We start from the raw sequence: 121,896 nt of genomic DNA, 5'->3' as shown, positions 1-121,896 counted from the left end.
GAGTCGTGTCGATATAAAAGTAACACAGTACTTAGATAATAAACAACATTGTAACTTATCAAAGATGTGTATTACTTTTGAGGGAAAAACTGTCACTTTACATGTCTGTTTTCTGTGAATAATACAAAGTAATAGAATATACGTCATAGTGTTGTTAAGTGGGGCCATAACCAGAATGCATTTCTGGATTCATTAATTTAGTTTTTATTAACATTGTGTTTGATAAAACATTTTTTTTTTTTAAATGCAATAATTAATTAATAACTGCTAATATTTACGTTTTTAGGACCAAAAATAGTCATTTGCCCTGTAAAAATGTCTCAAGTGTCAATTTAAGGTTAACGTTGTCAAACAAACAATTGTGTAATCACTCAAGCTTAAAAATAAACCAATGAAATGTGTAATGGATTTTCCACGCCCCGCCTCTACAAACTCTTCTGGCCAATTGGATGTCGCCATGCAGCCAAGGCGCTTTCTAGCAGCATATAAATACCGGGAGCCCCCCACTGGTGACTCACACGTAAAGTTAAATTGGTGGGATCCTGACAAATGCAATACTCCACTCCCAAACTGAAACCGAAACTCTGGTGTATTGCTTGCTTCTCGACAGTGACTCGACTTTAAAAGAAGTAACTTTTTGTATTGTTGTTTTATTTTTATTTTATTAAGTACGTTCAGGTCCAAACATTTTACAATGACTTCTTTTTTTGAACTGCACTTCGACACCAAGTGGAGGGAAGGTTTAGCATGTCAGGTAAGTGCTAGCTTAATTTCCATTTGCACAAGTAGAGATAATTGAATGTGGATATTTGTAGAACGTTGAATTTTGTTATGTTTCTAAATAGCAGTTTGATTTAATTTGACGTTGGTTTCATGTATTTTATTTTTTTTAAAAAACTTGTTCTCACTCTGCAAAGCCGTCGGCTCCCTTCCACTAGTTTTGTCGAGGTGCACCACGTTAACTAGTTAAGTCTCTTGTTTAACTTTGGAGTTTCAAATGCCTTTTGTGCCGACTTAAATCTTGTGTCACCTAATATTTTTTTAACTGCGATATTTTGTGGGTAAAGCAACGAGCCACATCCCATCTAACAAATGCCCAATCTTTTTGTCAATGTATCTTCAAAGATGCATAGATAACTGTGGAGGCTCAAATGGAACGGAATGAAAGAAACTCTTTAATACGTGCAGTTAAACGCGTTAGTAACGGCTTTAATGCAAAACCTTTGATGAACCTCTTAGATGCCGTTTTTTTTTTTTAATTTTTTATTTTTTTTAAGCACGTAATCAAGTCTGACCCTTCCCTCACCTCGTAGTTTTGAAAGAAAAGGCGCGTTCTCCTGTACTATCCAGTTCTTAGGGAGAGTCAGAAATCATATTGGTGACTTGATCCTTAATTTAATTATGTGTTTTAACGCAGGGGTCCCCAACCTTTTTTGCATCACGGACTGGTGTGATTTGGGTCTTTTTTTCACGGACCGGTGTTCTGTCAAATTTTGCACCCTTATAAAAATTTTTGCACCCTTATAAAATTTTGCTCCCAAAGCTTTTGTGGCGGTGAAAAAAGCCCTTTTTTATATTCAGTTGGACTCTCAATGTTATTCAACGGTGCGATAAAAGTATTTACATCTTAAACATACATGTGCAACATGAAAATGGCGTAAATTAATGCTTATCGACACGGCCAAGTCGTCAAGTGAGAGACTGTCCGCAGCCCGGTCGTTGGGGACCCCTGTTTTAATGGGCAAAATATGGCACCTTGAAGCGCCGTGATGAACGTGAACCCGCTTGGTGCGACCCATCATGGTTGTTTTCAAGCATTTTGGACGAAAATACAGCGAAACTTCCTGGCGCTATACGCAGCTCTGGTGGCCACTCGAGCCTCATTGTATGTGGGCTATGTGTCGAAGCCCTGTGTCAAAAAAGTAACTGGGGGGGGGGGGGTTAGACCAATATGTGGTACTTGAGCCGAATTGTGGCATTTATTGTTATTCAATCATGGCATTTGTTATTCAATCATGGCATTTATTGTTATTCAATCAATTAGATTTGTTTATATATAGCCCTTAACAAAACCTGAAATGTCCTCAAAGTGCTTTACAACAAAGACAAACATGTCTCATGATGGATAAAATGCAGGAAAGTATTATACAATGACATTAGTGGTCCTCAGGGGACACGGAAGAAGAGGGAAAATGCCCCAAAAAGGTTTTGAGGCAAGAGGGGAAAAAAACCCTGTGCTCTGGAAAAAAGTTTGTCTCCGAACTGACCCGGAGGCACAATTACCCCGTGCTTTTGATCTTTAATCTTTTTTTCCTTTTTAATTTTTTTTATTCCAAATGAGGCTGCTTAGGCTATCTTTTCGCCAACATTGTCATCCGTTGAATATGGTACGCCTGCTGGTGTCGTGCCAATGTAGTTACCCCAGTCAACAATTGTATCCCCTGGGCAGAGCCATATGGAGGTAGATTTGTGTCTTTATTATTCAAAGACACACAAAAAGTTGATCAATCCCCCCCAAAAAATGTTTCAATGCAAAAATTTTAACGCAAATTTGTTTTTTTAAATGCATGTGAAAGCTTTTTTTCTTTGATTTTTTTTTTAGGACATTTTTGTCTTTATTATTCAATCAAGCAATCCTTTTTGTATTTGGGCTATATTATGGGTAGGACTTTTGTGTCTAAATCTTTTAATCCCCCCAAAAAGTCGCTTTAATCAAAACTTTTCAATCAAAGAAAAAAATCATTTGAAAAATAAAATTGCCATCCCCTAATTTTTATTTATTTATTTTTTTAATTACAGTGGTACCTCTACATACGATCACTTCGACACACGATCTTTTCGACATCCGACGTAAAATTTGAGCCGCCATTTGTTTCTACATCCGACGAGTTGCTCGAAATAAGACGACATGACAGCAGTGCAAACGAACGCAAGGTGGATTTTCTTGTGTGAGAAATCAAAACAGTTTTCAAAAAAAGTTGATACAGTTGGAGAAACAAGGAAAAAAGTGATGCTTACCTTTGAAATGAAGATGCAAGTTATAGAAAAATATGAGCTTGGGGTGCGCGTCCCTGAACTGGCTCAACAATACAGCTCCATGGTCCTCTTCCGACCACCGTTCGCCACTATTTATAAGTTAAGGTGACAATTATTATTGTGGTAACATTGCCAAGGAAATTGCCAGCTTCGTCACGTTTTTATCATTTATTTAAGAACTTATCCAACACAAAACGCCCATTGTCTTAAGCAGTTGACTGCTCTCAAGAAAACGAAAGTATTATCTCTACCGCACCGACCTATCTCACTGAGACGTCATCTTCGCGGTGCGTTCAGGGACAGTAAAAAGTGTCCGCCATATTAGAATCCGATTCGTTACATTATTTACAGGAATAATTATTAATTATTTTTCTTCTTATTATATTATTCTGAATTATTTATTTATAACTTATTTGTTTTTCTGTTTAATTGCCATTTTTAACAGTGCCAGCAGTATTTATTAAGAATTTAGTGTATGTTTTTAGGCTTTGGAACGAATTAATGGAATTATAATGTATTCCTATGGGAAAATCCTGCTCGACATACGACCATTTCGACTTACAAACAAGGTCCTGGAACGAATTAAATTCGTATGTAGAGGTACCACTGTATATGCAAAGCAAATGACTGTCTAAGTTGCTAGTCACATGATCTGTTCAAAAAATAATTTGGACCCATTATAAAAATATTAAATTTTTTGTTCATTTCATTAATTTTTGTTGCAGTTTTATTGCTTTACAACTTTCATATACATAGGAAAGTCAATTACATGCAATGACACTTTTCGGCCACCGGGTGGACTCCCTGGCCCCTCCTTAAAATCTGCTTATGTTTTTTTCAAGGTCAACCTCACCTCGTCCATGTCCCCTGAGGGCAGGATTGTCCAAACAATTCCACATAAGGCCGCAGTGGGTGCTGGATTTCAATCAAACAAAACAGGACACCTTTTCACCAATCTAGTGTTTTACAAGTGTACTTTGTTGATTGCAGTCAGGTGCTGCACAGCAGCCCTTGAGGATCAGTTTGGACAGCTCTGCCTTAGGGGCTCAGTAGGATCGGGGTGAAATACATTCTGCCTGAGAACGTGAAACTGATAAACCCTAAATGTGGCACCCTGAGGTGGACTGACTGGCGCAAACCATCTTAAAATGCACAGATGAACTGTGTACAGTAATTTTTTCATTCTTGTTTCATAGTTAAATTAATGAATGATATTTAAATAAAATATTCATGTATATAAAACAAAATACTAGTGTTGCAGATTGTACCAAAATATAAATAAAATGAAAAAGCAGGACCTGCACTTGGAACGTTGATCTCAGAACTGTGAGTGGATGTGCTAACCACTTTCCTCCCATTTTCCCCAAAAAAACTTGCTTCTAATGAGGCATAAATTTGATGCAAGGTAAGCGCATTGGCCAACTCCGGTGCTAATAGTTGTATTTAAAACTTAAAATATATAATCATTTTGGCATAAAAAAAATTAGAACAAAATGCAATTAATCAAAACCAAAATCTCCACCTCTCAAACAAAATTTCTCAAGTCTTGGGGCGGGGGTCATAGAATATTTTGGAAGATGTTTACGTACTTGTGAGAGTGGACCATATTTTATTTCGGCCTGATAGTTTAAAATTAAAATGTATATGGCGGAAGACACTTAGGTGACATGAAGTACCACTCTGCGACCCCCAATTCGGCCAAATTTGAAAATTGTCCTATATGCATGTGTGATACATCATTGGAAAGCTTAGATCTCAATTTTCTGGGGGATGAAAGATTTTGAACTGGAGGGCATTTAAAAAAAATAAACAAACATTAATACCCTAACTGAAGGTGAGAGCAGAATTGGACACCATGATTTTAACGAGATATTATCCGTACCTACCTAGTTTTGATCCAAAAACTCAGTGAAGCATGTCTCAGAGTGTCAAGACACAGCTGTGAATGGCCACAGCCGGACTTTTTGGGGATTTTATGGGTGAAACACGGTAATACAACAAGGGCCGCAATGCAGAAATCGCAGACATTAAGGAGTGGTCGAGATTTTTTTCGAATATCTACCTTTTTGAGTTTTAAAACAGACAATTTAGAAAAAAATTGAGGGCTCAATGCGCCATGAAACTGCTATGGCAGCATATAGACATATTCTTCGAGCAAATAAAAGTTCTTTTGGCTTCAAATTCAGTAGTTTATTTTAAAGAGTGCAAGACCAGAAACTGCTTTTTCAGCATTGTTTGCGGCCAAGAACTTTGCTTTCCGTACATCCTTAATCACAACCCATGTATTTTTAGATTCTATCAAATAGGCTTCATGCTAAAGATTCCTAATCATAGTGTAAGCACAAAAAGATTTCACAAACTGCTATTTCTTGTTACAGATCTGCCTCACCAAATATAAAATATTTGCAGAGTTCAAGCGCCATATATCCTCAAAAGAGCATCAAAAGGTAGGCTATAATGCTCATTGTTAAATTGTATTCCTGTTGAAAAAAAGTCTGACATACACCCGCCCTTCCTTTCCCCCTCAATCTAGAAAATGACACAAGTTTTTCAAACAGGTACTGTATGACTTCTCATTAGGCATCTCCATTTATGTTCATGCTCTGATTCTAATAATTTCCCTTTCTGTACTACTTAGAAAGCCTTTCTCCCTCTGGTAAGTCATCAATTTGTGGTCTTGCTCTGATTGTCACGAGACAGGTAGACCCTAGCATTTATAGGTGCTTAGGTTTACGAGCCAGGTTAATTATTTGAAATGTAAATAACTTTTTAAAGCAGTGTTGGCCAGAGACGTTTGTAATAAAAAAACAACTCCTCATTCACTCCTTTTTTTTTTTTTTTTTTTTTTTTTCCTCCCTAGGCAAACTACCTCGCATTATTGTTATTGAAAGAGACGTCCAACTGACCACGCAACAGCCCCTTCTAGGTTCGAAACACTGGTGGCAGAATGCAGCCCCCCTCTAGCAATTCCTCCCTAAAGGAAGACTTTTGTTTTTGATTGGTTTTAATTGTTGCAGTGCAATCTAAATTTAGGTACTTCTTCTAGGTTTGCAACTGCTGACGATCTGTTTCAGTAGAACATTATCGAAGGTTTTCTACCTTTGCCACATCTGCAAGGAAAATGTGCGTGACAACAATATCTTGGAACACCTCAACTCCAACCACCACAGAGTTAACTACCACTCTGTGAGTTAGGCTCATTTTAAAAGATATGTCTAAAATTTGTACACGAATGACTTCTCATTTATACATGCGTGTCTTTAGAACAATCCAGATATGGAGCAACTTCCGTGTGAAGATATGAGCCCCAGTGGACGAAAGCGAAAACTGGAAGAAAATTCAGACGCCGGCTGGATGGGAGCGCTAAAAGTTTGTCCCAGCTATTGATTCAATATTTTTTAAACTTTCACATTGCACTGCCTCATTTTGAAAGGACCGTCTCAGGGAAATTCACTTTTGAACACCAAGACATGTATCAAATAAGAGAACAGAATCTGACTCTGCCAAGGATGGTCTTGCTTCGAAGGGTTTATGAACAGGAGCTCTCGGGTACGGACGCGGAGCCACGCACAAAGCGTCCTCTCCGCATGTGGACAAAAGAGAAATGCAGGGCATGCCTCTATTTATGGGTTGACATCATAGAAACAAAACCGAAACTTACTATAGCATATCTTGGTAAAAACATCACAAGTTACAGAAAAACATCTCCAGTAGGAGAAAAACACCTCAAGTTATGACCTTGAACACCCGGCTCTGGCTAGAATGATGAGCTCAGTCTGATAAGCCACAGTTGCCCATTGTACTCATTCAGGGCATATTGGAAAACACAGGAACATAACAGTCCATAGTTGGGCATATTGTGATAGTCGACAATAGTCAAGGCTATGGGAAGGCACACTCAAAGAGGTTAATATAACAATGAGGCTCTATGCTACAATGTTCTCATGCAAGCATAACAAAAGCATCCAAAATATGATGTATAATGGTTGTTTTAAGAATAAAATTCTCACAGACCGCTTTGTAGAGAGTAGCATATGTTAGCTACTTATAGGCCTGTCGCGATAACAAATTTATAATAATTTATCTAATAAATTATTGCGATATGCGATATTATTGCGCCCCCCCCCCCATTTATTAAAACCAATTTACAATGATACAGTGAGAATACAGTATACCGGTATATTAATAGATCAAGTACACCCATTTAAACGCGATAAATAATTATTCTTAAATTCAAAGATACTTGAATACTATAAGGAATCACAACTAAAAAGCAATACACCATGCCTCTTAAGTAAAAGACAACAATATTAATACCGCACAGAAACAGAATAAATAAAATGTGTTTTTCAAGACAAAAAAAATAAAATTGCACTTAATAACTTCCCCTCATAGCTTCTGCAATGGTGTTCTATAGGGATGCAACGATACAGTTAAGTCACGGTTCGGTACGATTTTCAATATGGGGGACACAATTTTCGATACGATTCAATACATTTAATGCTCTGGAGGAAAAAAAATAACAATTGTATTTTTTTTTTTTCCTCCTAACGAGCAAAAATTAAATTGCCATCATATAAACATATATTTTAGTGCATAATATTTATGTGCTTGCTTCTTAGTGATCTCAAGCAATTTTGTATAAAAGTGCTGAGAACAGTCTTTACTGTTTGTAAAGTGAGGCGGGGCACACTGTTGATTGCTACAGCTCTCTTAGCAGCTAGATTTACTACATGAGCAAGACATCCTATTTGTTGTCCGAATCCATCTGTGTCACGGACTGAATTAACAATATTTGCAGCATTATCTATAGTAACTGGTATGGATTAATTTGGCCTTCTTAACTTCCATTCAGTCATGGCGGTTTATAATTAATCGATGTAGTATATGGACTACGTGTCCCATAATCACTCTGGGCTCACGTAGCCAATGGCATGAGACGTAGCACATCTAGTTTTCCATTTCATGATATCTAGTATGTGCGCACATTAAAAAGGTGGCAAACGCCACAACAGTCACGTTTGCTCAGTATCGCACAACACCAGCATATGACAATCGACCTTCAGAAACAGGACAAGCAACAATGTTTTGGCGGACTTCGTTGTAAATATCCGGTGTTGTGCCGAAAAATAGCCGCCCCGCGTGAAATGTCACCCCTGACTGGAGCGCTCACACATCAACAACACCGGCGCGCCGGAGATGTTCCGCAGTCAAACCGAAGCACTGATGCGGCCGGTAGGTTATACGTTGAACAATAGGATATCACGGGAACGATTGGCTCCGGCGCTGTTTTTTTGCCAGACCTGGAACGAAGATGTATTTTGCGCAGTTGGTAACAAGGAATCCGAACTTTTAACAGCACGTCTGCTGCACGCGCGGCGATAAATCGCAGCGGAAAAATTACCGCCTTCATTTTTATTTATCGTGTGATAAATGGAATTATTGTATATTGCGACAGGCTTAGCTACCTATCAACATTGAGATATACAGTGGTATTAGATATGTGCTGGTATGATAACCTTATACTAAAATATCACGCTATTGTAATTACAACTCGAAAATATGTTAAGATGTCTGGGTAAAAAAAAACAACAAAAAAAACTTGTTTCCATTGAACAGGATTTTTTTCCCTAAAACCACATATTAGAAAAATCGAGCATAAAAATAACTAGGCCTGCAAGCAGGACTGAACGGGCCCTCGCAATCTAGCGCAACTTGGACGTCACGCAACTCGGACAGTGTGCAGGTCAGGCTGGTGGCAGATCGTATATCGAAAGCTCTATTTGGCTGGTTGTTCATGTTGTTTTGTAAAAGGAAAACATTATTCAGATGTGTGGGATGTCACTGAAGCAGAAAATAGCCGTGTTAAAGTCAAAGTTATGTTTTAAATTTTTGCGTTTACAAAAAGCTCATTTTCTCCCGTTTTTTTTTCATCAGAAATTGGAAAATTGCTCAAACTAAGCTATTTTCTAATGCTGATTTCTAAAGAATGGAAAAAGATATGAACTTTCTCTTCTTTCAGCAAAAAAAAAAAAAAAACTGTCTAATCTTTCGTTTGGTGGGTTCCATGTTCATATAACAATAGAACAGAATTTTCTGTGGGCCTTGCAAAATCAGTCAAAATCCAGTAAAATGGCCGGGAGTGAAGGGCCTTGCTCCGGTGAAAATGGCTGGGAGTGAATGAGTTAATTGATAAAAATTTCACATTCGATCAAAATGCCCCATTTCCTGTTGGGTTTGGAATATGGGTTCAAGAGACTTTTTGGAGCAGTTTTGCACAAGGTATTGACTCCCCAAATTTCATTGCTCTACGTTAAAAAAACCTAATAGGAAACGCCTTTTTGAAAAATTCAAGGGGGCGCCACTGAGCCCTTTTGTTACATTATTTTGTAACGTCGCAAGATTATCGAAATCCACGCAAAGCCGCATGTATGTGCAAAACTTCGTGAGTTTTCGTGCATGTTCAGGCCTCCAAATGTAAACTGTACTACAAATGGATAAAAATTTCACATTCGATCCAAAATACCTGAAGTTCTGTTGGATTTGAAAAATGGGTGCAAGAGACTTTTTGGAGTAGTTTTGCATAAGCTATGGACTCCCCAAATTTCATTGCTCTACGTTGAAAAATACCCAATAAGAAAGGCCTTTTTTAAAACTCCTTTCTGTCGCCACTAGTTGGCACTGTAGAGCTGATGCAAATGACCCCTACAAGACCCTTCAGGGTATGGCTCTCAACAAGCACGGGAAGTTTGGCGCATATATGTTGTATATCTGCTGAGTTATGACTGTTCAAAGTTTTTTGCGAGACAAACTGTTGACTGTCATTTTCACTTTCCTGTTTGGACCCCTCCGCTTCAACGAAACCTCAATATTTTTCATCAGGCACCTGAACACAGGTCTGAAGGCTCCCTTGATGTAGGTTTGAGGTCAACAGATTTTTTTTCCCTTGGAGGAGGAACCTGTCTCGTAAAAAAAAAAGGCATTTCCTGTTCTCACTAGGGGGCGCTAGACCTAATGGGTAATATTTCAATGCACTCGTGTTAAGGGTGGGATACCGTACATACATGCCAGATATGAAAAGATTGAACGTTGTGTCAAGGAACTATTAGTCATTTACTGAATTTGCCATTTTGCCGAAAAAATGGCCGACTTTGGCACCACGCCCAGGTCAGACCCGTGAATGAAAACGCACCATTTTCAAAACTTAAGATCTCATATGTCTCCTGAACAGTCTCACCAATTTTGAAGACGATCCAACTAACTCCCTCGGCGAAAAGGTCTCAAATGTGAACCCTGTAAATCGATAAAAATTTCATATTCGATCCAAAATAACCGATTTCCTGTTGGGTTTGGAATAAGGGTGTAACAGTTTTCATTTGCCTTGAATAAAAAATAATATTTTTTTAAAAAAATTAATAATCCTTTGCAAAACAATAGAGCCTTCGCACGCTTAGTGCTCGGGCCCTAATAAGTTAAATAAAAAAAATATTTTAATAAAACGAAAATAAATGCATCCCTTTCGGTGACCCTAAATATTATTAGGAAAAAAATAATTGAATTTTTTCCTATAAAAAGTATGTGTGTATGATCATGTTTACATGCCTCTCTCGCTCGTCCCCATTAAGAACACCCTGCTTTGCTTGTGAATGCAACCTGAGCCGGGTGCACTTTTGCTACTTTGTCACAGTGTGGAACTTTGATGCTCTAGGCTGTGACAGTACATGCATGGCATCCTTGGAAGTGGAAGTAAATTGCAGGCGCTATTCAAAATCAACAATGGCAAGATGACAGACGATAAGCCATGGCCAAATGTTGTTGTGGTGCCTTAAGCAGTTGAATCTGGTTCTAATGTGGCGGTTGTGTGTTGCATGCGTTTCCTGAATGTACCGTGTGACAGAGGCCGAGACAGGTGGAGCCTCTCGGGGCGGCCGTTTGAGTCTCTCTGTCCTGGAAGTGGAGATAATTTGACAGTCCAAAAAGTCATGAAAGTGCAATCACACGCCTCTGTGAATTGAGGTGCCACACAATTCCCTTTCGCGGTTTAATTTTCCCCTATGCAATTTTAATATACTCCAGTTCGCTAGACATAGTCGGAAGGGAGTGACCCTGCAGTTGGCTGAGCCCGTCTACTTAATTTATACTACATTACGCGTTATAAGATGTATTTCCTCTTTTATTGGTCCAATGAGTGCGCCTGTCTTCTAAGTGATGGTACTTAGAACGTTTGGTTGGCGCAGGTGAATGCTGAACCTTTTCAACAAGTCATTTGCAAGTGCTGTTGCGAAGTAGCTCTCTAAAAGGACATTGGTCCATTTGGTCTAATGCAGTGCTTCTCAATTATATTGTTACGCCCCCCCCAAGGAAGACGTAATTGTTTCGCGCCCCCCGAAACTCTCTGCCGCTACTGTAAATAGTATCATTTATCACTTAGTATTATAAGTACGCCTCTGCCTAAACATTGTGTCCTTTTTTCTATTAAAGAAAAGAAGTAACATAGACCAACTTAGAATAAAGTATAACTTTATTAACATTGTTTTTTGTTTTTTTTTTGTAACAGAAAAGACTTAACGGGCATCAATTTGCCTGAATTAAAAAAAAAAAAAAGTCACATCCAAACTAAAAATACACTTAAGGTACATTTTGACCATTTGATACTGAAAAATAAAATGTAATAAAATCACTAAATAATAACAAACTCAAACTGATTAGAAACATTAACTCATGAGGACAATATGCCCAAAAAATTGACGGGAAAAAAACAAAACTGAAAAGGTGAAAAAAGTGTCTTTGGGCAGAAGGACAGTTTTTATTTTCGCTGCTCCCAGTATTAATTACACAGCCAACAAGAATAACGACACACAGCGCGACACTCATTGATAATATCTTTACCAACATTCTCAAGACTCAAAGTGGCTTGCTAATCTGAGATCACTGACCATCTGCCAATCTTCGCAAACTACACTCTACACAACTATTGCGTAAATCCGACAAAGTCAGTCTACAAAAGAATTAGAACTGATCAAAACATTGAAGACATGAAAAAAGATCGCTCAACTCAAGACCAGGATGATGTTTCTAATGCAAATAATGTAAATGCAGCTTAGGGGTGCTTTATGAATATACTTCAGCAGATCTCTGACAAACACTGCCCGGTCAAGTTGACTCGCATAAAACTAAGAATGCAAAACAAACCTTGGATGACCAAAACCTCGCTGTACAAGTGTTTTATCTCTTATCTCCCAAAAGACAAGGCTTACAGGAATAAGCTAAATTCCTTTCTGAGAGCGTATAAAAAACAATACTACAGTAAATTATTGGAAGGCAGCAGGAACTACACGTGCTGACTGTGGAAAATTGTAAATGGGATGATAAAGAAAAATAAGGAGTCGGGAAAAATCTTACCCTGACTTCTTAAATGCAGACACCATTGAGCTAAGGAACAAAGAAGAGATTGCAAATAAATTTAACGAATTCTTTGTGATGGTTGGGCCTAAATTAGCTGAAAACATTCCCTCTGCAACAGGCTATAAACACCCTGACCCTAAACTAAAATCCATGTTTTTGGAACCAGTTCAGGTCGTTGAGGTTAAGAACTTACACAGTGTGCTAACAAAGTATCGACTGACCTACATGAAATTGATATGAAACTTATTAAAAACATTCGTAATGGAATACTACTCCCCATAACCCATATTTTCAATAAATCTTTTGAGACAGGAGTCTTCCCTGATGAAATGAAAATTGCGAAAGTTGTCCCACTTTTCAAAGGCGGGAACTCGCATGAGTTCAACAACTACAGACCCATCTCTATCCTGCCTCAACTATCCAAAATCCTCGAAAAACTTCAACAACAGACTGGACAAATTCATAACAAAACATCATTTAGTACATGATAGCCAATACGGGTTTAGAAAAAAATCACTGCGCAGGCCCTAGCAGAGTCTGTAGAAACAGAGTACGGCAGCACAAAATCTTAGGCGTAGTTTTCGACGACTTACTAACATGGAAGGCCCAGGTAGAGCCGCACCTCAGTTACTGTTCGGAAATTTGGAGACACACACACCAAACTCACCTTTATCCACTTTTCTTCAAAAAAAGGCAATTCGGATCATTCACAACGCACCGTTCAGAGCACACACAAATGAGCTCTACATCAAATCCAAGCTATTAAAATTTCGTGACTTGATTAACTTCAAAACTGTTTAAATGATGTACAAGGCCCACGCAAACTGTCTGCCGCCTAACCTACAAGCTCGATTTCAACTGAGGGGATCAAATTACGACCTATTTGGAATCAGACTGTTTTCCTATCGGATAATTCGGACAACCCTAAAATCCTTCTTTATTACGAACATAGGGGCTCGCCTATTGAATACATGTGATGCAGCGCTGATGAGTATAGAATCATTTAGTTACTTCAAAAAGATGTACAAGGAAACAATCCTAGATCGCTACTCGAACCAAAATGACACATAACTCCACTGCACACACACATCCGCAACAAAATGTTCCCACAACAAAAGGATGATTAAATGTCAGGGACAGAGACCAAGACATAACATCGCACGCCCTAAAGATATGCCCTGCAGGAAACTTAGATCTCTAATCAAGTGCAAAGCTGCTTGACTGGACTCCAAGCTTTGGATAGAATCTTTTCTACAATGCGACCTAATGGCAATCAATGACTTTTGGGAAGATTACAAGTGAAAAAACGGACAAAAGCAAAAAGAAAAACTGAAAATGAAAACTCATGTAATGTGACTATGTAACTCTGCTATGCTAGACTGTGCGTCCCGGGCTCTAGGGGGACGGGTATTGATAAGCGTACGCTTTTTCCCGTCTTCCTTTGTCTGTCATCGGTCTTTTCGGGCAAATCATTCCATATTTTGTTTTTGTGACTGTCAATGATTCTTTCTTTGGCCAAACTATCCCACATTTTGTAACTGTCAATGATACCGATGATGATGACAATAAATATTTCATTTCATTTTATCACCTCTTTTGCAATGGTGTGGGGTTATTTTGCACTGAGCATGCTAACAGTGCTCACTGGTTTACTGATATAACACTGACAAAGCGGGACAATTGTTGGCAATATTCGGCACGTTTTCGATGAAAAACAATCAAGCGGCTTATCAATGAGATTGAGGTGTAATGTCTTTAAGTGGAGTCTGAATTGATTTGGCTCCCGGCTGTCCGCTTTAATCATTTTTAGACACAGTAAACAGTGGTCTTTCCTCATCTCCTACTGTATTAAAAGTCAAAGGCAAACGGCCCAAAAAAGCGCAGTCTCGGCCGCCGAGGGAGAACTGTAGTTGAGGGCTGTCGTCGTGACAATCCCAAGCCGAAAATGGCACTTCTCAGGCGGGCACGTGAAAACCGGAGAAGACAGTGGGCCGCTGCGGGGGTCCGGCCGGAAAACAGCTTTTCGAAAACTGCGCACAGCTCTTCATATCTCTTCGGTGTGCTCTTGCTTATTTCAAAAATACTGCGCACACTCTGAAAATGAGAGCGCCACTGCCACCCACTGAGTGGATGTGCAAGTACACTATTTTAGTACGGCAAAAAAAAAGGGGTGCGCCCCACCATTTGAGAAGTACTGGTCTAATGTGTAAGCGCCCTTAAACAATAGTAGGATAATGTTCGAGAGGAATTTGCCACGTTATCTGCCTCGTTAACAAGCTTGTGTTATAGTATGTTTTGCGTTTGGACAGCCCAGGGGTATAGAATAGAATAGCCCTTTATTGTCATTGTGCAGTTGTACAATGAAATTGTGGAGCATCTCCCTTGCAGTGCAGGACAAGGAAAAATCTAAAAAGTACAAGAATAAAAGTATAAAATTTAAATATAGAACTTGTATAAGGTATTCCTATGTTCATACAGTGCAAATAATTGAAGTAGCACCAGTTGACATTGAGGCTTTGAATATTGCACATAGTATATTGCATGTACTGTATGTAAATGAATATTGGACATTGGGTGATGTGGTGTTACATATGGCAGTTCAGGGTGGAGATGGCTTTAGCAAAGAAACTGTTCCTCAGTCCTTGCTTTTAAACACCTAAAGAGTCTCCCAGAGGGGAGGAGTTCAAACGGTTGGAAGCCAGGATGTGAGCTGTCCTTGAGGATGTTTAGAGCTCTGCTGAGGCACCGGGAGGAGTAGATTTCCGTCAGGGAGGGGAGAGGACAGCCAATGATCCTCTTTGCTGCATTGACTGTCCTCTGAAGCCTGTCCTTGTCTGCGGCAGTGCAGCTCCTGTACCAGATGGAAATGCAGTATGTTGGCAGGCTCTCAATGGATGAGGGGTAGAAGGCCAGCAGCAGCTTCCTATCCAGCATGTTCCTCCTGAGGACTTGTAGGAAGTGCAGATGCTGCTGAGCCTTCTTTATGATGGCTGTTATGTTTGCTGTCCATGAGAGTTCATCTGAGATCTGGACTCCTGACCAGGAACCTGAAGGTTTGGACCCGCTCCACACGCTTGCAGTTGATGTACAGTGGCGACAGGTTGGTACTGTTCCTCCTGAAGTCCATGAGTACTCTTTGGTTTTGGTGGTGTTCAGGGTCAGATTGTTGTCTGAGCACCAGGCCGAGTTTGTTTACTTACTCTCTGTAGGCTGCCCCATCTTCCAGTGAGATTAGTCCAATCACTGTGGTGTCATCTGCAGACTTGACGATGGTGTTGCTCCTGTGAATTGGACTGCAGTCGTAGGTGTAGAGGCAGTACAGGAGGTGGCTCAGCACACACACTGTCTCCTGACCTGAAGGCGGCGTCGCAGGCTCTGAGGAGGGAGCGGACCTGGCTGGTCATCCAGGGCTTCTGATTTGGGAAGACCTTGCAGGTTTTTTTCCACAGCCACGGTTCCTATAAAGAAAATGCAGCCCAGTACAGTCCCCGTGACTGTTTCCAGGTCCTGATGTGCAAATAGGTCCCAGTCTGTGTGGTGAAAGCAGTCCAGAAGCTGTTTTTTTTTTTTTCTCAGGCCAGGTTGTAATAGTCTTTGTTGTGGGGCTGGATCGGAGTCTGAGGGGTTTGTATGCAGGTATGAGTAGTAAGGAGAGATGATCTGACTGTCCTAGGCGGGGGAGGGAGGTAGCAGTGTTTGTTGTTTGAAAACATGGGGTCCAAAGTGTTTCCCCCTCTCATTGGCATTTAACGTGCTGGTAGAACTTTGGGAGTACTGCTTCTAGATCGACCCTATTGAAATCACCTGCAACAGTGTGGACGCCGTCGGGGTGGGCCCCCGTTTATTTATAGCGTCCAGTAGGAGAGATGATACCGTGCTAACGTTGGCGCTCGGTGGTATGTAAACGGCAGTGATGAACACTACTGTTAGTTCTCTCGGGAGAAAATAAGGCTGGCATCTTACTGACATGTACTCAAAGTCTGGGGAGCAGTGCCCTGCTACCACCATGCTGTTTTTGCACCAGTTCTCATGCACGTAAATGCAAAGCCCCCCACCTCTGCTCTTACCGGAGTCTGCGGTTCCGTTGTGGCGGTTTAGCGTGCGGCCTGCTAGCTGCACACTAGCATTGGGGATGCCCGAGTGAAGCCACGTCTCTGTAATGATTAGGGCGCAGTATTTGCGGACATAGCCGTTTCCTTCAAGTTGTAAGTTGCAAGTCCTGTTTTGTGAGTGAGGGATCTGGCGTTGATGCGGGACTGGCTTTTGCGGTTGGACTCGTAGCCTTTGCCGAATGCTGGAATTGCGGTCGCGCTTCTGCTTCCTTTTCTTCCTCTGCCTCAGACCCAACAGCAATCCACGGAGAGTCCGGAGCTCTCGCTGCTTCGTCTGGGATGTTGCGGGAGTAGTGAAAGGCCCTCGTGATGACTATCTTGTGACGGTAACTGATATCCACGAGGTCTTAGTTGGTGTGTATCGAAGTAAAGCCGAGGTTAGTGTATTGGGGGGAAAAAAAAATAAAAACGTAAATAAAAAGCAAAAACGAAACCTGTCTTATTGTCAGTGCTGCCACTGTTGGAATAACCAGATGCTGGAAGTCTCTAAGGACCCAAATTAGTCCCAGAGTGACCATTTTAATTACATAATTCCGTCAGAGCGTGTTCATGTATCACCGCGTACAAAGAAGAAGAAAAAAACCACTTGTAGGCTGCAATTTGTCTGTATTAATAGATATTTCAGAGATATTGACAAACAAGGTACCGAATGCCATCCATCCATCATCTTCTGCTTATTCCGGGGTCGGGTCGCGGGGGCAGCAGCTTTAGCAGGGAGGCCCTGACTTCCCTCTCCCCAGCTCCTCTGGCGGGATTCCAAGGTGTTCCCAGGCCAGCCGAGCGACAGTCTCTCCAGCGTGTCCTGGGTCGACCCCGGAGCCTCCCGCCGGTGGGACATGCCCGGAACACCTCTCCAGGGAGGCGTCCAGGAGGCATCCGAACCAGATGCCCGAGCCACCTCAACGTGCTCCTCTCAACGCGGAGGAGTAGCGGCTCGACACCAAGCCCCTCCCGGATGCCCGAGCTTCTTACCCGATCTCTAAGGGAGAGCCCGGACACCTTGCGGAGGAAACTCATTTCGGCCGCTTGTATCAGTTTCGGTCACGACCCACAGCTCGTGACCATAGGTGAGGGTAGGAACGTAGTTCGACCGGTAAATCGAGAGCTTCGCCTTTTGGCTCAGCTCCTTCTTCACCACAACGGACAGGTGCAGACTCCGCATCACTGCAGACGCTGCACCGATCCGCCTATCAATCTCCCGCTCCCTCCTACCCTCACTCGTGAACAAAACCCCAAGATACTTGAACTCCTCCACTTGGGGCAGGATCCCATCCCCAACCCAGAGAGGGCATGCCACCCTTTTCCGGCTGAGGACCATGGTCTCAGATTTGGAGGTGCTGATCTTCATCCCAACCGCTTCACACTCGGCTGCAAACCGCCCCAGTGAGAGTTGGAGGTCACGGCTTGATGAAGCCAACAGCACCATATCATCTGTGAAAAGCAGAGATGCAATGCTGAGGCCACCAAACCGGACACCCTCAACGCTTCGGCTGCGCCTAGAAATTCTGTCCATAAAAATTATGAACAGAATCGGTGACAAAGGGCAGCCTTGGCGGAGTCCAGTCCTCACTGGGAACGAATTCGACTGACTGCCGGCAATGCGGACCAGACTCTGACAGCGGTCGTACAGGGACCGAACAGCCCTTACCAAGGGGCTCGGTACCCTGTACTCCCGGAGCACCCTCCACAGGATTTCCCTAGGCACACGGTCGAACGCCTTCTCCAAATCTACAAAACACATGTAGACTGGTTGGGCGAACTCCCATGCACCCTCGAGGACACTGCCGAGGGTGTAGAGCTGGTTCACTGTTCCATGGCCGGGACAAAACCACACTGCTCCTCCTGAATCCGAGATTCGACTTCCCGACGGACCCTCCTCTCCAGCACCCCTGAGTAGACTTTACCGGGGAGGCTGAGGAGTGTGATCCCTCTATAATTGGAACACACCCTCCGGCGTGTCTGTGGAATTGAGGAGGGCTTCAAAGTATTCCCCCCACCGACTCACGATGTCCCGAGTCGAGGTCAGCAGTACACCATCTTCACTATACACAGTGTTAATGGTGCACTGCTTTCCTCTCCTCAGACACCGGATGGTGGACCAGAATTTCCTCGAAGCAGTCCGGAAGTCGTTTTCCATGGCCTCGCCGAACTCCTCCCATGTCCCAGTTTTTGCCTCGGCGACCGCCGAAGCCGCAGTCCGCTTGGCTAGCCGGTACCTGTCAGCTGCCTCCGGAGTCCCACAGGCCAAAAAGGCCCGATAGGCCTCCTTTTTCAGCTTGACAGCATCCCTTACCGCTGGTGTCCACCAACGGGTTCGGGGATTGCCGCTACGACAGGCACCAACCACCTTACGGCCACAGCTCCGATCGGCCGCCTCAACAATGGAGGTGCGGAACATGGTCCACTCGGACTCAATGTCCCCCACCTCCCCCGGGACAAGTGAGAAGTTCTGCTGGAGGTGGGCGTTGAAGCAGTTTCTGACAGGGGATTCTGCCAGACGTTCCCAGCAGACCCTCACAATACGTTTGGGCCTGCGAGGTCTGACCAGCATCTTCCCCCACCATCGGAGCCAACACACCACCAGGTGGTGATCAGTTGACAGCTCCGCCCCTCTCTTCACCCGAGTGTCCAAAACATGTGGCCGCAAGTCCGATGACACGAGGTACCGAATGCTGGCTTAGTATATTCCCCATGTGTGAACAGTTACAGGAAGTATCAGTGCTGTCTCTCAGCCAGTTTGCTACCAAAGGCGTGGCCATTAACTGTCTCATGATGCTTATGCTTGGTTGGAGATCAGACAGTCCAAAGGACCTCCCAGTTCCTCTTTCCACGTTCCCTGTAGCTGAAAGTAATCTTGCAATTTCCTTTTTATTGCTGATACTTTTATGCTGAGCTAGGCAAATGTACCACGAGGTCCCAGTATGTTAAAGATGACTTGTCTGGGAACCTGATCATCATATTGCATGGTTAGTATTTCTGCTCTATTTTTAACACTAACTTGCGTTCAGTGTTGTCACTAACACATTACTGTAGGCTGATTGCTTGTTACTGAAATTAACACGTTCATTTTTCCAAACCAGTAATCTGATTAGTTTCCATAGTGTGTGTGTGTGTGTGTGTGTGTGTGTGTTACCATTTTGTTATTGCCGCATAATGCATATGTAGAATGAAGAATATTGTAGTCAGATACAAAGAGCGTTTTGAATAGAAAATGTTAGAAAGGTTCCCACTACGCATTCGTTTCCATGGTAACCGCTCGTAGTAAAGGGTTAAGCTTTTATATGTTCGCATGCGAAGGACTTGTAATGAACAGTAAAGGACAATGAAGAGACTGGTGACTTAGGGCAATATGCCGACAACATCATTATCCTGTCTGCACGATGAAGGCAGGGCTCTTACCTGCTTGGGACTGTGCCAGATGCTAAGGATCTGGGCACCAACGGTGGGAAAATGTGCTTGTAACCTCTGTTCCCCAGAAGAGAAGAAAATAGCTTATATACTGTTATGTGTCGTGCTAAGTTATCATATATCAATGAGTGATTGTCTGATTATTGTGTGTACATTGTTCAGAGATGACCAGGCCATGAGGCTATCGTTCCAAGCGGAAGGTAAGAGGGAATTTTGTCCTGACTTTGAGAACAACGATACATACTCCCAATAATAATCTTAATGCTCTTTAAGTGCAGATTTTCGCCCCTCTGGCATCTCACCCTTGGTGATGAGGCATATTGGTAAATTAATAAAGATCAAATAGAAGGCCCACACCAGGGGGTTTGTGTAATATAAGCTTGAGTTTTAATACATAAAGACATGATTGATCATACAAAGTATGTTTCCGAGTCGAAGTACTCAATGGCCCGCACACATGCACATGCTTTCTTGTATCCCATATATGGCCATGTTTTTCTCAAGCATTCGGTTGTTGTGTAACCACATAACCAGTTGGAACCAGTTTGTTGCTCGTTTTGAAGAAGTAGTTTGAAGAAGTAATGATCATGTATTCATGCATATTCATAAGTATGTCTATATAATCACTGTATTCTACTTTGGGTGTTGTCCCTCTGCTTTTGGACAGTCATTGAACACACGCTCTGAGTGTGAAAGACTGGGGATCCAGACGTCTGTAATCTTTTGCTTGGGAGATTAAATGCTCATATACAATTTGGTCTGTTTGGTCCTTGGTCTCTTCTAAGAACGAACGCGCAGAATTGTTGGGTACGTTGCGGTAAGATAAAGTGTAATCGGGCACGAGTAATTGGAGTCAGATTAAGGAAGAACAATTAATGATTAATTGCGAATAAATAACATCCTAACAGTAGTTACTTCCGGTTTTGGTCTCAAGTCACACGCGCCAAGTGTTTTGCGACTGAGATGGGTGTGTGCCAGCGCGGGTGCACATTCGAACAGAGTGCAGCAACAGGTTGAGATGTGCTAGGGAATGTTGATCTGTGTGCGGCCATGAATGAAAGGATTTTTCCTTCATTCTGGAGGGTTCCAGCGATAGGTTGGAGCCGCGGCCGTTTCGTAGCTTTGCCATTGCAACAGCGGGTAGTCGTTGCTCCCGCTAGTCCTTGCGAAGTCCACAAGCATTGTTTACATCATATTCATGTTGCACATTTATGCCGTGAGGTGACGTGTTCGTTTAGCATCTTTGGGGTGTATTGTAAGTCCGATTGAGTGTAAAGTGCTTGGTTGCCGCCACATTTTGTGGCCAAATTGACCACGTGTGTACGGCGCACTTCCGAGTTGTGGGCACGCATTCGCGCCCACCCCCATCTTTGTGTTGATTTCACTGTGCAATTCATTTGTGTGTTGTTGACTATAGTAGTTTAGACCTTCCCTTGGTAAATACTGTACATTTCCCACACCACGCTGACCTCAACAACTCCTCCAATAGCAGAGGGGCAGGTGTACTGATATCTCTATCAGGCTGTTATGGCGGACTGAGAGACAATTCGCAGATGAAACATTGTCATAAGTTTTTTAAGTTTTCGTGAGCACTGGGACACAAAAATGGCTCTCATGTCTGCTTGCTAAGCTAAATCATCTTTGATGTGCATTAGTGCGGAAATTTAGTTCATGAATAACAAAACTATTCACCTTCTCACAGAAACTAGTAAAACTCCTTACACGACTATTATAATCTCTCCTTGGAATAGGAGAAGTCAGTTTTCTTGTGGAAAAATTACAAAATATATGCATTGGTGCTAGGGGACTAGAGTATACGTTTGCTGGAGTCCACCTGCTTTTCACTTCCTGACAGTTAGTCAGCTTATGTGACTCCTCCAGTTTTGCGCTTGCCGCTTTTTACACTAGGCTGCCCTGAGTGTGAAACTGCCTCTTTTTCCATTCTTGGAGCAAAATGACTAAATGGAAGTTCCTCATTCCATCCCGAAGACTGCGCTGACTGTGTTTTAGTTTTGCTTTACTTGGCATATTTCAATAATCAACATTTGGATGTTTGTGAATCGTTCTCGAATCTTCCACGGCCGAATCTCGACAGCCAACTTTGGAGTTACTCCAGGGCTGGATATTTCGAAAAGATGACCCAAAACAGCCCTTACTATAGTATGGTATTTATGTGAAGTACAAAGTTTTTCCAGCTCAGTCCCCAGAACTGAATATATTAAAAATGTTCAGTGGCAGTTAATGCTCGGCAATCATCAAACTAGGAAAAAGAAATGTTCTAAAATACCTCTATCCGGAAAGTCAAAGAAAATAGCTAACTGCTGCTGTGCTCCACCGCCCAGCAACGCGTTACTCCTTTGTAGCGCCCACTAGCCACAATACCGATAAATGGGTTCGTCGATGGTACCTTGCGCAATGTGAAGTGCACTGTGAAAAAGCTTTTGTCGACTGATAATGACACTGATTTCCCCCCCCCTCCTTTGTTTAGATTTTAAATTTGCCTCAAAGGCTTCTCAACTTGTACAAAGATTTTAGCTACTATCAAGGTATGCAATCACCGCTATTTATATCATAATATTTCAATTGTATTCTGATGGATTGTTCTTCTTAGCAGTGATGAAGTCTCTCGATGCTTATAAGGTCCCCAAGCTGTTTGAAGGTAGACATTCACGGATACGCAATGAAACCGAATCAACCTGAAGTATCTTGAGGTCAATGGAGCTTCATGTTTGTCTTGTCTTTCACCTCATGCTAGTAGGTTCTGAGCCAAAGAAACTAAGAATTGAAGAGGCTCAACGGAACGGTCCCCCCCATCCGGGTGAGTAAATGGAAAGATCTTTCAGAAAATAAGATGAAATCCTTTTATTATTCCTATTTAAGATCCCACTGTCACCTCAGGTGTACTGTACTGAGCCCTCATTCATGTACAAGGGTCATTCAATAAATAAGGAATTTTTCAGTGTAAAGACTTCTAATACAGATAAACGCATACTTTTTTATTCTTTCAATGTAGTCTCCCAGCACCAGGGGTCGCGTTAACAGAATATTTTCCGTCGTTGACCGGCTTTTTAAAACGGTGACGGAAAAAAACTGAAGTCCATCTGTCATTTTGACAGGTTGCAATTCACACCCCAGACCACAGGGTGGCGAGTGAGCATATTAATTAGCTATTGTCTCTCTTGATGCATGACGTCGTTGGCCTTACTCGGAAAAATGTCAAGGCAACTGAGTGTTTGCCTGGCACGGCCAGACTGTTCTCTCAGTATTTTTCAAACACTGAGAGAAAAGTCTGGGACACAGCCTCTCGAGTAGGTACAAAATCAATCGACAAATCAGATTTGTTTATTTGCGTGACGTGTTCTTCACGAGCAACGTCACACTTGCGCGCCGAAAGTCGTCTCTACAACAACACAGATGGCGAACGGGAGAGCCGAGAATATGTTCCAATCCGCGGTAAATTCAGTTTTAAATGAGCTAAAACACATCGACACGAGTCATTGACAACAGTCTGTCTCGCGCTAGCCATGTTGAATAAACTTCGTTCTCCTCGTATGTTTACTTCCGCGCGCAAGTCCCTCGTCCTGCCCTCATCGCTTTGCTAACGGCACGTCTGCCCGTCGCTGATTGGTGCACTCCGCTGTCTGTTTGCCTCTTGTTAAGCTTGTTCGGACAGAATATTAATTAAAAATGAATGAAAACTAAATACTATTGAATATGTCATTATTATCATTTTAAAAATGTAAGTGACAGGTAAAAATAGATTATGATTGGATTTTTATGACACGGTCAGTCAAAATGACAGAAAACGAAAAAGTCTAGCGCAACCTCTGCCCAGCACTGACACTTTTCCCATCTGTGCAGAAGCTACTGTATTCCCTCCACGTAAAAATCTGTAGACTGACAACTCGGTCAGTTGCTTACAACACTTCGGTTACATTGTCACTTTCAAACTTCGTGCCTTTTTTTTTTTTTTTTTTCCAGCCGAAACGTGGCACCATACACAGCTGACAAATTTCAGCCGTTGTGAACCCTTCAGCAACCAAAAACCTGATGCCTGACTGGTGTTCAATCCTGGAGCATGCTTCTTGGTCGGCCATCTTTGTTAATCCCCAATTTTTTTTAATTTTTTTTAAACTGCAAAAGAAATTTAATCCATGTGAAAAAAGTCAAAATAAGCTTCTATCTGTATTAGAAGTATTTATACCCAAAAATTCACCTTATTTGCTAAATGACCCTCGTAGTTTCATTATAGTAGTGGCCAGAGCCCCCCGCCCACAAGCAATTGAATAATTTTTATCGGAACAATGGTTAATACCATTAACCATTAGTGTTGCAAATTGCTCCAACACTGCAGATTTAAGCCTCTATAAATTTCCGACTAAATGGGCAGAGTTTAGCATATGAAGTGATGTGGGCTAGGAGAGTATTCATTAATTTGAGCGAAACATTTGAGAAAACACTTTGACCAAGTGACATTAAGCATTTCTGATGAAGAGTTGACATTGACATTCAAATCGTAACAACAAGGCTAAGGATGTCCCTAATACGATCACATAATTAGCCATTTTTCAGAGTATCAGGTTTATAAACGGGTGAAAAGGATTGATTTTTAATGTTAAAAAAAATGTATATATTTGTTTATTTCATAAGGGCTAAAAAAGCACAATAAACCAGAAACACAATGGCATTGCCAAAAGAAACAAACTATATTGTTGACCCCTGATATAAAACATATATAAGTGGCCCGTTCGTACTTTTAAAACAGTCAGGGCCACCAGAATGCTCCAACCACTGGCCCGGTGGATCCAGTAAAAATAATGCGTCGATTTAAAAATGTATTTTATTTATTTTAAATTTCACATTAAAGTGCATATGTAATGACAGAAGAAATCTTAAATAGCATTTTTATTGGGATTAAAACATGTTGAGACGATTGAATTATATACAACAATTTGGCAAAGTGCAGATGACGAGAAATGAGTCTTTAAATGAACCCACTCGAATTGACAATATGTGAAAATCCATGGCAATCAATGACTTTTGAACGAAATGTGAAGATTATGACTGGACTGTAACACAGATGTGGTGTCTGTGCGTCCCTGGCTGATGGGGGACGGGTATCGATAAGCATCTGCTTTTCCCGTCTTTCCTTTGTCTGTCTTCGTCTTTCCTTCGGGTAAAATTCCACACCCTGAAACTTTCAATGATTTTGATGATGATGACAATAAATTCATTCATTCATAAATCTGCAGTTTAGCTCCTCCTGTCATTATAGCACTCTGGCACCTCCAGCTTGGTGATGATGTCAGAGAATGAGCGATTTCTGCAGTTTTAGCATTGAACCCAATGGAGGAGTAAGCGTTTTTAGCGATTCTGGTTCTAGTGGGGATTTTTCGAACTATATTGCCGAACCAGAGGATGTATGTGACTTACAGCCAAATATGTTTGAGTCGTATTTGGAGGAGGAGAAAGATTCAGAATGAAAAAAAGTCGAGAGAGACAACAAACACGAGACTGATGACTAGAGTAGACTGCAAAAGGTTATTGTTTTAAAAGTATTTTTTTTCCTCCAATTGCTATACAAATTGTATGCTCATGACAAATAAGTCTTGTGCTAAATGGAATATGAAATATTGAAAGTGCATTTATTCAGTACGACATGGCTAAATTACTGCATAATGGTCAAAAGTGATGACTTCTTAAACCTCCTGAAAGTTATTATATGCCACCAAAGTTAGTTCGGCTTTTGTCTTTTCCCTGCGGGGACTGACTGAGGAAAGACCATAAACAAAAAAGGCAGGGTGAGAGCTAGGTTACATGCTAACCCGAACTGAGCAGCTTTATCAGTGTCTTCCTCGCATTTCTAACACCAAACAACACACAAAACTACCCCAACTCATGTCACACAACTCATGTCACACACACACACACACACACACACACGGCGGCGGGGGTGATTCCCTTTACCAATCGGCCAAGTCTCAGCTCGTCGCTCCCCTGCTGCGGCCCTGGCCGGAAGGCAGTGCTTGTCGCTGGGGACTCAGCAGGGGAATGACCGCTGAAAATGGTGCATTCTTGGTGGACAAATCGGCCGACGTTGGAGCACGTGGCTGACTGAGCCCAAACTGACTATAGCACTCGAGGCGGGCTTGCGAAGAGGGCTGAGGGGGGTGGAAGTCATGACACAATTGAGAACCAGAGACGAGAGCGCTTGGCTGCCGAGCATGGGCCTTTATCGGCCGGCGACTATCGTGTGCAACAAGCCGCTGGTTGTCAGCCAAGGGAGGCGGCCACTCCCGCCTTCTCGGTAGACGGGGTGCATTGTCACCCAAAAAATATAGGCCACCACCTTATTAAAACGTGTGCTATGATCCCAGTATTTGACATAAAACACAGCTTGCCTACTTTCTCGTCCGTCCAATGGTCCCTCGATTGTCTGACTTGTTTTGTCCATTCTTGTGGTGAACAGGATCTTTCGGAAACTCAAAAAGGCTCACACCACTCTCCCTGGTGTAGCAACAAAAGCCTACAGCACATTGGGGTGGCGTGACACGAAAAATAGACAAATTAATCTGCAGAATCCGCAGTCGTTCTGTGTACAATGGTATGGCTTTATAGTGGAGATTCATTGACTCATTCATACCAGAGACTCTAGCTGGAAGTCACTCATTTTCATGGCGCGGGATTCAAAAAGTTGAATAAAAATATCGATCGCTTCCACACACATCCAAGTGGTCCATTTCATTCAGGAGCGTAAAATACTGCGTGTAATATGAAATAAACGTGCTTTCTTTTGTCATATGGACTTTATTTCCTAACGGTTCAGCGTTTTGACATTACGCTATCCCGATCAAAGACAATGTTAGTCTATGCTACAGCCTTTGCTCTCCATGTGGCGTAAACACACTTCGCTCGCTCCCCCGTGAACACTGATTACTGCTGTTGATTGTCAGTATCTCAGTACCCACCTAATGTGATACTACAAGACGTGTTTCTGAAACCCCTAGCACCTGGCCAAACGTCAATCAAGAGAAAGTCACCAGAGGAGTTTAGGGAAAGAGAAATCCAATATGAAAAGGGAAAGTTTCAGCCCCAGTGGCGAGAGCGCTGGAATTGGTTCGTGTACGATGAGACAAAAAAAACGAGGTTTGCAGTGAAGTGCCCAGATCAATGCCTCGCATATACAGTTGGAGGAAAGTTGAAGGGTATTGTTGGAGGCAGTCTTTATGGTCCTCCGCGTGTTCGTTTTTAAGTTCAGGGGAGACTGCTAGACTGGATTGTTAAATGAAGAGTGGAGGCAAGAGAGCAGTACTATGCAATTTTAATTGCAGAAAGTCTGGGCACATTCAGTTACAGGATGAGCTGCATGGTAAAATGTGCAATAGGCAGAGAGGAAAGTCTTCTTATATACAGATAAGGTATTTGGAACATTTGGTGGTTAGCTCTTCCTGCGCAAGGCGCTTGCAAAACATGTCATGAACCTTGCTGTGTGGGCAATTATGAATTTAGGCGACTCGTATCGACCGAGACGGGCTGTGTCTGGAACATTCCGTGGTTATAACTGTTTATGCTTATCTGAGGTTAACCCTTTAACACCAAAGCCTATTTTTGGCTGAATTTGCATGCTTTTGATTTTGCCTTTATATTGTAAAGAAAAAATTGTTCACAATAGCCAGGTGGGGTCCCTTTTTTCAGGACATCATAACCTTCATGTCCAAACTGTTGTTTTCTTCACTGACCAATTATAATCAACATTTTGGACCCAAAAAGACAAAAAAAAAAATCCCAAAATCTTTTTTCAAAATTTGTAATGTTGATATCCCATTGACAGCCAAACATGCTCGACCAACTGTTTTGAAGCTTGATAATATTTATTCAACTTGTTAGGATAAACATTCAAGAGAAAAAAATAAGACAATAGTTTTATGTTTGACAATTCAACACAAACAGCAGGTATGGTCATAGGCGTTTATGGCCTTTACACATACTATAGTCAAAACAGTTGTATACAGTACAAAATAGTGGAGGAACAAAACAAAAAATATATATATAAATATCATCTAACACAAACAGGGTTTGGAGGATATCTCTGTGAGATTAGGTAATTGTTATTGTACCCATCACCTTAAAGCAGAAATGTGAAGTAATTTCATAACATGCCAAATAGGGTCACAATTAAAGTAATTAAACATTGTCCAACAAATAAAGCATGAAAAAATAATTTATATGTTGTATATTTGACGACAAAATCGCGTTTCCGAAGTTCGAGCCTGAAAGGGGACGAACCCGGAAGTGATACGTCACACTGAGAACAGCGATGGCAGCGCTCCATACATACGGCAGCCATACAAAGCCCTTCAAACAATGATTCAAACAGCGATATAAGCAATAGATCGAGCGCAAGGGAGGAGATCCAAGTTTTTGAAGAGTTGGAGGAAGAGGAGAAGGTTGGAATTTTATGTTGGACCTAACATGTATTAGCCAGACGCTAATCAGGATGCAAACAATGTGCCTAGACTACCTGACATGGAATGGAGACAAGACCCATCGAGATTACAAGATTGGTAAGATAAACGCTGTTATTATTTTCATGATTTGAAGATGCAGGCATTTGCACATAATGTTATGTTTTTGTCTATCTGATGACATTGTTTACAAAAATTAATAACCAGACCAGACAGATCCGGCAGCTCTCGTGCATATAAAATAATATAAAAACGTTGGGGGGAAAGAAGGAGATGAGTCGTTGATGGTTTTCTCCACTTTATTGTGGCAACAATAAGAAAACAATAATAGCGGACTGCCTTCACATTCGACCGCGAAGTTTTGCTTCTTGCTCATCTCCGCCTCGCCTCTTACTACCAGCTACTACTACTTCCAGTCCCAGCGTCTCTTAAACTGATCGTGCATAGTGTCTTGTTATGAGCTTTTTGTTGACAAAGGTATCCAACACACGAAGTGCTGACAACTTTGTTTCTTTATTAACACATGGAGCTAACAGTACAAACACAGCTTGGGGCTCTCGGCAGGAAGTGGCGTCTAATGGCGTGAGGAAATGTAGTTTTTTCACACAAGCGAACAGATTATAAAGCACCACTTCAGTGTTGTCCCGAGACTACATTTCCCATGATTCACTGCGTGACTGGAGCCGCTCGCTGATTCGCTGTGAGATTGACTCGATGGCAACACGCTAGTTGTCACCTGTCAGCGGCTCTCGTAAAACAAACTAGAAGGCTATCAAGCGATCACCGTGAAAGAAACGTCGAACCGTACAAATGCAATGCAATGCTTCAAGCATGAAGGTGGAAATACATAATACAAATAAATGTGCACAAACGCACCGGCGGTGTGTGTCTCTTACGGCAACGTGACCGTGAATTACCGCGACGCCGACCCGCTTATATGCACATCCACACCGCTTTCCCAATTGACAGTGGATTAACCCTTTTGGACAAGATCGTAGATGACTCACAATTTAAACACGCTTAACCTAGCGAACACAACAACTATGATCGGGGATTACCACGAGTTGGCTTTCGGCTAACGTCGCTAGCTTCTACTGTACATTCCACAACAGTTGGCAGCTCTGCTTTGACAAAGTCATCAGTCATCTATCCAAAAATCACACTTACTATTTGGCAAATCCTTGATCATAAGCAGACCGGTTAAGGGAGCAGGCATCTTCAAAGTGTTTGTAGCAGAGAACACTACTCGATGATGGCGTGAAATTCATTTGCTTCGTGAGAACGAAAGATGTCCATTTACGTGCCACTCAATCAACTTTTCGTTTGAGTGAGAACAAAACATCGCCACACACCGTCTATGGCGGACTTCCCTTGCACTTCTAGGTGTGACGTCATTTCCGAAGATTGCCGAAGAAAAGCATTTTCGTTGTCAAGGGCATTGCTATGGGTTAAACAAAGAATCTGGAAGGGTTGCGTTAAAAAAATAACGAAAATATGCTTATAATTGTTTAGCCATTGATATTATTCAAAAACATGGTTGGCCAACCTTCACATTTCCGCTTTAAGTATATACATGCAATCAAGCTTCTTGAACACACATATTTAAGAGATTCATAGTGAAGAAAAAATAATCTAATATAACATTGAAAAAGGTATTTTCAAAATATTGACAGTAAATTAGTTCAGTTCAATTTTTTTCAGGAATGCGACTCAGTTTCCTCTTGAACAGGACCCGGAGCTACGTCACGCACAACATCACACAGCTCACTCTTCCGCTGTTTGCGCACTGCTGTCAGCCTGTCACTCGCCGACTCATCCGAGGAAAACAACAAATGCAGCTCATCCTCTTGAGTTGATGAAATAACTAAATTTAGCGGAAGTTAATGGATTTTCGATTCATTCCGCATGTTTCGAAGTCGCTCGCTCAGTCCAACCAGCCGTCGCTCGCTCCCATGCCTCCCTTTCCTTTGGTGGCGCCTCGCTCGGCAATTTATTAAAAATGTTCACATTAGGTTCGTCCTTCTTGACCTCACAACGGCTCCTGGGATATGTAGTCTTTCGCGCTGCTTTCGGTTTTTAAAAAGGGCAAGAAATTATGGAAATATGGAGATAAACACATGGTCCATGCAGCCTTTTGATGCTTATTTAGTAGTGCAACAAAACTCAGATGACATTATCTCCCATTTTACTTGGTCAATTGACTTCAAGTAAAAACTGGGGTGGACCTTAACTTCCACACTTTCAAATGAGACCAACCAATGGCACATTGGTGACGTAATTACAGCGTGACGAGGCTTCAAAGATGATATTCATAAGTTTCGTTGCAGAGACGTTCGGTGTTAAAGGGTTAACTGTCAGCAGTTACTGTATATGTGGAAAAACAACTCCATTTATGGTCATGTTTTTTAAATTGTAGCAAGCATAGCGGAATATCGCTTTCGGCGAGATGCACACTGACTTCAATATGAACATAAGATAATTAATCCGTGTGATTACAGAGAAGATATCGTCAGAACAACTGTCTAGCTTGAAAATGGTTCGCCTTAATTGCTATCTCTTTGACTTCAAAATCATTGATACGACAACCGAACAGAGGGAGCGTTCCAGACGGCAGTCAGGGGAAGACAGGAAAGCTTTGCCCACACACGGGGCTCCCCGGTGGGCCCGCCTCCCCCTGGAGCTCCCAAGAAAAATTGTTGGCTATACTGGAGTGATTATGGATCGGATTATCGAATTGGAATAGGATTATTTGCACTGGATTAGTGCTTTTGCAGTTTTCCTGCAAAAATTCTACCCTAAAAAAATAAATGTTTTTCAAAATAATATTTCTTTTTCGTTCTTTACTGTGATCAATAACTGACTCATTGACCTCGGCCAGTGGTTTTGATAGTTGGCCTAGTGAACTTCATGTGGACTCCAGCCCATTGGTTAATAAGCCTTATTGTCGACCCCTGCATACTCTGCAACACTTCTGGGAAAAAAGAGGAAGTACTGTAAACAGCCCCAATCGGAGAATGTTGTGGAAGCTAAATGGGTTGCTCCTAGAGTGGTAATATGTGCTATGTGGAAATATTTAACAATCGAACGGGTTGAGCGACTTTCAATGTGTGCAAAGTGGGCATTTCGCGTGGTGGAAAGGATAGAATTCGTTTAGGGCAATGTATACATGTACAGTGGTATGAAAAAGTATCGTAACCTTTTGCAATTTCTGCATAAAATCATCAAATGTGATCTGATCTTTGTCAAAATCACACAGATGGGGGGGAAACTGTCTGCTTTAACAAAAACAGCCAAACATTTATTGGTTTTCATATTACAGCGAGAATAGTATGCAAACAATGACAGAAGGGGAGGGGGAATAAGTGAACCACCACATTTAATATTTTGTGCCCCCCTTGGGAGCAGTAACTTCAACCCGACGCTTCCTGTAGCTGCAGATCAGTCTGACACATCAATCTCTACAAAACTGCTAGTTCAGTCAGATGTCTGACATGAATCACTGTCTTTAAGTCATGCCACTCTATCTCAATGGTTTCAAGTCTGGACTTTGACTTGGCCTATCCATAACGTGTATTTTGTTCTTCTAAAACCATCCTGAAGTTGATTTACTTCTGTGTTTTGGCCCATTGCCTTGTTGCCATCCTCTTTTTAGCTTTAACTGTCTGACAGATGGGCTCAGGTTTTCCTGCAAAACACCCTGATGAACTTTTGAATTAATTCTTCCATTAATGATTGCAAGTTGTCCAGGCCCTGAGAAAGCAAAACGGCCCCAAATTATGATGCTCCCTCCATCATGCTTCACTGTGGGATTGAGGTGTTGATGTTGGTGAGCTGTTCCATTTTTTTCTCCACACAGGACGTTGTTTGTTGCTCCCAAACAATTCAAATTTGGTTTCATCAGTCCACAAAATATTTTGCCAAAATCTGTGGAGAGTCCAAGTGCCTTTTTGCGAACATTAAACCAGCAACATTTTTTTTTTTTTTTTTTTTTTTTTTTTTTGACAGCAGTGGCTTCCTCCCTGGTGTCCTCCCATGAACACCATTCTTGGCCACACAGATATTGGATTGTGCCAGTGATTTCTGTAACTCTATAGCAGACAGTCTTTTTTTTTTACCTTCTGAGTATTCTGCGCTGAACTCTTGGCATCATCTTGTTGGACGGCCACTCCTTGGGATAGAAGCAACAGTGCTAAACTCTTAATTTGTAGACAAGTTCTCTGACTGTTGTTTGATGAACATCCAGACGTTCAGAGACTGTTTTGTATCCTTTCCCAGCTTGATACAAATCAAAAATCCTTGATCGCAGGTCTTCAGACAGCTCTTTTGACCGAGCTATGATGCACATCAGACAATGCTTCTCAAGACATTTCTTACCAGATGTGTGTTTTATAGCGGGTAGGGCAGCTTTAAGTCACTCATCAGTGATTGGGCACACACCTGACATAAATTGTTTGGTAAAAATTGATTTTCAATTGCTTTGTCTCCTTAGGCAGAGGGTTGTTATTTTTCCCCCCTTCTGTCATTGTTTGCATGCTATCATTAAAATATGAAAACCTATAAATGTTTGTGTGGTTTTAGTTAAGCAGACACTGCATTTTCATCTGTGTGATTTTGACCAAGATCAGATCATATTTGATGGGGATTTTATGCAATAATGTGAGAAATTCCAAAAGGTTCAGATACTTTTTCATACTACTGTACAGTATATAGGACAAAGTTGCCTGGGATCCAATGGATGATGCGTCATATATGTCAACAATACCAAAGCTAACTGCTACAAAATGTTGATTACACAAATTCAGTACTTGTGGATCTGTGGGAGTCTTTATTTTTGGAATATATTTTGGCAAGATTCATTGAATTAGTTTTGATATTTTGGTGGCAGTGGGACTTCAATATCAGTTTCTGGATTGGCAAGTGTGGAAAATCTCTTAAATGCCTTGTGTGTTTCACAAATTTTTGCATGCTCAAAACAATAAAAGCAGTGGTATGCCAAGAAACTATCATCATACAAAATCCAGTGTCACATTTTAATGTCTCTTTAGGGAGCAGTCACTTAATAATATTGATGTATTATTGCCAAATTACAATGATTTGTTCCTAATCATTTGTGATTTATTTTCTCTGCTAGATGCTTCTGAGAAGTCATACAAAATACTTTGTCAGGTCAGCTCACGTTCAATATCTTGGGGAACACATTGCCTTTCCACTCCAAAGTGGTAGCTTAGATTGGGCTATTCCTTACATGAAGGAAAACCAATGAACATATAATTTGGGGGGGGGATCTTAACATTTATTCCATTTGCAGAACTGCAATATTGAGTTCAACACACAGGCGCAATATTTCCAGCATGTGGAAAATGACCAACATGTAATGGTGAGTTAAACTTTTGCCTACATGGATTGATTGTAAGATGTATTTAATATTTTTATTTTCGTTGTTATTCCAGTGGACAAGGAGCCTCACCAGACAAGGAAATAACCACTCCTCGTCTAATCCGATAGAATTGAAAGATCCCAGGAAGGCAGCTCAAAGTTTTCTAAGTACATATAGCACTGTGAGCCAATGACTGTCACTTTAATGGTGTAACATGTTGAATATATGTGATGCCTATTAGGTCAGTCACTCAATGAGGGTATATTCAATCAACTGGATGAGCATTCAGTGCCAGGTGATTATGCATTTCACAACACAATTAGATATTTTGTCGAATGGCAATTACGTTCTAACGTTTATTAATGTTTTCTTTTACTAGGCGCATCCATGATGGTGTTCTGTTACTGTTCGAAAGCCAAGTGCGACCCCATTTGTACCTGTTGTGCTTGCCAGGACACATTTCCGAAGGATTTGTTGAAGAAGCATTTGGAGTCACACAAGCACCTGCTGCAAACACTGGTAATTTCCATAGTACTCATGTTTTTCCCTCTGTTTGTTACTTTGATGTCAGTGTTTGCATTTTACTCTGACACAGACTTCAGGTTCGAGGGTGACCTAACATTTTTCTGCTTTTGGAGAGTGCCTGTGTCTAACAGAATTAATAAGTTGCACAATATACTGTATATAAAAGGAGCCGCTTAATGGGTTACACGGCACTGGTATTTAAAGATGAACATTTACTCAGGGGCTGTTGACAGGACAATGGCAAAAACCTTTCCAGAAAGCCCTATCGTTTACACTACGATAGCGTGTTGGGGGGTTTAAAATGCAAACATTTGAAAATGTGTCTTACGTAGTGGAAATCTTGATAACGCTCCTCCCTGTTTTTGCCGTCGAAACTGTTGACAACGCAAAAACGAGTTTTTTTTTTTTTTTTTTTTTTTTTTTTGTTTGGGTGACAACTGCCTTCCGCACTCAGGAACAATAGGTGATGAAAAGGCGCCAATACATTTGTCTGTGTAGGTGGTGAAGATATTATTATTATTATCATATGATATTCCACCCTAATCTTTTACCAGAAGTAAATAGTAATAAAGATTTTAGGAGCCTCTAAGATAGAATTTACAACAGACAGCAATATATAGTATACAAAAAGATAAGTTGAAGTAGTTGAGGTATTTGTCCAACCTCAGTGAAAATACAGCTTCATTTTATACTGGGCACACAAATGGCACCCTATACGAAATGAACCCAATATTTTTCACCCAAAATGTGATCTTCACATAAGTGGACACTTGTTCTTTATGGGGTTATTTATTTTAAATGACAAAAAATACATTTTGGCTGATGGTCTGATGACATTATTTCTGTGTAGGGAAAAACTCATTCTCAGCAATATCGCCACCCCGCCTTCAATGGGTTGTGTGTGAATATACGAACTGTGGCTACGTCTACACTAGGACCAGTGGCCTATACTACGAAGCCGGTTTTCTGGCTTAGCAGGGTAACTTCGAGAGTGACTTTATCACGTGCGACGTAAGTTCGCGGCTATGCGAGACTACGAAAGGTGGATATGTTGGAACCGAGAAGTGTTGCCATGGCGCCACACGCCAAACCTGGTCGTGTCAGAGTTAGATCTTGCTTAACATCAGGATTCCAATTAACCACGCTCTATTTAAACAGCACTCCTCCGCGGACGTGTCCTCCTGACAATGACAGCGTACTTGGACGACCCATACGACATTGGCGCGCGGATTGTGAGGGGCTCTCTCCGGAGGGCACGGGTATTTCGGGACCGCCAGAATCCGCTGGCGTACCCGGACGATGTACTCCATGAAAGATATAGATTTTCAGCTTAGGGAATTCTTTACCTGTGACAAATGATCGAGGCGGACGTCACTAATGTAACCCGCCGAGTCAGGCCCTCACAACCGCGCAGCTTGTGTGCCTGTCCGTGCGCTCTTTTGCTAGGGACAATATATGTATTCCATCTGTGATGCTGAATACCTGCGTAAGAACACTGTGCGATTCGGAGTGGGGTATGGAAACGCTTCAAATTGATTGTTAAAATCGCTGAATGTAAACGAATGCGGAGCATTGCTCTCATACAAGAAATATATTTAACGAACTTTCCAGCGTTATTTCGTTGTGTAAATGCAGTTATAATAATCATAGAAAAATATAGACTATTTAAACATTGAGAAAACTTGCGGTTTTTTCTGCCAACTCGAAGAGATTAAATTAAATGTCAAATCCACTGATAGGACAGACGCACAAATATAAAAGACATAAATGTTTATTGAATATGCACCTTACAGTCTTGTTTAACTGTGAAAATTCGTTACAAAAGACGGGCTTTAATTTACGCAACAACACATGGCATCCCGCATTTCCTTCTTCTCCTTGAGTCCTCAAAAATATAACTTTTTTTTTTTTTTTTGGTCGGGCTTGGGCCTGCAAATCAAGTTGATTGATCGGACTCGGGTCGGGCTGGATTTTTTAGCCCCAAACTAAAAAAAAGAACATACGTATTCATACAGTCAAGGGGACTAAACATACAATCATCCTGCTTCATGTGGTGATGCGCGATAAATTATTTCTTACTGTTAACGTACCAAATCTTCTTTTATTGTCCTAACAGCATGCACGCTTTATTTCTTTTGATGGACAGAAGTAAACTGGCATATTGACGCATTCACAAATCACACGATCTGTAAATTCGCTGTCAATAGACCCGTCGCACTCTACTCGCCGAATCGGTGTTGGATTTCGCGGTGAGGGTGGATTTTAATCATCGCGCATTCCTCCTCCGTGAAGTAAGGTGCCCGTGCCATCGTCACAAGTAGTGTTTGACTCTGGTCTCCGCCCCCTTTTATGTGAACGCGCAGTAACTCTGACTGGGTTGACACAGGTTCGACTAATCAACCTCATAATCAGCGTCGTAGCACCGATTGACCACAAACTAGACAACCAGGTTTTGTCAACTCCGGTTACCCGCTAGTAAACTGGATTACTTCTGGGGAGGTTGAACTCCGTTCGTAGTATAGGCCACAGGGGTGAAAGTGGGCCAGAACGGTCATGAACGCAGTTCCGGTATAAGATTCAGGGCCAGAAAAATATGACGGCAACTGTCAAAACGCTATGTAAAAAAAAGAAAAAAAAATGCTAAGCTGCCACACATGCCAAGAAGAAAACAATCTACCAACATCAGATTTATATACACAAGTGTTAACAACAAGCATAATAAAGTGCTTGTGTAGCGTAATTCGTTTCCACCAATATTTATAATTTATTTTATTCCACGGACGGCATGGAGGGTTCCCCAGCTCCTGTAGTTATCAGTCTGACGATGAGTCACGTCAATGTGAAAATGCACGCAGCAAAGCAAAACGACTGTACTCATTTATTCGTTCAATTGGCTGACATACTGACATGTGATCAGCAGAGATAGTTAGCTCTGATTGGTTCAAATGTGCATGTTTTCTGGAAAAGCAAAAAAAAAGTCGTTGAATTGATGCGACAAAAAAGGGCAATGCAACATAAAATGGATCAAATCTTTAAGAGCAACGAAAGAGTTGATGAGGCTTATTTATCATATTTAGTTTTATTTGCTCTGATGGGGAGGTTTAGAACATCTTAGCTGTCAATGTGCCCTTTGGACTTATATTTGTTCATTTATTTTAGGCTACTTATTCATTTCCTTATGATTTAAAAAAAAGTCAATGTTCAAACTATGCTTAATTTCACTCTGCATAATATGTCATTTGTACTTATTTTTCTTAATGTATGTCACTTATATCTTTATTATTATTTTTAAAAAGTAAATGTTTACATTAACTTCAATTTTAATATACATCCTAGGTTTAGTAGTTAAAATTGAGATTTGGCATTTAGTATGTGAGGAAATAAGGGGAAAAAAAAATTAGAAGATTAAGGTTGGGGTTATAGCGGTTTTTGTTAACTTTTATTTTGCAAATCATTGAAAAAATACAATTTTGAAAGAAAATCAGTTTTTGTATGTGTTATACAAATAACTGTGCTAAAACAGTTTTCTTTGCTTTTCAGTAGTTTAAGAGGTTTGACCCCCCCCTCAAAAAAATGAAAGAAAAAAATAAAATAAAATTTCTGGCTCCATAGCGACCTTCACGTCGGGGAGTTCCGTCAAGAAATTCTAGCCACTTTCACCCCTGACTAGGACTGATAATAGTCTTAAATGTGCAATTAGTAAGACTATACGGCATGTCGGCTACACTAATGTGCCTCTTCTCCATGCAAGTTCTTGCACGGAGTAAGTAGGTAGCTAACATTACACGCGGCCTAATACAGAAGAGTGTCTCTGTATAAAAATCCTTAAACGTAGTACGGACAGGTATAAAAATAGTCAGCAAAATACTTGGAGAAAATTATCTGTCCTAGTGTATAGGTAGCCTGTGTATTGTTGCTAAACCATTATTGAAACGTATAATTCTTAGTGGTACGTTTGCTGACGTTGCTATGTCTTTCCTCTAGATGTATCTAAATCCCTGGCGATTGCCGTTCGGTTGGAAACAAGTTCCCGGAAGGAAATTCTTGGAGTCTATGGTGAAAATGGAGGAGAAAGAAAGAGGGTGGAGTCAGGTTGTCCTTAAGGTATACTGGATGGTAGTTTTATAGAGAAAATACTTTAAAAATTTAATCGAGGGTGTCCTCTTAGGCATGTTGTTTGCTTTCTCCCTTTCAACCAGGTGATGGATTTGCCTTTCTCACTGTTAAATAGAATCAACCCGCCGAGTTTTGAAAAAGGTTGGTCTCCAAAATATGCTCAAGTTCCAAATCACCATCAATTAATTTTTTTCCCCCCACTTGACTCACAATTCACTGTTTATCAATATATCTCCAGTGATGGACGAGCTCAGGATTCACCAAGTTGTTTTAAAGCGCAACAGTAAGGACTTGTTATTAATGTATTTATTGATAATTGTGCATGCATGTGATGAATGAATGTGCGTGGGGATGGTACAGTGGTACCTCTACTAACAAAATTAATTGGTTCTGGAAGTAACCTGAAAATTCCGTAAGAGGGGATTAGTTTTTCATGTAAATGCGCTAATCCGTTCCAAGCACTACTGAAACACCACAATAAATTTTATAATTGGGGGGAAAAACCGGAATAAAACAGCCAAACACAGTTGAATCATTCCATATACCTTACCTAACCGTTAATACCTACAATGAAGTAGATAGAACATAATGCAAAGCTGGTTAGGGTCGGGCCCAAAATGTCAATTATTTACAAATTCTCTTGCTGCCTTTTTTTTTTTAAATAAATGTATGTAGACTGAAACAATGTATGGAAGTTAAAATAAGAAAAACTTGTTATAAAATAATTTAGATAAAACAGAGAAGGCTCTATGGTAATTGCAAACAGGAGCTGCAGCCTGCGCACGTCAACGCCGTGGCCCCCCCACTCTTTTTTAAATCTTCCCTGGGCGCCCTCTGCGAGTCCGTATCCTGGTATTTCCTTCTCTATAAGGAGCAGCAAGAAGTAAAAAACAAACTAAAGATGGGAGAATTGAAAAGGCAAACATGCACCAGTAGGAGTGAGGTATCGAAAGGCTCCATATTGATTGTTGAAGCTGCTATACAGAAACCTGTATTTGCTCCACTGAATGTAAATGAATATGGCACTTTGCTCTCATACGAGAAATATATTTAACAAACTTTTCCAGCATTATTTCATTGTGTAAATGCATTTATAATGATCATAAAACTATGTACACCAGACATGTCCAAAATCCAGCCCCGAAGCCAAATGCGGCCCGTGGTCAAATTTCATTCGGCCCCCAGCCTCTGTCATAAAATCAATAACGCTGGCCCGCACACAGACTTAATAAATTGGTCAGCAGTACTGCTACTAGAAAACTCGCATTTTTTTTTTCCTGCCAAATATGCATGAGAATTCGTTACAAAAGGCTTGTTGCTACTTATCATTTTGCACAGGCATCGTCATAAATGTGATCAAACAAAATGCATCCAATCCCGACTTTTCCAAGCAGTGCTCTGTCCAGGTCTGACTGACTCATCGCATTTCCTCCTTCTCCTGAGTCTTCGCAAATAAAACATCAAAGTTTCCGTTTTTTTCGGGCTCGGGCCTGCAAATCAAGTTACTGTAATTGATCTGGCGGGGTCGGACTTTAATACCCGCGGTTCGGGTTGGGATGGATTTTTTAGGCCCGATCTAACCTCTCCCTCTTCTTTCACGAGATTGAGAATGGTGTTGGCTTTGTGGCAGACTACAGTCTCAACAATTTCCTTTTCCTTAGTCCAGAGAAGTCTCCATCTCATCAATACTCTTCATGAGACAAAAATGCAAGGAAAATTGTGCTGTTTTGGCGAAAACATCGAGCCTGCTATACCAACAACACCGTAGCGCCTGTGCACGTCTTGATACGGCGACACCCAAATGTAAACGTTATAGGCAATACGAGAGCAGAATCTCATACAGAAGCATGATTTGACTAGGTGCAATTACACACTCAAGTAGGGAAAACTCTGTCAGGATTAGCGATCAGGCAGCATAGAACAGGATGCCAACTTACACTCACAAGGGATTCGCACAAATACTGGGTTCTACACTTTGCATGGCTGATTTGTGTACATTCCAACCCTCCCAATCACTTATCTTTCTGACTCTCCCCACCCTCCTTTCTCCTTGGTTAGCAGCCCCCCCCCCCCCCACACCCCCACACACACACACATGGTGTCAACCGGAAATACAACTAGCCAACGATAGCACCAACATATTCATAGTTAGTGTAGGCATTCAGTGTATTTGTCGCTGTTTGTGCTTCTTGTCTCTCCTTCGTTCTTTTCTTCTGTACCCCCCCATAACCTCTTCCTGTTCGTTGCTTTTTCCTAATAAACGAGGAACGTTTTTGAAAAAAACAAAACAAAAAAAAAAGCATAATGGGATTCTTGCCTCTTGTATCCTGAAATTTCTTGCGTGACCAGAGGCAATATTTTCCTGTTAGGGTGTGTTGAAACCTGAAAATTGTTTGTAGAGACGTTCGTAAGAAGAGGTACCACAGTATTGCATAAGGGGTTTACAGCTATTTGCTGGAAACGCATTTGTAAAAATGTATTCAATTGTTCTTCAAAAGATGAATCATTTTAAAGTGCTCTTGACTAGGCAAATTAAGCCAGTCAACAACATTAGGCATTTGCCTGAATGCCCTGTTACTTTTACTGAAAACTATTTTGCTTGGGCCATAATTGAGATTATGCAAAGCTCCGCCGATACGGTTGTTAAATCGACAAGCTTCATGACTCCGATGACACAAGCTTTTGTAGGCAGATGTGTACCAGTGTTTTAAGTGATTTATTCTGGAGAAATACCAGTGCAACTTCCTCCAGATCGGTGCAAAAGGGTTCACAATATGCAGTGGAGCATACAGATGTCCCAATCTTTTTTTTTTGTTTTTTTGCTTCTGATCAGATTTTTAAAAAATAGTATTTTAACATGTTTTTTGTATTAAACTGCCCTACTGGTACCTCTAGTTTACAAATACTACACAATGCTCTCTTACTATCATTAGTTTCTAAAAACGAGTAGTCTCACACGGTAGAAATATTTGTCTTGTGGTTTGTTGGCTTGAGACCTCACAGTCAAAGCCGGGCATTCATGTTTTTGTACCATTATCTGACTCCTAGAACACGTCAATAATCCGAAGAAAATTTCTAACAACGACTCTCCACAAAATAGACAATTTACCGTATTGACCCGAATATAAGAGTGTTTTTTGCATTGAAATAAGATTAAAAAAAGAGGGGATCGTCTTATATTCGCGGTCTAGACATTATACCCATGCACGACGCTAGATGACTCCAGATATCATTGAAGCGATGTTCTGTTATGACAAATCTCAGCTACTCTCCCCATTCACGACGCTAGATGGCGCCAGATATCATTGAAGCGATGTTCTGTCATTAGATCTCAGCTACTAGTTTGCATTATTTTATTGCAATGTTTTTCCTTATTGAGATTTGTTTCAAGACTACAGTTAGACTTCACTTTGATAGTTAATGCAGTTATTGCAATTTTGTTGTTTTATCACGATTGGTTTATTTACATTTCAAAAACCAGAAGCCATTCATTTACGAATGTGACTGCACTTTAGTTTACATATTTAAATGTTCAGATATTAAGATTTGAATGAGGCAAAATAACATGCTTTTTCTCTAAAATATATTGTTAAAACCATTTGTTTCAGATGTACTGTAATTATTTTCTGGATAAAAATTAATTTGGTGTTCAAAAAGTCGTTTAAAACTTGAGTCTTGAAAAAGAGGGGGCCGTCTTATACTCGGGCCAATATGGTAATACGAGTCGAGAACAGAAAAAAGTTATGACAATCACAATGCAAACGGGAAAAAAACTGGGCTCAAAGTCCCATTCTGGATGCATGCCTTTTGGCACCCTGAGAAGTGAATACCTGTTACGTAAATGTTCAGTCTTTTTGAAACACATGACGAGGGTTGTCCCAATCCAGGTTTTTGCACTTCCGATCCGATACCGATATTGTTTTGCACTTCCGATCCGATACCGATACTGGCCGATACTGACCTATCTGAGCATGTGTTAAAGTTATTTAGCCTCCTTACTTAGTTGTCAGACTCATGTTGAAAAAGGTTTTAATACTCAACTAGCCAGCTGAATTAGGTGAGTTTGAATAACACACAACGGTTGGTAACAAGAAACTGACCTGTTTATTCAGTGACAAACACAAAACATTATAAATAACAAACAGAAATGGCATAGTCAGTCAGTAAAACATGCAAATATTATTGTAAACTGTCTTAAAAAAGCAAAGCACACCAACAACCTCAGTGGAAAATCCCACAAATCCCCCAAGCTATTAGATGCTTTTAATGTTTCGTGCATTAGTTACAAAAATTGTATAAAAAGCCTCTCAGGTTTAAATAAACAACTATTTCAGTATCAAGTTAACATTTTAAAATAGTAAATACAATACTCAAGTCCCCATTCTGCATCAGCAGCTTTAAACTACATTCAATTCATTTAATTTTGCGAATCAACTGTTAAAGTTGTTAAAATTGCTCCCGTTATTCCATAATTTCCCTTCTGTCTACTTTCGACATGTGAAAGTTTTAAAACTGTTTTGAAGATAGATTCAAGTCAAGATTTTGCCGATTTAGGAGTATTTTAGATAAAAAGTTAATTAGGTTCGCTTGGAAGGTTCACAACAGCCTACTAGGGAAGTCTCCTGCTTTAAGATGGCGGCAGTTTACGAACGCATCTGGTTTTCAATACTTCAATGTTGCTAACGCAGTTGAGTCTGTCGTGTAGCATCTAGTTCTATATACATATGATATCTATTATCTTAAGTAAAACGACGTTGACGTAGTTTGTAGCGGCTGTCAGCAGCAGTCATGTATTCTTGTGTTTTTTATCCAGCGGCATGAGTTGAGCTAAAGCCGTGAGTTGAGCATTGGCATTACCCGGGTATATGACAAGCATTATGTTTACTTTCGGGACGCAATGCGGTCAGTTTCTCATTGCGTCCCGAAGACCACGCTGTGTATTAGTTCCGCTTTACTTGACATATTTCAATAATCGGAATTTGGATGTTTGTGAATCGTTCTCGAATCTTCCACGGCCAAATCGCTCAACGATTTAATGACGGCTTGGCATGTTGTACCGTGGTTCTAGTGTTTAGTCACGTGAGACAATGGCTTGTCACCCAGAATGATTTCTTCGGCAATGACTCTTGTTATTCCCTGGGCTTTGGGACTGTCAAGTGCCAGTTTGTCACGCATAGCAAAAGTTTCTGCCAGTGTTAGTTGCGTAGGACGTTTCTTTTTGTCTTCGGTTTTCTTAACATACTCCTCATATTGTTTGTGGTGGTATTTTGCTAAATGCTTGATTAGGTTGGTTGTATTAAAACTTCTTACAGCTTTACCACTACGCTTGACTTTATTGTGGCATATGTTGCACTCTGCCTCTGTCTTTTTCGTCCTTTAAGGTGAAATGATCCCACACAGCTGACATTTTTACCGATAAAGTCTCTCGGTAAATTGGGAGACAGTAATGTAAATGTGGTGTGTTGAAAGTTTGCCGTAAAATGCGGATCGGATGTTGGGGAAACCGAAGCAAAAACTGGAATGGATTATGTAAATCAGTGCGCTGGAAAACCCGGACCGGACTTTAAAAAAAAAAAAAAAAAAACTGGGTCGGAAGTCTAGATCGGAATTTTTCCGTGTTCCGATCCGACACCGATGCGCATTTTTTTGCCCATATCGGCGTCCGATCTGATCCAAATATCGGATCGGGACATCTCTACACGTGACTACTGGACCATATCCGATCTTGGGACCAAATCCGATGGTCCAAAAACAGCCCCGTATAAGGCGCCAACACAGATGGAGTATCGGGACATGGCTAGTGGAGGGTTGTATTGAAAATATACAAAATTGTAGCAAGCTATCAAGGGAAAAGCATATGGGTTCAGCACTTACAACAAAGCAAATGTTATTGGATAGCAAGGTGTTTGTTCACAAAACGTTACATTAAAAAATATATATATGCACTATGAACCAGAACTTGCACAGGATTTGCCAGATGACGGCAGAAGCTGCTGTTATGCAGCATCCTCAAAAAGAGCCAGACTAGAACTTCCCAAAGCAAGACCTTGCCATGACTTGAATATGCTTTCACAAAGCTGCTGCAGTGTGCCTCATTAACATGCGTGATTAGCTATGGTGACATTGGCGTGCGACAGCGCCACATGCAACAACAGGAGCAGTATTCTTAAGTGTTAAAACACCATAGTTGGCCTTGCCTGTTTGCACACGTTGACGCCGAGGCTATATCTACACTATACAGGGAAATGCAGAATATTTCACACGTAACATGCCTGCCGACAAAGGTGTTAAGCCCCCCCTGCTGTGGCAAGCAGAGCAAACATTTGCATGACATTTAGGGGCCGTTTACACTTTGACGCTGTGACACAAAGATGTAAAGATTTTTGCAGAAAGGCCTCGCCTTTATACAGTGATGGCAAAGACTCAAGCTTTTGATTACGGCCTACAAAGTGGAACGATATGATTGCGGGGCTTGCTCCACAGCCATATAAGGGGCCATTTAAATGGGGACGCCCAACAAAACAGAATGACACATCTCGTATTTGCATTTACATGGTTCCATCTTCGTTTGAACGAGGTCAAATTCCGCGTGAAAACGATCTCGTACCCCAGGGACAACCTAGGACACGCTGGAGAGACTGTCTCTCGGCTGCCCAGGGAACACCTTGGGATCCAGCCGAAGGAGCTGGTTGAAGTCGCTGGGGAGTGTGAAGTCTGGGCTTCCCTGCTAAAGCCACTGCCCCCGTGACACGACCGTGGTTTAGGCTGTAAATAATGGCTGGATGGATGGAACGATTTAGTATTTATGCCAGGCCCTAGGGGGCAGTGCAGTTTTACTATGCGGCTGCCAATGATGCACTTCCTTGACAACAAACTCCTCAGACCGGAAGACTGCATGTCTGCCCACTCAGAGCAATGGTATCTACGCATTTTTATGTAAAATGTTGCAATATTAAAAGCTTTTGCTTCAAAAGGCACAAAAACGTGAACATGTGGCGTACCACACAAAGCAAAAGCCGACGTTCCTCCATGTTTGCTGCTGTGAATGTTTAGGAGAAATGACAGTGCATGCCCAAAGCGACGTCATCGGAGCGAGAGCATTCCATTTTTATAGTTGCGGGGCAAGCCCTGCAAACGAATCGTTCCACTTTGGAGGCCGGAATAAAAAGCTTGCATTTTTGCTGTAAACCTGTTTAGGCGAGGTCATTCCGCAACACAATCAGTGTGTCTTGGTGTCGCAGCTTCACCATGTAGAAGGCCCCTAATTGGAATGCCCTTGCTCCGATGACTCCATTGCTGCGAGTCGGCGGGTATGTTGTCTTCCGGTCTGAGGAGGTTGTCAAGGAAGTGCATCATTGGCTGTCACCTTGTAAAACGTCACCGCCCCCTAGGGCCGGGCATGAATACGAAGTTCGAACGATGTCGCAATTCTGCATGAAAACGATAGAGACTGAACCCAGACGGAACCATGTAAATGCAAACATGAAATGGGTTCTGTTCTGTTGTTTTTGTCGGAGTGTATCCATGTAAACAGCCCCTAATCATGAGCACGCCCACTGATGGAGGGAGGTTTTGGTTCAAACTCTTGCAAGACATTTTATTACCATGACACATATTAGTTGTCCTTGTCCCTTTTGCAGAGAAACTGTCAAGTCTATCCTTTTATAAACATTTATAGGACATTTATAAACTTGAGGTGAGAGAAGGTACTCAACTTGTTTGAACAGCTTGCAAGGAGAACGAAGAGGACGCTATAATACAAAGACTGCATAATACGATTCTCTTCAACGTTCTAAAGTACCCTTTTTCCGCTCCTTTTTATTTGGGATGTCCCTAGTTACATGGGGCCTGTCTCTTAAAAGGGTGGGGGAAGCAAAGCATGGTAGACCCCCAGTGTATTTGTTATCTATAGCCCCTTTCAGACATATGCTGAACTCTTTTCAAATCCCGGGATTTAAATGGTTAACCCATATGGCTGAAACCAATTTCCCAGGTTGACTGACAGAGATAACGGGGACATTAACCGGGTCGTGTCCTACTATAATGTCCTGGATTTACCTGGGACCTGGTGTTAAAGCAGCCGTTTAGTTCCCGGGTCACAGTGCGAAGGGTGATGACATAAATATGGCGGACCAATCGTCATTTCCTCTTTGATGACAGTAGGACGAAAGTCTGGAAACATCTCAATTACCAACATGGCAAACTGGAAAGAAGATAAAATTAAATTGTTACTGGATCTTAGAGCCAAGGAAGAGACAGTCCATCGTCAATCTTTGGAAGTGTGTGGTTTATTGAAGATGCCGATCAAAAATGGCGTAATGTCCAGTAGGCATGTGCCGGTATGAGATTTTGACGGTACGATAACCGTGAGCAAAAATACCGCGGTTTCACGGTATCACGGTATTGCAATCATAGCTCCAAAATTTTGAGATGTATGGGTTTTCCAAAAAAAAAAAAAAAAATTTTTTTTTTCCATTGAACAGGATTTTTTTTTCAAAACTTATTTGCAAATTGGAACATGAATATTATGTGAAAATAATCAAAAAATAAATATTTTAAATATAAAATTCAAATATATAGAACCTAGACTATACCCACAGCCACAGCTCAAGTTGCTCAATATTAGAGTAAAAAGAAAATAATTGCTATAAAAAAGTAAAAACACTTCTAAATAAAATAAAAAATATATACTTTATGACTTTTCTTTTGTGTGTGTGTGTGTGTGTGGGGGGGGGGGGGCGCAAGTGAAGTTTCGCGATTTTCAGCCACTGTGTCAACTCTAGTCTACATGATGCCATGCCTTTGTGTTAAAAAGAACAAAAATTTAATAAGTTAATAAGTTAGTTAAAAATTTATAAGTTAGTTTTATAAATTAGTTAAAATGTAAATACTGTTGTGAAAAGGTTTCATCTAAAAAAAAAAAAAAAAAAAAAAAAAAAAAGAGGAGTGAGACCTCCCTCTCTCAATTAGCGATCTTTGACGCGCTCCTTTTTCTTCCCCCTTCATTCAAGCTTGTTTCTCACTCAGCGGCTGAGAGTTATAAAACCTCGACAAAGCTGCTCTCCCAGCTTAGCTTAGGCTAACATTCGTCTTTGTAAGTTTTAGTTAGTTTGTATATTGAATTTGAAAGGAAAATGTGTGTTTTGTTTTTGGCGAACTTTTTAATGTTGCTATTGCTATCCTGTTGAACCGAATCACACGTGGAAAAATACAATTGTACAACGTTTTAAATGTATTCATTTGTACATTTCACTACGATTTGAGAGCTCAATAAATTGAAGAAAAGTACGCCTTGTGTTTGGAGGGCTTCTTTTGGGGGTTTGCTGGCTGTTTAGCTGAATAGCATCACTGACACTCACGGCAACAAACGGGAAGGGTGAGCGCTGCCGCACCAAGTCACTTCGGCTGCATTTTGGCACATGAAAAATAGCGAATACCGTACTAAGGTGTGACGGAAAATTTTAGTGGTTTTGAAACCGCGACGTTTTCACACCACGGTAAACCGTGAAACCGGTAACCGGCACATGTCTAATGTCCAGGTTATAAACCCCTCGCAGTTGGGTGCGCGAGTCGGCAACACGGGACAAGTCAAACTGTCCAGCTCGGGTAATTCCCTGTATATCTTCTCATGTCTGAAAGCCATGATACGGGTAAATCTAGTGGGCTATACAGCAAGTCTGAAAGCGGCTTATGTGGAATGCATGTAGGTGGGAGAATAGTACATACAGTGCGGCAAATAAGTATTTAGTCAACCACCAATTGTGCAAGTTCTCCTACTTGAAAAGATTAGAGAGGCCTGTAATTGTCAACATGGGTAAACCTCAACCATGAGAGACAGAATGTGGAAAAAAACAGAAAATTCTTTAAAAAAAAAAAAAAAAATCAATGTATTTCCAAATTAGAGTGGAAAATAAGTATTTGGTCACCTACAAACAAGCAAGATTTCTGGCTGTCAAAGAAGTCTAAATTCTAACGACTAACTAGGCTCCACTCGTTACCTATATTAATGGCACCTGTTTTAATCATTCATTATCGGTATAAAAGACACCTGTCCACAATCTCAGTCAGTCACACTCCAAGCTCCACTATGGCCAAGACCAAAGAGCTGTCAAAGGACACCAGAGACAAAATTATAGACCTGCACCAGGCTGGGAAGTCTGAATCTGCAATAGGTAAAATGCTTGGTGTAAAGAAATCAGCCGTGGGAACAATTATTAGAAAACTGAAGACATACAAGACCACTGATAGTCTCCCTTGATCTGGGGTTCCATGCAAGATCTCACCCCGTGGCGTCAAAATGATAACAAAAACGGTGAGCAAAAATCCCAGAACCACAAGGGGGGACCTAGTGAATGACTTACAGAGAGCTGGGACCACAGTAACAAAGGCTACTATCAGTAACGCAATGCGCCGCCAGGGACTCAAATCCTGCACTGCCAGACGTGTCCCCCTGCTGAAGCCAGTACATGTCTAGGCCCGTCTGCGGTTCGCTAGAGAGCATTTGGATGATCCAGAAGAGGACTGGGAGAATGTGTTATGGTCAGATGAAACCAAAATAGAACTTTTTGGTAGAAACACAGGTTCTCGTGTTTGGAGGAGAAAGAATACGGAATTGCATCTGAAGAACACCATACCCACTGTGAAGCATGGGGGTGGAAGCATCATGCTTTGGGGCTGTTTTTCTGCAAAGGGACCAGGACGACTGATCTGTGCAAAGGAAAGAATGAATGGGGCCATGTATCGAGAGATTTTGAGTGAAAATCTCCTTCCATCAGCAAGGGCATTGAAGATGAGACGTGGCTGGGTCTTTCAGCATGACAATGATCCCAAACACACAGCCAGGGCAACAAAGGAGTGGCCTCGTAGGAAGCATTTCAATGTCTTGGAGTAGCCTAGCCAGTCTCCAGATCTCAACCCCATAGAAAATCTGTGGAGGGAGTTGAAAGTCTGTGTTGCCCTATGACAGCCCCAAAACATCACTGCTCTAGAGGAGATCTGAATGGAGGAAGGTGCCAAAATACCAGCAAGTGTGTGTGAAAAGCTTGTGAAGAGTTACAGAAAACATTTGGAACTTGCACAATTAGTGGTTGACTAAATATTTATTTGCCCCACTGTACATGTCAAAACATTTAAAATAGCAAGGCTGGCCTTCTCTTAGGCAGGACTGTCTGAGGCGGTCTTATTACAACTAGGCAGTTTCTTCAATCGATAAAAGCCAATGTATGATAAATGTATCTAAATTATCTCAACAGAAATGGTCCTGGCTACATTTACATGAGAACAGTCGAACAAACAGTTGTAAACAGTTTTATTCTAGTTATTTTAATATTGCAACATTGTCATGCTGGAAGAGCCAGTCATGGTTCTTCAACACTTGAATCCTTTCTGCACAGATGGAACTTTTAGAACTAGAAACTGCAATTTCTGGAGATATTAGAAAGGAGCTTTGGTGTGGTAGATGCAGAGCTATCAGGTCTAAAAACTTGCTTAACTGAAAGCGATTGTGAGCCTATGTAACTTGGCTCACAATGCGGTTCGCTTTTATGGTTTTAATTTTCCCCTATGCATTTTTTTGTATTCTCCAGTTTGCTCAGCATCAAGTCGGGACAGGCAGACCCAAACACTGGCCGAGTGGCGACTAAACTAATGCTACATTACGTGCATCTCCAGTTTTCACTTCACTGACATTCTGAAGGGCTCATTGTTATTAGTGATGCACAATAACATTTTTAAACGGATACCGATAACTGATAATTTCCTCTTCCTTCCAGCCGATAACGATAATGTCAAGATGATAATTCTTTTAAGATACATGTAAAATTAAATTTTAAAGTATCCACGAGCAAATGTTACTGCGTAAAACGGAATTTATTGCTACTCTTTCCACATCAAATGCGAACAATTTGTGAATTCCAACATCTAAACAATGACTGATTGTATGACAATGTGTAATTGTAAGCTTTTGGCAACAATTACTTAAGTTGCACAAAAATACCTTTAAAAGTGAGCCATTCCTAACATACTGTATATAACATTACTACGCTCCAAAGGCCATTCCTAACATACAGTATCACAAAAGTGAGTACACCCCTCACCTTTTTCTGCAGATATTTAAGTATATCTTTTCATAGGACAACACTGACAAAATGACACTTTTACACAATGAAAAGTTAATTTAATAATAATAAATAATAGTTAATTTATTTTCCCCTCAAAATAACTTAAAATATAGCCATTCATATCTAAACCCCTGGCAACAAAGTGAGTACACCGCTTAGAAAGTACATCCCTAAATGTCCAAATTGAGTACTGCTTGTCATTTTCCCTCCAAAATGTCATGTGACTCGTTACAGGAGTACTGTCAGCATTGCTGCAGAGATTGAAGAGGTGGGGGGTGGGGGGGGGTCAGCCTGTTAGTGCTCAGACCATACGCCGCACTCAACATCAAATTGGTGTGCATGGCTGTCACCCCAGGAGGAAGCCTCTTCTGAAGTCGGTACACAAAAAAGCCCGCCTGTCTCATTATACCATAGGACATGGTTCCAGTAATCCATGTGCTTTTTTGACATGTCTTCAGCAAACTGTTTGCGGACTTTTTTTTCTTTGTCAGTGTTGTCCCATGAAAAGATACTTAAATGTCTGCAGAAATGTGTGGAGTGTACTCACTTTTGTGATACACTGTATATAACATTACTATGCTGCAAAAACACACTCCCTTAAAACTAGTTAAATTCCCTTGTTTTCAGTGTACGTCTATTGGAAATGAGTGAAATTATCTCTTAGGTAAAATTCACTAATTTTTTGAAAGAAGAAAAAAAAGCTTACTTTCATCTAGCTAAGCAGCCATACTTTAAGCAATAAATTGTTGTATTTAAAAATTTAAAAAAAAAAAAAAAAAAAACTTGTTTGTAAGAAATGTTCTTTTATTCAAGATTAGATATGGTTCGAAACATTATTTGAAAGGAAATTTGTCTTGATTTAGGTGAAGAATGACCAATTTTTAAATGTATGGGCTTTATAAGAAAAATATTAACTTCAAATGGAATAATCTGACACATTCATCTGTTAACTAGTCTTTAAAATTCAAAACAAAATGGATTAAATTATTTGACTAGATTCAAGAAAAAGGATCTGATTAAGACTTTATAGATTAGCATATACTGAATGCATCACGGTACTTGCCTCAGCTGTGTGGGACCCAGGCAGTTTTGTGAGTGGAGTGGAGTGTGGTTCGGTGTGTGTTTATCATATAACCACTGTGCCGTCATGTTAAGCGTGCTTACTTGACTGACATCACTTGTCCAAATGTCCGTGGTGAAACTGATGTGATCAGCATGTATTTCACAAAGAATAGTGGTCATATCAGGCAGGTAAGCACGCATCTGAAAACTAGCGGCAATCAGTATCTGGTAGCGGGGCTCCAATGCGGTAACAGCAGCCGAAATCCAATGTCCTCAACAACGGCTAGTCACCGAAGGCTATAAACTGCATTTTTTTTTTTTCCATCCAAGTCTTCGGCTCTCGGATCACTTTAGTTAGATTGTCTCTGCCTGTCAAAAGAGGCTCCGATCATCACAAGCCCCGTAGCTTTCTATTATTAGCTTTAGCCTTCGTGCTAGCGGCAGCTTCGTATTTGTTCCACAGATTTTTGTGATGCAGCTTTGAATTACTGATCAGGTTAGTGGTGTTGAATGAGGATTCTTTCTTTCCGCCGCGTGGAACTTCTGCAATGCATGTTTTGCAGATGGCGAGAGCGTCATTTGTTTCACACACGGAAAAGTCAACGCACATTGGTGATAGAGGCGCCCTAATATCCAACTGCTTCAACTATGTCGCGTAACGCATCATCATACGACAGGGGCTTCAAAAGGAGGAGGGGTTGTGCAGAATTGGACAAAACTGCGTCGATTGTGTACATTTGGAGGCTAAATAAAGTATATAATTCTCATAAAGCATTATCGTTTTTTTTTTGTTTTTCTTTTAAATCTGGATTATCTGTGTGATGTCATAATTGCCATCATCGGCTGATAATTATCAGTAAATGATATTATCGTGCATCTTTGCCACATCTGTGCAGTACCGCCGTGCCAAACCTACAGCCAATGCTTTGAAAACAAGACCTTTCCCATTCTGGGTAAGTAAAGTGGCGACCACAAAAACATAAGCTGTTCTGCAAAGTTGAACCCTTTACCTTTGCAGGGCACAACTTTATCGTGTCGTACGAGTGCAGTCACCCATCTTGCGATTCCATGTACGATTCATTGCTGTGTCTGATGTGTGGAAGACTGTTGGTGAACCAAGAGGACTATGCTCACGTTTTTAGCTGGGAACACGTCTCCACCTTTCTTGTAAGTTCTTCAGCCGGTCCTTGGAATTTGAAATGAAATGACCATAAGTGATTTTTTTGTTCTGCTCTGAAGGAGCGGTTCCATCCTGGCTCGTTGACTCCGCAATGTGATGCAAAAACCTTTCTCGAGCTGGCAAACAAGGCTGCGCGTATTCACATGGTGTCACATATGCAGGTATAACAAAGGAAAACGTGAGATCAGGGAGCCACAAGTCTTCAAAAGTAATTGCAATATCATCCACACAGAAAATTAGATTGGATCGGCCCATCAAGGAATCGTGCACTTATGACAAAGGTGAACATGTTTTCCAATTTTGTTTAAATTGTTGTTGGTCTGTTTTCCTGACAAATTTCTTGAGTCCAATATATGCACTTCCATTCTAGGGTGGACTTGAGTTACAAATTCGGCCATATTTAACATTGGTGTGAAACCACAGGTGGTGTTGGGCTTATAGTTTGATGTTTTTTCATATTTACTTGCCAGTGAAAGTGATCTTGGGTGCAGCAAAGAAGAGGGGCAGCAAAGGTTTGATTATACCGCTCATCCTACCCCAAGCACCTTTGGGTAAGTCAAACCAAAAACTGGTAATTTTCATGTTGTGTAAAGGCAGTGTTCTCGTTTCTTGATTTGGACAAAGTGTATTCTACTTCAGTTCTGTCTGAGGAAAAAAGATTTTTGTCCCAGTGTTTTGTTTATATTATGTCATGCTGTGTTTAAACATTGTTTCAAATACTTTGTGATTGCTTGAACTAATCAAACCCCTCCAAAAAACTGTGACATCAGCAAACGGATTGCCAAGCAAGTTGAAGAAACTTCCTTTGAAAAATGGCAATAAAAGTCTCACAAAGAGTAATGGGGCTTCCACACCAAAAGAGACAAAAGATGAGACTGGGCAACAGAGGAGTGGCCATGTTCCAACTTTCATAAAGGAGGAAAGTCAGCAAAAGATGCCAAGCATTGCTCAGGATGAAGAGATTGGCAATAAAAAGCAAATCCAAATCTCCAGAGAGAATACACCATGTGAAAAAAAGTTGAAGATAAAATGTGAGACTCTTGAACAAAAGGGGACTGCAACTACCTCAGTATCGAATGTAGTCGAGGCTGAAGTCCTTGGTTTTGCCAGCATTGAAACTGACTCTAAATCTAGTGCACTCTGCTCATCAAGTTCGAATTCTACACCTATCGTTGTGAGCTCTGGGTTCATTGCACAAGCACCAAACACAAGTTGTACTACAAACCCCACAATATTGTTAACAACAACCGCAAGCTCACGGTCCACAACATCTCCCTACAGTTATGCTACAAAATCAGGTGGAGTGGTGGAAACAACCTACAGTGCCACAGCACCTGCCAGCATTTACATGCCAAAATCAGGTAGAGTTGCAACAACTACATCTGGTTCGTCCGTCACCAACCATATTGGTAGTTTGACAACAACAACCCCTGTGGTAACTTCCACAACATCTGGTAATAGGTATGCTTTGAATGTCAGTAGGGCGGCTGAAACCACTCCCAGTTTAACTGTTGTCACCCAATCCACAGCACTGAAAAGCCAGTACGCAACTAAATCTAGCAGAGTGACGACAACCACAGCTTTGAGCTGTCATACAACTATCACCAAGTCCTCTGCACCTACTTGTTCCGGTAATACCAAATCTTACATTGTTGCAGAAACCTTGCCCAGTGATTCCTCAACCTCGACCAAATATATGGCGCTCTCTGCGACTACTACACTGTTCAGTAGCAGGAGAGTAACATCAATGTACTCAAGTGGAACTGCAAGCACCCCAAAGGTTACAGCAACGACTACTTGTACAACAAAGTCGGGGAACATTACAACATTCTCCAGTGGAACTTCAACCACCAAGAAGTCCACCGCACCTGCTACCGTTTGTACTGCACCATCTTCAAGAGTTGCAGCTAGTACCACCAAGTCCACAGAAATGAACATTCATGATTGTTCAACTCCATCTACTGGACCTGGAATCAAAACCAAACCTGTGGCTACTACAGTCACCCATGGCACCACCAAAACTAAAACAACTCCTGTCATCCATGATGCGAAAAGCTCTTCATTAGGGACCGCACCACGAACAACCACCAATCTCGAAGCTACAACAGTCATCCATGGTGCTGCACCTATCATCAGCTATCCTTCCCCTACCATCAAGGACACGGCAACAAATCCTATCCATGATGCAACAACCTCTAAACTTATCACAACGGCGTCCACCTCATCGGTCACTAGTTGTGTGGTCTCAACCTTAGAAATTACAGCTGCAAACTCTGACCCAAGAACTTCTATCACTGTTTCATCGTCGCTGCACAAAGCACCCAAAGATGGAACTGAAAGAAGAATTCAGGGCTCTAGCAGGACATGTGAGAAAAACCTATCTGTTCCTTCTCATGTTGTGGTACCAACCTCAGCAGAGGCGGTGGTTAGACACAGAAAATCACTAAACACTGATTCAAAACAAAAGCTGTACATGTGTCACCCTCCTTCTTCCAGACCTGGAACCTCAACAGCCAAGATAATGAATAGCAAAACTAAGCCCACTGTTTCTAAAATTGGTGAGTATTAATGTTCTGTGAGTCTGAAATTTAGTTGGTCTTTGTGGGTAATTTTTTTTTTTTCAAATCTGTAGGTCAAAGCTTTATAGTTGCAGTAAACTGCAGTGGGAGAAAGCAGTCCTACTGCACTCTTTGTGGCATCAGATTGGATCGTTCCAGTCACCCTACAGAAAACATTCACCTATATAATTATATGGTGTGTCCCATTTTTTTTTATTTTAAAAAGTATATATAAATGCTGTCAACGATGTTTACGGTGTATGCCATTTAATCCCTAACAAGAAATGGAGGTTCCCGGAGTTGACTGATGAGCAGTTGGCGGGCATTAACCTGGAAGACTTTATATTTGGCATGACTGAGGTGGAGAAATGTATGGGACTTCGAAACTTCCAGGTGTGTTTTTATGTTCAAAGCAATACAAAGTTGAAAAAAATAATCCTGTATGAAGAGAAATGGACTAATTCTGTCAGGTATTGTTTAAATATTGACATTTTCTTCACTTTTTAGACAATAAGAGTGACCAACGATGAGTACAACCACTTGTCTGAGCTTCCAGAGGCCCAAGGTAAATGAGACAAATAGTTCAAAGATAAATAAGTTGTGATTGCCTTATGACCACCGGTAATTGGTTCCAGTTCACCAGTGACCTCAATGAGGTTGAGCAGAATGGAAGCCAAACTGTGTTGTTTTTGTAAGCCCTTTTAATTTTCGTCTTAGGCCTAGGCTAAGTTTATACTCCAGGTCTTAATGATCAATTCAGACTTTTTTTTTTTTTTCTTTTGAGTAGCGCCAAACCAGCTAATCATTAGGTCCTATTCTGAAACATTTACATCCACCCAGAAAGATTCTCCATTTGAAAACCCAACCAAAATTGTTGTACGCACCCCTGAAAATAATCATTTGTCTTTAGCTTTACAGAAATTGAAGACCCACTTCTTGGTTTCATCAAACACTTTAACGGCTTTAGAACAAGTTTCCCCTGCCTCCTTACATGGAGCAACAAGTCCAGAAGATGGTAATATATTTTATCATTCACACCATGGGGTGAATTTTTAGTTGGCCTAATGTGACTGTGGTCAGCAGAAAGATTTTTTTTTAATTTATATATAATTGCATGTATTTGTTCATTTCTCTATAATAAAGTGTATTTTTATGTAGGTTAGTTATCATTTAGTTTTGGGCCAGAAGCCCCGTGTATTAAAATGACCATTCCTCTTTTATTACAAGTGGGAATCTTGGGGCACCTAATGATTCGATTACGATACGATTACTGATGCCCACCCCCCACCCCATTAGCCGCTTTTAATGTTTCCTACATTGGTTACAAAAATTGTACAAAAATCCTGTCAGACTTGATACTGAAATAGTTCATTTAACAGTTCAAACAGTAAATAAAATACTCCAGTCCCCATTCTGTATCAGCAGCTTTAAACTACATTCAATTAATTTAATGTTGTGAATCAACCGCATTCAATTAATTTAATGTTGTGAATCAACCGTTTAAGTTGTTAAATTTGCCCCGTTATTCCATAATTTCCCTTCTGTATACTTTCGACATGTGAAAGTTTTAAAAAACGGTTTTAAAGATGGATTCAAGACTAGATTTTGCCGATTTAGGAGTACTTTAGATAAAAACTTAATTAGGTTCGCTCGGAAGGTTCGCTACAACAGCCTTCCAGAAAAGTCTACTGCTTTAAAATGGCGACTGTTTACTATTGCCGGCAAGTATGTCATTTCGCATCTAGTTTTCTATACACGTGCTAACGCCACAGTCTTGTCATTTCGCATCTAGTTCTACAGTATATACATGATATTTACCGTAGCATTATGTGGGCGTAGTTTATAGCGGCTCTCGGCCGCAGTCAGGCATTATTGGATTTTTATCTAGCGGCAGGAGTTGAGCATGATGTTTACTCCGTTCCATTCCTCATTACTTGGCATATTTTTTTTATTTTATTTTATTTTTATAAACCTGTCCGGTTCAGCTGTTTGACACAGAGAATGGAAGTCTTTAAGTGTCTGGTTGGTCTGATCAGTTTTAATGTTTCACACTGAGAGTTACATCCTCCCATTGTGATAATTTAACATACCTTGTTTATTATGACAAAGCAGCGAACAGGAAGGGGTTATGGGGGAACAAAAGAAAACACAAGAAAAGAAAGAAAACACCAAAAAGAAATACATTGAACGCCTACACTAACTATGAATATGTTGGTGCTATCGTCAGCTAGATGTATTTCCGGTTGACACCATGTGGGGGGCCTGTTGACCAGGGAAAGAAGTGGAGGGGGGTGTGGGAGTCTATAAGCTAAGTGGTTGGGAGGGGTGGAGTGTACACAACTGAGCTTTGTGATCTAGAAACCAGTAATTGTCTGAATCCCTTGTGAGTGTAAGCCCGTCGGCAACCTACCCTACGCTACTGCGCCCCCCCCCCCCCAGTGCGCCAAATCACATGCAGCCGCGCGCGACCCCCACCAAACACGTGACAGCCATGCAGATGAGCGGCCCCACCCCAGAGCCACGGCCCCCACCCAGCCAGCCCAGGGAGGGAGGGAGATAAGGCAGGGAGCCAGCACTGCCCAGCCCTCCTCTCGCAGCCCAGCAAAGAAACCATCGTCACCCCCACCCCGGATCCAGGGTGGTCCCCCGGGCCACCCGCGTCCCCATCAACTAGCCTTCAGGGATGGGAAGAGGGGATGCACCACCAACCCAACCCGCCCCACGAGCCGCAGCCCCTGGCACAGCACGGGACACTCAACGGCCCACCAAGCCCAGGGCAGGGCAGGGTCCCCCACCGGAGCAGGCGACACCCAGCCACCGGCGTCCAGCCAGTGACCCGCGACGAAGCGCAGGGCTGATACCCTGACAGAGAAGAGAGGGGAAGGCAGAAGCAGGAGAATGCTAAGGAGCCGCCGCGGGGTGACGCAAGATCGGTGCCCCAACCTCCCCCCACTCCCGCGGCCGGCAGCCCAGGCAGAGGAGAGGCCAAGCTCTGGGAGACACGCCATAGAGAAATGTGGGACCTACCTACCACCTTATTACTGTGGCCGCCAGGTTCCCGGCTAGCAGCCATTACCCAGCACCGTGATGGGATTGTGTGGGGAGGGTAGTGCAATGTATGTATGGCCATGGAGTGCTTTGAGAGTAATGACGAGGATCTTGTAGTTGATTCTTTGTTTAACTGGGAACCAGTGAAGTTGACGGATGATGGGGGTGATGTGGTGGGGGTCCGAGTGATCAGGCATGCTGCTGAGTTTTGGAGGAGCTGTATTTTCTGGAGGGACTTATTTGGGACACCGAAGAGCAGTGAGTTACAGTAATTGAGCTGGGAAGTAATTAGACTACAGACAAGAGTGTAAGCGATATGGCGGTTGAGAGAAGGGAAGAGGCAAGAAATATTGCGAAGGTGAAAGTAGGCTGATCTGGTTATGTCATTGATATGGGAGCGGAAGGAGAGCGTGCTGTATTGTACAAATTGTTAAGTAGTGCATATATTGTGTACGTCCAGTATATTTTGCTGACTTTTACTAGGTTCATGTCAAAAACCACGTAACAAATATTACAGTGGTACATCTACTTAGGAAATTAATTGGTTCTGGAAGTAGTTTCGTAAACTGAAAACTTCGTAAGTAGAGACGAGTGTAGTTGGTGTGAGAGCAGAAGACTGGATTGGATGGAGACAACTGATTCGCTGTGGCGACCCCTGAAGGGAAAAGCTGAAAGGAAAAGAAGAAACATGAAAGGCTGAAAGGAAAAGAAGAAACATTAAATGACAGTTGTGCATTATGTAAAAGAATAAGAATAAAAGTAAATATACTCATGTAAAGCTGTCGGAACACGAGTGGTGAATGAAGAGGACTCCGGGATACAATAACAGTAGAGGTCCCTCTTAGCTAGTTGGTGCCAGGAAAGATGCTAGGCAATTGCCAATAGCAGAGCAGCTATAAGTATGCTACGTTCAGTAAACTGGGAGCTGCGAGTACCAGCCATACTGTATTTTCGTCTTTCATATCCTGAATTTTCTTTTGTAACAAGAGGCAGTATTCTCCAGTTTAGGCGTGTCATAAAATTCTGTACATAGAGACATTTGTAAGTAGAGGTATTGTACCACTGAACTTAAACATGACATTTTGAGTTTTCTAAAATAAATGTCATCTTTCTCTTGCCAGCATTGGACACAGAGGCTCATGCTAGTACTTCTACTAGCTTAACTGCCGAGCCAGAAGCCACTGTTCAGACGACCCGTCAAGGCGAATTCAGTGAAACGATGTCTGGGCAGCAGAAGATAGATGATCATGATGATTTTGCTGAAGAAAATCCAGAAGGCTTGAATGACTCCTTAACGTCAGTGTCACTGGGCCCAGAATCACAATTAAATGAAGAAAATGATGATGAGTGCTCACCTTCAGTGTTGTTAGGACCAGACCTGCACATTGGTGATACAGATGTCAAGGATATGGAGGAAAGTCTGTCCAGCTTCAATGAGCCCTCACCAGAACTGTCATTAGGCCCAGAGCAACAAATTGCTAGTACAGGCTCAAAGGACGTTCAGGATCTGGAAGGTTCGGAGTCAGGCTCATCTTTAGAGCTGATAGAACCAGACACACATTTTTCTGATCGAGAATTAGAGCTTGAAGATGAGGATTTGGAGGTCTCCAATAGGGCCTCACCTTCGTCACCAGGACCAGAACTGCCTCCTGAGTTGGAAACGGGCACACAAAATCGGATTGTAAGATGCAAAACTGAACGTGAGTCCATTCTGCATGATGCACCAATCGATGAAGGATCTAATGTATCCCAGGTCCCCATTCTTGGGCCAGGTAGGTTGCTTTTTTTCCAGGATTTCTGTTTGAGAAGATGATGCACTGTTGCCACTATTATGTTGTTACAGGAAATGGAAGTAACTTGAATTCTTTCTTGTGGGTGAGGTACCGGTCCAAGAAGCCGATCATAGGTGAGTAAGGAGTGTCTGACCAATGCACCACACCTGCAACTAATCGGAAACTAAAAGAAATTTCCCCGTCAGGTCTATCATCTGTGTACGAGTGCTGTGGGACATTGAAAGATTCATTCTACTTGTGTGAGAGCTGTGACCAGAAATTCAGCCTCCAGGATATCTGCCAGCACATCGTTAGTGATGAGCATCAGCTCAAATACATGGTAAGGAGTGGTTTAACTGACTCTTTTGCCAGCACTTTTAAAATTGATATTCAGTAATAGAATATTTTTTTGCAGCTAAGAGCTTACCCTCATTTACTGGATTCATTTTGGTATGATGAGGACTTAATGCAGGAGATGAAATTGGATATCCTCAATGATGTCATTGTTAAAATTGCAGCGCAGGAGCGTTCCAAAAACAGTGACGCAAAGGTAACCTTTAGCACAAATGCCTTGTTCCAAATGTCAATATTCCATTTATTATTATTCTTTTTTTTTTTTTTGCAAAGGTTGTATTCCTCTGCCAAGATATGTACGAGTCTGTTTGGAATGCTCCATTTGCAGAAGGTATTTTTGTCACTTTCCAATCTGGGTTATTTATTACCCATGAGTGTGTGTCATAAATTGCATCAACTGGATTCTTTTTGGTTAAAGCTCTCGACATGCTGCAGCATGGCACCTTTCAGCCTGGCGTCTCATCGCAACAAAATGGTATGTGAATCCTTTAAGATTTACTTTTGACACTTACTATTGTCATTCTGGGTTTTGTCTTCAAAGAAAACCGAGCATCTGAGCAACAGAGTGGACAAACCAAGGACTTGCCTGTGGACATGAATGCTGATTCTGTTCCTGCCTCGTCTTCCGCTAGAACCTCCTTCGGTGCCCAAAAGACCTGCACAAGCTCTCATATTCCAACACAACCATCAATTTTGAGTCCTGTCTGTAGTACATCACCTCCCTTCCAAATGAAGGTTGAGCAAATGGATATGCAATATAAGCCTCCTGAAAACTTGGTTTCTGTCACTAAGGCCCCCTATTTTGTTCAAGTTAAGAATGAGCCGATGAGCTGGCAGGTACAACCTCATGAAAGGCCTAGTCCTATCTCTAAAGACCAGCCCAGTTTGGAAGTGAAAGCTGTAACGATGCCGCAAGAGCATGAAACTGCTAAAGCCATTTCTGAGGAGCAGCTACATTTTAAAGTGAAGGATAAACCGAAGCCCCAAGTGTCTGAAACTACTAAAGCTATTCCTGAGAAGCAGATCGAAGATATCAAGTCAGCATTCCCTCTCAAACCAAAGTCCAAATCTGCTGGACGCACTTTTGAGACTCATCCTAGTTTTGAATGGATTTTTGAACCTGTATCTTCAGAGTCTGATTCTGGTGAACCTGCTGGTGTCATTTTTGAGAAGTGCAGTTATCATACAAAGGCTGAGCATTTACCTTCAGAGTCTGCATCTTTTGAAACCGTTGATCCTGTTTTTGAGGGACAGCCTCGCTATCAAATAAAGGCTGTGTTGATGCCTTCAGAGTCTGAATCTTTTAAAACAGCTGGTCCCAAGTTCAACGAGCAGCCTAGCTTTGATTGGATTTTTGAACCGGTATCTTCAGAGTCTGAATCTGGTGAAACTGCTGGTCCCATTTTTGAGAAGCACAGTTATAGAGCGAAGGCTGAGCCGTTACCGTCAGTGTCTGAATCTTTTGAAACCGCTGATCATTTAAAGGCTGGGTTGATGCCTTCAGAGTCTGAACCTTTTGAGACAGCCGGTCCCATTTACATGGAGCAGCCTGGCTTTCAAATGAAGGCTGAGCCAATGCCACAAGAGTGTCAAGGTCATGGAACTGCTGATCCAGTTCTTGAGGAGTTTCAAATGCCAAATATTTTTCAAATAAAGGATGGAGTGGCTCTCTTGCCTTTAGGGTCTCCTGTAACTGCAACTCAAGGCACAGACAACGTGCCTAGTTCTCAGGTGAAAGCTGAAATTGTGCTTTTAGAGGATATATCTCCTTTCAGTATTGGTTGCATTTCCAAGACACAACCAAGTTCTCAAAGAAAACATGACCTGATTTGCCCAGAGTCTACTCCAGTCACCAAAATGCCATCTAGTTTTCATGTAGAAGAGGCATTTCCGAAAGATGTAACTTCCTCAACTCTGGGTCCAACAATTTCTGAAGAGGAATACCTCCCAACCAAGAAAAGAGCATCTCTCGAGTCTTTAGATGATCTCATCAGGATTTGCACCAATAAGACCCAAAACATTGATTTTCGGCCAGTCAAATGCAAACGGAAGTCAATGGAAACCCACCCACCACCATTCTCAGGGAATCTGGCTCCTGGTGACCACAGTGGTTCTGTGATACAAGAAACAAACTCAAGTTTGAAGAAATGCCATCCCAAGGCCGTTGACGGTATTGCTGTCAGCACCAGCCAGCCAATAGCTCAAGGCTCTAACTTGATGTCTGTGCAGCCCATCAACGTGACGAGGAACAGTAGATGGGATTCAAAGACCCTTAAAAGTCCGTCGACCAGGCAAGGGATCCAATGTGTCACGGCGGATCTTCCTCCTGCGAGAAGCTCACCCCAGGAGTGCTCAATGATTAAAAGTCAGTCGGCAGTGCCAGGGATGCAATGTGTCATGCCAGATCCTCCTCCTGCTTCTGTGATACAAGAAACAAACTCCAGTTCGAAGAAGTGCCCTCCCAAGGCAGTTGACGGAATTGTTGTCAGCACCAGCCACCCCATAGCTCAAGGGTCTAACTTGATGTCTGTGCAGCCCATTAATGTGGCGAGCAAGAGTAGATGGGATTCAAAGACCCTTAAAAGTCCGTCGACCAGGCAAGGGATCCAAAGTGTCACGCAGGATCCTCCTCCTGCGAGAAGCTCACCCCAGGAGTGCTCAATGATTATGACTGATAATTCGACCAACACAGTTGTTTCCCGTGAGCCAAATTTATTTAAGACTGAAAAACCACAACTGGCAAACATTAGCCAAAGTTCCATTCCCGAACAGACAGAAGTGCTTCAGTGCCATACTATTTTAGAAAATCGTGTACAATACGATTGCAAACTCGACAAAGATCATCGACAGATGGCAGCGCCTCAAGGCAATACAAATACGGTTGAACTTTCGGAAAACCGTGTAAATTGCAATTTAGACAGAGCTCATCGGGAAATGCTCACTGGTGCGATGGCGGGTCCAAGTGAATCTCAGCTGTCAAGTTCAGGTAGTCACATCCCTTTTGTGTCACAAGTCAATTCAGAGTCTGCTCCCATCGCGCTGACTACAGATCACAGAACAGCAGGTAGTCACAGTCTTGGGAAGAATAACGTAGAAGAGTCTTCTGCTCTACAGTTTCACTTCCCACAGGGAGCCAACCATTTCACCATGCCATTCTTGGGCCACTATCCATCAGCCATGGGATGGATGAATCAGCCATCTCAGCAGTGGTTACAACACCAGCAGTATTCTTTGCCATGGGTTCAAAATACTGTAAATTGGACCAACGATCCCAACTACCTGTGTAATTTTTCCTTCGCAACTGCACTCTACCCTGGCCATATCCTCCCACCAGTTCCCAGTGGCGGACAAGGAAATGTAAGCTTTTCCCAGCCCAGTAAGGCTCAGTTCTCAAAAAATAAGTAAGTTAGCCTTTCCGAGTTAAGATTAACACTATCCTGTCTACAGTATTACCACTCAAAAACATTGAAGCGTTTGAAAATTTCAGCTTCATGGCTTGGTTTGTTACATTTTTTTGAAGGTTTTTGCCATATTTGGTATTTTTTTTATCATTTTATTACATATATTTATATATCTATTGCTGGAGTTCCATTTTATGTTCCTGTGTGAACGGTTTGTGGAATTGCATTGAAATAAATGGGACGTGATCAGAAGCTAGACATTAACATTTTGTCAGGATGCATTAAACCGCTTTTGTCAAAACTGGTATTTCTTAATCTGAGGGCTATTAAATTCTAACATTTTGCTCTCATCATGTGTTCCTCCTAATCTCATTTTTGGTTTTTTGGCAGGGATGGAAGTGTTTAGACTCATTGTTGACTTAAACGGTGGCCTGATGACTCTTGGGAATGTTAGAAGGTTCCATCTTGGCTAGTACCTGAATGGGAGACTACTCTTGAATAAGTCAAGTCGGGAAGATTAGCAATACATTAAAATTGGATCGAAAAGTGATGTGACTCGGTAAACCACTGGAAATATTATACAAGATAATATAACAGTCAAAGATCTTCAGTAATCCCAAGACCGCATCACATCACTTTGAAGACTGTTTGAGAGCAACACTCCCTACTGTGTAGCAACTTGGGTTGGGAACCTCTGGATACCTCACGATAACGATGCATGATACAAGACTCATAATATCAATGCTCTCACGATACGGCGATACAACTAGAATCGATCATGGGTCAGGAAATCATTCCAGGATATGCTACATGACTAATAAACAGAAAGACGAGCCACTTTCATCCAAGAATAGAATAGCCCTTTATGTCATTATACTGTTGTGCAATGAAATTGTGGAGAATCTCCCTTTACAGTGCAGGACTAGTAAAAATCTCAAAAGTGACTTGCAAGTTTAAAAGTATCAAATCTAAAAGAATGTGTATGAGGTAGTCCTATGTTCAGGCAGTGCAAATAATCGAAGTGAAGTAGCAGCAGTTGACAGTGAAGGCATTGAATATTGCACGTAAATAAGTATTGCACATAGAATATGTGTGAATAGAAGTAGCAGCAGTTTGATTGTGAAGGCAATGAATATTGCACATAGAATATTGCATGTCATGAATATTGGACATAGGGTGATGTGGTGTTAATGTGGCAGTTCAGGGTGGAGAGGGCTTTAGGAAACTCTTCCTCTGTCTTGTTTGTTTTGCTTTAAAACACCTATAGCGTCCCCCAGAGGGAAGCAGTTCAGACAGCTGGAAACCAGGATGTGAGCTGTCCTTGAGGATGTTTGTTTAGAGCTCTGCTGAGGCACCGGTAGGAGTAAATGTCCATCAAAAAGGGGAAAGGACAGCCAATGATCCTCTGTGCTGCCTTGGGGCTGTGGAACGAATCAAATTATAATGTATTCCACTGTATGTAGCTAGAAACCTACTATGTTAAGACTGTTAGATGATCACGTAATGTAAAATCAATCGGCATTAGTAGTTCGATCACACTTGATTATGAATCCCAATAGCATAAGTCAACAGTGAGTCACGTGTCTGCATTTTGACGGCCTTGCGAGAGTGAACGAAGACCTACTCCTTAAGCTCAGCAAAATAAGTGTTAACATCACGACTCCAGACGCAGAAGCGCGGGAAAGAGGGAGCTGAGAAGATTCCATGGGACAAGAAGACGACTTCACCTTATCTGTGAATTGTAATAGAATGCCAAAATGAGCAACCCCCAAATTCCATACAGTCCGTATCTGCTCAGCGTTGCTTCGTTCCAAACAACGCAACAAATAGGTTTCAGCTCCGATCAGAGTCTGTCAAACTAAAAATACAGACGAGGTCTATTTTCCGGTCCGTTAACCTGTGGCTTGGATCAAGTCCTGCCATTAAGCATGCACCAAACAGGAAATGGAGCATGTTTTCCTCAGTGTTGTGCATTGGCCCGCGGGTGTATGAACCGGACAAGGGACATGGGCATTGGGCAACGCAGTCTGCAACAGATCTGAGCTGAGCTGTGATGGACTCTGTGGGTTTTCGGGGTTAGTACAGTGGTACCTCTACTTATGAACGTCTCTACATACAGAATTTTCAGGTTAAGACATGCAAAAATACAGTATGGCTGCTACTCGCAGCTCCTAGAGTTGACTGAATGTAACATGCTGGACTGGTAGCTCCTATGGCATTAGCTATTGCCTAGCATTCCTGGCATCCAATTGGCTAAGAGGGACCTCTACTGTATGTGTGTATCCCAGCATCCTCTTCATTCACCCATCGTTCCAACAGTGTATTCACTTTTATTCTTTACTACTTTTTTATTGTACAATAATCTACAGTTGTGGTCAAAAGTTTACATACACTTGTGAAGAACATAATGTCATGGCTCTCTTGAGTTTCCAGTTATTTCTACAACTCCGATTTTTCTCCGATAGAGTGATTGGAGCAGATACTTTGTCACAAAAAACATTCATGAAGTTTGGTTCTTTTATGACTTTATTATGGGTTAACAGAAAAAGTGATCAAATCTGCTGGGTCAAAAATATACATACAGCAACACATACATTCAGCATGGATCTGAAAGGAAAGTCACTTGGAGCCATTTCAAAGCAGCTGCAGGTCCCAAGAGCAACAGTGCAAACAATTGTAAGTATAAAGTGCATGGCACTGTTTTGTCACTGCCACGATCAGGAAGAAAACGCAAGCTATCACCTGCTGCTGAGAGAAAATTGGTCAGGAGGGTGAAGATTCAACCGAGAATCACTAAAAAGCAGATATGCCAAGAATTAGAAGCTGCTAGAATACAGGTGTCAAAGTGTCCACAGTCAAGCGTGTTTTGCATCTCCATGGACTGAGAGGCTGCCGTGCAGGAAGGAAGCCCTTGCTTCAAAAGCGGCACCTTAAGGCTCGACTGAAGCTTGCTGCTGATCACACGGACAAAGATCAGACCTTCTGGAGGAAAGTTCTGTGGTCAGACGAAACAAAAATTGAGCTGTTTGGCCACAATGCCCAGCAATATGTTTGGAGGAGAAAAGGTGAGGCCTTTAACCCCAAGTACACCATGCCTACCATCAAGCACGGTGGTGGTAGTAGTATGCTGTGGGGCTGTTTTGCTTCCAATGGAACTGGTGCTTTACAGAGCGTAAATGGGATAATGAAGAAGGAGGATTACCTTCAAATTCTTCCAAGATAACCTAACGTCATCAGCCCGAAGATTGAACACCGAACTGCGCCCAAGACCCAAACAGGACAATGACCCCAAACACATCGAAAGTGGTAATGGAATGGCTAAATCAGGCTAGAATTAAGGTTTTCGAATGGCCTTCCCAAAGTCCTGACTTAAACCCTATTGAGAACTTGTGGACAATGCTGAAGAAACAAGTCCATGTCAGAAAGCCATCAAATTTAAGTGAACTGCACCATTTCTGTCAAGAGTGCTCAAAGATTCAACCAGAAGCTTGTGGATGGCTACCAAAAGCACCTAATTGAAGTGAAAATGGCCAAGGGACATGTTACCAAATATTAGCGCTGCTGTATGTATATTTTTGACCCAGCAGATTTGATCACTTTTTTTCTGTTCACCCATAATAAAGTCATAAAAGAACCAAACTTCATGAATGTTTTTTGTGACAAAGAAGTAACTGTTCCAATATCAGAGAAAAATCAGAGTTGTAGAAATAACTGGAAACTCAAGAGAGCCATGACATGTTCTTCACAAGTGTATGTAAACTTTTGACCACAACTGTAATTGTAACATGCATTTAATACACGCTTTGATGCATTTTTATGCAGTATTAAAAGATTTATGTCAAAAATTTTTTTGGGGGGGGTTGGCCTGGAATGGATTAGGGCATTTACATGGAAAACACGTCTCAAGAGAATTTTCAGGTTGCAAATATACTTCCAGAACCAATTACCGTAATTTTCGGACTATAAACCGCTACTTTCCCCCTCATTTTCAATCCTGCGAATTATACTCCAGTGCGGCTTATTTGTTGATTTGTTAGGGTTAATAGGTAACTCTGTCTTTGCAGCAGCATCATAAGACTGCCATAAGACCATCATGATTATATGACACCATTCTGGGCATTAATGACATTTTGAATTATGTCAATAAATGTCCAGCTCGGATCTTTACATCCATTGAAAAGTGAAATAATTTGCCGGATGACACAAAATGCCATCTTTCATGAGCATTCATTAATGCTCATGGCAATTTCATATTATAATTATAATAGTATTATGGCAGGCTTATAGCGCCACTGTCAAATAAAGTCTTGCCAAATACCATAACTAGCAAATTAATGGAACAACTGGAACAGTAACTGAAGAAATAATTAACACAGAACATTAATTTTGATTGTTATTCACATCTGTAGCGCTGCAATGCATGTTAGGAGGCATGTTGGACGACAACAGTGTTGGCAGCAGAGGTTGACTGTCTCCCCCAACGAAGCTGTGATGGGCAAATGAAGCTTTGCAGCCAATTGGTTCAAAGTTTCATGGTGGTTCATTTGGTCTTATGACAGTCTTAAGATGCCGCTGTCAAATATAGTATTACCGGTTAATATCTTTTGGTGTAAAAATCCCATAATACAGTAAGGACAGCTGTGGCTTATAGTCCAGTGTGGCTTATCTATGAGCAAATGCCGTTTTGGCATCAAACTTGGAGGGTGGCGGCTAATAATCAGGTGCACCTTATCGTCCGAAAATTACGGTAATTTCGCAAGTTGAGGTACCACTGTATGTAGTTTATGCACTGGCTGGAGGAGAGCACGTCCAGATGTCCAATCCAGTCAAAGTGATTTGGATTTCTCGTGCAGTCAATAGCAGTTAGTGTGTTAACTAAGACACTGTTCTAATGGAAGATTTTGGTATTGGATTTGATCAATCTGTTCATATTTTGTGTCTGTATGTGGCTTCTAGCCACGTAGTTGCTCAATATTCCTGGAAAAAGCATTATGTAACTTCTGTTTGGTTCATCAGAAAAATGTCATCTTGACCGGAAATGTGTGTATAATCATAAGTGGATCCATTGTTGATGCCAGAAACAGTTTGGCAAAAACAAGGCATGGGGCGGGGAGTCCAGATGTTTCCCGTTATTATACTGTAATTTGTAATTTGTCTATAAAATCACAATGTTATTTACCCTCTGATGCATGAATTATGAAATCCTTGGTCAACATTTTTTTCTCGTGTTTTCAGTCTTAGTACTTAAAAAAATTGTTTTTAACATACAGTAGTATGAACAATTTAGGAATTTCTCACATAACTGCATAAAATCATAATTGATCCGATCTTTGTCAAAATCACACAGATGTAAAAACTGTCTGCTTCGACTAAAACATTCATTGGTTTTCATATTTGAATGAGGATAGCATGCAATCAATGACAGAAGGGGGGAAAATAAGTGAACCCTCTGCCTAAGGAGACTTATAGAGCAATTGAAACCAATTTTTACCTAACAATTCAAGCCAGGTGTGTGCCCAATCACTGATGAGTGGTTTAAAGCTGCCCTACCAACAATAAAACACACCTGTTAAGAATTGTCTTGATGATGAGCAGTGTCTGATGTGCATCATGGCTCGGTCAAAAGAGCTGTCTGAAGACCTGCAATCAAGGATTGTTAATTTGTATAAAGCTAGGAAAGGATACAAAACCATCTCTAAAAGTCTGGATGTTCCTCAATCAACAAAGAAGTTGTCCACAAATGGAGAGAGTTTGGCACTGTTGCTTCTTTCCCAAAGAGTGGCCGTCGACCAAAGATGACGCCAAGAGTTCAGCGCAGAATACTGAGAGGTAAAAAAGAACCCTAGAGTGTCTGCTAAAGACTTACAGAAATCTCTGTGCACACATAAACTATATGTAAAACTACAGCCAAGAATGGTGTTCATGGGAGGACTCCACTGCTGTCTAAAAAAATATTGTTGCTCACCTAATGTTCGCAAAAACGCTCTTGGACGCTCCACAGAGGTTTTGACAAAACATTTTGTGGGCTGATGAAACCAAATTTGAATTGTTTGGGACTAACACACAACATCATGTGTGCAGGAAAAATGGAACAGTTCACAAACATCCACACCTCATCCCCACCGTGAAGCATGGTGGAGGAAGCATGATTTGGGGCTGTTTTACTGCCTCAGGGCCTGGACAACCTGCAACCATTAATGGAAGAATGAATTCATAAGGTTTATCAAGATGTTTTGCAGGAAAACCTGACAGTTGAAGCTAAGAAAAAAAAAAGGATGGACGCTGCAACAAGACAATCATCCAAAACAGAAGTAAATCAACTTCAGAATGGTTTCAGAAGAACAAAATACACGTTCTGGAGTGCCCAAGTCAAAGTCCAGACTTACCCCATTAAGATGTTGTGGCATGACCTAATGACAGCGATTCATGCCAGACATCCCAGGAATCTAAGTAGATTACAGCAGTTTTGTACCGAGAAATGGGCCAGGATTAGTCCTAATCAATGTTCCAGATTGATCTGCAGCTACAGGAAGCGTCTGGTTGAAGTTATTGCTGCCAATGGGGGGGAGGGCACAAAATATTAAATGTTATGGTTCACTTATTTTTCCCCCTTCTGTCATTGTTTGCATACTATCCTCATTAAAATATGAAAAACCTATAAATGTTAGGGCGGTTTTAGTTAAAGCAGACACTGGTTTTTCATCTGTGTGATTTTGATAAAGATCAGATCACATTTGATGGTGATTTTACGCATAAATGTGAGAAATTCCAAAAGGTTCAGATACTTTTTCATACCACTGTATATCAGTGGTCTCCAACCTGGTCCTCAAAGGCCCACTGTGGGTCGTGGTTTTAGTTCCTGCCAATCCAGCACACATAGTTGAACCAATGAGGTTTCTGCTAAAACAAGCAGCACCTGACTGCAATCAACTGATTGTACTTGTAAAACACCAGATTGACCTTTGAGGACTGGGTTGGAGACCACTGATCTATGTGAACTGTTATTGTTGTACTGTACTATGGGACCGAGTGAGTCTATTACATGACTGTATTATGCCAAAAAAGATGGCACAATCATCGAATTTAGACCAGAAACTATGACCCTTTACCTGTCCAAAGAGCACAAGTCCCATCTAGTGGAGAAAAAAAAAACATTGTTAACTCTGAATTGTTTTATGGAGTCGTGTGTTGATTCTTGCAACGTCTCATTGGTGAAACTGCTAGAGCTACTGTTGGCATCTCTGGCAAAAATAAAGTCAGTATGTAGAATAAAGAGGAAGAATTAAACAACTGTACTGTAGTCCAAAGTAGCGGAGTAAGAGTAATGTTTCTTGTCTATTTGTCTTCTGTCACCCCAGGTTATGTGTATGAAGAGAGGAATTCAGATTGTTCCAAGGTGGACAGTTTGCTTGCAAATGGTCAAAACTCATTTTATTATTGAGGGGCTTCACTACATTAACGCTACACTAACTTCATTTCCTGTCTGGGTGAGTGTTGTTTTCATGCGGCTTTACTGTTTCCTGTTGAGAATGGGAGAATGACAATTTAGGGAAGTGTCACTGTGAACTAGCGCTGCATGCAAACATCTGTACTTCATCTAGTACATTGAAGAAGCAACTATGCAAGTAGAAAGATGGAGCTATTAATGCACAAATTTTGTCCAAGTAGAAATGGTCATCACCAGGTTTGCTTATTCTATGAGAGACAGTGTAAACCAAAAATGGTATTTGCCATGTGGCGAAATTGATTTTGCTATGTGGTGTGTTTTCTTGCCATATGGCAAAATGGATTTTGCCATGAGGCTTTTTTTTTTTTTTTTTTTTTTTGCTATGTGGCAAAATGGATTTTTCCATGTGGCAAAATTGATTTTGCTATGTGGCATTTTTTGCCATGTGGCAAAATGGATTTTGCCATGTGACATTGATTTTGTCATGTGGCAAAATGGATTTTACCATGTGGCATTTTTTTTTTTGTGGCAAAATGGATTTTGCCATGTGACATTTTTTTGCCATGTGGCAAAATTGATTTTGCAATGTGGTATGTTTTTTGCCATGTGGCATTTATTTTGTCATGTGGCAAAATGGATTTTGCCATGCGGCATTTTTTTGCCATGTCGCAAAATTGATTTTGCCAAGTGGCATTTTTTCTTTACCATGTGGCATTTTTTGCCATGTGGCAAAATTGATTTTGCCACGTGGCATTTTTTTTTGCCACGTGGCAAACTGGATTTTGCCATGTGGCAATTTTGCCGTGTGGCATTGATTTTGCCATGTGGCAAAATTGATACATGAGGCATTTTTGTGGCAAAATGTGTTTTGACATGTGGCAAAATGGATTTTGGTTTGTGGCATATTTTTTTTTTTTGTATGTGGTATTTTTGGAGGGTATATGGCATTTTTGCAGGCCATGCATGTCCATGCCATTGACAGCTATGCGCGTCCAAATTTTCTATTCATTTTAAAATGGCAGAAAAACGTGTTGCTGTGATTTTTGACTATACACTTACCATTAGAACACATTGACATTCATTCAACTGGCACCAAGTAAGGCCATGCCATTGACAGCTATGCATGTACAAATTTTCCATTCATATTAAATGGCAGAAAAAAACGTGTGGCTGTGATTTTTGGCCATACACTTACCATCACAGCGCGTTGACATTCAACTGGCACCCAAGTCAGGCTATGCCAGTGACGGCTGTGCACGTCCAAATTTTCCATTCATTTTGAAGGGAAGAAAAAGGTGTGGTTGTGATTTTTGACCATACACTTTACATTACAGCGCATCCATTTTGCCACATACCAAAAAAAAAAAAAAAATGCCACATGTCAAAATCAATTTTGCCACATGGCAAAAAACTCCACATGGGAAAAATAAAATGCCACATGGCAAAATCAATTTTCGTTCTCGGCCCTGCCGGATTAAATAGTTGATTATACATGTAGCGCCAAGAAAAGCATTCGTCTGACTCTGTTATTAACTACAAGCGTTCTAGTTGGCTGCAGTGTCTGAGTTTCAGCCCAAGGGTGGATGCTTTTAACCTATTGGCAAAAGAAAAAGAAATGTGAATGCCTGACATGTGTAGGAATAATTGTATATTTGGTTATTAAACATTTGCTGCAATAAAGAAGGTTTTTATTTGCTGTACATATGGCGAAATTGGGATGACACAACCGTGCTCAGCAGCTACGCAACAGGAGATTGAAACATCAAAGAATTGTATTGTGCAGTCCTCCTCCGTTCCCCTCGCGAGTAAAAGAGAATTTGTGTGTCTTTTCTCTTTTAACATGTCCTGTTCAGCTGCTTGCCACAGAGGAAATCCGAGTGACCGATTGCTCTGAATAGTTTTAATGTATCACATGGGTGTATAACATACTCCAATTGTGAGTGTGTATATTTTGGCATCCTATTCTGTGCTGCCTGATCGCTAATCTTGACACTGAGATTCTCTAGTTGAGTGTGTATAATTGCACCTAGTCATGCGTGAATCCCATCAGACATGTGATAGCTCTGCAGGCGGATGGAAATGCCGCGTGGGAGCTGGAGTAAAGAATACCTTTTACCATAGTTACAGTTTTAACTGTTTGTATTATTCTAACATACTCAAAATAATAAAATCAATTTAATTTTAGTTTAGGGAAATAGGCAGACTAAAGGCAAACAAAAGAGCCCCGATGCAAGATTAACACTGACGTGCCCTTCACACAGCAGTAGCGATAGTATCGGATAGCTCAGCGCCTCTAAATGCTGAGGCAGGCCGAACCTTCCACCTCGGTTGCCTCACTAACCATGACTCGGCAACGGGGACACACGAACTTTACCCGAACTTTACCGCCCAATCTGCAACGGAAGATTAACGCATTTGCTCCCAAAAACGTATAAATACGTTCTATTTTTAATTGTTTCAGTGTCCCAAAGATGTAGTCTTTTACGTTTTACGTCTCTAGGTTCTGATTCGACTTAGCTCCAAAGCACAATGGTGAAAATCCATTTTAATAGAATAAAACTTGCCACTGGAGGGCAGTAGCGCATTTGGTAAGACCCGCAACCCGAGTCAACGGAATGAACAGCCGGGCCGCACGGCCAGGGCGCTGGCGGAAGACGACTGAATGGATGTCCAGGATGCCAGGCAACGGACGACCGAGCAGAAAAACCGAGAGGATGCCCGCGATGCCAGGCGATGGACGACCGAGCAGAACGACCAGGGCCACCAGTGCAGCGGACGATGCTGTTGAGTCCGTGCTGCTCGCCGAGCAGAGCCTGCGCCGCCGTGCTCGGCCGCTCGTGTCCCCCGAACCCTCCAGTGTCCCGCGATTCAGCCAGAAACGGGCTAGGCCAAGTTCCCCAGGAGCACTCTGGTCACCACAAAAGAAAGACTCAAAAAAATCCATCTTTATGGACGGTGGCGATGAGGGAAAAGTTAACCCCGGCAGTCGCGGCCACAACAGCGTCATCTCTCAGTTAGTTATGCGTAATTGTTTCTATTCTATCAAAAGCTCTATTTGTCTTGTTGTTTGTTATTTTGTGAAAGGAAAACATTATTCAGATGTTTGGGATGTAACTGAAGAAAAAAATAGCTGTGTTAAAGTCAAAGTTATGTTTGAAATGTATGCGTTGACAAAAACCTCAATTTCTGTTTTTTCATCAGAAATGGGAAAATTGCTCAAACTTAACTATTTTGTAATGCTGATTTATAAATGGAAAAAGATATGAACTAACTTTTTTTCCTGCTGAAAGAAGAGAGTCTCATCTTTCTTTTGGTCAGTTTCATGTTTATATATCAATAGAACATAATTTTCTGTGGGCCTTGCAAAATCAGTCAAAATCCAGTAAAACGGCCAGGAGCGAAGGGGGTTGCACCGGTGAAAATGGCTGGGAGTGAATGAGTTAAACAACAGCCAACCATACCCTTCTTCTGCCCCACAGCCCATCTCACTGAAGCCTTCAAAAAGACTGGACACAGCAAACAACTGTCGCATCTCGGGGACATTCCTGTGTGCTCATTTCTGACCCTGGATGATGGATCCAGTGAGCCTCCTTGCCTAGGTCGGTCGCTCTCGGTCTGTTTCTCTTCCCTCTCTGTGCTGTATGATAGCTGCCGACTTGGAATAATTGCCAACTTGTGGTTCGAAGCGTTTTTCCAGCTTTTAAAATGGAGTCGGTACAAGGGGTAAGACCAAGGTGAACGCGCGGGGTTTGGCCTTTTGGCCGGGTTGTTGGATTTCTGCCGGCCCGGGTCGTTGGAATTCCGCTAGCGTGGTTCCGGGGGTTCGGTTGGCGTGATTCTGGCAGTCTGGCCAAGAGGTCAGATGCCGTCATAGCCAATAAGTGCAAGCCCATCCCAGCAAGAGGGCCGCCTCCCAGGGTGGTCCCCTGGGCCATCCGCGCCCCCATCAATCAGCCTTCAGGGATGGGATTAGGGGAAGCGCCCTCGGCTCCCACGCCAATCCCCGCCCCTGACCGCCCACAAGCCACCGCCGCAGCCCCCCAACAGACACGGCACACTGCGGGACCCTCACGCCCCGCCAAGCCCAGGGCAGGAAAGGATCCCAACCGGGAGCAAGAGATACCCAGCCGAAACACTGACACCCTACCAGCAACCGGTGCTGTAGCGCAGGGAGCATACCCAGGCAGAAAAGAGAGGGGAAGGCGGAAGAAGCCGAGAAACCGCCACGGGGCGGCGCGGGATCAGAGCCCCGAACCCCTCGCCCCCGTGGCCGGCAGCCCAGGCAGAGAGGAGGCCATGCCCCGGGAGCCATATTATGTGTGTCTTCTCTCATTGTGTGATGTTTACAGATGTCTACAAGGTGAACCTCACAACATGCTAGATGTGCTGTATCGTGCTGAAAATATAAAATGATTTTTCAAATACAATTTCATTATGAAGTCAATATAAACTGTAGCTTGTTGATATAGTTCTTAACCCCTATATACAGTGGGGCAAATAAGTATTTAGTCAACCACCAATTGTGAGTTGTCCTACTTAAAAAAATTAGAGAGGCCTGTAATTGTCAACATGGGTAAACCTCAACCATGAGAGACAGAATGTGGAGAGAGAAAAAAACAGAAAATCACATTGTTTGATTTTTAAAGAATTCTTTTCCAAATTAGAGTGGAAAATAAGTATTTGGTCACCTACAAACAAGATTTCTGGCTGTCAAAGAGGTCTAACTTCTTCGAACGAGGTCTCACGAGGCTCAACTCGTTACCTGCATTAATGGCACCTGTTGTAACTCATTATTGGTATAAAAGACACCTGTCCACAACATCAGTCAGTCATACTCCAAACTCCACTATGGCCAAGACGTAAGAGCTGTCGAAGGACACCAGAGACAAAATTGTAGACCTGCACCAGGCTGGGAACACTGAATCTGCAATAGGTAAAACGCTTGGTGTAAAGACATCAACTGTGGGAGTTATTATTAGAACATGGAGGACATACATGACCACTGATAATCTTTTTCGATCAGGGAGATGCAAGATCTCACCCCGTGGCGTCAAAATGATAACAAGAACATTGAACAAAAATCCCAGAACCACACGGGGGGACCTAGTGAATGACCTACAGAGAGCAGGGACCACAGTAACAAAGGCTACTATCAGTAACACAACACGCCGCCAGGGACTCAAATCCTTCACTGCCAGACGTGTCCCTCTGCTGTAGCCAGTACACGTCCAGACCCGTCTGCAGTTCGCTAGACAGCATTTGAATGATCCAGAAGAGGACTGGGAGAATGTGTTATGGTCAGATGAAACCAAAATAGAACAATTAATAGAAACACAGGTTCTCGTGTTTGGAGGAGAAAGAAAACTGAATTGCATCCGAAGAACACCATACCCACTGTGAAGCATGGGGGTGGAAATATCATGCTTTGGGGCTGTTTTTCTGCAAAGGGACCAGGACGACTGATCCGTGCAAAGAAAAGAATGAATGGGGCCATGTATCGAGAGATTTTGAGTGAAAATCTCCTTCCATCAGCAAGGGCATTGAACATGAGACGTGGCTGGGTCTTTTAGCATGACAAAGATCCCAAACACACAGCCATGGCAACAAAGGAGCGGCTTCGTAAGAAGCATTTCAAGGTCCTGGAGTGGCCTAGCCAGTCTGCAGATCTCAACCCCATAGAAAATCTGTAGGAGTTGAAAGTCTGTGTTGCCCAACGACATCCCCAAAACATCACTGATCTAGAGGAGATCTGCATGAAGGAATGGGCCAAAATACCAGCAACAGTATGTGAAAAGCTTGTAAAGAGTTACAGAAAACGTTTGGCCTCCATTATTGCCAACAAAGGTTACATAGCAAAGTATTGAGATGAACTTTTGGTATTGACCAAATACTTATTTTCCACCCTGATTTGCAAATAAATTCTTTAAAAATCAAACAATGTGATTTTCTGGGGGGTTTTGTTCTTCCACATTCTGTCTCTCATGGTTGAGGTTTACCCATGTTGACAATTACAGGCCTCTCTAATATTTTCAAGCGGGGGAACTTGCACAATTAGTGGTTGACTAAATATTTATTTGCCCCACTGTACATGCCTTTTTGCTAAATTTAAGTCACATGATACTAGCGCTGCAACTGTGGTAGAAAACACTCAAGACACGACTTCGGATGGGTTGAAAAGGCTCCAGAATTTTATTAAAGACTTGCTTATATAGAGTATTGCAACCAAGCATATGACGTGGACCCACCTGATGCCAGCCTTTACTTGGTAATACCAAAGGTCGCCCAAATATCAATGACCACATGGGCCTGTTCAGCAGAAGGCCACTTCTCCTAAATTGATATCATATGAGTGATTATCCTAGAAGGTCAATTAATTGAATGCCCATGTTAGTAACACATGAGCTCTCCCTCGACAACTGTGTAATTATCAGGGCTATTATTTTTTCCAGTGACGTTGGTTTTTATCAAGTAAAGGTCGGGACCTGGTCACAGTTCAGCACGAATCTCCGATACAACGATAAATCGATTAACTCAAGTAATTTGATTAGAAAAAAGCTTTGAATCAAATTTGCTGCTTTGAAAATTAGTTTAATTAGAGTGGCGTTGTATTGGTTTGTTTTGAAAGTGTTCTCATTTAATTTCACTTATTTGGGTGGATATCCTGCCCTCTATTGGCAACAGTGAATGACATAACTATCTAACATATCTGGATCCAAAAGCCAGACGCTTCATGCGCTTTGTTATATTTCCTCATCTTAGCTCTTCGTATCTCCAGGACTCTTTGCTGTGTGCTCTTGTTAAAAAATACTGCGCACACTCTGAAAATGAGAGTGCCACTGCCACCCACTGAGTGGTTGTGCAATTACACTTTATTATAGTACAGCAAAAAAGTATGTTCCCCGAGGTCACATGCGCCACCCCCGGCATCGCTCTGCGTCCCTCTAGGAGAGGTAAGATTGGGCCTAAAAAAATCCAGCCCGACATGACTCGGCCCGCGGGTATTAAAGCCCGCCCGGCCCAATCAATTAACTTGATTTGTAGGCTCGAGCCCAAAAAATCCTGAAATGTTTTATCTGTAGGCCCGAGCCCCCACAATTTTTAAAATTTTATGTTTTATTTGTGAGGACTCAGGGGAAGAAGGAAATGTGGGGATGGGATGCGCCAGTCAGACCTGAATAGAGCACTGCTTGGAAAATAGTTGCATTTTGTGTGATCACATTTGTGACGATGTCTGTGCATAATGATAACAAATTAAAGCATGTCTTTTGTAACGAATTCTCCCAGTTAAACAAGACTGCAAGATGCATATTCAATAAACATCTATAATATTTTATATTTGTGTGTCTGTTCTATGAGGCGAATAGTGGATTTGACATTTATTTTAATTCAAGTTGGCAGGAAAAAAAAAAAGTTTTCTTAATGTTTGAATAGTGTACATATTTTTATGATCATTACAAATGCATTTACACAACCAAATAATGCTGGAAAAGTTAAATATATTTCTCGTATGAGAGAAAAGCCCACATTCGTTTACATTCAGCGAAGCCAACACAGGTTTCTGTATAGCATCTTCAAAAATCAATTTGAAGGCTTTCCATACACCACTCCTACCGGTGCATGTTTGCCTTTTCAATTACCCCGTCTTTAGTTTGTTTTTCACTTCTTGCTGCTCCACATCGAAAAGGAAATACCAGGATGCGGACTCGCAGAGGGCACCAGGAGAGGGGAAGATTATAAAGAGAAAGAGAGCGAGGCCACGGCGTTCACGTGCGCAGGCATGCACTGGCTCTGTGGCTCTTGTTTGCAATTACCATACAGCACCTTCTCTGTTTTATCCAAAGTATTTATTTTTTTATTTTATAACAGGTATTCCTTAGTTTAACATCCATACATCGTTTTAGTATATATATATATATATATATATATATATATATATATATATATATATATATATATATATATACATATATATTAGGGCTGTCAAACGATTAAAAATTTTATTCGAGTTAATTACAGCTTAAAAATTGTAATTAATCGCAATTCAAACCATCTATAAAATATGCTATATTTTTCTGTAAATTATATATATATTCTTTAAAATAAATTGTTGGAATGGAAAGATAAGACACAAGATGGATATATACATTCAACATACAGACTGTAGTGGGCATTTCACTCTACTGTCATTTAAATCTGTCTATGCTGTCCTCACTCCGAAGCGTCTACTTTTTCCAAAGCTAGACAGCTAGTGAACGACGCCTTAATAATCAGACTTCTTCCTTTTTCATCTGATTTATGAATAAAATGGCCTCAAACCATTGTCCTCTTTAGACTGTTGTAAAACTACAAAAAAAGTACACAAGCATTGCATTAGCAACAACGTTAGCTTAGCACGCTAACAGGTTCACTAAACAAACAAAAAGCGTCTCATACAAAAAATATAACATTTCGCTTACTAACATAATATGTACATTCTTTACAACAACCATACTTACGGACAAATCTTGTCCAAGGATCATATAAGCACAACAATACAACGTAGGCGTCAGCCCGAGACGTCGTGCAGCCATATTGAACTGGCAAGAAAACAATAAACCATGTCGCAAAGCGACCACAAGAGTTCGCTGTTAGACAGCACAAAAAGCCTTGCTGTAAAACTTACCAAAAGGCAGAATACTGTCTGAGCGGGACATGTGCGTTAATTCCGTCCAATATTTTAACGTGATTAATTAAAAAAATTAATTACCGCCCGTTAACACGATAATTTTGACAGCCCTAATATATATATATATATATATATATATATATATATATATACAGTGCCTTGCAAAAGTATTCGGCCCCCTTGAATCTTGCAACCTTTCGCCACATTTCAGGCTTCAAACATAAAGATATGAAATTTAATTGTTTTGTCAAGAATCAACAACAAGTGGGACACAATCGTGAAGTGGAACAACATTTATTGGATAATTTAAACTTTTTTAACAAATAAAAAACTGAAAAGTGGGGCATGCAATATTATTCGGCCCCTTTACTTTCAGTACAGCAAACTCACTCCAGAAGTTCAGTGAGGATCTCTGAATGATCCACTGTTGTCCTAAATGACCGATGATGATAAATAGAATCCACCTGTGTGTAATCAAGTCTCCGTATAAATGCACCTGCTCTGTGATAGTCTCAGGGTTCTGTTTAAAGTGCAGAGAGCATTATGAAAACCAAGGAACACACCAGGCAGGTCCGAGATACTGTTGTGGAGAAGTTTAAAGCCGGATTTGGATACAAAAAGATTTCCCAAGCTTTAAACATCTCAAGGAGCACTGTGCAAGCCATCATATTGAAATGGAAGGAGCATCAGACCACTGCAAATCTACCAAGACCCGGCCGTCCTTCCAAACTTTCTTCTCAAACAAGGAGAAAACTGATCAGAGATGCAGCCAAGAGGCCCATGATCACTCTGGATGAACTGCAGAGATCTACAGCTGAGGTGGGAGAGTCTGTCCATAGGACAACAATCAGTCGTACACTGCACAAATCTGGCCTTTATGGAAGAGTGGCAAGAAGAAAGCCATTTCTCAAAGATATCCATAAAAAGTCTCGTTTAAAGTTTGCCACGAGCCACCTGGGAGACACACCACACATGTGGAAGAAGGTGCTCTGGTCAGATGAAACCAAAATTGAACTTTTTGGCCACAATGCAAAACGATATGTTTGGCGTAAAAGCAACACAGCTCATCACCCTGAACACACCATCCCCACTGTCAAACATGGTGGTGGCAGCATTAAGGTTTGGGCCTGCTTCTCTTCAGCAGGGACAGGGAAGATGGTTAAAATTGACGGGAAGATGGATGCAGCCAAATACAGGAACATTCTGGAAGAAAACCTGTTGGTATCTGCACAAGACCTGAGACCGGGACGGAGATTTATCTTCCAACAGGACAATGATCCAAAACATAAAGCCAAATCTACAATGGAATGGTTCAAAAATAAACGTATCCAGGTGTTAGAATGGCCAAGTCAAAGTCCAGACCTGAATCCAATTGAGAATCTGTGGAAAGAGCTGAAGACTGCTGTTGACAAACACTCTCCATCCAACCTCACTGAGCTCGAGCTGTTTTGCAAGGAAGAATGGGCAAGAATGTCAGTCTCTCGATGTGCAAAACTGATAGAAACATACCCCAAGCGACTTGCAGCTGTAATTGGAGCAAAAGGTGGCGCTACAAAGTATTAACGCAAGGGGGCCGAATAATATTGCACGCCCCACTTTTCAGTTTTTTATTTGTTAAAAAAGTTTAAATTATCCAATAAATGTTGTTCCACTTCACGATTGTGTCCCACTTGTTGTTGATTCTTGACAAAAAAATAAAAATTTTATATCTTTATGTTTGAAGCCTGAAATGTGGCGAAAGGTTGCAAGGTTCAAGGGGGCCGAATACTTTTGCAAGGCACTGTATATAGGGCGGAAAACACAGACAAGACTGAAAAAGCAGTTTCTGCTCTTGCACTCCTCTTTAAAAGAAACTGCTGTATTTTTAGCCAAAACAACTGTTGTGTTTGATAAAACAATATGTCTATATGCTGCCATAGCAGATTCATGGCACATTAAGCCTCTGAACTATTTTTAATTAGTCAGTTTTACCCTGGAAACCCCCGTTTACAGACATCGTGCAACCGCTTTTGTTTCACCCCAGCCATAAAACGAAGGTAATTAACTATATTTATTATTCAAAATGTCTGTCATTTTTAGCTTAGAATCATAAATTGATGCCTTATATTTTGTTAAAAAAATGACCCAAAAATTATTCACTCGCAAATTTTAAACTTTTAAACAAATTACGTCACAATGAAAAAAATTGTGTCTAATATGTATAATAATATCTTGATCCAGTCATGGCGTCTGTAATTCTGCTCTTTCATGCTCTCACCTCCATTGGGTTTCGCTGTTTAAAAAAAAAAAAAAAATTAGGGCTGTCAAAATTATCGCGTTAACGGGCGTTAATTATTTTTTTTAATTAATCACGTTAAAATATTTGACGCAATTAACGCAGATGTCCCGCTCAGACAGATTTAAATGACAGTACAGTGAAACGCTCACTTGTGTCTTATGGTGTTTTGCTGCCCTCTGCTGGCGCTTGGGTGCGACTGATTTTACAGGCTTCAGCACCCACTACATTGTGTAAGTAATTATTGACATCAACAATGGCGGGCTACTAGTTTATTTTTTGATAGAAAATTTTACAAATTTTATTAAAATGAAAACATTAAGCGGGGTTTTAATATAAAATTTCTATAACTTGTAAGTACATTTTTCTCTTAAGAACTACAAGTCCCTCTATCCATGGATCGCTTTAACAGAATGTTAATAATGTTAATGCCATCTTGTTGATTTATTGTTATAATAAACAAATACAGTCCTTATGTACCGTATGTTGAATGTATATATCCATCTTTCCATTCCAACAATAATTTACAGAAAAATATGGCATATTTTATAGATGGTTGCAATTGCGATTAATTGTGATTAATTACGATTAATAAATTTTTAAGCTGTAATTAACTCGATTAAAAATTTTAATCGTTTGACAGCCCTAAAATAAATAAATGCCCTCCTGTTCAAAACTTTTCTTGCCCTAGAAAATTGAGATTTTAAGCTTTCCAATGATGAATCACACATGCATATCGGACAATTTTGAATGTTAGTGTTAGGTTTAAAATCACCCGTTTTGAGGGTCCATCACCCTATTAAGGGTGAAGACACCGGATTACTCCTCTGTCCTAATTTTAATCGTGTCCGTTACTCAGAAGCAAGGTAAACTAATAAATGAGTGCTAATCTAAATAAAAGAGTCACAGACCTTAAGTTGCAATTTGATCCAAGTATATTGATTCCAGAGATAAAGCAATTAACAGTTTCATATATCTGGCTGATAGTTCTCTAGTCTGAGCATCACAGAAAAGCAGAAGTATCAGTAAACCCACCAGCCAGGCACTTTCCTTATATACTCTATTCGTAAGAAAATTAGCATACTAAGAAAATGGGGTGATGTGATGTCGGGATGACATGAAGAGCAGGTGTCCAGACGAAAAGGCCTCTTCAGCACCTCCGGCCTAGACGCTTAGGTTAGCCTTTTGTGCAACCTGTGGCCCCTTATGACCCTAGCGCCCTTCCTCTAAACAATGCTTACTTACCCTTGTGCTATGTTTAACCGGGTGAGTGTCCCACTTATAGGGAAGCAAATAATGCTGAAGTATTGAAACTTAACTAAACGTCAGTAATTTACAGTTTTCCTGTGTCTGCAAAACAGGGATGTGACTATTCTACTCAGGGCCGGCCCAGGCCATTTGGGGGCCCTAAGCAAAATAATGCAAAGGGGCCCATATTTTTGGCCCACCATTTCGTCGCAGTGTACTGTGAAACCCATACATGCAATCCAACCCATACGTCCATATTTTGTATATTGATCAGATTTTGTTGCACTGCATACTTCAAATTTCTCACCCCAAATGATTACAGTACTTACAGTAGATAGCGCCAAACCTTTTTCTAAAAGAGGAAAGAAAGAAGTTAAGGAAGAACCTTTATTTTTTTAAGCTTGTAATCAAGTATCAAAACTCACAAAAATCAAATAAAGCAAACTGTAGTAAACAAAATAGAATATAAATTAAACAATTGCCAAATTGGGGGGCCCCCTAGTTGTCAGGGGCCCTAAGCAGCTGCATAGTCTGTGTATAGGCTGGGCCGGCCCTGATTCTACTGCTTTAACATTACCAGGAAAGGGCATTTAAGGTACTTTTATTTGTAGATTAAAATATAACGTAATAAGAATGCATGTGAATAAATGCAGTTATATATGGCGCAATTTTCTAACTGAAACATTAGCCAAATTGGGGGTCTCAGAATAGTACTTCAAGTCACCCGAGTGTTTTCCGCCATATATAAATACATATTTTTTTAATTATACTTTGGAAAAAAGTGAAAAAACATGTATTTTATGCATCTCTTTTCACATCTAAGTTTAAATAAATACATTGAACACGCACCAAAAAAAAAAAAAAATGTGTGTGTGTGAGGGGGAAGGGGGTATGCGCTACTTTGTGATTTTTCACTTATCACAGCGGGTTCTGTTACCATAAACCGCGAAAAACGAGGGATCACTTTACTGCTGTATACACAAAATCACTTCTGGCTTCATCATTTTGAAGCAGGCCTAGTCTAACAATATACATAATACTGCAGAAAAGCGAAAATATATATCATATTCAAAGGTAAATTATTTTGGGAAGGATTTTACCTTTAAAGTCATCAGAGGTAATTTGGGTTTGGATCAAAGTTTGGTAGAAGTCAGAAGTTGTCTTCATTTTTTGTTGACCTCGATGTCGTATTCCTGGTTCATAAAGACTTTGGAAAGTTGAAACATTTCCTGCCTATCACAACCAATAATGGCACGAATAAGCTATGACATTACCATCTTGCCTTGCAAATCAAATCACAAATGGCAATTATGTCCCAAATTGCCCACCAATATGGCCGCCAAGCAGTGCACTCTGGGTAACTCAGCAAACCTGTAAAGGTGATAGCTAGGTGGCAAGAGTTTGTGTTGTTTGGCTGAAATTCACATTTAACTAATTAATACTTTTAAATAGTAATATATCACTCAAGTCTCACTATGCCACGTTCACGTAAGTAAATAAATAAATATTTAAAAAAAAAAAAAAAAAGAAAAACTATTGTACCGAATGGACGTGTTTCCCTAAAGCGCATGCGCGTCTTGGCGAAAGGGCGGAAGTTGTCTCAAGAAGTTTGCCACTCAGCAGTTGCCCAAACTTTATCCACGCGGGTTTCGATTTACTCGGAAAAGGTGGAGCTTTTTTGAAAAGTATATTTTTTTCCACCGTCCCTAGGTGCTTGCGTGGGACACACAGCGAAGTTTCACCTTTTCGGCGGTAAGTAGCAACTTAATTTTCCCTTTTTTCGCTAGTTTCGGTTTGATTAACGTGGGGCGAAATGCAACCTAGCTTGATATTTCAACATGAACACTGTTGACGTGTTGCTCAACCCACTCGTTAATGTCACCACTACTAATTTAAAAAAATAACGAATAAATAATGGGAATGTTGGTGTTTTTAACTCAACAACTGGTCGTACGTGTTTTTCAACACATGAACTCCTCAATGATAATTCACTCTTCCCAATAAACTTTTTTTCTTTAATTGGCAATCCGAACTCATGAAAATGTTCACAGAACAAATGCCAAGAGTAAATTTTTTCGATGAATGTCTTAAAAACACACCGTTTGTTGAGCGTTTAGAGATTTGCTCTCTTTTTTGATGGGATTTTAGCGCCATCCTGTGTATGTAATGAGTCACCTGCAGCCACAAATAAGGTTAAAACAAAAAGTCACTTTTTAAAGTTCATTCACGCCTAATTTTGTTGACTAAAAATACTATAAATTGAACTAATAAGGCTTGATAATGGCACCAGCAAATTGCAGAGCAATCACACTGATACCAATTTCTATAGTGATTGTATGATAATCAGTTTGTATGAATGAGTGAATTACACGACACCATTTTGAATACTTGTAATACCAATCATATGAACATTATTTTAATCCAGATGCATGTTATGTATTGTATTGATGCAGATGTGGTGATTGTGTAATAATCGCCATAATTGAAAGAAACTATTATTAAAATTAGACCGACGCGAGCAAGAAAGGGAATGCAATGAAATTATAATTTTATTTTACTTGAGGTAATTCAATAAAGCAGCGGAACCAATACAGTAATTGCGAAATAATTGTCTTGTCATGTACAATACGTGACAATATCCTTTTGTAATCTCTCCCAGTCAACATGGATTGGACGTCCTACCACCATCACTGGCAACCAGTTAATAAATAAGATTTTTTTTTAAATCCAGTTGGCATTGACACGGATAGTGTGTGCGTCATTGTTACGAGAACATAAGATAATGAAGATATCGATGTACAATTCATGTAGGAGAAACTTGATATGAAGAAATTAACATTTCAATTCATTTATTTCTATATTGGTGAAGTGATCACGTGACAATTGCTAGACAAATGTGTCCATGTTAGTACTTAATAAAGAAGTAAATAAATAAGATAGTGATATTTTTATGTAATTGTGTCAATACCGATTCAATGGATACTAATGCAGTGTGCATACAATACAGCTATTGCGTGATTACTGCGATACTGTTTGATAAATAACTAACGATATACAGCAGTACTTCTCAAATAGTGCCCCCCAGAGAACATAATTTTTTGCCGTACTAGAATAAAGTGCAAATGCACTGGGTGGCAGTGACGCTCTCATTTACAGTGTGTGTGCAGTTTTTTAAACCAAACAAGAGCACACAGTAAAGAGCAGTGGAGATAGGAAAAGCTAAAACGAGTAAATATGACAAAGCGTATGTAGCTTTTGGCTTTGAGTTATAATACAGTGGGAGACGAGGAAAGACCAGTCTGTTTACTGTGTCTAAAATTATTTGCAGCGGACAGCAGGAAAGCAAATCGATAAACACGTCACTTAAAGACATTAGACCCCAATCACATTGATAAGCCGCTTGATTTTTTTTTCCAGCGAAAACGTGCCAAACAGTTCCAACAATCGTCCCGTCAATTGCTACATCAGTAAGCCAGTGACCACTGTTAGCATCATATAAGGTGGCATACCAAGTTGCTCAGTACAAAATAACCCCACACCATAACAAAGGAGCTGATACTGCAGGCAGCAACAATAAAACTTGTCGCGTTGTCCACTGATGACACTGTCATTTTTGTTTTATTCATTTTTGGGGGGGGTTTCGGTAAAAAATTTTGGCATATAGTCCTCATGAATGAATGTTGCTGATCAATTTGAATTTATTATTAACAAATCTTTAACGTGTGTCAGTCTCACCAGCTAGGTTCATATTTCATTTTTACATTTTGAACACAGGAAGTTGTCATGGTAACACGAGCAGATGCGGCTAGACAGTTTAGACTCAAAATGTCCGTCATATTGACAAAGGTTTTTTCTTGAGTAAATTGACTAAAGAGAGAGGACTAGGGGGAAATTCTAATAGCAGTGTAAAGAGTTTTACTATTTTCGGTGAGAAGGTCAATAGTTTTTTTTTTTGTTGTTGTTCGTGAACTACATTTCCACATGGTAAATGCACGTCGAGGTATCATTTAGCTTAGCAAGGAGAGGTATGAGTCATTTTTCGAGTGTCCCAGAGCTCGCGAAACTTGAAAAAGCGCATTTACCAAGGTTTCATCTGCCGTGGTGGCATTTTTCCGTCTGCTGAAACAGCCTGATAGCACAGATATAAGTACGCCTGCCCCTCTGCTATTGGATTAGTTGTTGACGTTAGCGCGATGGCGCTCTGAAATAGAGCAAGGCTCTATTTTGGGCCCCGTCTCTCGGCGCAAATTCATTCAAACTTGCCGTTCTGTCCAAGACGGCCGTCCGCCGCTCACGTTCGCTGAAAAGTCCGGTCCAAAATACTGTAATGCCCCGGATTGGAGGAAGGAGAGGAGTCGGTATTGTTTTACCCACTTTATTGTGGCAACAATAATAAAGAAAAACAACAACAAAATAACAGTGGGCTGCTGCAACATGTGACTGCTGTTTCTCGCTATCTCGCCCGTTCTCCTTCTCGCTTCCTTCTACGTCACAGCTCGTCTCTTAAGGGGGCCGCGCGTAGTTACGGACACCACAATACACAATGAATAGGTTGCCGCTGAACCCTTCATTGAAACGGCCTTTAAAAAGGTTGTGGGATGGAAGGGACCTGTTGGGGGGAGGTGCTCACAGTTACCTCCTCACGGCAGGCCTCGCCATTCCTGCGCCTTTTTTAACGCACCACACACATCATACTCCACGGGAGAGCTCCGGCAAAGGGCGGTGGGACGGGCGGCTGGGTAGAAATTCCATGCAGCGGTCCCACTGCCCCAAGCCGAGCTCTCCTATTTTAATGCATACATTGCACTACCCTCCCCACGCAATCCCATCAGGGTGCTAGGTAATGGCTGCCTGGCAGCCACAGTAATAGAGTTGTAGGTGGGTCTCACACTTTTTCTCTATGGTGTGGCTCCCGGGGCGTGGCCTCCCCTCTGCCTGGCCTGCCGGCCACGGGAGTGTGAGGAGGCCGGGGCTCCTCAGCGTTCTCCTGCTTCTGCCTTCCCCTTTCTTCTCTGCCTGGGTATCCGCCCTGCACTCCGCCGTGGGTCGCCGGCTGGACGCCGGTGTATCGGCTGGATGTCGCCTACTCCGGCGTGGGACCCTGCTCTGGCCTGGGCTTGGTGGGCCGCTGTGGGTCCCGTGGCGTGCTGTGTCGGTTGTGGGGCTATGGCTCGTGGGCCGAGTGGGCTGAATGGGGTCGGGGGCGGGCGTGAGGTTGGAGGTGCTTCCCATCCCTGAGGGCCAGTTGACGGGAGCGCGGGTGGCCCCCCGGATCCCGGTGACGATAGCTTCTTTGCTGGGCTGCGGGAGGAGGGATGGGTGGCGCTGCGCCCCCCCCTCATCTTTAAATGATGAAGCAGTTTTAAAACTTTCTCATGTCGAAAGTAGACAGAAGGGAAATTACGGAAAAACAGGAACAATTTTAACAACTTTAACGGTTGATTCACAACTAGGGATGGGAATTGATAGGATTTTTACGATTCCGATTCCATTACCGATATTGCTTAACGATTCGATTCTTTATCGATTCTCTTATCGATTCTAATTTGGGGGGAAAAGAAGAACAAACATTTTGATTGGCATCGAGTTTGTTTAATCAGAACTCACAACCTTACAAACTCACAACGAAATCAAAAGAGGCCCAAAGCCTCAATGTTAACTGTGGCAATAAGTGGCAAATACACAAGAATGTGTAACATTTTACCGAAACATTTATCTAAGAGAAATAAAACATATTGGTATATTTTGGCAGATAGGTTGTTGTTCTGCCTTTGGCAATATGTGTTAAAGCAGGGGTCCCCAAACTTTTTCCTGTGAGGGCCACATAACTTTTCCCTTCTCTGATGAGGGGCCGGGGTCAGTTTGTAACAGAAAAAGTGTGATGATTGCAGAAGTGCATAAATGTAAAAAAAATATTGTTTTTCAGAAAGCCACAATCAAATAACCCTTTCTGGATTCTTCACGGAATGAAAGTAAATAAAATAAAAATAATAATATAATAATAATAATAATTAATAATAAAAACACTATTAAATAAATAGATAATAACCAAATAACCTTCTCTGAATTCTTCAAGGAAAAAGGCCAGGAAATAAATAACACGATTGAGAAAAAAAAAACAATTCAAAATGGCCGGACCAAATGTGGAGGCGGGCCGTATTTGGGCCGCGGGCCGCAGTTTGGGCACCCGAAGAAATGCCGCATCCAAGCGAGTGAGCGAGCGAAGTGAGAGAGGGAAACACTTCTACGAGCCTACGTTCTTTGTTAATGTTAATATTTACAGAGGCAACGCCTGTATGTATCATCTTTTGTGTTGTTGTTGTGTTTCCACTCGCGATCGGACACTTAAATCCAGTTGTGTAGTGATTTGAACGATGTGCTAATGCTAGCGAACGAATGGTAACCATACTGTTATTAGCAGCTAATCATCGCTGATTTACTTTGATGCAAACCTGTTTGTTATTGGGGACGAAATTGATTTGTTTCATTTCTATTCTTAGTTTCACTCTTCAAGTGATGGTTGAATAAAGTCAGCAAATTATACCAACGTCTTCTACATCGTCATTTGGGAGTTTAGCTAGCTGTATAGCCAGAACTGAGCTTTAGCCTCTCTGTGAGGACAGCGCAGTCGTATTCCCTCCCGATGCAGTTACCTCCACCTTGCAATGACTGCAAGTCGCTTTGTTGTAATTTTTCCTCGTGAAGTGAAGACACTTTCGAGCGTTTGAACCTACGTGCTGTCATTGTTATGTTTATGGCTGCAATGCTCGTGCTTACCCGTCGTAACCTTTCATTTTCACACTCTTTCCTGGTGAAGTGTAGTCAAACTTTGGAGCGAGTGGTTCTTGGCGCCATGGTAGTTTGATGCGTCTGGACAACAAGGCACGTCACGACGCAATATGCGTCTTTAGGAATCGTTAAAGGGATCGTTAAGGCTTTTTCATTGTGATGTCGAGGCCTCGAAACACTCGGAACCGGTTCCGAATTGGAATCGGATTTCGATTCCCATCCCTATTCACAACATTAAATTAATTGAATGTAGTTTAAAGCTGCTGACTTGGGACTTGAGTATTTTATTTACTGTTTTTAACTGCTAACTTCATATTGAAATAGTAGTTTGGTTTAGCCTGAGTGGATTTTTGAACAATTTTAGAACTAATGTATGAAACATTAAAAGTGGTGCGGGAGCATTAATAATAGATTTAAAATCGAATAGTAGCCTCTGAATTGTAATCGAATTGTTGGGTTCCCCAGGATTCCCACCTCTATTGTTTAGTCTGATCAATGTGTCCTATTAAGACTAAAATTGTCTAAAAGTTTGCCTTAAGGTGTTAATTTTACTTTGAGAATTGCGGTATAAACCCTGAAACCACAACCAAGGCCACATTGTTGCGTGTGAGTCATAATAAATGTCTTATATCTTATCAGGGTTTTAACCGCCCTTTCCTGGCAGTTGGCAGGCCCACAGACCACATTTAAACAACATGCAGCATGGAACACAAAGAGGTGCGGAAATGTCTAACTTTGAAATCTGCTGTGTGAAAACACTTTAATGCTGACCTTGTCTTTTTTAGGTCTGTCCAGTGAGCTGTTTGAGTCCTTAAAGGTGTACCTCAACAACAAGAACAGACTGCAGCCAATCATTGGTACTAACAAACATTATCTGTTTTATCATTTGATTAGCTTTGAAAAGTTTTGATCCTCTGTTGCATTCCTCCAGGTCTGCGTTGCATCACGGAATGCGTAACGGCAGGTTCCCCCGTGGGTGGCGAGGCTGTGTACCTCTGCGAGGTGTGTGTATGTCGGCTAAACAAAAGCGACATGCGCAACCACATCATGGGCAGCCTCCACCGTTACAACTACATCGTGAGTGCCACCTTTTCGGCCTGACTGCTTCTCTTCCTCAGTGTAGGAGGCGGCGTCCACTAAATTAATGCCTAACAGCTGTAGAAATATCCTGTGTTTCACGCTACAGTTCTCCGGTACTGACTTTTTAACAGATACACTGCTGTATTGGTACCCATGCAATTCTGTTTGATAATGCTCAATTTCTCCCAGAAAATAATTGCAATTAAAAATGCTTCGGTAGTAATATCCTTATTTATTTGACTTGTAAAGAAAAAACATATAAGAGAATGTGGAAAAAAATAATCATTTTACTAGAGCTGTCAAACAATTAAAATTTTTAATCGAGTTAATCACAGCTTAAAAATAAATTAATCGTAATTAATCGCAATTCAAACCATCTATAAAATATGCCATATTTTTCTGTAAATTATTGTTGGAATGGAAAGATAAGACACAAGACGGATATATACATTCAACATACTGTACATAAGTACTGTATTTGTTTATTATAACAATAAATCAACAAGATGGAATTAACATTATTAACATTCTGTTACAGCGATCCATGCATAGAAAGACTTGTAGTTCTTAAAAGATAACTGTTAGTACAAGTTATAGAAATTTTATATTAAAACCCCTCTTAATGTTTTCGTTTTAATGAAATTTGTAAAATTTTCAAACAAAAAAATTAGCTCGCCATTGTTGATGTCAATAATTACACAATGCATGATCATGGTGCTGAAACCCATAAAATCAGTCGCACCCAAGCGCCAACAGAGGGCGACAAAACAACAAAAAAATACAAGTAACAAATGGACATGACACTGTGCTGTCATTTTTATCAGTTTGAGCGGGGCATAAATGCGTCAAATATTTTAACGTGATTAATTAAAAAAATTAATTGCCGCCAGTTAATGCGATAATTTTGACAGCCCTACATTTTACACAAAACAAAAAATGGGGCGGACAAAAGTATTGGCATCATTTGAAAAATCATGTGATGCTTCTCTAATTTGTGTAATCAACAGCACCTGTTACTTACCTGTGGCACATAACAGGTGGTGGCAATAACTAAATCGCACCTCTGTCCTGTGTCCTTGTGGGTACCACATTGAGCATGGAGAAAAGGAAGAAAACTAAAGAACTGTCTGAGGAGCAAAATTGTGAGGAAGTATGGAAGTCCATCTCCAAAGACCTGAATGTTCCTGTCTGCCGTTCGCAGTGTCATCAATAAGTGTAAAGCCCATGGCACTGTGGCTAACCTCCCTAGATGTGGACGCAAAAGAAAAATTGACGAGAGATTTCAACAAAAGATTGTGCGGCTGGTGGATAAAGAACCTCGACTAACATCCAAACAAGTTAAAGCTGTCCTGCAGTCCGAGGGTACAACAGTGTCAACCCTTACTTTCCGTCGGCATCTGAATGAAAAGCGTAGAATACCCAGGAAGACCCCACTTCTGACCAAGAAACATAAAAAAAGCCAGGCCGGAGTTTGCCATCACTTACCTGAGAAAGCCAAAGATGTTTTGGAAGAATTTTCTCTTGTCAGATGAGACAAAAGTAGAGCTTTTTTGGGAAAAGGCATCAGCAGAGTTTACAGGGACAAAAAGGAGGCCTTCAAAGAAAAGAACACTGTTTCCACAGTCAAACATGGCGGAGGTTCCCTGATGTTTTGGGGTTGCTTGCTGCCTCTGGCACTGGACTGCTTGACCTTGTGCATGACATTATGAAGTCTGAAGACTACCAACAAATTTTGCAGCATAATGTAGGGCCCAGTGTGAGAATGCTGGGTCTCCCTCAGAGGTCATGGGTCTTTAAGCAGGACAATCACCCAAAGCACACTTCAAAAAGCACAACAAAATGGTGTGAGAGATAGCACTGGAGACTTCTAAAGTGGCCAGCAATGAGTCCAGACCTGAATCCCATAGAACACCTGTGGAGAGATCTGAAAATGGCAGTTTGGAGAAGGCACCCTTTAAATCTCAGAGACCTGGAGCAATTGGCCAAAGAAGAATAGCCTAAAATTCAGCACAGCATTGTGAGAAACTCATTGATGGCTACCAGAAGCTTTTGTTCGCAGTTATTTTGTCTAAAGTTGTGTGATTTAGTTATTGCCACCACCTGTTACTGTATGTAGCCTGGAACTCCTGACTCATCACTGTTTTGATTGCACTGACGATTTCGTTCGAGTGGCCAATAAGGAGCTGGGTCCCAGACTCTATAGCTAGAACAGCAGTGAGTCTGGAGTTCCAGGCTACCTGTTATGTGCCACAGGTACGTAACAGGTGCTGTTATTTACACAAATTAGAGACACATCACATGATTTTTCAAAGGGTGCCAATACTTTTGTCTGGGCCATTTTTGGAGTTTTGTGTAAAATGATAATGATTTAATTTTTTTTCATTCTCTTTTGTGTTTTTTCATAGCAAGCAAAATAAATGAAGATATTACTACCAAAGCATTTGTAATTGCAATCATTTTCTGGGAGAAATTGAGCGTTATCTGAAAGAATTGCAGGGGTGCTAATACTTTTGGCCAGCACTGTAAATGTAGAGTCTTGCAAAGAGACAGTCTTGAAATACAGTTTTAACAAACAAACACACACAAAAAAAACCATTGCAATTCAGTGGAATGGTTTGTTCACATATCGACCGTAACACATTGGCATTGCGCTTTCAACTGCATCACCAAACGTGGTTAAAATGCACTTAAAATATGCATACAATTATATACATGCGTTTTATAGTTTTAGCCTCGCAGCAGCAGGGGGGTTATGAGACAGACATCTTCCATCTTTTGCAAAGTTTGGTGTAGTAACTACCGTAATTTTCCCGAATGTAACGCGCGCTTTTTCTCCCCCAAATCAACTTGTAAAATCATGGTGCGCATTATAAACGGGTACAGGGATGGAGACAGAAATGTAAATATATGTATATATATTAAGAGCGATTTATTTATTTATTTATTTTTAATTGACACGGCCATGTTGTGTTGAAGAAACGTATGCGGCGATCTGTTGCCGACCATTAAGGTACGTGATGTCACCATTTTGTTTCGGTCGTGGCGAGCTAGAGAAGGAGGTGGAGGCGGAGTATCAAACAACGGTGCTAATCCGCGTTGCTTTATTGACATTTAGGCTGCAACAAAATATGGTAGCAGTGTCCGTCTCACATGCAACCCGCGGAATATAACTATATTTCCGGCTGTTCCCTCAACAAAATACCTCCCCCCGGGAACTATACAACGTGCCAACATAAGTTCCGCTGGTAAATTCTGTTATAACTTGTTACACGGTAATACTTCACTCTGATTGGTCGATTGATTTTGTCTGCTTTTTTTCCACTCTTCATAAAGCACAGAATTTAGTTTCTTAAACTCATTTGAGTCAACGTTTATTGCAACTCTGCAACTCTGACCGTAAGAAATGTAACACAACACAGACTTTCTGTGTCTGTCAACTATATCTGTCCCTCGGGAAACTCAAACACAAATAACAATAGTTCCTCTTGTTAGTCTACAGCGATGCGTGCTTTCGGTTTTCCGACTTCTAGCCTCACTTTTATTTTACCGTATCTATCCATGGAAGAAACATTTATTCATCATGATGAAACGAGCAAGTTATACAGCAGCCACATCAAAAGAAAAGCCACGTGTTTTGTTTTCTCCTGGATTATTACTGTACATATTGTCAGTTTACTGTAATGTTTTGAACTACCAATGTGCTGTGCTTGTGCTGTGTTTCACCAGTCAGTAAAATCACATTTCTGTATCTGTGCACGAGCTCTGTTTTTTTGTATTCCTGTATTTATTGGTGCTAAAATTAGGGTGCGCGTTATACACGGGTACAATAATTTTCCCAAGATTTTACAAGTAAATTTGGAGTGCGCCTTATATTTGGGACATTACGGTAGTACTTTAGGCACCATATTTGAATCTCTGGCTTGTTAAAGTCAGCAACATTGGCGCAGTTTTGCGACTTTGGCACTTACAGGATTAAGTGTTGTACCACCGAGGTCAAAAATGAATTTCTATTTTATGTAATGGACTGCCGTCTTGCTTGAAGATTGAAGACATGCAAAGGAAACTACGGTGGCTTGGATAAACCAAAAATTGTGTAGTTTTGAAAATCACATGGACCAATTTTAACGTTTTTAACATCGTTTTTACCGGAAATATCGGTTTCTGTATAAAATCGATTAATGAAACTGCCTTACTTCTACTATACTGCTAATGACACCGCTAAGATGCTTTGTTGTTTACTGGACAGAAAGCCCGGCATCCCCACTTGCTGTCGGGCGTGAACCAGAGCGGTGTGGACATGTCCCTTCTGGCCTGGCCCTTGATGGACATTGCCAGGACACTGGAGAAAAAGGAGGGCCCTGGCAACATCAAGGTCAGTCGTTTAATACAAAGGAAATACTTGACAATAAAGAGCAGGGCAACATTGTTAATGAAGTGAATATTTTGTTTTTGCGGGTTTTCTTTTGCAAGTTGTTCGAAGCTGAGGAATCTGCGTTTGAGAGGCTGAAGTGCACCAGTGACAGTGAAGGTAAATAATGACTATGCCCTTGAACACACCATTATGGTTGCAGCTACTTTGATTTTAATGTTGATATTTTTTTAAGCAATAGGTTTGGTCAAATCAATGATGCACGGACCCGACGGGCCAGAGAGCCCCTTGAACGACGAGAATGAGAATGAGGAGGGCAAGCACAGGGTGGTCACGATCTGTCACAAGGTGGTGGCCGGTACAGATGGAAATGGTTGGAATTCCATGGAAAGCAGTCCGAGTTTTGGCCACACTTTGCGAGATCGCTACAGGGGTTCGAGACCTCTCATTGGTCAGTTCAGTTGCTACATTCCTCGCGATCTTTTGTGTGATGTGAATGTTGTTTGTTCAAGTAAATGTATTTTTTTTCCCCAATAGTGCTTTGTTTTTGCTACTAAAGGAGATGTTTTTGGCCTAAGAAACTGCACCAAACATGTACAATGATTGTAAATGATTTTTTTTTTTTTTTTTTCATTTTTTTATGTCTTTCTAGTAACCATTTCAAAATATTTTACACAATATTAGATAATATTAGAGTATTAAAAATGAAAAGGTACATCAAATATATACTTTCTTTGTTTTATAATCTAATTTCACCATTTTGGTGAGATATAGTGCATTTGTAAAAATAAATGAAGTATAGTTATATACCGTATTTTCCTTTAGGAAGTATTTTTCTTTAATGTTGGAAGAATAGTATTTGAACAAAGTGCTGTCGTTGATGTTCAAGTAATAAAAAGAAAATACTGAATGTCAGAGATTAGGCTGTTTTTTGAACAGTATATAAGTAGGGACCATCAATTTCATACCTATACAGTATTTAAATGAAAGAAAAATGATGTTTAAAAATAATGAAAAATTGCAGTACACTGTATAAGTTGGGAAACTACCGCCCCCCCCAAAAAAACTAAAAAAAAAAAAACAACCCCAAACATACTGTAGCTAATATTAGCAACCATGCAGCTTTGACACCAGCAATTCCTGAATTTAAATGAAACCATAAACCAGTCATAAATAATCATTTAAAAATCATGTTTGCCTAGTTAGAACAATGATGTAGGTATGTTGTCCAACTCTGCAGGTCTCTTCAGGGTGACCGAGTGCGTTTGCGATGATGATGACCGCACTTACTGCTTCCTGTGCCACTGCTGTCGGACGCGAGTCATCACGCGGCTCTTCATCCAGCACGTCAGCAGCGCCACTCACATGCGCAGCTACCTGGTCAGTAACCACCAGAGAGAAAGATGCATTAATTGACAGGCAGCTAGTGAGCGCATTTTTAACTTAGAGGTATCAGACACATCTTTATCGTGGCCCACGTCGTTGTAGGACTGCCACGATTAATTGACCAATAAAAAACTAATTGATTATCAGAGTAATCAAGAAATATTTGATGGGTGATTAGTTGTTTTGACATTACTGACCTAGAAATGGACCAAATCCTCTTTGTGAGTCCCCATAGCAAATATTTTAAATGTTATTTTATCTTTTAAAATATATATATGTGTGAGAGAATTTTATTCATGCTTAAAACACAACCATTATACATTTTGTATGCTTTTGTTATGCTTGCATGAGAACATTGTAGCATAGAGCGTCATTGCTATATTAATCTGTTTGAGTGTGCCTTACCATGGATGGCCTTGATGATTGTAGACTGCATCACAATATGCCCAAATATGGACTGTTATGTTCCTGTTTTCTAATATGCCCTGAATGAATACAATGGGCGTCTGTGGCTTATCAGACTGAGCTTATCTTCGTTCTAGCCAGAGCCGGTGTTCAAGGTCATAACTTGAGGTGGTTTTCCCCTATTAGAGATGTTTTTCTGTAAATTGAGATGTTTTAACCAGGATATGCTATAGTAAGTTTCGGTTTTGTTTCTATGATTTCAACCCATAAATAGAGGCACGCCTTGCATTTCTCTCTTGTCCACATGCGGAAAAGGACGCTTTGTGCGTGGCTCTGCGTTTGTACCCGAGAGCTCTTGTTCATAAAGCCTTCGAAGCAAAGCAATCCATGGTTGGGGTCGTATTTATTTCTCTAATCGAGCTATCGAGGTAACACTTGTCTTGGAGTTAAAACTTGGGCTTCCCTGACAATATAGTTAATCAAAACTGAATCATTTAAAAAAAGGACACACAGGAAATATTTTTATATATGTATCTTTTATTGTTTTTGTTTTTTTGCATAAAAACAAAATGTTTTTAAATTATTTAAAAAGGATTTTTCTATTAAAGCTACTGTAGTCAAGTAGCTAATGTTTTCACTTACAGTAGTTTAAGTATTAGTAGTTTAAAGTAGTTTGATTAATAATTGAGTTTAAACTTATGAATTCAAGTAGAATGAATAAATAGGTAAATAAAAATTTAAAAGATAAAGAAGAAATGTACTAATGTGCTAATCAGAGGTTGGGCTAGACTTTTTCGTTGTCTGTCATTTTGACTGACAGTGTCGTAAAAATCCGGTCATAATCTATTTTTACCTGTCACTTACATTTTTAAAATGATAATAATGACATATTCAATAGTACTTAGTTTTCATTCATTTTTAATTAATATTCTGTCTGAACAAGCTTAACAAGAGGCAAACAGACAGCGGAGTGCACCAATCAGCGACGGGCAGATGTGCCGTTAGCAAAGCGACGAGGGCAGGACGAGGAAGTAAACATACTAGGAGAACGGAGTTTATTCAACATGGCTAGCGCGAGACAGACTGTTGTCAATGACTCGTGTCGATGTGTTTTAGCACATTTAAAACTGAATTTACCGCGGATTGTAGCATATTCTCGGCTCTCCCGTCCGCCATCCGTGTTGTTGTAGAGACGACTTTCTGCGCGCAAGAGTGACGTTGCTCATGAAGAAAACGTCACGCAAATAAACAAATCTGATTTGTCGATTGATTTTGTACCTACTCGAGAGGCTGTGTCCCAGACTTTTCTCTCAGTGTTTGAAAAATACAGGGAGAACAGTCTGGCCGTGCCAGGCAAACACTCAGTTGCCTTGACATTTTTCAGAGTAAGGCCAACGACGTCATGCATCAAGAGAGACAATAGCTAATTAATATGCTCACTCGCCACCCTGTGGTCTGGGGTGTGAATTGCAACCTGTCAAAATGACAGATGGACTTCAGTTTTTTCCGTCACCGTTTTAAAAAAACGGTCAACGACAAAAAACATTCGGTTAACGCGACCCCTGGTGCTAATGCACTTTGTAATCAAGCCGGTGCGCCTGATGTATGAAAATAAACTCGTTCATTGATGGTGCGCCTTATAAAGGTAGATCTACGGAATACGGTGGATCCGGTCGATTTTTCAAGCTAATATGCAATCGTAACCCACTTTTTGAGTCCATCAGAGCTCTTGAGTGGTAGATCGGGGCACAGTTGACTTGTCTTTGTTGATTTACTGCTGTCTTCTCTGCTACAATAATAACCAACGCGGCCCCGTGTTCAATACAAAACCCTCCTACCACAACAAAACAAGTAGGAACTAATATTCACATAGGAACTAAAGTTATACAACATAAAATATACAATATAAATGAATTCAACATCAAATTTGTAAAATATAAACACATAATTAAATAATGGCCCATTTAAATAAAATAAATTGAAATTAGCCAAAACACCTGTAATTAAATAATAAGAATAATACACAGATCCTGCTTACACAATTAAATTTATTAATTTCTGTGTGGCGCTTTAACTTGAGAAAATCCACCAATAAAGCTTTTGAAAACCGTTCATAAGAAAAAAAAATGATTCATTGAGGTATTTCATTTGTAAAATATATGTTTAAATCTTTGTCATTGGGATTGCTTTTCTCTGTAGCACAGGACTTTTTTTCTTCTTTCTTTCAGAAAGAAAGCTGACCAATACGCGGGGTCTGAAAGGCAAATTGTTGTTGGATTATTATCTTTAAATTAGGGCTGTCAAACGATTAAAATTTTTAATCGAGTTAATTACATCTTAAAAATTAATTAATCGCAATTAATCGCAATTAATCGCAATTCAAACCATCTATAAAATATGCGATATTTTTCTGTGAATTATATATATATATATTCTGTAAAATAATTCGTTGGAATGGAAAGATAAGAATAAGGACTGTAGTGGGCATTTCACTCTACTGTCATTTAAATCTGTCTAGGCTGTCCTCACTCCGAAGCGTCTACTTTTTCCAAAGCTAGACAGCTAGTGAACGACGCCTTAATAATCAGACTTCTTCCTTTTTCATCTGATTTATTCATAAAATGGCCTTAAACCACTGTCCTCTTTAGACCGTAGTGAAACTACAAAAAAAAAAGTACACAAGCATTGCATTAGCAACAACGTTAGCTTAGCACGCTATACAGGTTCACTAAACATAAACAAAAAGCGTCTCATACAAAAAATATAACATTTCGCTTACTAACATAATACGTACATTCTTTACAACAACCATACTTACGGACAAATCTTGTCCAAGGATCATATAAGCACAACATTACAACGTAGGCGTCAGCCCGAGACGTCGTGCAGCCATATTGAACTGGCAAGAAAGCAATAAACCATGTCGCAAAGCGACCACAAGAGTTCGCTGTTAGACAGCACAAAAAACCTTGCTGTAAAACTTACCAAAAGGCAGAATACAGTCTGAGCGGGACATGTGCGTTAATTGCGTCAAATATTTTAACGTGATTAATTTAAAAAATTAATTACCGCGCGTTAACGCGATAATTTTGACAGCCCTACCTTAAATACCCGCTATTTTTTGAGCAGAATTCTAGCTTTGTATAGGCTACTGTTCCTATTGTTGAAAGCACAAAAGTGTGTAATAAACAACTAGCACATTTATATTTTGCATTTTGTTTTCTTACTGTACCGAAAATGAACCGAACCGTGACCTCAGAGGTACGTACCAGAGGTTGCGCTAGACTTTTTCGTTGTCTGTCATTTTGACTGACAGGGTCATAAAAATCCGGTCATAATCTATTTTTACCAGTCACTTACATTTTTAAAATGATTATATCTTGATGCAGTCACTATATGTATATACACAATAATACTTTATAATATAAAGTAACTAACATTAGTGCAGTCATGGGTTACAGGAAGCAGGCCAGTACTGTGTTTCCATATATATTTTTATTATATTATGTATATACAGGATATATATATATATTTTTTTTTTCCCCTAAGTGGGACCTTCCATGATCCTAATACATTTAATAATAATAAAATATTATATAATTCCATTATTTATATATATATATATATATATATATATTTATTTATATATTTATTATTATTATTAAATAATAATGCACGTTGATACGACGCACAAAAAGGCAACTTCCAATTTTTAAAAAAATCATTAGAAAGTTGTATGGACTTACAATCCGCTAGCTTGTGGTTTCCTGTTGTCTTCCGAAATACACCTGGGTGACGGCGCGTCAAGTGTTCGTTCATAGCCGACGTGCTACCGTGGTATGCGAGCTCAGCTTAGCAAAAAGAGTACACACAGTGGTGGCACCCTCCATATTTTCCTTGAAATAATTTCAGGCTTTGGCTAGTCTGGTCCACTTTTTTGGCTTTATGCCGCTTTCACCGTGTTACCAATTCTGCCCTTCTTGGTAATTGGCGGCGTTTTCAACTGCTCGCCGCAGTAAGGAGTGAACCGGCGATTCACTTGATTCGTTGTCATCCTTCACTGCATCAGTCCCTCTTTTTTCACCTCTTTTATCAACATCGTCGTTTTGGGGCTTTTTGAAGAAACTTCGGACACTCAGTTGCCTTGACATTTTTCCAAGTAAGGCCAACGACGTCATGCATCAACAGAGACAATAGCTAATTAATATGCTCACTCGCCACCCTGTGGTCTGGGGTGTGAATTGCAACCTGTCAAAATGACAGATGGACTTCAGTTTTTTCAGTCACCGTTGTAAAAAAAACGGTCAACGACGGAAAATATTCGGTTAACACGACCCCTAGTATGTACCGAACCGAGATTTTTATGTTCCGTTACACCCATAGTAAATATTCTGATTTCTGTTGTGGGAAACATGAAGTCAAAGCACATGATCAACACACAAAATCATACGGCGGACAGAGTATGACTCCCACCACTGCTTTAGTGGATACTAACCCAAAATAGTGACAGTAAGTTACAGTTCAGCAAGAGTTTGACCTGAGCTTGTGTGTTCTAGATGGAAACTCGGCGTGAGCAGGTGCAGGCCTCTGAACCCAATGTCAGCAACCGCGCTCTACTGATGGATTCGCTGGCCGGTGAGGTGGAGAGAGAGGAGGGACGCGGAGACATGGAGGTTGGCGTCACGCGCTTTTTAAATCATCTTCCTCTTGTTCGACGATGTTGCGTCACACCTGCTTGGTTTGCAGGTGGTAAAAGCCTCCCAGTTACTCTGTATACAACTCGCCAAGAGGAATTACAACTGGTGTAAGTATACGCGTGATGCTGAGTGACACTCCCTTTTTTTAATTAGGTTAAGGTTTGGATGACAAGGAAATCGCTTCGAGAATTGGAGGACCTTTTTGACTAAATTCTTAAATGAAAAGCCTTCACATGTTTTATCTTCTTCTACATATTGATCAATAATAGTTAATAAACTGTCAAAAGTTAGATTAGCTCAATTTATATCCGTGATCAGAATTTTATGATATCTTTTTGATATTAACAATACTTGACACTAGGCCTGAACGATATTGGAAAAAACTATTGTTGCAATTTTTTTGAGGTTTGCAATATATTGCGATATTATATTGCGATATAATATTTTTTTTTTTTTTAATCTTTTTTAAAGAAATTTTCACTAGATGACTTGAATAGCTGTTTGGAAATACTTTACTTGACACACCGTGACCACAGTGTATTCATATAATACCGTTTCATTTGTGAATGATGAAGATTGCTTTATGAAGGGATCCAGGAAGCCATGTCTGCACAAAATAGATCATTTATTGAACACAATATTTTACACTTCAACAGCAGCAAATACATTAAATGATAAATAAAAGAGCAGGTGCATTAGTCCCCTAAGTTTTTGACAAAATATAACAATAAATAAAAACTTCTGTAAAATAACAACAAAGTTGTAAACATATTTGAACAAAAATATTAAATATGACAAATGAAAGAGTTGTTCACAAACTATAACAATAAATAAAAACCTCAGTAAAACAACAAAGTTGTCAACATATTTGAACTTAAATATTAAATCTGACTAATAAAAGTGCAAGTGCATTAGTCCCCTGAGCTGTTTACACAAAATATTACAATATAAAACTGCAAAACGGCAACAAAGTTGTAAAAATATTTAAACAAAAATATTAAGTGTCAAAACTTTATGTGCAGCAGTACTATATATAGTTATTTGAAAAATACGATTTACAATAAATATAAAAGAAACAGAAACTCAATTGAACTTGAAAATAATTGACCTGAATAACTGCAAATAACTGATGAATAACAGAACCAAATTTCCTGCCTTCCTGATAGCTGTCACATGAATAAAAAGAAGAAAAGACATTCCTCCAGCTGTGTTATGTATTTGTCTGCATATCGTCCACCTTCCTTGCTCAGCAATTCTCAACTGGGTCTCATAGGTTTTTGGCCAAGACTACTAGTTTATCCACTATTGCAGGCTTGAGACAAGAATGTTGGCACGTAACAATGTTCCCACCTGTACTAAAAAGCCTCTGATGGGAAGGTCTTAGCAGGAATGCATAGATACCTGCGTTTTAAATGGTCCCACATGTTCGACAGATTACTTCTTGTTGATGCAACCATGGCGAGGCACTGTCGACAGGGCTGTTTTTTGTCCCTTATAGTCTTTTTCTTGCCAAAATACTTCCAAAACTCCTTTTGGAGACGGTCTTGCCTCGTTTCCTTGCTTCAACGTGTTGCTTTCTTGCTTTCACTTTGAGAACGGCCCCTCCTCCCTCCGCTCTGCTGTTCGGCCCCTCCTCCCTCCACTCCGCTGCCGCGGTGGGAGGGGGAGGAGCCGATGACTTGCTGGAGGGAAAGCAGCTGTGCGCTCTCCTTCTCTCTCCTTCCTCAAAACAAACGTTTGTGGATTTAAAAAAATGAAATGAAAAAACTATCGCACGTCCTTGCGATGGGACTATTGCGCATGCGCACATCGCGATGGCGACGTTTAAACGATATATCGTTCAGGCCTACTTGACACATGCATGGTAACAGGGTTGCAAAGCCATGTTAGGTTTTATCTCAGGAGTACAAACACTGGTTACTACAGTATCAACAGGACAAACTTTATTCATTTAAGAAATTCAAGCTAAAATTAAAAAAAAAAAAAAAGTGTATTGCTAGACATTTGGACTGGACCAGCAGGGCAACTTAGGGGGGTACTGGGGGTACGATAGCCTTTTCTAACCTTTTCTGTGTCACGGCACGATCTCGCGGCACACCACAAACTAAAAAATGTTTCAAAATTATTTTCTGTACAGTATATTTAATTATTAAATAATTTTTCAATATTTATACTTACTCAGTGTGAAACTTTAGCCTGTATGGATGAACACAAAGCCGATATCCTTGCAGGAATCTTCGTCAACAGCTCTTTCTCTCTCTGTTTTAATTTTTTTTATAGCATTTAGGCTTCAAAAGCTCAGAATTGTCAGACGGGGACTTTAGAAATGTCTTTAATCGCAAGCACCTCACTGACAATGGCTTTGCAGGCAGGTATTATTGCCTCTTTTTTGGATTCAGCAACAAGTTTAGCAACAAGGTTTGAGGGCTTTTTCATTTACCTTCGTAGTGTTTTTCAAAAAAGTTGCCTTTTTTCTCTCTGTTTTCATGGAGGCGAACAAAATAGTCAATCGACTTGTTTGAAACGAGAGCAAATGCAACTGCTCGCGTCACGTTCAAGAACTGCTCGGATTTTTCGCCATCAGCTACCTTGCTGTCCTCAACAATATGTTGGAGTAAAACACGGGGAAGATTGACAGTGTCAAATATGGATGAAATGGAAAGGACACGTCCGTATATATTGACACTTGACGACTCTAATCAAATGATGTACAGTAGACGTGCTGGGGTCTACATTTTCGGGGACAGCAAGGTAGCTGAAACGCTAAAATTCTGAGCAGTTCTTGAACGCGACACAAGAAATACATTGCTTATTTGCACACGACCGCAAGCTTCTACCTACTCCTCCTTTCCTACTGCAACTTGTAACGCGTGGTAAGTAGGATGCGTGCATAAAAGTAACAAAAAGAGGAGAAGCTTCCACTTATGCACATTTATCCACAAAAAATAATAATAAATGCACCTTGACCACTCGGGAGCTCAGCGGTTCGCACACACGCGTTCGCAGAACTCCAACATAAATGTAAGCAGCAACAGAAGAAGAACATATTCAATGTAAATAAAGCAGCGCCACCACGTGGTGGATGTCGGGAAGAAACAAAATTTAAGGAGGTGACTGTTACAAACTCCACCCGACGACATAAAAAAAATAAAAAAAAACGACATTGGATAACTTCTAGCGGCACACCTGACGATCTCTCACGGTTGAAAAACACCGGTTGAAAAACACTGCTCTAAGGGACCCGGTTTGCAGGCGTAGAGTGGCCGTGGCCGGTTGAGGGGCGGGTCAAACAGAAGGGTAAGACAATGTGTGGAGCTATAATATTGTGTTTAAGGTTTGAAATATCTCTGGCAGCTGCCTGGCCAGTTGTCTGGAGGGGTTAGCAAAAAAAATTCCCAGAGTCCCATTTATGCTCATCGCACCCGGGCCCTGTTAATATTTGTTCCACCACTGGACTGGACTAAGTTTAGGCGATATGTCAAAAATTGTCATCACGAAAAAAATGTTCTTACTAGTCTGTATCGATAATTATCACAATAATTCTTTTTTTCAAATTTGAAGTCTAATTTTTGCCACTTAGTGTAAGTTGACAAAACCAGATCCCGTTTTAACCGATCTTTAAAGTCAGAACAAAGATGCATGCATGGTGACAAACAACTACACAGCATTTCACAAATATGAGGAACATTGTACAAAATTTAAAGCTAACAAAATGCAGTACATTGCACATGAAGTGATCAAAATGCACAACATTGCACAAAATCTCAGGGAGACATACAATCCAAAAATGTCATAACCACAAATGGACAAACTAATTTTAACTTACACTCAGCAACATGTTAAACCTTTTTTGTGCATAAGGTCTAATGGTGTCTGACAATGTCAACAAAATAAATGGACAAAAGAAAATGTTCAGCTTCCAAAATGTGACAAATAAGACAGCCAGTGCTTTAAAGGTTACGGCCCAGAAAATTAAGTCTGTCCACAGTATCAGTACCTATCAGTATCCATGTGACAAGTCACATTGACCTCTGTACCAAAACCCTCTCAGAGCCAGGGTTCACGTCACATCAGCGCCCCCCTTCTCTGGTGTTTGGTTTGTGTAATTACATTTCAATTCTATCTATCTAACTTTTATCGAATGTTTTTATTATTTCTGTTGACAAAATGAAAATATGAATACGTAAATGAATGCTTATAACATATGTCATTAAGTGTCATCCGGCATATTATGTCACTAACACTATTTATATCCAGCTCGGATCTTTTAAGCCCATTCAAAAGTGAGAGATTAGCCGGAAGACACAAAATGACATGTCATAAGCATTCATTCATGATCATGGCAGTGTCATGTCATAATTATGATGGTCTTTTGGCACCACTGTCAAAGTGTTACTAAATACCATGACTACCAATTAATTAAAAAAAAAAAATGGAACAGTAACTGAAGAAATGAGTAGCACAGAACATGAATTTTGATTGGTATTTACATCTGTAGTGCTGCAATGCATGCTAGGGGGCATGTTGTACGACAACAGTGTTGACAGCAGGTGGCAGCAGAGGTTGACAGTCTCTCCCAAGGGAGCAGTGATGAGGGCCAAATGAAGCTTCTTGGAGCAATAAAGCTTTGCAGCCAATTGGAACAAAGCTTAAAGTGCGTGCGACAGGTTAAAAAAAAAAAAGTCTTAAATCACATTATTATGTGAATTAGAATCATATTTTGAGACGATTCGACTATATACAACAATTTAGCAAAGCGCAGATGACGAGAATAAATTAGTCTTTTAATCTGCTGGTTAGCCACGCCTACCATTCCAGGGCTCTAGCATCCCCAACAGGTGGATGACGTCAGCAGGAGAATGGGCTCATCGGTTTTACTATTAAGCCCATTGGGGGGGAATTATTCAGAACAAGGAAATCGCGACGAAGACAGCTGCAAAATGTAATTGTTTCTGTCTCTCCAATATTTTTACAGGATTTTCTTTTTATCCAAGTATTTTTCCCCAATAGCTAAATAAATGGCATGGTCATGACAAATAAGTCTTGTGCTAAATGGAATATGAAATAATAAAAATGCATTTATTCAGGTCGACATGGCAAAATTCCTCCATAATGGTCAAAACTGTCGACTTCACCTTTACTGTTGCACCTCCCGAACGATATTTTATGCCATCTAAGTCAGGCTTTGTCATTTCCCTTTCCCGGCTTCGGAGAATGTAAACAAACCAAGAGGCGTGACAGCTAGCCGACATGCTAACCTGAACCGAGTGATGTTTCAAAGTCTTCTAAGCGGAAAATCACACATAACTAGCAGCACATTTCGTCATTTCACATGACGACTGGGTTTTCGATTGTCTTCGCCGATCGGCAACCCGCCTGGCGGCGAACAAGTTAGAGCTCGTCGTTCCCCTGCTGAGGGCAGAGGGCTCGTTTGTGGGGAAGCAGCTGGACAATGACCGTCGGACAAACCGGCCGACGTCGGAGGAGCGTGTAGCTGCCAAGTGGTTAACACCAATATGGCAAAATAATGCTTTACTACACGGCAAAGTCGTAAACAGCGAGAGACTCATAGGAGGGCGGCTGCAATTGATATGCAGCTAACATGACAATATGTGTATGAGGAGAGCTTTTTACATGCCCATCCATGATCAAACGTAAGTAGTCCTTTATTTAAAGTTTGTAGTGTTTACTTTGTAATCGCTGTATTCGCGGCTATTTTTAACACAAAGTTGCAATTTCTGATCGGTCGGAAAATTTGACAGAACACCGGGCACATGAAGAGGGCAATAAGCCGAGTATAGTGCTCTCCCAGCAGGGGGATGTGTGACAAGTTGCCGGTCGTCGGCCGAGGGGACGAGGAGCATGTCAGCCACAAAATGCAAGCCACCTAGATATTAAAATGATCCCAGTATTTGACATAATACAAAACACGATGTTTACTCACTTCCTCGTAAGTCCCATTGTCCCACAGTAGTAGGTCTTGTTTTGGCCAATATCCACCGGTGAATGGGAACCTTTTAAAATCCCAAAAAGGCGCACAACGCCTCTCCCTCTTACAGCAAGATTTTTCTGCAGCCGTTTGGCTGGCGTAATGCGAAAAATAAACGAATTAATCCGCAAAAGCAGCTGAATCCTTTGTCCTTCTCATACAACAGTACGGCTGTATAGTGAAGAGGACTCCTTCTCCCGCCCTCTTCCTCAATGCAAGACCAAAGCCGGAAGTCTGTCATTTTCGTAGCGTGGGATTAAAAAAATTGAATAAATATATCAATCGCTTCTTCACACATCCAAGTGGTCCATTTCATTCAAGAGCATAAAATACTGCGTGTATGATTAAATAAACATGCTTTTTCGTGTCACAGGCACTTTAATGGTGGTTTGGTCTTATGACAGTCTTATGATGCAGCTGCCAAATAAAGTGTTATAGGTTTATATATTTTGGTGTAAATATCAATAATACAGTGAGGACAGCTGGCAGCTTATTGTCATGTGCGCCTTATTGTCCGAAAACGGATAATTTTTGGGTGATGAGGTCAAAGGTCTCAGGAGCTGCTCTGAATGCACCGGTAGTTTTTTAATCTCAAGAGAGGATAAAATATCCTCCAATTCTGGAGTATCTTCTTTCTGAACACTCAAATTCAGTATTTTCTCTGTTTATTCTCTTGCAGGCATTGCCACACTTTGGAATACGAGCTACCCTAAAGTCCACAAAAAGAAAAAAGCAAAGAAAGGTGCGTCTTGGTCCACTATTTACCCACTGGTGGTACTTCAATGTGTGTAGTTTTTTTTCGGTCGTTTTTTTTTTTTGTTTTGTTTTTTGTTTTATATCCGAATCCTGGCAGTAGGTTCCAAATTGAAGAAGCAGCAGCAGCAGCAACAACAGCAGCGGCAGCAGCAGCAGCAACAACAACAACAAATGCAGCAGCAGCAGCAGCAGCAGCAGGAGGAGGAAAACAGAAGCAAAACTCAGGTGGTGTTCAAGGTAAGCCTTCCGCTCACTGAAGGTCCGCTGCTGCTGAAGAGGACGTATTTCAGCCAAGATAGTCCGCCAGACCAAGACTTTGAGTGCGAGCCCACCGACCGGGAAGACAACGACTCGAGCGTGACTCCCCATTTGGAACTGTCCCAAGACCAACAAAGCAAAGATGTATTTCCTGACAACACTTGGCAAAATGAAGCACCCGTTGCTCGAGAGTGGTACAATTCAGCCTACGCGCAATGGCGAGATTGGTCGCCTGCGCCGTTCGAGAAGCAACAAATTCCCTATCAGGCCAATCCACAGCCAATCAACCCTGCGGAGCATCACGTACCTTCCGTCAACTTCCAATCGGCAGTCAACTTCCAATCGGAATTCCAAAGCGTTCCTGCAATCTGGCCGCCGCACTTGTCACAGGCCAGTCAGCCGCATCCGGGCGGAATCCCAGAGTACTCAGGCTACACCGTCCCGCCTTGGCCGCACCCAACACCGTACTTTATTCCACCCGTATACCATTCCAGTGTGTCTGTCCCACCCAGACCACTCTGACAGACCAGAAATGATCGAAGTTTGCAACACGTCAAAGAGTGCGCACATGTATAATGTCAGTTCATCACCTGATGTGAAGAACATCAACTGTTCACCTAAAGTTTGTCATCGTATTTTGGGTGTTGAATTATTCCATTTAAGTATTATTGAGTAAAAGCGGTATTAACTCATTCACTGCCATCCCAGTTATATGTAGTCAAAAAGGTTTATTCAAATTACCTTAAAAAGCAGCCATCATTTCATTTTGACACTTAAGAATCTTAACCCTTGATAGAGCAAGTGACTCTTTTTGGTCATCAAAAAAAATATTAGCTATTATAGTTTTTTTTTTTTTTTTTTTAAATGTTAAAAATTCTATACATGTATTCATAATATGAATACGATGTTAGTAAAAGCTAAATTAGTGAAATTAAACACAATTAAAACACATTAGTTACAGGACCAAATAATATGCTAACAATTTTTTTCCCCCTTCATGTACACATTGAAAGCGATAGACGTCCAAATTTAAACTTGGAAGACTGGTCCTGAATGCTTATCTTTCGGGGCCATTGGCGGTATTAGACATCCAATCCATTTTGACTTGGAGAACAGGCAGCATCGGGTGTTAATCACGTCAAAGGAGTTCCACAGGGTTCAATCTTAGAACCCCTGTTGGTCATATTTATCACAGTTAATGTTCATGCTGACATTCATTTACCCTGTGAAGTCAAAATGGATTGGGCGTGCGCTGTAAGTGGCAGTAAATTATTTAAATGAGTGCCCTGTAAGAGTAAAAAATAAGTCATAATTCATACATAAAAGGGTTAATGGAAATAGATGTCGAATCCAGTTTGATCTCCCAAGTCAAAATAAATGCCATTGCATTTAATGGCAGCTAATGAGTTAACCAGCTCATGTGCTCCAAATTATTATACAGTGTATTCTTGCAAATAAAAAATAAAAATGGGATTTTATTCACCATTAAAACAACTCAAAAGGGACAGGTTAGCAAGTTTGCTAACATTTTCTTTGCTAATAGTATTTTTTGTAGTTATATGCTGTTTACACTTTTTTCTACTCATCATTAACAATGTTTTTGTAATGTTTGCACCCACCCAAAGCATTTAGAATTGTAATGTTTGTTCACAAATCTGTTTGTATGGTCGATTTGCATTTGTTGTGTTGTTTGTTATCCTCCCATCATGTTCTTTTTGCACTATTGGGATGTGAATGTTAAAAAAAAAAACTTTCCTGAATAGAAATGTGCGTACTGCTGATAGTTTTGTATTTTTGTTAACTTTTCGTGTTGCATTTCATATAAGAAAAATAAAAATGTGAAGGAAACTTGTGTTCTGCGTCGAATTCTACACCGCTGAATATTAGTTGGGGGGGGGGGGGGGTCCCTCAAAGTCTGACTTGCTTTGTCTTGGTTCCATTTGCTTCAATTTTTTGGGGATAATACAAATCTTTTAAAAAGCTGCCTCAAATATTTGTACTGTAATTCACACTAAGTTTGTCATGAACTCTTTCACTGCCATTGACTGGTCAACATCCAATCGTGTGGCTTGTTTCATCCTGTTAATTTTGAGTATCAGTAGTAGACGCCGAATCCATTTGAAGTGGGTGGGTTAGGGTTTCGTTCATTAGCTGCCATCCCTCCCACATCAAATGGATTTAACATCTATCACTGTTGATGTCAGACAATGAGTTAACCACTTTGACGACCCATTTCAATAAAAGTATTAGGAGTAGCAGCGGCGGAAAAAATGTGAACAGGGTCTGGGTGTGATAAGTATAAACAGACACCCCGAGGTGAACGTCCGGTGGGTGGGGGTCCCAGAGGATAGTTATTCGCAGGCCCTTCAAGACGACCGTCCGATATGGGGTGGGGATGGTGGTAGTGGAAATTTTTTCGGTAAGCCCCTCAAGATAATCAGTCAAGCAAGGGGAGTGGTGGTGTGTTAAAGATATTTTAGCACTTATTAAGCTCTGCGCATCATCTCCCTGTTCTGTTCTAATTCCCCTCACCCAACCACGCCCCATTTATGCCTGCAAACCCAAGTAGGTCTAGCGGTGGTCCTCAGTACTGGCCCATCCTACCACACCCCTATAAGGTGCCTTCGAATCCTGTGACTCAGAAAAGGGGTTAGGTGTTTTTGTGCCTTCCACGTCTCATGGTACAGAGAAGAGGTTAGGGCAGGGGTCTGCAACCCAAAATTTTGAAGGAGCCATATTAGGCCAAAATAAAAAAATATGTCTGGAGCCGCAAAAAATTAAAAGCCTAATATACAGTAAGCATATTAAAGGCAACACATGTTGTATGTCTCTATATTAGATATATTAGCCTACTATTAAAATGACTTAAGCTGGCTATAAATACATAATGAGCCTTCATGATTAAATATTTTCCTTGCAGTGCATTCTATAGAGAATGACACACCACGTGACTACTTGTCTGATACTGCCTCAAGTTAACTTCATTACAATATTAAATATGTTTAATGGCTTTGATAAAACTAAAGAAATACAATTTTTTAAAAATCGGAATTTGGAAATCATTTTTTATTTTGAAGATTAAAAAAAAAAAAAAAACGACAAAATAAAATGTGCATAACGTGCCCCTTATCTGGGTAACAAACAGTGCAACAAAATGTAGCCTGCATTTATATATTGAAAAACAAACACAAAAAAAAGCAGTGTTGCAAAGGTCAAGTATATAATCGGATTTCATGTACCTTCATAAAAGCGATGGGTGTTCAATATCGATTACATCACACGACTCATCATCACAGAGTATGCTGCCGCTGAATTGATGTCCTTGATTTGCTGATTGGTGAGTTGCCTGCCATTTTTATGGCCCTTTCCTTCACTGTCTTAGAGCGAGAGGCATGTATTTGATTTTCTGTATTATCTCGGTTTTGTTTTTGAAGTCTGCAAATAAGTGTTCTGATATGTTGATGAATGACTTCTTCATTTACCAGTCACCATCTGTGCCGGTAACGGTAGTTTTTGAAGACTGTTTCCCATGAGGACCAGCGCATGAGCACATAGTGTCTTCCTATGAGGGGCGTAACCAGGGGTGAAAGTGAGCCAGAACGGTCAGGAACGCATTTCCGGTGTAAGATTCAGGGCCAGAATGCCGTTCCGGTACACAGTGCTTTGCTTCCAAAAATATGATGGCAACTGTCAAAAAGCTATGTTAAAAATTTTTTTTTTAAAAACATGCTAAACTGCCACACATGCATTTAATCTCCAAGACTAAAACAATCGACCAACATCAGACTTACATACACAAGTGTTAACAACTAGCATAATAAAGTGCTTGTGTAGCGTAATCCGTTTCCACCGATATTTATTATTTATTTTATTCCACGGACGGCATGGAGGTTTCCCTAGCGGCTGCAGTTATCTGAGTCTGACAATGATGAGTCACGTCAATGTGCGAATGCACGCAGCAAAGCAAAACGCCTGGACTCATCCGTTCAATTGGCTGACATACTGACATGTGATTAGCAGAGATGCTGTGCATGTTTTCTGGAACAGAAAAAAAAAAATAAACATCTTGGCTGTCAATGTGCACTTTGGACTTATATTTTTTCTAGGGCTGTCAAAATTATCGCGTTAATGGGCAGTAATTAATTTTTTTAATTAATCACGTTAAAATATTTGACCTATTTAACGCACATGACCCGCTCAAACAGATTAGAATAACAGCAGTGTCATGTCCACTTGTTACTTGTGTTTTTTTGTTGTTTTGTCGCCCTCTGCTGGCGCTTGGGTGCGACTGATTTTATGGGTTTCAGCACCATCAGCATTGTGTAATTATTGACAACAATGGCGAGATACTAGTTTATTTTTTGTTTGAAAATTTTACAAATTGTATTAAAATGAAAACATTAAGAGGGGTTTTAATATAAAATTTCTATAACTTGTACTAACATTTATCTTATAAGAACTACAAGTCTTTCTATCCATGGATCGCTTTAACAGAATGTTAATGCCATCTTGTTGATTTATTGTTATAATAAATAAATACAGTACTTATGTACAGTATGTTGAATGTATATATCTGTCTTGTGTCTTATCTTTCCATTCCAACAATAAGTTACAGAAAAATATGGCATATTTTATAGATGGTTTGAATTGCGATTAATTACGATTAATTAATTTTTAAGCTGTGATTAACTCGATTAAAAATTTTAATCGTTTGACAGCCCTAATTTGTTCATTTATGTTAGGCTACTGATTAATTTCCTTATAATTTAAAAAAGTCAATGTTTGCGTGATCTTCAAAATATATTCCATTTCACTCTGCATAATATAAGTCATTTGTACCTCTTTTTCTGAATGTATGTTACTTATATCTTATTTTTTAAAAAGTAAGTGTTTACATTAACTTCAATTTTAATATATATCCTATGTTCTTAAGTAGTTAAAATTGAGATTTGGCATTTAGTATGTGAGGAAATGAGGGAAAATAAAAATTAGGAGATGGTTGGGGTTATTGGTGTTTTTGTTAACTTTTATTTTGCAAATCACTGAAAAAATACAATTTTGAATGAAAATCAGTTTTTGTATGTGAAATAACTGTGATAAAACAGTTTTCTTTGCATTTCAGTAGTTCAAGAGAAGAATAAATAAAGACAAAGAATATATAAATAAAAAACTCTGGCTCCGTGGCGACCTTCACGCCGGGGAGTTCCGGCTAGAAATTCTAGCCACTTTCACCCCTGGGCGAAACAGAAAATAATTGAGAAGCACTGGTATAACTCAATACAGTTTTATTTTGCAATTATCAGTTAGCCTATCAATTAATTAGGTTCATATTCATGAGAAATGTGGTCCTGAACCCTGTTTACCCAATCTTTCCTTTTATGAATGTCCAGCCCCCAGCAAAAAGTGTACATGCATGTTATGCTGTTATATCGTCCCTACCAATGTTGAGACCAAACCTACACCCTTGGATCCATCTATGCAACCCGGGCCCCCGCGCCCACCCTAACTCCGCCCCTGAGTAGTAGACCAGTGATAGACAAGGAGTAAAATACCTCAACCGTAAGCGGAGTTTGACTTTTGTGGCTGGGGGGCATAACATGATGACCCCGAAACGCAGTGTCAGCAATAAAATTAACTTCCAAGAGTATTTATAATAATAAGTTGACAATGAGCGTTTTTTTGTTTCCCATCATTCTTGAGGAGAATTCTAAATCAGGCTGCTTATGCAATACTTTTCGCCAAGATTGTCATCCATTGAATATGGTATGCCCGCCGGTGTCGTGCCAATGTAGTTACCCCAGTCAAAAATTGTATCCCCTGGGGGGAGCCATATAGAGGTAGATATGGGTCTTTATTATTCAATTTTAAAAAAAAAGTTGCTTCAATCAAAATATATATTTTCAACCACAAAAAATGTCGCTTCAAAAAAAAAAAATGTTTGAATGCAAAGATAAATTTGAAACTCAAAAAAATGCATGTGAAAGCTATTTTTTAAATTTTTTTTATTTATTTATTTATTTATTTTGATTGAAGTCGAGTTTTTTTTTTTGACTGAAGCAACTTTTTTGATTGAAATAATGTTTATTTGTGTTTGGGCCACATTTTGGCTGGGACATTTTTGTCTTTATTATTCAATCAAAAAATAAGTTGCTTAGAAAAAATATATATCAAAAAGAAAAATCACTTCAACCAAAAAAGGAAAAATTTCAATCATGGAAAAAAGTTTTTGAATGCGAAAAAATATTTGAGATTGAAAAATTTGCATTTTAACACTTAATTTTTCATCGAAAGTTTTCTTTGATTGAAGCAATCCTTTTTGTGTTTGGGCCAAATTATGGGTAGAACATTTGTGTCTAAATCATTCAATCCCAAAAAAAAGTGGCTTCAATCAAAAAAGTATTTTCAATCAAAGAAAAAAATCATTTGAAAAATAAAATTGCCCTCCCCTAAATTTTTTTTTTTTTTGTGAAAATTATATGCAAAGCAAACACCGTCTAAGGTGCTAGTCACATGATCTGTTCGAAAAATAATTTTGACCCGTTATAAAAATATTTTTTTGTTAATTTCATTCATTTTTGTTGCAGTTTTATTGCTTTACAATTTATATATATATATATATAGGAAAATCAATTACATGCAATGAGACCTTTTGGCCACCATGGGGGGGCCTGGCCCCCCCTTAAAATCTACTTATGACCTCAATGACCCATTCCATGTCTTGAACCCATTTTTAAAAATGGTAGAAAAATAAAATATTTTAACTTGTATGTATTATTAGTAAGGGTGTAACGGTACATGTATTTGTATTGAACCGTTTCGGTACTTGGTGCTCGGTTCGGAACGGAGGCGTACCGAACGAGTTTCTGACGTAATGTAACCCATACTTTTCGAGGCTGTGAGTCGATAGTCTTACAGTTTCTTTGTGTAGATTATATTTACTCCGTCTTCTCTACTATAATGAGGACCAACACGGTAGGACAGTATAACCCAGAAACGTCAACGGCGCGAGAACTTGGCCGCCGCGAGAATGCAGTGAAACGCGGGCGTTAAAGTCAGTCAGCCAATGCACACCAGTCGCAGTAGGGCCGTGTGTTAGACACGTCTCAGAAGCGGCTCAACACGACGCACGTGTAAAGAACGGGATAGTTTATCATTTGACGCGAGACGCGACCCTCCTGCGTCAATACTACTACCGGTAGCTAGGATCAGGCAGACCAGAAGTCACTCGTGTAAAAATACGGTGGATCCGGTCGACTTTCAAACTAATATGCAATCGTAACCCACTTTTTGAGTACATCAGATCTCTTGAGTGGTAGATCGGGGCAGAGTTGACTTGTCTTTGTTGATTTACTGCTGTCTTCTCTGCTATAATAATAACCAACACGGCCCAGTGCTCAATACAAAACCCTCCTACCACAACAAAACAAGTAGGAACTAATATTCACATAAGAACTAAAGTTATACAACATACAATGTAAATGAATAATACTTCACATTTGTAAAATATAAACACATAATAACATAAATAATAGCCCATTTAAATAAAATAAATTGAAATTAAAACACCTGTAATTAAATAATAAGAATAATAGAGAGATCCTGCTTACACAATAAACTTTATTAATTTCTGCGTGGCGCTTTAATTTGAGAAAATCCACCAATAAAGCTTTTGAAAACCGTTCATTTGAAAAAGAATGATTCATTGAGGCATTTCATTTGTAAAATACATGTTAAAATCTTTGTCATTGGGATTGCTTTTCTCTTTAGCACAGGACTTTTTTTTCTTCTTTCTTTCAGAAAGAAAGCTGACCAATACGCGGGGTCTGAAAGGCAAATTGCTGTTGGATTATCTTTAAATACCCGCTACTTTTTGAACAGAATTCTAGCTTTGTATAGGCTACTGTTCCTATTGTTGAAAGCACAAAGTGTGTAATAAACAACTAGCACATTTCTATTTTGCGTTTTGTTTTCTTACTGTACCGAAAATGAACCGAACCGTGACCTCAAAACCGAGGTACGTACCGAACCGAAATTTTTGTGTACCGTTACACCCCTAATTATTAGTGTTTTTTTTTTTTTAAATTGAAAAGGAACTATAATATGGAGGGCCATTTGATCTACTGTAGTTTTTCTTAAAGTGATACAGAGTTCAACGTGCGGAATTTTTTTCCAAATTGTATTAACATCCATTAAATATTTTACATCTATATTTAAAAAATGCAAAACATTATATGAAAATGAAATGAATTGATGAAATGAAATGATATGAATTGATTTAATGTGAAGTCAAACGCTGAATACTGTGGTATAAAAATAGATTTTAAACGGACATTTTTTTCATTGCATCAATGCGTTTGCCTAAAAAAGAAAAATAAAAGTGACGCACTAGGTGTCGAACATATTAAAGTGCATTTCCTTATTTTTTTTCTACTTTTTTTTTTTTTTAAGTTCACAAACGAAAGTGATGCGGATCGTAGTATGGGATGTAGGATTGGCTAAAGGAACTGCTGGCGTAGGTGGTGAGGAAAGGGGGTCCGGTGCACAACCGTTTGCTCACTCTGTGGTGGACAGCGCCATCTGCTGGACATTGTACAGGACTGGGAAGGTGATGCTCAGAATCCCAGTCCACATAGCGCTTGTGGGCACGTGGTGTGGAATGATAAACATGGTGATGGAGATGATGCTGCGTCTGTTGTTGTTGTTGTTGTTCGCGTCCGACAATGAGGGCGCCGCCTAGCGTCGGCGTTTCCTTGGGAGCTTCATCACGGGCGGGACTATCCCGTTTTAGCAGGGACTCGATGGAAAAGGGGCTGCTGAACTTGACCTCACATTGGATTTGGACAGACGGTGCCGGGTTCTCGTTGCCGTTCTCCCGTCTTTTCAACTCGGGAAAGAAGTCGAGGATGTCCTTAAAGTGACGGCGCACCATTTTGTTGGTGATGTGACTCAGGTCTAGCTTCCAGAAGTTCCTCTTGCTGCCGAGGGCGTCGGGAACCAGTGGAATCTGATGAGAGACATCAACAAGCATTATAGTGGAGTCGGGATCAACTTGCGAAAGCGCTGTTTGTTTTTCGAAATTCTACAACCCCTAGTAAAAAGTATGGTATCACCAGTCTTGGACGAGCACTTACTCAGACATTTTATCATGTAGAACAAACTCAGATAAAAAGCTTGAAGAAATAATGAATTGGTTCAAAAGTGCTACTCCATAGCCTTCAGAAACACGAAAAGAAATGGATAAAAAACATTGTGGTGGTCAGTAAATGTTACTTTTATAGGGCAAGTGTAGGCAAATATATATGGAATCACTCCATTCTGAGGAAAAAATATGGAACCATGGGAAACAAACAAATAACAATCAAAACACATCTAGTATTTAGTAGCGCCACCTCTGGCTTTTATGACAGCTTGCGGTCTCTGAGGCATGGATTTGATGAGTATTCTTTATCAATTTGGTGCCAACTCTCTTTGATTGCAGTTGCCAGATCACCCTTGCAGGTCGGAGCCTTGTTGTGGACCATTTTTTTCCCAATTTCCACCACAGGTTTTCAATAAGTTTGAGATCTGGGCTATTTGCAGGCCATGATATTGACTGGATGAGTCTCTAAGGAATGCTTTAACAGTTTTAGCTCCGTGGCGTGGTGCATTGTCATCTTGGAAAATGACAAACATTTTCAATTGAAGGGATAAGAACGTTGTCTAAAATTTCAATGTAAACTTGTGCATTTATTGAAGATTTAACCACAGCCATCTCCCAAGTGCCTTTGCCTGACATGCAGCCCTATATCATTAAGGACTGAGGGAATTTTGATGTTTTCTTCAGGCAGTCATCTTTGTAAAACTCACTGGAACAGCACCCAACAAAAGTTCCAGCATCATCACCTTGTCCAATGCATATTCTTGACTCTCGACAAGAAGTATCATTTTACAAATAAACCTATTGAAGTGATTCAATTAATTTCATTGAGTTTGAATTTTCTTAAACAGAGTGGACATTGGCACTGGGGATGAACAGGATCCCCCCCCCCCCCCTTTAATTAAACAATATATTTTAATTTTAAAACAACACATGATCTATCCAGGACAATAAAATCGTAAATTATTTGATTTTTTCCTACTTATTTTATAGACTGAATTTGAATAACACAGTGGGGAAATGACAAAATTCCATAACAATTCTTTACTAGAATTAAATTTTTTTTGAAAAAAAAAATGAAAATAGAATTTAGGAGCATACACCCTTTACGTTATAATTGATAATACACAAAAAAAATAAGTTGAATTAGTATTTGTCCAACTTCCGTGATAATACGGCTTCTTTTATACTGGGGACACAAATGGCACCCTTATAAAAATGAACCAAATAGAAAAATGATTCACATATTAAAATTTTAGTTTTGGAATACTTTAAAGCAAGGGTGATCTATTGTAATATTCTAAATGAATTTATGGTACATTTTGTAAATTAAAAAGTATGTGATATCTGATACCTTTTAAATGAGTTTTGTTTTTGTTAATTCTGTAGCTAGCCATTAACTTTTAAATTTAAAATGTTTTAAATTTACTTTTTAAAAAAAAAATAAATTAAAAGTGAACCTCCTTTTTTTTTTAATTTGAAAAAAATGTACACTGAAAAAATAACCGGCGGATTTACTAGATAAAATCATTGTAAAAATTTGCAATTAGTTCTATTCAGTAAATTTTACTACTTGAGAACTACTTGTGAACCGAACTTAATATTGCAAGCAGTAAAAATTACTTAATAAAAGTAAGTGCAAATTTTTACAATGATTTTATCATTGTAAATGGTTTTATCATTGTAAAAATTAGCACTTAGTTTTATTAAGTACATTTTACTGCTTGTGAACTGAACTTAATATTGCAAGCGGTAAAAATTACTTAATAAATGAAGTGCACATTTTTACAATGATTTTATCAAGTAAACCCACGGTATGTTAGCTCAAAACCTTTTTCGAATCATAAAAATGTAAGTAATAGTCAGAGGCGTAGCAAGGGTCCCAGCGGGCCCCAGGCAACAAGCAACATGGGGCCCTTCGAGCATGTGCAACTAAGGGGGACAGTTGGACTTGGAGCAATAGCATATTTAATAAAAGTATAATAATGCCTCGGTCTCATAGAGCGCTTTTTAGGACACTCAAAGTGCCCGGCTTCTACTACATTAGGACATAATATTACAGTAACATAGTACACTCACCACTGTCTTGCTTCCTTTTCTCCTCTTCTGTTTTTTTTCTTTCTTTTGTCGCTTCCAGAAGGATAACTTCTCTTCATTTTGGATATACGCCAATTAAAAAAAAAAAAGCCAAATCTCCGCTCACTCTCAATCTGAGTCACGTGGGGGAGGGGGGGAGTGTAGAGCGAATGAAGGGGCCCCTTCAGGGAACTCAGACACAAGGCTGTCACTGCTAAATCTGTTGGCCCTCTGGGGGCCCCTGCTGGCTGGGGGCCCTAGGCAATTGCCTGGTTTGCCTAATGGGACGCGACGCCTCTAAGATTGGCCCTATGACCCACCAAATTCAAATTATTCTGTAAAAACCACTGATTGGTGGACTACCAACTGAAATGAGTCTTAAATTTGCTAATAAAATTGTTTAGGTTTATTTTAGATGCATATATGTTATATTTTTCTTATAGAGTATTCGACGAGCAATACGATAGACACATTAAGAGACTTTTTTGGAATAATCACCATTTCTTTAAGTAGTCACATGAACAATGAGGTGGCCTGTGAAAATCAACGCAGAACAATTCGGCATGGACTTTCCAGAGAGTACTTGGTGAGTCACTCTTTATACAATCATGTGATATTAATAGCCAGTGTTGATAATAGCGGCGTTACAATATAACGGCGTTACTAACGGCGTTATTTTTTTCAGTAGTGGGTAATCTAATTAATTACTTTTCTCATCTTGGCAACGCCGTTACCGTAACTGAAGACGGAAAGGCATGCGTTACAATGCGTTACTATATTGGTCGAAAAGTCTGAGGGAGACGGACTCACCGAGACGACAGAGCAGAGCAGGAGTAGGGAGGAGGCAAGAAAGTTGTGACGCCGAGCAAACGCGATGCTAGGTAGCTCCAATAATACATGTTGTAGCCGATAGCCTACAAACTACGTCCGCATGTTATGGTAGATATGGTAGACATGGTAGTTATCACATGTACTGTACATAGATATAACTAGATGCAAAATGACAGACATGGCACTAAATGAGTTAGTAGACAGCCGCCATCTTAAAGCAGTAGACTTTTTAGGACGGCTCTGTTGTTTAGAACCTTCCTAGCGAACCTAAGTAACTTTTTATCTAAAATACTTCTAAATCGGCAAAATCTTGACTTGAATCTATCTTTAAATGATGAAACAGTTTTAAAACTTTCATATGTCGAAAGTAGAGAGAAGGGAACTAATGACATAATGGGAGCAATTTTAACAACTTTTAACAGTTGATTCAGGGTAAAGGGTAAATTAGGGTAAAGAATTGGGCTCGGGCCAATTGAATCAAAAACCTTCACAAAAAACTTCACATAGTGTGGCCAATGTTTTTTTTTTTTTTTTTTTTGAGGAAAAAAAAA

At 40.5% G+C, this 121,896-nt stretch overlaps 2 protein-coding genes across 10 annotated transcripts; both read left to right on the top strand.

Annotated features, from left to right (window-relative positions):
• The first annotated feature begins 531 nt into the window (after positions 1-531).
• Positions 532-64,288, top strand: LOC130910324 (uncharacterized). 5 transcript variants are annotated; one of them, XM_057827523.1, is made up of 35 exons: positions 532-754; positions 5,415-5,483; positions 5,570-5,594; positions 5,675-5,692; positions 5,897-5,962; positions 6,083-6,222; positions 6,301-6,405; positions 22,450-22,507; positions 22,576-22,620; positions 22,720-22,779; positions 33,558-33,592; positions 33,735-33,803; positions 33,877-33,970; positions 34,045-34,098; positions 34,183-34,322; positions 38,313-38,432; positions 38,528-38,585; positions 38,683-38,727; positions 52,522-52,578; positions 52,644-52,792; positions 52,865-52,966; positions 53,038-53,086; positions 53,276-53,356; positions 53,576-55,363; positions 55,438-55,559; positions 55,646-55,756; positions 55,871-55,928; positions 56,274-56,378; positions 59,533-60,183; positions 60,255-60,317; positions 60,390-60,523; positions 60,599-60,733; positions 60,811-60,868; positions 60,956-61,012; positions 61,079-64,288. In XM_057827523.1, the coding sequence occupies exons 1-35, from the start codon at positions 695-697 to the stop codon at positions 63,940-63,942; spliced, it is 7,845 nt and encodes a 2,614-aa protein (XP_057683506.1). In that variant the 5' UTR covers positions 532-694; the 3' UTR covers positions 63,943-64,288. The 5 variants fall into 5 exon arrangements, with proteins under 5 accessions (XP_057683506.1, XP_057683504.1, XP_057683505.1 ...); XM_057827521.1 differs by having other exon boundaries at positions 22,717-22,779; XM_057827522.1 differs by having other exon boundaries at positions 22,573-22,620.
• Positions 64,289-85,074: 20,786 nt separating this feature from the next.
• Positions 85,075-111,141, top strand: si:ch211-199g17.2 (uncharacterized). Of its 5 annotated transcripts, none has more exons than XM_057828447.1 (12): positions 85,075-85,325; positions 91,002-91,079; positions 91,148-91,219; positions 91,294-91,439; positions 95,689-95,814; positions 95,913-95,970; positions 96,053-96,262; positions 97,052-97,191; positions 102,159-102,275; positions 102,349-102,406; positions 108,968-109,072; positions 109,145-111,141. In XM_057828447.1, the coding sequence occupies exons 2-12, from the start codon at positions 91,058-91,060 to the stop codon at positions 109,822-109,824; spliced, it is 1,734 nt and encodes a 577-aa protein (XP_057684430.1). In that variant the 5' UTR covers positions 85,075-85,325; positions 91,002-91,057; the 3' UTR covers positions 109,825-111,141. The 5 variants fall into 5 exon arrangements, with proteins under 5 accessions (XP_057684430.1, XP_057684429.1, XP_057684428.1 ...); XM_057828446.1 differs by having other exon boundaries at positions 85,080-85,325; positions 91,027-91,079; positions 96,047-96,262; XM_057828445.1 differs by having other exon boundaries at positions 85,084-85,325; positions 96,047-96,262.
• The last annotated feature ends 10,755 nt before the right edge of the window (positions 111,142-121,896 follow it).

The sequence above is a fragment of the Corythoichthys intestinalis genome, chromosome 22 (genome assembly GCF_030265065.1).
Source record: "Corythoichthys intestinalis isolate RoL2023-P3 chromosome 22, ASM3026506v1, whole genome shotgun sequence".
Classification (NCBI taxonomy): domain Eukaryota; kingdom Metazoa; phylum Chordata; class Actinopteri; order Syngnathiformes; family Syngnathidae; genus Corythoichthys; species Corythoichthys intestinalis.
The sequence above is the reverse complement of the archived record's forward strand: the minus strand, read 5'-3'. Positions and strand labels throughout refer to the sequence as shown.

Coding starts and splice junctions, on each gene's coding strand:
- LOC130910324 (XM_057827520.1), top strand. CDS start 695: ATGACTTCTTTTTTTGAACTGCACTTCGACACCAAGTGGAGGGAAGGT. Junction 6,223..6,300: donor ACAGAGTTAACTACCACTCT/GTGAGTTAGGCT, acceptor GCGTGTCTTTAG/AACAATCCAGATATGGAGCA. Junction 53,357..53,575: donor CCTACCCCAAGCACCTTTGG/GTAAGTCAAACC, acceptor CTGTGACATCAG/CAAACGGATTGCCAAGCAAG.
- si:ch211-199g17.2 (XM_057828446.1), top strand. CDS start 91,058: ATGCAGCATGGAACACAAAGAG. Junction 95,815..95,912: donor AGGGCCCTGGCAACATCAAG/GTCAGTCGTTTA, acceptor TTCTTTTGCAAG/TTGTTCGAAGCTGAGGAATC. Junction 95,971..96,046: donor GTGCACCAGTGACAGTGAAG/GTAAATAATGAC, acceptor TATTTTTTTAAG/CAATAGGTTTGGTCAAATCA.